Source organism: Dendrobates tinctorius, unplaced genomic scaffold (genome assembly GCF_039654945.1).
Source record: "Dendrobates tinctorius isolate UK_male_01 unplaced genomic scaffold, ASM3965494v1 ptg000134l, whole genome shotgun sequence".
Lineage (NCBI taxonomy): Eukaryota > Metazoa > Chordata > Amphibia > Anura > Dendrobatidae > Dendrobates > Dendrobates tinctorius.
In genome coordinates, this window is record NW_027361802.1 from 9,704,865 (window position 1) to 9,849,043 (window position 144,179).

General features: G+C 44.5%; 1 protein-coding gene across 3 annotated transcripts; it reads left to right on the top strand.

Moving 5' to 3' along the window:
• Positions 1-20,432: 20,432 nt before the first annotated feature.
• LOC141048341 (sialidase-3-like) lies at positions 20,433-95,793 on the top strand. 3 transcript variants are annotated; one of them, XM_073543823.1, is made up of 4 exons: positions 20,433-20,536; positions 45,731-45,938; positions 93,563-94,144; positions 94,400-95,793. In XM_073543823.1, exons 1-3 carry the CDS (start codon positions 20,469-20,471, stop codon positions 93,569-93,571), a joined length of 285 nt encoding a protein of 94 aa, XP_073399924.1. In that variant the 5' UTR covers positions 20,433-20,468; the 3' UTR covers positions 93,572-94,144; positions 94,400-95,793. The 3 variants fall into 3 exon arrangements, 2 of the variants coding, with proteins under 2 accessions (XP_073399924.1, XP_073399923.1); XR_012220031.1 differs by lacking the exon at positions 94,400-95,793 and having other exon boundaries at positions 93,563-94,243; XM_073543822.1 differs by lacking the exons at positions 93,563-94,144; positions 94,400-95,793 and having other exon boundaries at positions 45,731-46,091.
• Positions 95,794-144,179: the final 48,386 nt, after the last annotated feature.

Consider the following 144,179-nt stretch of genomic DNA (forward strand, 5'->3'; position numbering starts at 1 on the left):
CGGCTGCAGGTGATGGATGATGGGAGCTGTAGTACCATCCACTGACACCAGTGACTGGAGGTAAACTTAAGGCCAGCGTCACACACAACGAAGAAAAATACGGACCGTATTGTACGACCGTAATACGCATAAATGGTCCCTAAATAGTGATCCGTATGTCTTCCGTTGTCAGGGTGTGGCCGCGTATTTTTCTGATGTAAGCATCAGTATGTGATCCGTATACCCTTATTTTTCTCGCAGGCTTGCAAAACGGAGATATAATGGAGCCCAATGACAGGTTTTCAAGCCCAAACGAAAGAATAGATATAGACACATAGAATGCATATATATATATATATATATATATATATATATATAGTGGTGTAGTGACCACTGTGTCCGCCAGGGGGCTCTGTGTGGATGTCCCAGGACGAGAGTATAAGCATTTCCAGTGTCCTGAATGATTGTAATGTGTCTCAAGCTGAATGACCGTTATGTATCTCAATGTGGGTGGCCTTGAGATGGAGAAATATGTGTGTTGATCAGCAGTGATACTGCAGAGGTGCTGTTTTAATGTATCAGGGACTAGTGACCTACAAACCCACCCAGGCGATGTGTTTAAGAACGCTAGTATAAAGTAGGTATGAATGCTTGTAGGACCTGTGATGAGGTCATAGTCATGTGACCCGGTGGGCGTGGCTATGGACCATATAATGTGGCCAGGGTAGGTCACATGTGGTGAATGCAGGGACCTGGTTGGTCCAGAGCGGAAGAACCCATGAGGAGAGTTGTCTCCTGGCTAACAGCCTGTGTGTGGCTGGGTGTAATGGCTGCCAGCGTCTGAGAGTCCCAGAGGAGAGAGTGGATGTCTGCAGCGTGGAGCAACAGCCATGAGGAAACCCTGACGTGGGTGAGATAATTATGAGGCTGAAGAGCCTGTGTATGCCAACCTGTGTGACCACAGGGAGAACAGAGAGAAGCTCTGTCAAGGACGCTATAATGTGATGAACTTTATGTTGATTGCTTTGGATTATGCTACGGATATGAACTGTTTGGTGCTGCTGTGGCTCTATGATGGTGAATAAACCGCAAGGACTATGTTTTGAGTTTATGGAAAACCTGTGCCGGATCTGATTTTGTGAAAAGAAAAGGGGGAGACAGGGCGCTTCCAATGCGTAGGTCTGTATGGAAAGTAGATGAGTGCACAGCAAGTGTTAGGCTCACCTGATAGGGTTGTGAGAGTCACAACACCTATAATCGCATAAAACAGCTGCAGCAGTCTGCACGAGGTCCAAGGACTTGGTACAAAGAGAAGGCTGGTAGTGCAATAAGAGACTGCGCTGCTGTGGTAGAATTCAAGGTATCTTTATTGCCAACGCGTTTCCTGAGCCAGTCCCAGCTCACTTCATCAGGGCATCAATGCCCTGATGAAGTGAGCTGGGACTGGCTCAGGAAACGCGTTGGCAATAAAGATACCTTGAATTCTACCACAGCAGCGCAGTCTCTTATTGCACTACCAGCCTTCTCTTTGGATCTGATTTTGTGGCTGCTGAGCGAGTATTCCCTACTTGAAGGCAGCGCTACCTCACATTTGGTGGAGAATTGCAAAGGGCAATATTGTAGCGTTGCTAGGGGTAACGGAAAAGGACTGCAAAGTCAGTTGCTAAGGATAACGCTGAGCCAGGAGGGCTGACGGTATGGAAAGCCGTGTGATATGCTGACTGGAGTCAGTGGAAAAGACTTATAGGATACCTCTACGGTAGAGGGGTCCGAGAACCTGCGCGGCCAGCAGGTGACGGCTGTGAAAGCCGTGTTGTACTGACCGGGGTCAGTGAGAAAGAGACCGGTGATTGCTATAGGGTGCCTCTGTGGAGAAGAGGTACCCGAGGACCTGTGTGGCCGACACAGGTAACGGACAGGTGTTCATGTGGTACTGACCTGGGTCAGTGAGTAAGACGGTGCATCTGGAGGGTTCAGTGAGCAAGGTCCTTGAGGGTCAGTGTTGGGAGATTCTAGGAGAAGAATCGACTCCCTGGAGCACGTGGTATGACCTTGGACCTGGTGAGGCGTGAGTGTTGGGCAGTCTCAGGAGGAGACGGATGTCCTGAAGAGCACCCGCTGAGCCCCTGGACCTGGTGAGGCCGGTGTGTTTGGAAACCCTGGGAGGAGGGTCGGCTCCCTGAATAGCACTCAGTGCGCCCTGTGTGTTGGACGGTCTCAGGCGGAGACGGCACGTCCTGAATAGCACATAGACAGGACATGTGAGTTTTGTGTGGTGTTTTTTTTTCTTTTCTGAACTCAGCCTGCGGTGGCTCAGTGGGAGTCAAGAAGGTGACAAGCGGCTTCCTGTAACTCGGCGGGGTTATGAAGGGGACAAGCGGCTTCCGGTGGATCGGCGGGTCCACGAAGACGGCGCAGCAGGATCTGTGGTGGTGCCAACAAGGACTTGTGTGGTATCATAAAAGAGACAAACTGTGTTGTGTGAACTGTGGTCTGAGAAGACTGGTATAACGGACATGGGGAAATCCCGAAAGGGGGCGTTGGGCCAAATCAGGGTGGTAGCCCAAAAGGGGTGGAGTCCCGGAAGGGGGCAGTGACCCAAAATGGGGTGGTAACCCAAAAAGAAGTGGAGTCCCAGAGGGGGGCGGTGACTCAAAGTGGGGTGGTAACCCAAAAAGGGGTGGAGTCCTGGGAGGGGGCAGTGACCCAAATTGGGGTGGTTCAGGAAATGGCAGCACTGGTAGCCTCAGTGGGTATGTCTGGGGAACCGCAGTGTGTGTGTATGAGTTTTGAGGAGTGCGGCATGTATTTTCCTGATAACAATGGGCCACAGGTGTGTACCGTGATGCTGCACCGGGAAGGAGTCTCTGGTAGACTAGACTCAGAGTCAGGTGACTCTGACAGGAACTCCTCTCGTTTTATCTCTGACCGAGAAAAACGCAAGGGTTCGCTATAAACATGGGGTCATGGTGAACTATGCAGTAGGCCGAGTAATGTTTGAGGGGACCAAAGGTGGTGAGTGCCTAGGGGGCGGGATACCAAGGGACTTAGTCTATGCCTTGGAGAGGGGCCGGGACTTTGTTTTGTTTGATGACGTATGGTCGGACGATGGAGAAGTTTCGACTGTGGGGCCAGCAGACACTGAGACAGTGACGGCTCCTGACGTGGACAGGTCAGAGGTAGAACTGACCAGAAGAAGTACATCTGCCCAACTTATGGACCTGATGTCTCGTGATATGACAGATGGTGGGCTGGGAGATGAGACGACTGGGGTAAAAACACGGTTAAACGGTAACGGGACGGTTCTCTCGGCTGACGGGTCTGACCCAGTGGTACCCTTTGACAATATAATCAAAGAGGTAGTGGTGAGACACGTGCTGGCAAAAAGAGAACAGGATCGTGAGATACAGCTAATAAAGGAGACAGTGGAAGGACATCTCGAACGGAAAAGAGTCCTGAGAGAAATGGCTGAGCACAGGGTTGAGGAACTCGAGAAAGAAGTCTTGGAGCTCAAAGAAACTGTAAGTGGTCTTCTGCGGGAGAAGAACTTGGACAGTGATGAACAGCGGCCGGGTCCGACTAGTGATGGAACGGAGCTGCCGGTGCCCGTCTTGGCAGACGGTTGTGAAGAGATGAGATCTCGTGCGGTTGAGGAGCTGAGAACTGAAGAAGTTACCCGGTCGGGGCAACTGTAGTGAGGGAAGTGTCCGTGGTAAAGCCAGAGCCTCCTGGTCAGGAAGAGAGCAAGACCACGACCTTCAAGTTTGTGATTGATGTACCAAAAGACATGCAAGAGGCCTGCGCTGAGGAAGGTGTGCATGAAGCTTTCAAAGAGGCGGTCAAGGCTTGTGAGGTGCACTGGGCGCCTGAGACTCGGCAGTTGGTGATAATGTCAGCCAGAGAAGACACAGCAAAGCGGATGGCTGCCCTGAAAAACATGCATCTGCAGTGTCTCCATGTCAAACAGTTGGTTAGGCAGAGTAATATGAAAGCTGCTCGATGCCTAGAGTTAGCAAGAGAGGCTATGGATCGGTTGGGTTTGCAGAAAGAGGTAGTTCCGGTTCCCAAAGGTCTGATTGGGAGAATCATTGGAAGATTCGGGAAGGGAATACAAGACCTTGTAAATAGCTCCGGTGTGGTGAGGGTGAGGATCCCTCCTGATGATGAAGACAAGGTATCTAGTGAAGAGGGGAGGATTACCATCCTGGTGGTTGGCTCCATGGAAAGCCTGAGAAACTTTCGGATGCTCTTGGAGTATCGAGTGGGGTACCTGCAAGAGATTGGACAGTTGAGACTGGACCGTCGGCGGATCTATAAAGAGGTATGGAACACCAGGTGGCGGCCGCCTTCAACCCAAGATGTAAGGACCCGAAGGGTTCCACCAAGTAGTGACATGGCAGGTGGCCGAAGAATGTCAGCAAGTGGCAGTTTGATGGGCTGTATGAGGCTGAGAGACCTTAGTTCCTGTGAGATGCTGAATGGGTCGGACTCAGGCCAGACAGTAGGCTAGATTAAGACTTATGACCGCACCAACCGTGAGAGCCGGTCAGTGAGAGAAAGGAATGTGGTGACTAAACAGGGTCTGATGACGCAGACAGACTGTGACTGGAGGGCCAAAGATCAGGGCCGATATTCTGACCGCTGGGGCGGGGGAGGCCTAACGTAGAGATGAGGCCGTATGATGGACAGAGACTGTTCTCTTGACCTGTGGGGCAAGGTTTAATGAGTACCCGGTCGCGACATCCTAGGGTAATGTTGTATGTTCAACCCCACAATTTTGAACAGAGGGGGGAGGTATGTGGTGTAGTGACCACTGTGTCCGCTAGGGGGCGCTGTGTGGATGTCCCAGGACAAGAGTATAAGCATTTCCAGTGTCCTGAATGATTGTAATGTGTCTCAAGCTGAATGACCATTATGCATCTCAAGGCGGGTGGCCTTGAGATGGAGACATATGCGTGTTGATCAGCAGTGATACTGCTGAGGTGCTGTTTCAATGTATCAGAGACTAGTGACCTACAAACCCACCCAGGGGGTGTGTTTAAGAATGCTAGTATAAAGTAGGTATGAATGCTTGTAGGACCTGTGATGAGGTCATAGTCATGTGACCCGGTGGGTGTGGCTATGGACCATATAATGTGGCCAGGGTAGGTCACATGTGGTGAATGCAGGGACCTGGTTGGTCCAGAGCGGAAGGTCCCATGAGGAGAGTTGTCTCCTGGCTAACAGCCTGTGTGTGGCTGGGTGTAATGGCTGCCAACGTCTGAGAGTCCCAGAGGAGAGAGTGGATGTCTGCAGCGTGGAGCAACAGCCATGAGGAAACCCTGACGTGGGTGAGATAATTATGAGGCTGAAGAGCCTGTGTATGCCAACCTGTGTGACCACAGGGAGGACAGAGAGAAGCTCTGTCAAGGACGCTATAATGTGATGAACTTTATGTTGATTGCTTTGGATTATGCTATGGATATGAACTGTTTGGTGCTGCTGTGGCTCTATGATGGTGAATAAACCGCAAGGACTATGTTTTGAGTTTATGGAAAACCTGTGCCGGATCTGATTTTGTGGCTGCTGAGCGAGTATCCCCTACTTGAAGACAGCGCTACCTCACAATATATATATTATGTGGTGTAATGACCACTGTGTCCGCTAGGGTGTTATGATTGAGTCACCGAGGAGGGAAAAACAAAACACAAGCTCAGCCCTGAAAATCAGAGAGGTTGGAAACTAGCGGATTGCAGACCCCAAATCCTATCACACAACTAGCAGTAGCCGTGGAGAGTTCCTACGGTGATCCTAGACACCTCGTCACAGCCGGAGATCTAAATAAGCCTAAAGAGAGAAAAGAGAAAAACTGACTGCCCCAGAGCAGACCCCCAAAGCAGTAGGCAGCCCCCAACATATAATGATGGTGAAACAAGATGAAAACACTAACACAGATAGAAAGATAGGTTGAGCAAACGATGGGGCCCAAGCTAACTAAAAAGGACAGGACAGAAAAGCTGCTGTCTGCAATCCGCGAAAACCCTGCTAAAAATATTACCAACACAACTGATAAGCAAAAAGGACCCTGAAGTCACTAGACTTCAAACCCTATATCAGCACTCAGAATATTCTGAAAGCAGAGCAAAAGAGAACACTGATCAAGGAATAAGAATCCAGCACACCCCCGGCCGGGGATGGCTGAACTCAAAAAAACAAGGTAAACAAAACCAAAACTAATCAGTTCAATAGCAGAGCAAAAACTTATCTTTGGGAAGCAAGAATCAGACTGGTCTCCAAGAATCCAGCAGAGAAGTCACCAGCCACTCAGAAGGGCGTCGGCTGCCTTATATCCAGTCTGAAGTTCCTGTTACCCAGTCACAATCCACCTGATCAGGTGTTTGGTTTCTTTCATCCAAATCAGCCTCACTACCTTCCTTCACCAGAAGAGGGAGATCCTCGGACACAAAAGGTGAATGAACAGATGAGCTCACAACAGTACCTCCCCCTTGAGGAGGGGTCACCGAACCCTCATCCAAGCCACCAGGCCGATCAGGATGAGCCCGATGAAAAGCACGCACCAGTCTTTCGGCATGAATATCAGAGGCAGAGACCCAGGAATTATCCTCCTGACCATAACCCTTCCACTTAGCCAAATACTGGAGTCTCCATCTAGCCAGACAGGAATCCAGTATCTTCTCTACCTCATATTCCATGTTACCTTCAACCAATACAGGGTCTGGAGGTGCCACCCCAGGAACAACTGGTTCAACAAACCTCTTCAACAAGGACTTATGAAACAAATTATGAATCTTAAATGTGACAGGAAGAGCCAACCGAAAAGAGACCGGATTAATAATCTCCAAAATCTTGTAAGGTCCAATAAATCTAGGTTTAAACTTTGGAGAAGCCACTTTCATAGAGATATTCTTTGATGACAACCAGACCATATCACCCACCTTAAACCAGGGACCAATGGTCCTATGCCGGTTAGAAAACCGCTGGGCCTTTTCCTTGGAAAGAGACAACTTATCCACCACTTGGTCCCAAATCTGCTGCATTCTTTCCACCACAGTGTCAACCCCTGGACAGGCAGAAGACTCCACCTGCCCTGATGAAAATCGAGGATGAAACCCAAAGTTACAGAAAAAGGGTGACATCAAAGTGGCAGAACTAGCCCTATTATTTAAAGCAAATTCGGCCAAGGGCAAAAATGAGACCCAATCATCTTGATCAGCAGATATAAAACATCTCAAATAAGCTTCCAAAGTCTGGTTTGTTCTCTCCGTCTGCCCAATGGTCTGAGGGTGAAATGCAGAGGAGAAGGACAACTGAATTCCCAACTTGGAACAAAAGGTCCTCCAGAATCTAGAGACAAACTGAACTCCTCTGTCCGATACAATGTTCTCAGGAATCCCGTGCAAGTGAACCACCTGTTGCAAAAACAAGGGCACCAACTCTGAGGAAGATGGCAACTTAGGGAGTGGTACAAGATGGACCATCTTAGAGAATCTATCACAAATCACCCAGATAACAGTCATCCTCTGAGAGACAGGCAGATCAGAAATAAAATCCATTGAAATATGGGTCCATGGCTTCCTGGGCACCGGCAAAGGCATCAACAACCCACTAGAACGAGAACAAGGCTTAGATCGGGAGCAAGTCCCACAGGACTGCACAAAATTTCTGACATCACGAGACAAGGCAGGCCACCAAAAAGACCGACTCACCAAATCTCTAGTACCAAAAATAACTGGATGACCAGCCAACGCGAAGCAATGAACCTCAGACATCACTTTCCTCCTTCACTGGTCAGGAACATACAACCTACCACTGGGACAATGCTCAGGCTTATCCTCCTGAAACTTCTCCAGACCACTTCTCAAATCAGGCGAGATGGCAGAAAGAACCACCCCCTCACCTAAGATGGTAGCAGGCTTGGTCACAATAGGAGAATCAGCCAAAAAACTCCTAGAGAGGGCATCAGCCTTAACGTTCTTAGTGCCCGGAAGAAAGGAGACCACAAAATCAAAACGTGTGAAAAACAAGGCCCACCTGGCCTGTCTCTGATTCAAGCGTTTAGCCGACTCAAGGTAGATCAAATTCTTGTGGTCAGTGAGGACCACAAATTGATGTCTAGCTCCCTCCAACCAATGTCTCCACTCCTCAAATGCCCACTTCATGGCCAACAGTTCTCGATTCCCCACATCATAGTTGCGTTCCGAAGGAGAGAACTTTCGGGAAAAGAAGGCACAGGGGTTCATTTTAGATGTTACAGGATCTTTTTGGGACAAAACAGCTCCTGCACCAGTCTCTGAAGCATCCACCTCCACCTGAAATGGAAGTGAGACATCGGGTTATCTCAAAACCAGAGAAGAAGTGAACCTCCGCTTCAGCTCCTGAAAAGAAGAAACAGCCTCTGGAGACCAATTCAGCAAATCAGCGCCCTTCTTAGTCAAATCAGTCAATGGTTTGGCAAAAACAGAAAAATTGGCTATAAACTTCCGATAAAAATTAGCAAAACCCAAAAACTTCTGGAGAGCCTTCAAAGAAGTGGGCTGCACCCAATCATAAATGGCCTGTACCTTGGCCGGGTCCATTTCAATAGTTGACGGAGACAAAATAAATCCCAAAAATGAAATCCTCTGTACACCAAAAAGACATTTCGATCCCTTAACATACAGGGAGTTTTCCCTCAAAATCCGGAACACAGTCCGAACATGTTCCACATGAGAGTCTCAATCCCTGGAAAAGATCAAAATATCATCCAAATAGATGATCAGAAACTTATCCACAAAGTCCCGGAAAATATCATTCATGAAGCACTGGAAGACAGAAGGGGCGTTAGTGAGCCCAAAAGGCATCACCAGGTACTCAAAATGTCCCTCCGGAGTATTAAACGCTGTCTTCCATTCATCCCCATGCTTATTGCGAATAAGATTATACGCCCCCCTGAGGTCAAGCTTGGTAAACCAGCAAGCACCTTCAACTCTAGAAAATAGGTCAGAAATCAGGGGTAACAGATACTGATATTTAACAGTAATTTTGTTCAGGGAGCGATAGTCAATACAGGGCCTTAATGAACCATCCTTCTTGGCCACAAAAAAAAAACCAGCACCCAAGGGTGAAGAGGATGGTCTAATATGACCCTTCTCCAACGACTCCTTAATATAAGAACGCATAGCCTCATGTTTGGGTACAGATAAATTAAAAAGTCGACCCTTGGGAAATTTACTCCCTGGACTCAGCTCAATTGCACATAACTCCTCCTATGAGGAGGCAAAGACGCAGACTTAGTCTCACTAAACACATCATAAAAATCAGCCAAATAGTCAGGAACCTCATGTGACTGGGGAGAGGTGGAGAAAACAGGAGTGTCACTAAGAGCACACCGACAACCCCAACTCACCACAGACACAGATTTCCAATCCAAAACTGGATTATGGATTTGCAACCAGGGGAACCCCAGCACGATGGTATCATGCAAATTATGCAACACCAAAAATCTGCAATTTTATTGATGGTCTGGGGCAACCCGTATTACCACCTGGGTCCAAAACTGAGGTTTATTCTTCGCCAAAGGAGTAGCATCAATACCCCTCAAAGGAATAGGTGTCCGCAGTGGTGTCATAGGGAAACCACAACGTTTAGCAAAATCCAAATCCATTAGGTTCAAGGCCGCTCCTGAATCCACAAAGGCTTTAGCAGAAAATGTGGACAGGGAGCAGATCAGAGTAATTGCCAGAAGAAACTCAGGTTGTACACCACCTACAGCAAATGTGTGTGCAAAACGTTTCTCTCGTTTAGGGCAGACAGAAATAATATGAGAGGCATCTCCACAGAAAAAACACAGCTTATTACGCCTTCTAAACTACTGACGTTGCGCCCTAGACAAAACTCTATCACATTGCATAGGTTCAGACATTTGTTCAATAGGTGGCAGCATTTCCCGGGTAATTTTACGTTCACGTAAACGCCGATCAACCTGAATGGCTAATGACATAGAATCGTCAAGACCAGAGGGAACAGGAAATCCCACCATAGTATCTTTTACGGTTTCTAACAATCCCTTCCGAAAGAGAGCTGCCAAGGCACCATCATCCCAAGTGGTGAGGACTGCCCACTTTCGGAATTTTTGACAGTACAGTTCTGCAGAATCTTGACCCTGGCTCAATGCCAACAGGGTCTTTTCAGCTTGATCAATCGCATTAGGTTCATCATACAACAACCCCAAGGCCTGAAAAAATGCGTCCACATTAGTTAGAATAGGATCATCTGGTACTAAAAAAAACGCCCAATCCTGGGGATCACCGCGCAGCAAGGAGATGACAATTTTAACCTGCTGCGCAGAGCTCCCCGATGAGTTAGGCTTCAAGGCAAGAAATAATTTACAATTATTCTTAAAATTCAAAAACTTAGACCGATCCCCAAAAAAAACACATCTAGAGTGGTGATTTTTGGTTCAGCAGCGTGTGAATGAGCAAGATAGGTGGAAATTCCTCGCACTTCAGCAGCAAGCTGCTCCACACGATCAGACAATTGCTTAAACTCCATCAGAAAAAAGAAAAAATATTCCTCCTACGGCCTCAGAGAAAAAGAGGAAAAAATATACACAAAAAAAAAAATTCTGACACTTTTTTTTTTTTTTAACAATTCCTTCCTGCTTTTGAGTACCCTAGAATCTGCGTTTTGGCTGGTGATTCTGTTATGATTGAGTCACCGAGGAGGAAAAAACAAAACACAAGCTCAGCCCAGAAAATCAGAGAGGTTGGAAACTAGCGGATTGCAGACCCCTAATCCTATCACACAACTAGCAGTAGCCATGGAGTGTTCCTACGGTGATCCTAGACACCTCGTCACAGCCGGATATCTAAATAAGCCTAAAGAGAGAAAAGAGAAAAACTGACTGCCCCAGAGCAAACCCCCAAAGCAGTAGGCAGCCCCCAACATATAATGATGGTGAAACAAGATGAAAACACTAACACAGATAGAAAGATAGGTTGAGCAAACGATGGGGCCCAAGCTAACTAAAAAGGACAGGACAGAAAAGCTGCTGTCTGCAATCCGAGAAAACCCTGCTAAAAATATTACCAACACAACTGATAAGCAAAAAGGACCCTGAAGTCACTAGACTTTAAACTCTATATCAGCACTCAGAATATTCTGAAAGCAGAGCAAAAGAGAACACTGATCAAGGAATAAGAATCCAGCACACCCCCGGCCAGGGATGGCTCAACTCAAAAAAACAAGGTAAACAAAACAAAAACTAATAAGTTCAATAGCAGAGCAAAAACTTATCTTTGGGAAGCAGGAATCAGACTGGTCTCCAAGAATCCAGCAGAGAAGTCACCAGCCACTCAGAAGGGCGTTGGCTGCCTTATATCCAGTCTGAAGTTCCTGTTACCCAGTCACAATCCACCTGATCAGGTGTTTGGTTTCTTTCATCCAAATCAGCCTCACTACCTTCCTTCACCAGAAGAGGGAGATCCTCGGACACAAAAGGTGAATGAACAGATGAGCTCACAACACTAGGGGGTGCTGTGTGGCTGTCCCAAGAGAGAGGATGAGTGGCAGAATATGTAAGGACCGTTATGTATCTCAAGGTGGGTGGCCTTGAGATGGAGACTGATGCATGTGTTGAGCAGCAGTGATACTGCTGAGATGCTGTAGCAATGTGTCAGGGAGAAGTCTACAGGTAACTAGGGAGACGGGTGCCCCTAGTTACCTACAAACCCACCCAGGGGGTGTGTTTGATAAGTTGTGATAAAAGTGTGTGAATGGTTCAAGGACCTGTGATGAGGTCATAGTCATGTGACCCGGTGGGTGTGGCTACAGACCATATATGGTGGCCAGGGTAGGTCACATGTGGTGAATGCAGGGACGCGATTGGTCCATTTGGAAGGTCTCGTGCAAAGAGATGTCTGTCTTTCTAACTGCACGTGTGGACGCTGTGTTAATGGCTGCAAGTGTCTGACAGTTCCCAGGGAGAGGGAATGAACGTCTGCAGTATGGATGAAGCAGCCATGAGGTAAAAACCTGACGGGGTGAGAACTGTGAGGCTAGAAAGCCTGCGCAATGGACATTGCATAACCTGTGTGAGTACAGGATAACCAGAGTGAAGCTCTGTAATGGACGCTAAGCTGTTGTTTATTGCTGCTGTGGGTTTATGATGGAGGAATAAACCGCATGGACTATGGTATGGTTTATGAAAATCCGGTGCCGGATGTGTTTTATTCGCTGTCAAGCGAGTGATCCCCTAACTGAATGACAGCACTACCTCACAATATATATATATATATAGAGAGAGAGAGAGCAAAACAACACATGGACCAGCTAACCTCTGAGCTCTGGATGGTAAATACCTGTTTCCTTTGTATTGCACGGACCAAGACTGGGAACAAATCCAACAATGTAGAAATCAAGGCAGAAAAGTCCAGCAAGCGGAAACTTCAGGTGATATGATAAAATCCAAGAATTTTTATTGCAGATAATTTAAAAAATCCAGAGTTCAGTAGCAAGATGCAGACATAATGCTGAACAGACTATGCGTTTCGGCGGTAACAGCTGCCGCCTTCTTCAAGTTTGAGACCGTGAAGAAGGCGGCTGCTGTTACCGGCGAAATGCATAGTCTGTTCAGCATTATGTCTGCATCTTGTTACTGAACTCTGGATTTTTTTAAAATATCTGAAATAAAAATTCTTGGATTTTATCATACCACCTGAAGTTTCCGCTTGCTGGACTTTTCTGCCTTGATTTATATTTTATATATATATATATATATATATATATATATATATATATATATATATATACACATGTTATAGAGACAAACACACATATATATATATATTTCATAGAGTTCTACATAGCAGAAAAAACAAATACATTTAGCAAAAGTGGAAACTGAGAGACTCATTGCTAAGGAAAGTAAAACGAACCCCAAACTATTCTTTAATTATATAAACAGTAAAATGATTAAAATTGGTGGTGTCGGCCCTTTAAAGAACAATGAGGGTGAAATCATAGAGCGCGATGTGGGAAAAGCAAATGTTTTAAATACTTTTTTCTCAACAGTGTTCACACAGGAAAAGGATTTGCCAGGGGAAATGCAGAGTGATAATGTAAACTCCCCATTAAGTATTACCTGCCTAACCCAGGAAGAAGTGCAGAACCGCCTTAGTAAGATTAAAATTGACAAATCACCAGGCCCTGATGGCATTCACCCTCGGGTATTAAGGGAGTTAAGTAATGTGATAGACAGGCCTCTATTCCTTATGTTTAAAGACTCTATAGAAACAGGGTCTGTTCCTTTTGATTGGCGGCAAGCAAATGTGGTACAAATATTCAAAAAGGGGTGTAAAAGGGAACCTGGAAACTATAGGCCGGTAAGCTTAACATCTGTTGTGGGTAAAATTTTTGAAGGGTTTCTAAGGGATACCATTATGGAATATCTCAATGTTTATAAATGTTTAACTCCATATCACCATGGATTTATGAAGGATCGCTCCTGTCAAACTAACCTGATCAGCTTCTATGAGGATGTAAGCTCTCAAATGGACCAAGGAGAATCATTGGATGTCATTTATCTCGACTTCTCTAAAGCATTTGACACTGTCCCACATAAAAGATTGGTAAGTAAGATGAGAAAGCTTGGGCAAGGGGAAAATGTGTGTAGATGGGTAGGTAGCTGGCTGAGTGATAGAAAACAAAGAGTGGTTATTAATGGCGCATACTCAGATTGGGCCAGAGTTACTAGTGGGGTACCACAGGGTTCTGTATTGGGCCCCCTAATATTTAATATATTTATTAATGATCTAGTGGATGGCTTACACAGTAAAATATCAGTATTTGCAGATGATACAAAACTATGTAAGGTAGTTAACACAAAGGAGGACAGTTTGCAACTACAGATAGATTTGAGTAAATTGGAGAATTGGGCTGAAAAATGGCAAATGGGGTTTAACACAGATAAGTGTAAGGTTATGCACATGGGAAGGAGAAACAGATGTTACAATTACTTACTAAATGGGAAACTGCTGGGGAAATCAGACATGGAAAAAGACTTAGTCAATCTTAGTCAATAAGAAGCTAAATTGGAGTGCCCAGTGTCAGGCAGCTGCCACCAAAGCAAATAGGGTCATGGGATGCACTAGAAGAGGTCTGGGGACACGAGATGAAAACATAATTCTCCCTCTGTACAAATCACTCGTCAGACCACACTTGGAGTATTGTGTGCAATTTTGGATGCCGGTGCTCAAGAAAGACATTACTGAACTTGAAAGGGTTCAAAGGCAGGCTACTAAAATGATAAATGGAGTTGGTTCACTACAATACCCAGAAAGGTTATCAAAATTAGGTCTATTTACTCTAGAAAAGAGAAGACTTAGGGGAGACCTAATATATATGTACAAGTATATCAGAGGGCAATACAGAGATCTCTCCAATGGACTGTTTGTACCAAGGACTGTGACAAGAACAAGGGGGCATTCTCTTCGTTTGGAGGAAAGACAATTTCTGCACCAGCATAGAAGAGGGTTCTTCACGGTAAGACCAGTGAGGCTCTGGAATTCTCTTCCTGAGGAAGTGGTGATGGCTAACTCACTGAATTTAAGAAAGGAATGGATGCTTTTCTTGTGAGTAACAGTATAGAAGGTTACGAATAACATTAATATTATAGGTAGATGGTTGACCCAGCTTAGGGGAAGGAACTTTTTTCCCTATGGAGAAAATTGGCTGCTACTCTGTGGGTTTTTTGCCTTCCCCAGGATCAACAATGCAGAAAAGCTGCACTAAAAATAGGCTGAACTAGATGGACATAAGGTCTTCCTTCAGCCTTCAAAACTATGTAACTATGTAAGAATAGCCGCAAAATCAATTGCCGGCTTTTGTAAAATCATTCCCCAACCCGACATGAAATGACACATGGTTTACATACAGTAAACCATTTAATTTTTTTTTTTTATATGTCTTTCACTAGTAATTAGATGAGGGTTTGTGTGTAAAATTTGGGAGGTGTAGGTGTTAATTTAAGGGGTTAATTCGTTGTCAAGAAATGCGTGGGCTCCCGCAGTAATTTGTCAACCAGACAGGTAAAGCAGGTGAGTGAGGGCAGATTTTAATAGCCTTGAGAGGGACCATTGTTTTTGCCCCCCCCGGCTACAGAAATCTGCCCCCAGACACCCCAGAAAAGGCGCATCTATATAAGATGTGCCTTTTCTGGAACTTATCCTCTCTATTCCCATTGCCCTGTAGCGGTGGCGAATGGGTTAATAACAAAGGGTTAATGTCACCATTCGATTGTAAGGTGACATTAAGCCGATTAATAATGGAGAGGTGTCAGTAAGACACCGATCCATTATTAACCCTAGACTATGAAAGGGTAAAAAAACACACACAGACATTAATTAAAAAGTCTTTTAATGAAATAAAGACACCAGGTTTTTGACAAATTTTTATTACTCTGCTATTCCAAAATAAAACCATGATTTGAAAAAAAAACATAAAAAAACAAAAAATATCCTTACCTCTCCGCTGTTCAGTCATGTCCCACGCTGTAATCCTTCACAAGGGGTTAAATAGTTTACAATGAAGACCAGTGCTAATGCTACCAGCCCCACTGTAAACTACTTCGGAATGAACTATTTCATCTTTGCGCAACCTCACTGGCTGCCTGGAGATGAACTAATGAGTGTGGGAAAGTTTCTGACTTTTTTCCCATGCTCATTAGTTCACCTCAGGTCAGCCACGGGACGCTCCTCAGCCTCAGTGACGTCAGAGGGAGTCCCCGGCTGACCTGAGGTGAACTGATGAGCGTGGGATAAAAGTCTGAAACTTTCCCACGCTAATTAGTTTTTTCTTTCATAGTCTAGGGTTAATAATGGATATACAAGCGAATGGTGACATTAACCCTTTGTTATTAACCCATTTGCCACCGCTACAGGGCAATGGGAATAGAGAGGATAAGTGCCAGAAAAGGCACATCTTATAGATGACACTTTTCTGGGGTGTCTGGGGGCAGATTTTTGTAGCCGGGGGGGGGGGCAAAAGCAATGGTCCCTCTCAAGGCTATTAAAATCTGCCCTCACTCACCTGCTTTACCTCTCTGGTTGCCAAATTACCGCGGGAGCCCACGCATTTCTTGACAATGAATTAACCCCTTAAATTAACACCTACACCTCCCAAATTTTACACACAAGCCCTCATGTAATTACTAGTGAAAGAAATATAAAAAAAAACATGAAATGAAATGGTTTACTGTATGTAACTATGTGTCACTTCATGTCGGGTTGGGGAATGATTTTATAAAAGCCGGCAATTGAATTAGAGGCTATTCTGCTATGTAGAACTCTATGAAATATAAATATATATATATATATATATATATATGTGTCTCAATGACATGTGTATATATATATATATATATATATATATATATATATATGCATTTTATGTGTATATATCTACTCTTTCATTTCTTTATTAAACCTGTCAGTGTGATTTTACTGTATCGCGTGCACTGAATTGCTGGCTTTTCTAAATGACACCGGGTGCGTATTTCTCACAAGTCACACATCTGGTCTGTGTGTAATGCGTTTTTTTTTTGCGCACCCATAGACCCACGGCCCATAAAAAATACGTGAGAAAAATACGGCTGATGGGAGCTGCCCCATAGAGAATCATTGGTCCGTGTGCAATGTGTTTTTTTAACGCCTCTCACTCGTCCGTATTTCTCTCTAGTGTGACGCCGGCCTTATACCTCCGATCACAGCTGAGCGTTCTTTTGACAGCATGGGAACCGCGGCTCTCTGACCGGTGGGGATGATTTCACCGTCAATCAGAAGCAGTGTTTACCGCGCTGTTATGCACATAACAGTGTGGCTAACACTGGGTGTTTGGACCCCCATTCAAGAGAATGGGGTTGGGGTCTAGGTACTGTACCGGTACCCAAACTTTTTGTAACTGTTCGGCTGAACCCACCGGACTCGAACATTCAGGTGTCCTCCCATCTTTACTAGAGATTCCAGGACCAGCCCCTGTAAACAACTATAGATCCCAGACCAGCCCCACTAAACAACTAGGGATCCCATACCAGCCCCCTTTAATAACTAGAGATCCCAGACCAGCCCCCCTAAACAACTAGGGATCCCAGACCAGCCCCCCTTAATAACTAGAGATCCCAGACCAGCCCTCCTAAACAACTAGAGATCCCAGATCAGCCCTCCAAAACAACTAGAGATCCCAGACCAGCCCTCCAAAACAGCTAGGGATCCCAGACCAGCCCCCCTTAATAACTTGATATTCCAGACCAGCCCCCTAAATAACTAGAGATCCCAGACCAGCCCCCCTAAACATTTATAGATCCCAGACCAGCCCCCCTAAACTATAGATCCCAGATCAGCCCCTTAAATAACTATAGATCCCAGACCAACCCCCTAAACAACTAGGGATCCCAGATCAGCCCCCCTTAACTTAACTAGAGATCCCTGACCAGCCCCCGTAAACAACTATAGATCCCAGACCAGCCCCCCTTAACTAGGGATCCCAGATGAGCCCCCCTTAATAACTTTAGATCCCAGACCAGCCCCCCTTAACAACTAGGGATCCCAGACCAGCCCCCCTTAACTTTAGATCCCATACCAGCCCCCCTAAACAACTAGGGATTCCAGACCAGCCCCGATAAACAACTAGAGATCTAGAGATCCCAGACCAGCACCCCTAAATAATACAGATGCTGGACAAGTTTCCATAAACAAATACAGCTCCCTGACTCCCTAAGCAAATATAGAGCCCAGACAAGACCCCCTAATTTAATACAGCCCCCATATCAGACCTTTTAAACAAATACAGACCTTACATCAGTCTTCTAAGACGACAACTCTTAAAGTAATACTGATTCTACATCAGACCCTTTAAACTAATGCAGACCCCAATCCAAACCCCCTAAATAATATAGATGCCAGGCAAGACCCCTTAAACTAATAAAGACCCCAGACTAGGCTCCTAAACAAATACAGACACCAGACAAAAGGCCCAAAACTACAGATTCCAAATAAGACCAAAAAACTATCACAGATCTTCGTCCAGACCCCCAAACAATATAGACGCCAGACCTGACCCATAAACAGATTCCCAACCTGACCCGTAAATACAGACCACCTGAGCAGCCAGCCCCCAAACATGACCCCAGACAAGACACCTCTTGTTACAGACCCCAGACCAGCGAAACTACTGACTGCTCAGACCAGACCACGTGTAAATCTGGACCCCGGTGCCGTCATCTCCCCCTGTATCCTAGGAGTGATATGCCATGATTTCCTTCAGTGAATATTTTCGGACATTTCCTCTGATCTTCAGATTTGTGCCCCTTCTCCTTGTGTTCAGTTTCTTATTTAACCCTTTCAAGCATGTACAGGTTTTGATCAGGTGCGGACCCCCCTCCCCACCCCCGTTTTCCCCATTTCTAGTGACCATATTGATAATTGGGAGCCATAAATGGGCACACCACGCTCGCAATATTCACTGTCGGCCCTGGACTCTGTATGATCCTGGCACGCAGCGCCCGCCGGCACAAAACTCGCACATTTATCTTCCCGTTACATTAAACACAGGGAAGGAAATATCATTGTCTACAACAGAACATGAAGTTATCACATTGTATCACTTCCTCCATGTCCTAATGAGCCAGATACCGAGCCGTAAAGGGGTATTCCCATCTCCAAGATCCTATCCCAATATACGGTAGGTGTAATGATAATAATATTAGCCAAAACCTCCAATTAGAAATGTGGTATAGTTCTTCTGATTGCCCCATGTGCAGGCATTGCCATAGCTTAGAATAGAATAGTGTAGATATTCAGATCCTCCTGGAAACGTGAACCAGAGCTGGAAACAAATCCACGGTGCCCACCTTATTTATGCTGCTAGCGGGGGCCTCTTTTGGCCTTTTCTGCGCTCATTTACTTTACTCGCCCCTTATACCTTGCTCTCTCGGCCACATGGTTTACAGTGTCATGGTCCTCGCATGGCCAGTCTTACTGTTATAATGTTACTGAAGTGTGATTAGTCCTGATCTCTAGGTGTAACTTTTGTTCTGGGCACTGTAGGACGTCTACTTTGTTCAGGGCCCGATCTGTGAACTTTTAGTTCCTTATTTTCTCCTATATTGGTTGGGTTGTGTGGCCGAGCCTGCCCCCTACTGGGTATTTTGTGCATTACTGATCTGTATCTTTTAATACGGTAATTTCTATTTTTATGTAATATTAAGGGTTTTATATAGATCTCTTCGCTTGGCCAATTCTTCACCACATTTGGCTACCCCGTTATTCTATATTATTTTGGTTTATTTGGATATAGTTTGAGTTGTTCCCTCTACACTTAGTGGTCCTGAAGGGGGCGCTGTCTTTCCAGGCTCACCTACATAGTAGCAATCCGAGTTCCCATCACCATGTGGGGTGTCCACAAAAAGCAGGACCCCAAGAACCGCTCACCCAACCTGAAATCCCAATGACAGCAGCCTGAAAAAAGCCAGAATCAGGAAGATGGTAGACGATGGCCAGGAGAGGTACGTCAGTGACGGGAGGAGCAATATCACCCCATAGAGCCTGACCATGTATCGGAGTCCACAGAAAGACCACTGACTGGCCCATATCTGGAGAAACTCACAGAGACCACCAATCCTGGGCCGGTATAGACTCAGTATCCACTATCTGGCCATCGAGGTCAGCCGGCACAGACAGATCTACAAGCCCAGGAAAGACAGACTGTGCCCACACTGTGACCTGGAGGATGAGACCCACCTACTGCTACACTCCACCAAATTGTAATGAATGGAAGCGGAGGCAGGGATGGTGAAGTTCCCATTCGCTTTTTTATTTTTAAAGTGGAACCTCGGGACCACGGTCCGGGGGGTTTCGAAGGGGGCGAGACTAATGAGCCCCGGGTACCCGTAGTAAAGCCCCTCAAACAGGGCCAGAATGGAATACCCGGAGGACACAGGTGCTACCTCCAGTTAGACCCCGAACACGTGGCAGCTGTCCCACCCGGACCAAAAAGCGATAACAGTAGTTACAGCAGAGTCCATAATGAGACAGGTCCTGGATCCGGGTAGTTGGTAAGAAGTCGGTTCCAGTAACTTTCACACAGTCCTTGGACTCGGATGGCTGTTGTCGGAACGGGATGGCTTTCGCCCAGATGGTTGCAGATATAAGCAGGAAGCACAGAATACTGATACTCTGTGGAGACAGATAGCATTAGACAATACACAGAGACTGCAGATGCAGCGCAGACAGGTTAGCATGAGAACCGGATGTAGCAATGATTGATACTCGTTGCTCCGGCGCTCTCCCTTTGGAGGAGAAGCCAGAAATAGCAGCCAGTGCACTGCCATTGGATAATTGCACTTTTTGAAAAATGCACGCCGTCCCTTTAAGAAGGCAGGAAAGCAGGCGGGCGGGCCCTAATAGCTCTAGTTACAGGTCTGCCGACAGGACGCCAGGAGGTGGAGGCAGGCCTGCATGCAGAGCAGCAGCGTGAGACCCAGAGGAGGCCGACTGCCGCCTAAGGACAGCGTGCGAGGCTGGAGGTGAGTGCCCAGAATGGAGGGCAGTGGCAGACCTGGATGCAGCGCCAGGACGGGGACGAGGTGTAACAGTGGCAGACCTGGACGCAGCACCAGGACGGGGACTGGGTGTAACACAAATACTCAGCAGTGAGGGACGCTCACTTCAGGAGACTGTCTGATCTCATCACAGATTTCAGCTCCATGATGAAGGAAGAGAGCAGTGCGGTATATGACTGCGGGGGAGAGAGCAGCGCGGTATATGACTGCGGGGGAGAGAGCAGCGCAGTATGTGAGCATGGGGGAGAAAGCAGCGCAGTATGTGAGCATGGGGGAGAAAGCAGCGCAGTATGTGAGCATGGGGGAGAGAGCAGCGCAGTATGTGAGCATGGGGGAGAAAGCAGCACAGTATGTGAGCATGGGGGAGAGCAGCGCAGTATGTGAGCAGCGCAGTGTGTGAGCATGGGGGAGAAAGCAGCGCAGTATGTGAGCATGGGGAGAGATCAGCACAGTATTTGAGCATTGGGGAGAGAGCAGCACAGTATGTGAGCATGGGGGAGAAAGCAGCGCAGTGTGAGCATGGGGGACAAAGCAGCACAGTATGTGAGCAGCGCAGTAAAGAGCATGGGGGAGAAAGTAGCACAGTATGTGAGCATGGGGGAGAGAGCAGCGCAGTGTGTGAGCACGGGTGAGAGCAGGACAGTGTGTGAGCGCGGGGGAGAGAGCAGCGCAGTGTGTGAGCATGGGGGAGGCAGCAGCGCAGTATGTGAGCATGGGGGAGAAAGCAGCACAGTGTGTGAGCATGGGGGAGTGAGCAGCGCAGTATGTGAGCATGGGTGAGAGCCAGACAGTGTGTGAGCGCGGGGGAGAGAGCAGCACAGTGTGTGAGTGCGGGGGAGAGAGCAGCGCTGTATGTGAGCATGGGTGAAAGAGCAGCGCAGTATGTGAGCACGGGGGAGAGAGCAGCGCAGTATGTGAGTGCAGGGGAGAGAGCAGAGCAGCATTGTTTGGCGTCGGCTTCCGGGCGCTGAAAGGCAGGAATCCCGAGCTTTGCCGTCGACGGTCTCCCATTCCTCTTCAGCCGCAGTGGAGCCTGCCGGCAGACTCCTCGATCCTGGCGTTCTGCTCACACCAGCAGTGTGGGCTCAGTTGCTGCTGCCACCTCTGGTCCAACTATGACAATGCAGCCTGGCCAGCAGCAAAAGGCTCCAGAGATTAAGTCCTTCCTTCGGTCCACTGAGCATGCTCGTGGGACGATCTCCCATTGGGGATCAGGGGTCACATGCTCAGGTCCTTCTCCTGCTCACATTGGATCTTCAGGAGAGTCCCGGAAGGACGTCGCTATAAAAGGTTCACATGGCCGCCTCGACATGCGCTATGATAGACTCTGAGGCTATAGTGTTTAGTGTATGTTTGATGACGGATGTATGAGACTGGTGACTGACTCATTAAGATTCCCACTCCTTGGATATTACGCATGAGTTAGGGTTTAGGAATCAGAGTCAGCACCGTTGCTCTGACATTGCTTAGCGCTGCAGTGTAACTACACATCACTCTCTAGCGCCCTGGGGCGTCGACCAGTATAGGCCTCTCGAACCACTGTTACCGCAGCGTCCGCCAGAGGATCGCAGTGCGCCGTATGTGCACTTTCCAGCTCAGTTGTCAGGCTGGTTAGTGGCCTCCCTCTGTGCAGACATTGCACCCGCTCAGAGCGGTGGTTCACATTGCTGTGATCTGTGATCTTAACAGGTCTCACCTATCCCCGGCTGGCGCGAACTCCGTGGAGTAACGGAGTTCGTCCGTGCAAACCCCGGGCCAGTGGTTTCCCGCCGGTGTCCGGCTTCCTCCTACGCTCATCTCTCTTCATTGCTTAGCTTCAGTTTGTCACCTCTGCACGGTGGGCCCTGGGCTGTGAACGCACCTCATATATTATTCCATCTTTATTATTTGGTGCATCCTGCCTGCCCGTAACATTATCATAGCGCCAGGGTCTGGCTAGCAATGACGGACGAGCAGCGCCTGCAGCGAAATGTCCAGCAGCTGGAGGGCAGGTTGTCAGCTCTCGAGTGGTCAGCCTCAACTGCGGACGTCACGGCAGTTGCCGTCCAGGCAGCGGCAAAAGCTGTCTCCCGCGCCTCCACGTCCATTCCTGCTCCGACGTTGTCCCGTCTCCCATTGCCCGACAAGTTCTCGGGTGACAGCGCCTCCTGTAGGGGTTTCATGAGCCAGTGCTCTATCCAGCTTGAGCTACTAGCCACGCGATTCCCCTCAGAACGGGCCAAGGTGGGGATCATCACCTCCCTTCTGTCGGGCAGGGCTCTGGAATGGGCCATTCCACTGTGGGAGCGTGGTGACCCCGTGGTACTGAGTGCCGCCCAGTTCCTGACATCCCTGAAACAGGTCTTTCTGGGGCCACGGGTCACACACACGACACCTCTCTTCAGTTGTTGGCATTAAAAGAAGGCTGGTAGTGCAATAAGAGACTGCGCTGCTGTGGTAGAATTCAAGGTATCTTTATTGCCAACGCGTTTCCTGAGCCAGTCCCAGCTCACTTCATCAGGGCATTGATGCCCTGATGAAGTGAGCTGGGACTGGCTCAGGAAACGCGTTGGCAATAAAGATACCTTGAATTCTACCACAGCAGCGCAGTCTCTTATTGCACTACCAGCCTTCTCTTTGTACCAAGTCCTTGGCCCTCGTGCAGACTGCTGCAGCTGTTTTATGCGATTATAGGTGTTGTGACTCTCACAACCCTATCAGGTGAGCCTAACACTTGCTGTGTACTCATCTACTTTCCATACAGACCTACGCATTGGAAGCGCCCTGTCTCCCCCTTTTCTTTTCACAGTTGTTGGCATTAACACATGGTTCCTTCTCGGTCTGCCATTATGCCATCCGCATCCGGACACTGGCTTCCGAGCTGGAATGGCCTGACAAGGTGCTCATCCCTGTGTTCTGGAGAGGTTTGGTGGAGCACGTCAAGGATGCTCTAGCCACCAGGGAGGTTCCCGTTAGTCTGGAGGAGCTTATTACCCTCTCCACCCGCATAGATCTCCGTTTTACGGAGCACGGGTTGGAGCGCTCTCAATACAGACCAAGGGTTAGGTTGGCTCCCGCCTTCTCTAAACCCCTGGAACCACCCGATCTGGGAGTCATGCCTCCGGAGGCCATGGAGGTGTGTTATGAATGAGTCACCGGAGGAGGAAAAAACAAAAATGCAAGCTAAGTCCAGAAAACCGGAGAGGTTGGTAGCTAGCGGATTGCAGACCCCTGATCCAGTTCACAACAACTAGCAGTAGCCGTGGAGCATGCCTACGGTGGTCCTAGACGCCTCGTCACAGCTGGAGATCTAAATAAGACTAAAGAAAGAAAGGGGAAATCTAAACTGCCCCAGAGCAGACCCCAAAGCAATAGACAGCCCCCAACATGTATTGACGGTGAAAAAAGATGAAAACACAAACACAGACAGAAAGACAGGCAGAGCAAATGATGGGGCCCTCGCTAACTAGAAAGGACAGGAAAGAAAAGCAACTGTCTGCAATCACGCAAAAACCCTGCCAAAAATAATGTCCAACACGTCTGATAGAGAAGGCCCTGAAGTCGCTAGACTTCAAAATCACTATATCAGCACTCAAGGTTATTTTCACTAGAAGGTTGAAACAAAAGCGCAATAGGGTCTTATCCGGGTAAAATGCTCAATTACTAAATGTGTTAAACTCACCTTCTCAAAGATAAAATAAAGCTTGTATAGTGAGTCAGCCTGCTGCACGTCCAACGGTCCACAGCGGAACCGTACCACAACTCAATAAGGAATAAATTCTTGGACTTTGAGTGCGCTGCCAGACGAATTCAATAACCACACAAGGTTAAAAAAGTTAACCCTTTAATCCCTACGCGTTTCGAAGCGTAACGCTTCTTCTTCAGGGGTATCTACCCCTGAAGAAGAAGCGTTACGCTTCGAAACGCGTAGGGATTAAAGGGTTAACTTTTTTAACCTTGTGTGGTTATTGAATTCGTCTGGCAGCGCACTCAAAGTCCAAGAATTTATTCCTTATTGAGTTATATCAGCACTCAGGTATATTCTGAAAACAGAGCAAAGAGATCAACTGATCAGAGACAAAAATGGAATTCAGCCAGTCCCAGCCAGGGCTGGCTGAACACAAAAACTAAGTAAACCAGACAAAATCTCATGGAACAATAGCAGAGCAAAAACTTAGCTTTGGAAGACAGGAACTGAACTGGAGGCCAGAGCAGAGAAATCACCAGCAACCCTACAGGGCGTCGGCTGCCTTATATCCACTCAGAGATTCCTGATGTCCAATCGCAATCCACTAGTTCAGGTGACAGGTCTCTCCCATCCAAATCAGTTTCACCACCTCCTTTCACCAGCAGAGGGAGTTCATCGGACACCAAAGGTGAGCATGAAAATGAGCTCACAACAGAGGTGTCTCGCACCGGCTCCAAGTCTTGCCCGGCGCGAACCTCCACACTCTGTTTCCAGTGTCGACAGCCTGGTCACCTGACCAACAGGTGCCCACAGCGGTCAGAAAACGGCCGCATCTAGTGGTAGTCGGAGGAGGTCTACTAGACACTAGAACTTTCTCCTCCAAACTGTCCTTTAGAGGGACGTTAGAGAGCGGAGTTTCCACCTGGGAGGTAGAGGTCTGCATGGACTCCGGTGCGGAGGGAAACTTTATGTCCTCGGCCTTCGTCCAGCGGCACGCAGTTCCTTTGGTGCTACTTCCTCACCCCGTGACTATTAGGGTGGTGAATGGTTCGACCTTACCATCTCAAATTACACATCAGACAGCTCCCCTTAGGCTCTCGCTCTCGTCATCCCACTATGAGACATTGTCCCTTCTCATTATGCCCGAAGGCATCGATAAGGTTCTCCTAGGAGTTCCCTGGTTGCGTTGCCATTCTCCCCATATAGACTGGTCCTCGGGGAGAATACTGGGCTGGAGCAAGGCCTGTAAGGGTAGCTGCGTGAGAGAGTGCGTTCAGGTAGCCTCTACCGAGGTCCCCGCGGATCTCTCTGCACTCTCAAAGCCCTACCAACAGTACACAGACGTGTTCTCTAAAAAATCTGCAGAGACTCTTCCGCCCCATCGTCCCCACGACTGTCCTATAGACCTTTTGCCAGGCACGGAGCCTCCTTGAGGTTGCGTGTACCCCCTGTCTCTCCCAGAGACAGAAGCCATGTCACAATACATCAGGGAGAACCTGGCAAGGGGGTTTATTAGGAAGTCAGTGTCACCAGCGGGGACGGGGTTCTTCTTCGTACAGAAGAAGAATGGAGAGCTGCGTCCTTGTATTGATTACAGGGGTTTTAACGCCATAACTGTCAAAAACGAGTACCCTCTTCCCCTGATATCTGAGCTGTTCGACAGGTTGCGTGGGGCTCAGATCTTTACTAAGCTAGATCTACGGGGGGCTTACAACCTGATATGAATTTGTGAGGGGGACGGGTGGAAGATGGCCTTTAATACCAGGGATGGCCACTATGAGTATCTGGTCATGCCCTTTGGCCTCTGTAATGCACCAGCCACCTTCCAAGACTCGTGAATGATGTCTTTTGGGATATGCTCTCCACCTCGGTGGTGGTCTATCTGGACGACATCCTTATCTTCTCTCCAGATTTCGCCTCTCACCAGAGAGACGTCTGCAAGGTCTTCGACCGATTGCGGGCAAATTCTCTCTTTGCCAAGTTGGAGAAGTGCCAGTTTGAGCAGGAGTCTTTGCCTTTCCTGGGCTATATCATCTCGGCCCAGGGGATGGCTATGGATCCTGCCAAATTGCAGGCGGTAATGGACTGGCAAGAACCCCACTCTCTTAAAGCTGTGCAGCGTTTTTTGCGTTCAATAATTACTACCGCTAATTCATTCCCCACTTCTCCACCCTGGTGGCTCCCTTGGTTGCCCTCACCAAAAAGGGAGCCAATCCCAAGATTTGGTCGGAACAGGTCTCCGAAGCCTTCTTGGCCATTAAGACCCATTTTGCTGGCACTCCTATCCTCCATTGTTCCAATGTGGATAAACCCTTCATTCTAGAGGTAGATGCCTCGTCCCTCGGTGCAGGAATGGTCCTTTTCCAGAAGGATGCCCGAGGTTGGAAGCACCCCTTCTTCTTTTTCTCTAGGACCTTTTCACCGGTGGAGAGAAACTACTCTATCTGGGACAGGGAGCTGCTGGCTATGAAGTTGGCCTTCTCCGAGTGGAGACATCTGGAGGGAGCTCGGTTTCCCTTTCAGGTATACACCGACCATAAAAACCTGGTTTACTTGCAAACAGCCCAGCGGCTGAACTTTCGCCAAGCCAGGTGGTCACTTTTCTTCTCCCGTTTCCGCTTCACCCTGCACTATCTGTCCAGTGAGAAGAACGTCCAGACTGATGCCCTCTCTCACTCGGTGGTGTCAGCGGAGGAGGAGGCTGAGCCTCGCCTAATCGTCCCCTCCGAGAGTCTGAGGACCGTGGCCCCGGTCACCCTTGAGTCAGTGCCACTGGGCAAGACTTTTGTGCCCCGTGCGGCCAGAGGTTCTCTCATGGGCTCACGCGTCTCCGGTGGGCAGTCATTTTGGAACAAGGCGGACCACGGAACTCTTAGCAAGGAGTTATTGGTGGCCGCATTTGGCTCGGGATGTGGGAGAGTACATTTGGGCATGCGTCTCCTGCGCCCAGAACAGGTCCTCTAGGCAGAGACTGGCTGAACTACTTTACCCCTTGCCGGTGGCGGACAGACCTTAGGAGATGGTCGGCATGGATTTTGTGGTCGGCCTGCCAAGTCCAGTGGCAGCACAGTCATCTGGGTGGTCACCGATCATTTTTCAAAAATGGTGCATCTGGTGCCACTCTCGCGGCTGCCTTCTGCTCAAAGCCTAGCTGCGTTGTTCATAAAGCACGTATTGCGCTTGCACGGTATGCCGGACAAGATAGTGATCGGGGTCCCCAGTTCGCGTCTCGGTTTTGGAGGGAGCTCTGCAGTCTGCTCAGTATTGAGCTAAATTTATCTTCTGCCTATCACCCCGAGATGAACGGGTTGGTTGAGTGAGCTAACCAAACCTTGGTCACATACCTGCGACATTTTGTCTCGGCCAGGCAGGAAGACTGGGCATCCTTACTACCATGGTCAGAATTTGCCCTGAATAAAACAGTAGCTGATTCCACCGGTCAGACCCCGTTCCTCCTTAACTACGGCCAGCATCCACGTGTTCCTGTCCCGATGCCAGTGTCATCCACTGATTCCAGGGTGGCAGACTGGGCAGTGGAGGCTCGCGACATTTGGGACCGCACTCAGGATGCCATCTGGGCCTCCAAGGAGAGAATGAGGGCGTCCGCCGACACACACTGGCGTCCCACCCTGACTTTTGCCCCTGGCGACTTGGTGTGGCTCTCTACCCATAATATCAGGCTGCAGGTCGAGTCCACCAAGTTTGCGCCTCGCTATATTGGTCCCTTCAAGGTTCTAGAGCAGATCAATCCTGTGGTCTAGTGGTCTATCGCCTGGCCCTTCCCCCTCACTTGGCCATCTCTCACACTTTTCACATGTCCCTCCTTAAACCTGTTCATTTGTCCCTGTTTTCCGAGTAATTCTGCCGGGACATCCAACCTGTCTTCAGACGAGTTTGAGGTCAATGCCATCATGGGATGCAGGGTGGTGCGTGGCAAAAAGTTTTATTTGGTGGACTGGAAGGGTCATGGTCCAGAAGCTCAGACCTGGGAGCCAGTGGAGAATGTCCACTCTCCGCTCCTTATTGCAGCATTTGAGCGCAGCAAGGCAGCCCTAGGAGGGGGGTAATGTTAGGCATCGGGTTCCAGGCGCTGCACAGCAGGAATCCTGAGCTTTGCCATCGACGGTCTCTCGTTCCTCTTCAGCCACAGTGGAGCCTGCTCAGCAGACTCCTCAATCCCGGCATTCTGCTCACACTAGCAGTGTGGGCTCAATTGCTGCTGCCATCTCTGGTCCAACTATGACAATGCAGCCTGGCCAGCAGCAAAAGGCTCCAGAATCTAAGTCCTTCCTTCGGTCCACTGAGCATGCTCGTGGGACAATCTCCCATTGGGGATCGGGTGGTCACATGCTCAGGTCCTTCTCCTGCTCGCATTGTATCTTCAGGAGGGTCCCGGAAGGACGTCGCTATAAAAGGTTCGCATGGCCGCCCCGACATGCGCTATGATAGACTCTGAGGCTATAGTGTATGTTTGATGACGGATGTATGAGACTGGTGACTGACTCATTGAGGTTCCCACTCCTTTGATATTACGCATGTGTTAGGATTTAGGAATCAGAGTCAGCACCGTTGCTCTGACACTGCTTAGCGCCGCAGTGTAACTACGCATCACTCTCTAGCACCCTGGGGCGTCGGCCAGTATAGGCCTCTCGAACTACTGCTACCGCAGCGTCCTCCAGAGTAGCGCAGTGCGCCATATGTGCCCTTTCCAGCTCAGTTGTCAGGCTGGTTAGTGGCATCCCTCTGGGCAGACATTGCACCCGCTCAGAGCGGGGTTCACATTGCTGTGATCTGTTATTTTAACAGGTCTCACCTATTCGCCGGCTGGTGCGAACTCCGTGGTGTAACGGAGTTCGTCCATGCAAGCACTGGGCCAGTGGTTTCCCGCCGGTGTCCGGCTTCCTCCTATGCTCATCTCTCCTCATTGCTTAGCTGCAGTTTGTCACCTCTGCACGGTTGGCCCCGGGCTGTGAACGCACCTCATATATTATTCCATCTTTATTATTTGATGCATTCTGCCAGCCCATAACAAGTATGTGAGCGTTGGGGAGAGAGCAGCGTGGTATGTGAGCATGGGGGAAATAGCAACACAGTATATGAGTGTGGAGGAGAGAGCAGGGCAGTATCTGAGTGTGCAGGAGAGAGCAGCGTGGTATGTGAGTGCAGGGGAGAGAGCTGAGCAGTGTGAGTGAGAGTGCGGGGGATAGAGCAATTTGTGAGCGTGGGGGAAAGAGAGCAGCACAGTGAGTAAGCACATGCCATAGACTTCGAGAAAGAGAACAGTCCATAGCCCCCATCCATCGTTCCTACAGTCCCTAGCCCTGCTTTACAGTTGCTTTAGCAAAAGTAATGTGTTGTTGACCACCCCCGGGTTAGCCCCCCCTTAGTGAGAATTTGGGTAAAAAATGACTACATTCGTTAGATCTTTGTTAGATCCGGTTTGATCAACCAAAACTAACGTTAGATCACCCCTACAAAATGAGATATTTACGATCTTTTCCAGGGGGGGCTAACCCGTAGCTAGCCCCCCCAACTATGAAATTTGCAGTTTTTTGGATGGATTCTGATAGATATTCGTTAGATCCGGTTTGATCAGCAAAAATTAGCGTTAGATCTCCTTTCGTTTCCGAGATATTGGGGGTGTCAGGTGGGGGGGTTAGCCCCCCCTAATTTGAAATTTGCCATTTTTTGGATGGATTCTGATAGATATTCGTTAGATCCGGTTTGATCAGCAAAAATTAACGTTAGATCTCCTTTCGTTCCCGAGATATTGGGGGTGTCAGGTGGGGGGTTAGGTACGGGTTAGCCCCCCCTAATTTGAAATTTGCCGTTTTTTGGATGGATTCTGATAGATATTCGTTAGATCCGGTTTGATCAGCAAAAATTAACGTTAGATCTCCTTTCGTTCCCAAAATATTGGGGGTGTCAGGTGGGGGGTTAGGTACGGGTTAGCCCCCCCTAATTTGAAATTTGCCGTTTTTTGGATGGATTCTGATAGATATTCGTTAGATCCGGTTTGATCAGCAAAAATTAACGTTAGATCTCCTTTCGTTCCCGAGATATTGGGGGTGTCAGGTGGGGGGTTAGGTACGGGTTAGCCCCCCCTAATTTGAAATTTGCCATTTTTTGGATGGATTCTGATAGATATTCGTTAGATCCGGTTTGATCAGCAAAAATTAACGTTAGATCTCCTTTCGTTCCCGAGATATTGGGGGTGTCAGGTGGGGGGTTAGGTACGGGTTAGCCCCCCCTAATTTGAAATTTGCCGTTTTTTGGATGGATTCTGATAGATATTCGTTAGATCCGGTTTGATCAGCAAAAATTAACGTTAGATCTCCTTTCGTTCCCGAGATATTGGGGGTGTCAGGTGGGGGGTTAGGTACGGGTTAGCCCCCCTAATTTGAAATTTGCCGTTTTTTGGATGGATTCTGATAGATATTCGTTAGATCCGGTTTGATCAGCAAAAATTAACGTTAGATCTCCTTTCGTTCCCGAGATATTTCCGATCGTTTTCTGGGGAGGGCTAACCCGTAGCTGTCTGAATGCAAAATCCTACAGAGACAAGTAGCGGCTTGGAAAATTCATTGTGGTGGTCTAGACTAGAAATAGGAAAAGCAAATGACCCCAGTAACAGCAAACGTCGCATGTGACCACTGGATATAAGGCCTCTTTCACATGATCTTAGTTTTGTGCATGTGTATTTCACGATGAAATGTACCCATTGAAACCGATGCGTTTATTCTCATATGCGTTATTTTCACGCATACGCAAATGCGTGTAAAAAAAAAATAACAATTACAGGATGTTCTATTTTGTAGCATATTACACGATTAGCCCATTAATACAAATCACTGGGCTGCGTGAAATATGATGGGAAATGCGCAGTGACAACGCTGCATTTTTAACGCACGCATACGCATATGATCATGTGAAAGAGGCCTAAAGGTAACATAATCACTAGTGCGGTCTGCAGAGCGCCTGTGTAGCTAGTTTCTGCCTATCTATGGTCACTTTATAGGAGTAATATTGGTCTTTGCATGGTGTTTTATTCAGTCACAGTATGGCAGTATTATTTCATTACTACGTTTGTGTAACTCTCATCAGAGTGGGGGCAAGTAGGAAATCTTGGTGCGTTCCCACAGTTTTTTCCCAGAACTTAACCCCTGGTAGTAGCTGATCTGTAATCCAATGTGAGCATGTGATGTATGGTGCTGAAGGGGTTCCCCGGGATTTCCCCAGGCTGCAGAACGCTGGTGGGGTGACGTCACCCTGCCAGCGGGAAAGCTCAGGGAATCCTTACAGTGCCACAACAGAGGGATGCCGGTGAGCAGTGCTCCCCTGCACATCATCCTCCCGCTGCGCTGCAGTGGCACCGGTACTCATGGCCTCCCTTGCTGTCGGCTACCTGTGGGTCTAGTACTGCAGGGCTTGTCTGTGGTTCCCTGGCGTTTCCCCGGCATAGGACACTGGAGGGGCGACGTCACCCCGCCAGCAGGAGACACCAAGGAACCCCTGCAGTACCACATTCAGAGTTTAATTCCGGCTCAGAGAAAACAGGTGTCATATTTAAGCAGTTTGAACTTAGGCTGTGTGCACACGCTGCGGAAAAGGTGCGGATTCATCCGTGCGGATTTTGTAAAATCCGCAGGTAAAACCGCAGGTCAAAATACCTGCGGTTTTACCTGCGGATTGCTCTGCGGTTTTGCCCTGCGGTTTTTCATCTCCTCAATGGAGGAGATGGCAAACCGCAGGGGAATCCGCAGAAAGAATTGACATGTCAATTCTTTCTTCGGATTGAAAACCGCAGATAATCCGCGCGGAAAATTCCGCACCGTCTGCATTGCGGTTTTTGATTCCCATAGGGAATCATGCTACTGTACACCGCAGCAAAAACTGCTGCGGGTCCGCAGCGGCCAAAACCGCTGCGGAACCGCAGCAAAATCCGCAGCGTGTGCACACAGCCTTAGCCTACGTCAGCAGATAAACATTGATATGCGTCTATGACTTATCAAAAGTTACCTGAAAGCTAAATACAGGGCAGGAAATGCAACAGGTGGCATAGCGGCAGAACAGAGGAGCGCAGCATGATGGAGCCGATCACATACTCATCAGCTCCCTAAGCACTGCATGATGCCACTGAAAACCACATGTGGAAAAACCAGGTGGGGCAATGGCTTGAAAACCCACTTAGCTCCTTTTACATTTGCATGTAGTTTTATCAACACAATGTATCAACTTTTGAGTGATTTTGATCCCACCCTCTGTTTGACCCTGTGTGTGACCTATTCTTTGGATGTTCAGCTTCACTTTAGTCATAAGAGCAGGCAGAGAAACACATCTCGTACAAGTGTGATCACTAAATGTGAAGGTCGGTATTGATTTCCTATGTATGGCATATTTCTATGCAGGAAGGTCTGATCTGCTGTGTGTAATCTGTGCATGAGTGTGTGTATGGATCTGCTGGTCAGTGTGTGCAGATATGGATGGCAGCAGGAGAATGGATGCAGAGAGCTGTGTGTTACGAAATTTAATCCCACTTTAAGCACATAAGTGCACAATAGGAAAATGTGCCAAGTAGCTGCAAACCTGTCCTTTACTTCAAGCCTCCCCATTACGTTATTTGTGTTGGCCAATTTATTCATATATAGGATATTAGTCATTCACACGAGTGTTGAATGCTTCACTGAAATGCTGAGAACTGGCAGCAGAGCTGGGCTAGTGACCACATGACCAGCCTAGTCGTGCTATTACATAGCTGGCATGCGCCTAGTTCCCGGCGCTGCAGCACCCAGACGGCACCTCGGAGTGGAGCGCCACTGGTGTCATTATTCTGTGTGTCTGCAGGACAATACAGGCCTGCTGACAGCTGCATAGGGTAGCATTAGGTGGAAGATTCCCTTTAAGCACACCAACATATATAAATCCAAAAGAAAAGCATGATGCCCATTAAAGAGGCATTCCCAGCCTGATGTGTGTGCAGAGGCATGCCGTCTGAGGCAGCTAATTATCTTATCTGTCTCCTCCTCCAGCTTCTGTGTTTAGATGGCGGACATCATCCAGTATACTTGAGGAACTCCCCTGCTGTGGCACTGTTCTCTTCCATGCAGGCTCATGTGCAGATTGCAAGTACACGAGAGTGTGCCAGATGTCAGCGATCCAACCACCTCCAGCTCATGAACCAGAGGAGAAGGGGCCAGAGAAATGAAACTGCATTGAAAATTATTAATTCTCTGAGGGGCAGACGACAGGCCGTGCTCTGACCATCAGTGAATGACGACAAGAATAAGGCTGCTAGCAGCATTTTCTCCCCACTACTTTCCCACCCAGTCTTACGATGACATGACGGGACGGTGAAGTAGTGGGGAAACAAAAAATTGTAATGATAGTCCGATTCAAAGTGAATGGGACCGTCACCTCACCTTTTTTTCTTTCCTGCCATGATGGCAGTCATTGATGGGGAAAAATTGTGAGCATGGACAAAGCCTTAAAGAGTACCTGAACCTTTACTCTGCATTCTGTCATGCTGTGGCTGATGCCCACAGCATGACAGAAAACGGTGTGCAGCTGCAGCTGTGCCCGAGGCCTCCTGCAGCCCGCAGTGCTGCTGCAAATGCAACGTCCCCCCTCCTACCGCCACCAGAGCCAGGAATCGCTTGACTGATCTGGCAAAATGCTAAATGAGTCAAGGTCCTTGCGCCGGGGGCAGGCCAGGAGTGGCTGCGATGCGGTCACTTCCTGGAATGAAGGCCACGCCCCCTGCAACATCACATGATGCAGCAGACTGCTGCGTCACGTGACGTTGGCTCTTGGCCCATTCAATGGCTGTGGGTGGGTGGGCTTCAGCGGCAGTGGCGTTATGCCTAAAGACCTGGTTCATCACCAGATCATTGAAGGTTTCCACTCACCAGATTCGGCAGGGGTAGGGGGCCCCCGGCCGCTGCAGCGGCATTGGTGGACAGATGTCCCGCCGCACTGCCGCACATACCTTACTGTCATGCTGTGGCCCGCAGCCACAGCATGACAGAATTAAAAAAAAAAAATAAAAAAAAGGTTCCGGTACCCTTTAAACAAAATCTATTTTTTGATGACAGTTCAACTTTACAATGAAATTCCAACCAAAACACTGAGATGTCCATGGTGTATTGGCAATTAAGTAGGATCACTTTCCATGTTACATGCTTATTTGAAACTATTATTATTTATTTCTATAGCGCCATTAATTCCATGGTGCTGTACATGAGAAGGGGGGTTACATACAAAGTTATAGATATCGTTAACAGTAAACAGATTTACAATGACAGACTGGTACAGAGGGGAGAGGACCCCGTCCTTGCGGACTTACATTCTACGGGATAGTGGGGAAGAGACAGAAGGTCAGGGGTGCAGCAGCTCTGGTGGTGGTGAGGCGGCAGCGGTGGTGAGGCGGCAGAATGGTTATTGCAGGCTGTAAGCTTTCCTGAAAAGATGGGTTTTCAGGTTCTGTTTGAAGGATCCGAGGGTGGTGGATTCTGGAAATATTTTTGAGTTGCAGGCGACAGGAGGTGGCAAGAGATTGGACGTGCGGTTTGAAGGACAGGGCAGAGTCGAGAGTTACTCCAAGGCAGCAGATTTCAGATGTGGGAGAGAGCGTGATGCTGTTTACCATAATAGATAGATCAGGTAGGGAAGATACATGAGATGGAGGAAAGATAATGAGTTCAGTTTTGTCTACGTTGAGTTTTAGGAAGCGAGAGGTGAAAAATGAGGATATGGCTGATAGACACTCTGGGATTCTGGACAGCAGAAAGGTGACATCTGGGCCAGAGAGGTAGATCTGAATGTCATCTGCATACAGGTGGTACTGGAAGCCATGGGACTTTATGAGTTATCCTAGGCCAAGAGTATGGATAGAAAAAAGTAGGGGCCCCAGGACAGAGCCTTGGGGGACTCCAACAGAGAGGGGGCGGGATGAGTAGGTATTGTGGGAGTGGGAGACGTTGAATGTGCGGTCAGAAAGGTATGAGAAAATCCAGGATAGGGCGAGGTCTTTGATGCCAAAGGAAGAAAGAATCTATAGCAGGAGGCAGTGGTCAACTGTGTCAAAGGCAGAGGACAGGTCAAGAAGGAGGAGGATGGAGAATTGTCCGTTAGCTTTGGCTGTTAGTAAGTCATTAGTAATTTTGGTCAGGGCAGTTTCAGTGGAGTGGTGGGGGGTGGAAGCCAGATTGCATGATGTCAAGGAGGGAGATAGATGAGCGGTGGGAGGAAAGTTGAGCATGGACATGCTATTCAAGGAGTTTGGAAGCAAATGGGAGCAGTGATATGGGGCGATAGCTGTGCATAGCAGTTGGGTCAAGGTTTGATTTTTTGAGGATGGGTGTTATGGTGGCATGTTTGAAAGCAGAGGGGAAGGTACCAGAAGTTAGGGATAGGTTGAAGAGATGGGTTAGGGCTGGAATGATCATGTTAGTGAGGTTGGGGAGCAGATGGGAAGGGATGGGGTCAAGTGCACAGGTGGTGAGGCGTGATTTGGAAAGGAGATGAGTAAGCTCTCCTTCAGTGATGTTGGAGAGGGAGGTTATTAGGGAGGGGCAGAGGTCTGGTATGTGGAGCGGTTGGGGTGGTGGAACTGTGAAGGTTTGCCTTATTTGGTCAATCTTGTTTTTGAAGTAGGTGGCAAAGTCCTCAGCAGAGATATGGGGAGTTGGAGGTGGCAGTGGTGTGCGGAGGAGAGAGTCGAATGTGCTGAACAGTTGTTTTGGGTTGTGGGATAGTGAAGATACAAGGCTTGTTAAATAGGTCTGTTTAGCAGAGGTGATGGCTGATTTAAAGGCAAGTGTAGCTTGTTTGAAAGCAGTGAAGTCGTCTGGCAGGCGTGTTTTCTTCCAACGCCACTCTGCGACCCTGGATGCTTGTCGAAGTTTTTTGGTGAGGTTGTTGTGCCAGGGTTGCCTATTGGTTTGTCGCACTTTAACATGCATGAGAGGAGCGACTGAGTCTATGGCTGATGTGAGGGTGGCATAACACTAACTAGACATATACCTTTTAATATCTTATTAGTGACAAGAAAAAAACATACTAGCTTATCCATTTAATTGTTTTCCTATTTTTGTTTTTAGATGCCACGAAAACCCTCTATTGATAGTCAGACATTAAAAAACACATTAAAATCTTATCCTGGCATTTTCAATGCTAATGGAGAGTTAAAGTCAGCCTCTGATCCTATCTGGAGGGAAGTATGTTCTCACCCCTCCTTGCAGAAATATAGCTCCTTGATGGAAGAATCAGAAACTTCCCAGGCTATATTTAAACCCAAACAGATACATGACTATGTATTTCAAAATAGGTATGATCTGCAGACGTTCTTACGTATGGAACATAACATCTTGCCTCAATCAAAAGATACAGAAATTAAGGAGTTGTGGCCTGACACAAGCACATCTGATGAAAACTCTTCAGAGGAACACTCTTCAGAGGGTGGCTTTGTGCGCACACAGGGACGAGAACCAACACTTCTATGGCATGTATTAATCCCTTATGACCAATACTTAGAGATCAAGCCCAAAACAGTGTTCTATAATGAGGGTGACAGCAAAAAGAGGCGCAGGGTGCTCAAAAAACACGCATGGACTTCTATTATAACAGAGGTTCTTTATAAACAGCATGGACTCCCATGTGCCTTCTCCTTTAGGAGGAACAAAGTTCGTATGGGTGAAGACAAAGCAAGAAAGTTCTTAACTGCAAATGGGCATTGCACAGAGTGCAAAGCAGCAGTGTATATTTCTGCAGAAGAGGAACCTAATCTGGGAAACCCTTTAATTCTTCATGTTCGAGCCCCTGACACAAGACCCATACCACACTCCAAAAAAAATCAGTTGACAGGTGAGAAGAGAAGGAAACTTGGAGAAGAAATGTTAAAAACTTTACCCTCCAATTGGAGACGAGAAACAATTGATTCCGAAATAGCATTTGGAGAAAAGGAACCACCAACCATACCATCACTAAGAATTTGTCAAGATGCTAGGCAAGAAGCTATGGATAGGATGTTTGGTACACCAAAGTTGAAAGATCCAGTTTTATCACTGTCTCAGATGAAGAGTACTCATAAGTATGCAGGAGATATTCATACTATCTCATATGATGGTTTTTTTGTTCATTATTGGTCAAAGGAACAAATATATATTTTTAAGAAGTATTGTTCAAAGCATTGCTTCCCTCGCATTCAAGTAGATGCCACAGGGAGTTTGGTATTAAAAATAAAAAGAGAAAATAAATTGTCTGCTCATATTTTTTTATATGAGATTGTTATTAACTTTGAGAATACACAAATGAGTGTATCTCAAATGTTGAGTGAAACTCAAGATACTCCAACTATAACTTTTTGGCTGGAAAAATGGATAAAGGATGTGCAGAAATTGCCTAAAGAATGTGTCTGTGACTTTTCTCATGCATTACTTGGTGCATTGTCACGAGCTCTAAATGACTGTAGCCTTAACACATACTTGAGGACTTGCTTGTTCCTCCTACTTGGCAATAAAAGTGAAAAACCGAAATGCTATATACGAGGAGATGTTGCCCACCTGATTAAAACTGTATGTCGGTGGAAGTGCTTTCCAAAAAATGCAAAACTTGTGAGGAAGTTCTATATACGATGTGTTGGACTTCTGGTCAAGTGTGAATCATTTGACATTCTTAAACAGCTTGTTCTCAGTACCTTTATTCTTTGTGTATCTGAGACAACAGGTAACATCAGTGATCGTGAAACATCAAAATATAAAACATCAAAGGCATACCTTTGCCATTGCATTGAGACTGGGAATTTGAGAATTATTGATGAGTATCTGGAGAATTGTCAGGAGACTGAAATACTCAGTGATGAAAATGAAAAGAACTATAGTGAGCCACTGTCAGGATGGCTAAATGACATTGTGCAAGAAGCAGAAACTGCAAGTCTAGAACAAGGGGAACAGCCAAACCCTTACTTCTGTCCAGATTTTTCTCATAAACTAGTTCACCTTCTGAAGTATTTTCCTATTTGGACATCTGTGATGCAACCAGTTTTTAAATCACCAAATAAAACAGCCTCTTCTGCATCAGTTGAGGGAGATTTTGGCCTTTTGAAGAACTCCATTCTTCAGCATATTCAAACTCCAATGCGAGTTGACAAATTTGTTGCATTGCATTTAAGTGCTCTGTGTGGGCGCTCAAAAATGGCAGCTGCTGTACATGTCACAGAAAGTAACAGTTTAGTAACATTGCAAAAGGAAGAGGTCATCGATGAATCTGCCATAGACAAACATGGGCAGCAGGAAAAAAGTAATGAAAAAGAAGTTGTTAGTGAACACATAAAGAAACTGACAGACACTCTCCTGCCTCTTCAACAATTTATGAAAGAAACAAGTGTTTTAGAAAGTAGGAACACGGAACAGAGTGTGGTAGAGCTTAGGGAAGAAGAATGTTGGCGGGGTAAAACCAACTCTCAATTGAAAATTGTACATACTCCCATAGCACAAAATGAAGGTGATAACAAATCGTTGAAGTCCAAGGATTTACTTTCCCCACTGAACATACCTTTCAAGAAGAGACCAACATATTTAACGCCGTATCCAAATATATGTCAAATAATTGATGATCCTTGTTCACGAAAACTTTTAGGTATCCTGCGCAATGGGAATCTCTTGAACACCATTAATATAAATAATAACGTGTATAAGGTCAATAATACTTGCCCATTTGACTCTTTGCTTCATAGTTTGTCAACCATGTTTGTTGATTATGACTCATACAGAAACTTCATAACTAACTCAGAAAACCCATTTTTGGGTGTTGTTAAGTATTTTGTGGAATTTGGGGCAAATCAAAACATGTACAGAAAGAGAGCTCAGTTGATACAGGAAAATTACACAAGCCACACACTTCTAGGTGGAATTACGAGTTTGGATGCAGAAGATTACATTGGCCATACAGTAGAATTGTTTTTAAAAGACATCCCCAGTTCAACAGAAATATCTACATGTCAAAATGTCACATGTAAAAACAACAAAGAACGATGCAATATCTTTTGGCCAATCAACACTAATGATGTAAAACATGGTTTTGAGCGTGCTATGCAAATTTCATCTAAGGTCATTAATAAACCATGTACACCCAACTGCAGCCAACGTACTACGATTATCTACAAACCAGGACCACATCTTATAATAGAGCCACGTGTTGGTTTACCGAGAAAGCAACGAATCTCTGAATTCCCCACTCAAGTGATCATATCAGATATACGTTATACATTAGGAGCCATTATAATGCATGTTCAAGGAAACCACTACATTTCATATTGTAGAAGAAAGGACAGTTGTTGGGAAGTTTACGACGACATGAGCTACTCTGTAAAAACGGTAGACCCACATAAACTATGTGGAAATGCAGAAGTTGTAATATATGTTAAAATGTAGCTTTTCCTGTTTACAGGTATAACAAATGAGTAAAGACAATCGCTCTTTAAAGAGTAGCTAAACTTTTAAGCAAGTTTACCTCTATTGTCTCCTCGGGCCTTGTTGTTATGACATTACTTAGTCCTGCAGCAGTACAGCGCTCCTGACCGCTGCATCGCACTCTGTCTCCCCAATGTCCACCAGATATTTCCTCTTGCTGGTGACTACATATGGAGTCACCCAAGATTGCACCAGAACTGATCAGAGCCTTCCTTTCCTTATTGCGAATCAGATTTCACAGGAAAAGGAAGCCTCCGATTGGGGCTGATGCCATCTTGGGTGACTACACATGTAGACACTTGCCAGAGAAAATATTGGGTGGATGTCAGGGAGACAGAGCAGGTGTGAATGGCAAGAACCATGGCTGATACCACAGTGTAGGAACACAAAACTGGCAGGACTAAGGTAAGTTAGAATGAGGGTGGGGAAGCCAATTGATTTAAACTGGTTTGAAAGTTTAGCTATTCTTTAAAACACTTCTTGTAAAGCTAAGGCTGGGGGTCAGGGGGGTTTCATTCAGCTCCTCTGTCAAAAATAAGAGGCTGAATACAACAAAACAAAGACTTTTGCTTCCCCGATAACTTGAATAAGGATACAAGCCTTCTGAACTGCTCGTACTAGAAATGTTAAGGCTGCTTTAAAATAGGGGGGTAAAAAAAAGGCTGCATGTAGGAAAAAAAAAAAGTGCTAATATTTTGAGCACTAGCAGTTCAGTAAGTTACTGTCCCCGTTCCAGCAAACAAGGAAGCAAACTATTATATTTGGTTCTGTCCAGCCTCTCCTTTGGACAGAGAAGCTGAATATAACTATACGATGTCCTTGTGAACTCAGCCTACGCTAAGTGCATTTACAGACCATTTTCATATACTGTAACTGAAACCAAACTAGATTTCAAAATTAGTTATATGTCAAAAGCAATAAGTAAAAAAAAAAAAAGAAAAAAAAAAAGAGGACTATCTGTTAATTCTCAAAGAGTAACTAAACTTTTCTATTTCATAAGTGGGCAGGGAGGGGGCATATATATTTACTTCTATATAGATGCAGGGTCTACAGATTCTGAAAGTGCCCCCAAGTTACACCGCCAACCATCCTCCGGATTTTTATTTCTTCAGCCGACTGGCTTAATCAGCCTGACTGACAAAAGGGAGAAAAGGGGAGAGCAATGTGACCGTGGTCCTAATTGGCTGGTTGCTGTTAGAGCTAGCAGCCAGCCAATCAGGAGTTTGGCCACAGTGCTAGCCATGCCCGTGATATCATGCAGATCATGGAAGAAAAGGAAATCTAGTGGACAGCTGTGGAAATTGTAAGGGGAAATTTGAAGGCACTTACAAGAGTCTTTAGACTCTGCATATAAATACAGTGCAGGTTAGTATGCAAATCTCAGTGGCTTTCACTGCCACACTGTACCAACCAAGAAGAAACAAAAAAATGTAAATTTGCATGGATTTCTACAGACAATACATGTAATACAAGTAATAACCCTCACATACCCCCATGTTAAGCAATAATGCCCCCAAAGTCAGTAATGTTGCCTTCGTTTTGCTCTCCTGTGTGTCCTGAGTCCCACTCCTCACCACCTGCTGCACAGCAATATGGCTTACATGGCAGCAGGAGCGAGTGGCTGCATGGAGCTCATCACCTACAGGAGGGCTGCTGCTGTCTGAGCTGATCCGACATCTGCAGTCTGGGTCCGGACGCTTAGGAGGCAGTGACACACAGCAGCGCTTGCCAAGCTCCTCACAGGCTGAGCACAGCTACAGCCTCTACTAGGAGCTAAGCCGGCCTCGGAGGAGCGTCCCGACCGCCACACACTTCTTTCTATCCAAAGACTGTTCCTCCATTCCTAAGTAGGGTTTTTGTATGAGTGGAGAAAAACTATAAGGGAAATGGAGATAAATTTATTCAAATATGTTTAATCATAGGATACCAATAATAATTTACAATACATATTCACGAAAGATGTAGGCTGTATCTAAAGAATAGAAGGACTGAAAATTCCCATGAGTGCCAAATAACTCAAACAAAGGAAAGAAGAAGAAGAACAGTAACGCCCCGGTGTTGGGGTGATAGTGTTCTTTCTTTTGTTTGAGTTACTTTGCACTCATGGGAATTTTCAGTCCTTCTCTTCTTTAGATACAGCCTACATCTTTCGTGAATATGTATTGTAAATTATTATTGGTATTCTATGAGATTAAACATTTGAATAAAATTATATCTAGTCACATTAGTAATTTTCTTTGTTTTTTGTATAATTCAAACACCGATAACTCAGGAACTTCGTCTAGATGTTAAAATGTACATGTTATATTTATATTACAGGGATTTACAGTCCTAAACTTTCAGGTTTTCACTGTTTAAATATCTATTTCTGTAAGGTATTACTTTTACTTGTGTTTTTGTACTAATAAGATTTATTTTTTTGATAATTAAATTGATTAAAAATGAGACCACATGAGGAGTTTTTGTTTAGTCTATGTACAGGCTTTTTTAACCCCTTGACGACCGCCCATTGACTTTTGCCAACGGGGCTAGCCGGGCCTTATTCATCCGCCATAGAGTTTTCACGTCGGGCGGGGAATGGCAGCCCCAGCTAGCCCCATCGGCAATCGCGGGATCCCAGCTGTCCTACTGTCAGCTGGGATCCCAACCCCCAAAAATTAAATATTTTAATATTTATTCCACACGGTAAACACCATAAAAAATTAAAAAAGCCATAATTTCTATTTTTTTCACTGTTTGAGTCACAAAAAAAGGCATAAAACGCGATTAAAAAATCGGATATACTCCAAAATGGTCCGAATAAGAACTACAACTCTTCCCGCAAAAAATGAGGCATCCCACAGCTCCGTAGTCAGACAAATAAAAGCGCTACGGGGCTGCGCATGCGGCGAGACCAAATCCTCTCCAATTATTTAAAAAAAAACATTTTACTTTTTAAAAGTAGTAAAAAGAAAAAAAATTACATAAATTTGGTTTCGGTGTGTCCGACCTGACACGGAGAATAAAGATATTCTGCTATTTTTACCGCACTGGAAACTAACTAAAAATAAAACTCAAAAAACATTAGCGTAATTAATTTTTTTTTAAATTTTGCCTCTCCTAAAAAATAAATAAAAGTTATACAAAACATTATATGCACTCCAAAGTGGTGCCAAGGAAAAATACAACTTGCTAGCTATGCAAAAAACAAGCCACCTGTACTTTGAAATTTGCCGATTTTTAAATGGATTCTGATAGATATTCGTTAGATCCGTTTGAGCAGCGGCGACTTCGACGGGGGCCAGTTGTGGGCAGCATCAGGACTTCACTGGCGATGTGTCATGGCGAGGAAGGGGGACAGTGTGCTGCGATGATTGCGAAGAGGCGAGCCTGTAGGCATCATGGGGGACGAGAATGACTGACTCGCTGACCGAACTTTCAGATTGTCCCACTCACTCACCACCTCCTCACTTCACTCTCTCTCTGTTGGTCTCCCCCAATTGGACCCCTCCTCTTCTCCATCTACACCTCAGGACCGCTGCTAAAATGGATCTAACGAATATCTATCAGAATCCATCCAAAAAACGGCAAATTTCAAATTAGGGGGGGCTAACCCGTACCTAACCCCCCACCTGACACCCCCAATATCTCGGGAACGAAAGGAGATCTAACGTTAATTTTTGCTGATCAAACGGGATCTAACGAATATCTATCAGAATCCATCCAAAAAACGACAAATTTCAAATTAGGGGGGGCTAACCCGTACCTAACCCCCCACCTGACACCCCCAATATTTCGGGAACAAAAGGAGATCTAACGTTAATTTTTGCTGATCAAACCAGATCTAACGAATATCTATCAGAATCCATCCAAAAAACGGCAAATTTCAAATTAGGGGGGACTAACCCGTACCTAACCCCCCACCTGACACCCCCAATATCTCGGGAACGAAAGGAGATCTAACGTTAATTTTTGCTGATCAAACCGGATCTAACGAATATCTATCAGAATCCATCCAAAAAACGGCAAATTTCAAATTAGGGGGGGCTAACCCGTACCTAACCCCCCACCTGACACCCCCAATATTTCGGGAACAAAAGGAGATCTAACGTTAATTTTTGCTGATCAAACGGGATCTAACGAATATCTATCAGAATCCATCCAAAAAACGACAAATTTCAAATTAGGGGGGCTAACCCGTACCTAACCCCCCACCTGACACCCCCAATATCTCGGGAACGAAAGGAGATCTAACGTTAATTTTTGCTGATCAAACCGGATCTAACGAATATCTATCAGAATCCATCCAAAAAACGGCAAATTTCAAATTAGGGGGGGCTAACCCGTACCTAACCCCCCACCTGACACCCCCAATATCTCGGGAACGAAAGGAGATCTAACGTTAATTTTTGCTGATCAAACGGGATCTAACGAATATCTATCAGAATCCATCCAAAAAACGGCAAATTTCAAATTAGGGGGGGCTAACCCGTACCTAACCCCCCACCTGACACCCCCAATATCTCGGGAACGAAAGGAGATCTAACGTTAATTTTTGCTGATCAAACCAGATCTAACGAATATCTATCAGAATCCATCCAAAAAACGGCAAATTTCAAATTAGGGGGGACTAACCCGTACCTAACCCCCCCACCTGACACCCCCAATATCTCGGGAACGAAAGGAGACCTAACGTTAGTTTTTGCTGATCAAACCGGATCTAACGAATATCTATCAGAATCCATCCAAAAAACGGCAAATTTCAAATTAGGGGGGGCTAACCCGTACCTAACCCCCCACCTGACACCCCCAATATTTCGGGAACAAAAGGAGATCTAACTTTAATTTTTGCTGATCAAATGGGATCTAACGAATATCTATCAGAATCCATCCAAAAAACGACAAATTTCAAATTAGGGGGGGCTAACCCGTACCTAACCCCCCACCTGACACCCCCAATATCTCGGGAACGAAAGGAGATCTAACGTTAATTTTTGCTGATCAAACCGGATCTAACGAATATCTATCAGAATCCATCCAAAAAACGGCAAATTTCAAATTAGGGGGGGCTAACCCGTACCTAACCCCCCACCTGACACCCCCAATATTTCGGGAACGAAAGGAGATCTAACGTTAATTTTTGCTGATCAAACCGGATCTAACGAATATCTATCAGAATCCATCCAAAAAACGGTAAATTTCAAATTAGGGGGGGCTAACCCGTACCTAACCCCCCACCTGACACCCCCAATATCTCGGGAACGAAAGGAGATCTAACGTTAATTTTTGCTGATCAAACCGGATCTAACGAATATCTATCAGAATCCATCCAAAAAACGGCAAATTTCAAATTAGGGGGGGCTAACCCGTACCTAACCCCCCACCTGACACCCCCAATATCTCGGGAACAAAAGGAGATCTAACTTTAATTTTTGCTGATCAAATGGGATCTAACAAATATCTATCAGAATCCATCCAAAAAACGACAAATTTCAAATTAGGGGGGGCTAACCCGTACCTAACCCCCCACCTGACACCCCCAATATCTCGGGAACGAAAGGAGATCTAACGTTAATTTTTGCTGATCAAACCAGATCTAACGAATATCTATCAGAATCCATCCAAAAAACGGCTTGTTTGAATTTGATCATTTAAATTTGATGTAGATAGATAATATATACAGTAGCTAGATAAATAATAAATAGATTGATAATAGATAGATAATAAATAGACAATAGGCTGATAATAGATAATAAATAGATAGATAATAGATTGATGATAGATATATAATAAATAGATAGATAATAGATTGATAATAGATATATAATAAATAGATAGATAATAGATTGATAATAGATAGATAATAAATAGATAGATAATAGATTGATAATAGATATATAATAAATAGATAGATAATAGATTGATAATAGATAGATAATAAATAGATAGATAATAGATTGATGTTAGATAGATAGATAAATAGATAGAGTGATGGTGTTTCCCTTGTGATAGTCTTATGACCGTGTCCCGGGTTTTGTCTTCCAGAATCGTCATCGCCACCATGAAGGCCTCACAACCGGAGAGGACGCCGCTGTTCAAGAAAGAGTCCAATGGCTGTGTGTACCGGACCCCCGCACTCCTCTACATCCCCGCGGAGAACATGTTCCTGGCGTTCGCGGAGAAGCGTGAGAGTGACGCTGAGGTGGACAGCCTGGTCATGAGGAGGGGCATCTACAAGACCGGATATGTGTCTGTAAGTTTACTGCAGATGTCTCATAGGCAGCGCCGGCGGTCACCCGTCATCTCACAAATGCCCGTCACCCTATTTGGTGTTTAGACTTTTTTAAGCAACTTTTTGGTTTTGCTTTATGGCGGAAAATAAAAACTGACACGGCTTTACAAACAGTCCCGATTAAGCATCTCCTACTGTTGTGTGTGTACACAGCACCTATACCAACTGATGTGTCACCATGGTAACATACAGGGCCAGGTGTAGACAAAGTGGGGCCCAGGGTAAATGTTTAAAGTGGAACCATAAATGCTCACGCATTGCTCCATCCATCACACAGAAACATATCGGCTGTGAAACGAGCGACAATATTGCAGTGAATTGAAGCTTGTTTCTCTGCCTCTTTACACTGCAGGATGAATGGCGGGCACGGAACCATCACTCATAGGTTCTGTCCACATGCAGTGTCAGGTCATCAGCAGCACATTCCCTGACCTGTTTACACCAATGTGCTGCCGAGAACTAGGATTTTTGTTCTGGAATAAAGAGTCCAATAAATCAGCAGCATTTTGCCTGTTCATTGGGTGATCGCCGACATGTTTACTCCAATGAACTTTCGTCTGCAATGATGGAATAAAAGACAAAATCATAGTGTATGTTACACACTTATGTATGTACACAGCACCACGTATACACATGTATATACACAGAGCACATATACACAGCACACAAATATGTATATAAATAGCACACAAATGTATAGAGTACACATGTATGCACAGGACACATACACACATGTATGCACAGGACACATACACACGTATGCACAGGACACATACACACATGTATACACAGGACACATACAAACATGTATGCACAGGGCACATACACACATGTATACACAGAGCACACACACACATGTATGCACAGAGCACACACACATGTATGCACAGGGCACATACACACATGTATACACAGAGCGCACACACACATGTATACACAGAGCACACACATGTATGCACAGGACACATACACACGTATGCACAGGACACATACACACATGTATACACAGGACACATACAAACATGTATGCACAGGGCACATACACACATGTATACACAGAGCACACACACACATGTATGCACAGAGCACACACACATGTATGCACAGGGCACATACACACATGTATACACAGAGCGCACACACACATGTATACACACAGCACACACATGTATGCACAGGGCACTTACACACATGTATGCACAGAGCACATACACACACGTATGCACAGAGCACATACACACACGTATACACAGAGCACATACACACACATGTATACACAGAGCACATACACGTATACACAAAGCACATACACACATGTATGCACAGAGCACATACACGTATACACAAAGCACATACACACATGTATGCACAGAGCACATACACGTATACACAAAGCACATACACACATGTATGCACAGAGCACACACACACATGTATACACAGAGCACACACACATGTATGCACAGGGCACATACACACATGTATACACAGAGCGCACACACACATGTATACACACAGCACACACATGTGTGCACAGGGCACTTACACACATGTATGCACAGAGCACATACACACACGTATACACAGAGCACATACACACACATGTATACACAGAGCACATACACGTATACACAAAGCACATACACACATGTATGCACAGAGCACATACACGTATACACAAAGCACATACACACATGTATGCACAGAGCACACACATGTATGCACAGAGCACATACACATGTATACACAGAGCACACACATGTATACACAGAGTACACACATACACATAGCTCATACGCACATGTATGCACAGGACACATACACACGTGTATGCACAGGACACATACACACATGTATGCACAGGACACATACACACATGTATGCACAGGGCACATACACGTATACACAAAGCACATACACACATGTATGCACAGAGCACACACATGTATGCACAGAGCACATACACATGTATACACAGAGCACACACATGTATACACAGAGTACACACATACACATAGCTCATACGCACATGTATGCACAGGACACATACACACGTGTATGCACAGGGCACATACACACATGTATGCACAGGACACATACACACATGTATGCACAGGGCACATACACATGTATGCACAGGGCACATACACAAATACACAAAGCACATACACACATGTATGCACAGAGCACACATACATGTATACACAGAACACACACATGTATACATAGAGTACACACATACACAGAGCACATACACACATGTATACACAGAGCACATACACACATGTATACACAGAACACATACACAAATGTATACACAGAGGACATACACATGTATACACAGAGCACACACACACATGTATACACAGAGCACATACACACATGTATGCACAGAGCACACACATGTATACACAGCACATACACGTATACACAGATCACACATACACATGTATACACAGAGCACATACACACATGTATACACAGAGCACATACACACACGTATACACAGAGCAAATACACACATGTATACACAGAGCACATACACACATGTATACACAGAGCACATACACACATGTATACACAGAGGACATACACACATGTATACACAGAGCACACACACATGTATACACAGAGCACACACACATGTATACACAGCACATACACGTATACACAGATCACACATACACATGTATACACAGAGCACATACACACATGTATACACAGAGCACATACACACATGTATACACAGAGCACATACACACATGTATACACAGAGCACACACACATGTATACACAGCACATACACACACGTATACACAGATCACACATACACATGTATACACAGAGCACATACACACATGTATGCACAGAGCACACACATGTATACACAGAGCACATACACACATGTATACACAGAGCACATACACACATGTATACACAGAGCACATACACACACGTATACACAGAGCACATACACACACGTATACACAGAGGACATACACACATGTATACACAGATCACACATACACATGTATACACAGAGCACATACACACATGTATGCACAGAGCACACACATGTATACACAGAGCACATACACACATGTATACACAGAGCACATACACACATGTATACACAGAGCACATACACACACGTATACACAGAGCACATACACACACGTATACACAGAGGACATACACACATGTTTACACAGAGCAAATACACACATGTATACACAGAGCACATATACACACGTATACACAGAGCACATACACACATGTATACACAGAGGACATACACACATGTATACACAGAGCACACACACATGTATACACAGCACATACACATATACACAGATCACACATACACATGTATACACAGAGCACATACACACATGTATACACAGAGCACATACACACATGTATACACAGAGCACATACACACATGTATACACAGAGCACATACACACATGTATACACAGAGCACACACACATGTATACACAGCACATACACACACGTATACACAGATCACACATACACATGTATACACAGAGCACATACACACATGTATGCACAGAGCACACACACATGTATACACAGAGCACACATACACAGAGCACACACACACGTATACACAGGGCTCACACATATACACAGAGTGCACACACATGTAGAGTGGCATGTAAATTTGGGCACTCCTGGTCAAAATTACTATTATTGTGAACAGTGAAGCAAGTTGAAGAGGAAATGATCTCTAAACGGCCTAAAGTTACAGATGACACATTTCCTTTGTATTTTAGGCACATATATTTTATCTTTTACTTTTAAAAAATTACAAAAATGAAAATGGGCCAATGCAAAAGTTTAGGCACCCTGCACGGTTAGTACCTAGAAAAAAAACACAAAAATTGAGCTTGATTTAAGTTGGTATACATGCAGCACAGAAACGCATGTCCGCTTTGGCCATAAAGCATACAAAACCTACAAGAAGCAAAATAAACATAACCCTACTGTAACCAAATAAGTAAGAAGCAAAAATGCATTTAGATAGCTCATGGTTCTTAGTAATACTGTATTTGATCAAAAATAGCATAAAAGCCATCCCACCATCAGCAAAGTGACCCTGATCTGGACAGTTCTACACTGTCTAATATTAAAAACTTTACCATGTGTCAGAGCTGACCTCAGTGTGTGAACAAGGGCAGACAAAAGGCCCGGGTCTCGACCTGTGGACACTAGTCTAGGGAAGACTTTAAATGTTATTAGTACCTAGTAGCACCCCCTTTTGCCACTATCACAGCTTGTAAATGCTTTTTGTACCCAGGCAAGAGTCTTTCAGTTCCTGTCTGAGGGATTTTCCTCCATTCTTCCTTGGAGAATTCCTCCGGTTCTGTGAGATTCCTGGGCCATCTTCCATCCTCTGCTATTTTGAGGTCTAGACACAGATTTTCAATGATGTTCAGATCAGGGGACTGTGAGGGCCATTGTAAATCCTTCATCTTGCGCCTTTTGAGCTTGTCTATTGTGGATTGAAATCTTGCCAAATCAGACAAGGAGATTTTCTGGATGTGTTTTCTCATTTTGACTCTCATAGTTGTGGTCTACCTATGATGTCAATTACAGGCCTCTCTCATCTTTTTAAGTGGGAGAACTTGCACAATTGGTGGCTGACTAAATCCTTTTTTTCCCCACTGTACGTTCCTACACTATAGAGGACAGCCTGTCTACTCTTGTTCAGTTCATCTAGGCTCCTGCAGGGTACAGGACCTTTTCAGGGTACAGGACCTTTGGTAAGATGATGGTCACATGATGTTAAAAGAGTAGTAGGATTTCTGTTGACATCAGAAACTGCCCTGATAATCTATCCAGTTTCTGTTCGTAATTGATGGGGGCCCTTATTGTGATGGAGGCCCTGGGCAGTTGCCTAGTTTCTTTTGCGGCTACACCCAAGGGTAACAGACCAAGAAACCGCCCTGTGTATAGTCTCCATTAGCACTTGTGTTATTCTGCTCCATCTCAGAGGATGTAGTGGCGTATACATCTGTACCGGAGTCCACACACACCTCCGAATGACGGAAAGTTCAAAAAAAAGTTCCGGGTCTTAGAAAATGACAACATAAACACATTTGCCACTACTCTCACCCGTCCCTCTAATAAAATTTACTTTTTGTGACTGTTTACCAAGTCAGCGGCTCATACACATCCCTAAAATGCCCACTTTTATACTCACTTTCCAAAGTGCAGAGTGTTGTGAAATAGTAAAAAGTTGCACATTTTTGCCCCTAATATGTGTGAATTTTTGACAATAAAAAAAAAACTGGAACAAAGAAGTCACAATATATATTTTCAGTTTGTTATTCCATATTTCTTTTCTCAAGACCTCCGCTTGCTGTTAGTGAATTGAACTATTCTTGTTTATAGGCTAAAATGCTTTTCTTAAGGGGTCGAATGATAGCGTGGTGTGAAGTCAAGTTTGTAAAGTAAAATTCCGATCATCAAGCACATGACAATCTGGAACCTCCGATGGTCAAAATAAGAGCCCAGTAGTAAAAGGACTGGGGGGGGGGGGAGTGACCAGGGTTAATGGAAATGGGGAATTTATTAGATTACTCTCAAGGGTCCTCTTAGCTTTCAAAGATCACAGAATGGACACCTTAATAATGCAAACTGCAGACCAACATCCTGGATATAGACACCCCAGACCAGCCCCGAAAACAAATACAGACCACCGATACATACAGACCGATAAAACACACAGTACATACAGTATCCCAGACCTGTCGCCTTTCAGACCGGACTCCTAAGTAAATTTAGACCCCAAACCAGACCTCAACATTTATGGAGACCTCAGTCCAAATATCCTAATTAAATATAGACCTCCGACTACACATCAGATGACTAATTGCATAACTCCAGACCAGGACTTTCAGTAAATACAGACCCCATACCAGGTCTCTAAATAAATACAAACCCTATGAATATCATAACCCCAAACCCTAAATAACTACCAACCCCATTAATAAATACAAACCAAAAACAAATACAGACCTCAGACCAGCCCCTTAAAATAAATACAGACACCAGTCCGGCGCAGTAAATTCCGTACCTTTAAATCCTAGACCAGACCCATAAAAATAAGCAAACCTGATAGACCAGACAACTTAGTAAATCTGCAAACCAGAATTTATAAGGCCCAACACCAGTAAATATCGATTCCTGATGAGATCCTGACATTTTTAGTGACCTTAGACCCATAATTATATACTGACACTTGTCTAGTTCATTCAATAAATACAGACCAGAAACTAGACCCCCAAAACATGCAAAATACAAGCCGCGGAGACACCATCATATGTTTCTCATTGCAAGCAATGACTAGCCAGGTCTTTCCCCGGGAAGGAACAACCACGGGAAGGGCAGTCTTTTCCTTATGTGCACTGTTTAGATTTGGTGTTAGAGACTCACAATATCTATCCTTGGCGTTGGGTTGTGAGCTTATCTGCTTTGGCCAAAATAGTAACTAATACCCCATATCTATTTATCTTTTTGCACTTTTTATCATTTTTGCAGGATGCAGCTAGAGCCCTTCATGTTGGCTTGGTTTTTCTGTGTGATGCATGTATACAGTGCTGAGCAGCCCGTCTGTTAATACTATGGGCGTCATCAATAGGCTGTTCAGACACTTTTGCATCACACCTATCAGTGTGACTTATGTCTCATGCAAGCCCTATTTGTGTGCATTTTTTTCCCACTAGGCAGCCAGACCATATTGGGTTACTGGCTGTCCTCATCAGTGGTTTGCACCTGTGCTGCCCCAGCCTTTATCAATGGGGCTCTGCTGCATCCTGCCAGTGCATCAGTCAGGGTTTGGTGAGTTACCTTTCAAATGATGTATTTTCATTCATGACGGCCCCTCAGGATACTCAGATCTTGCTGATTACAAGGATGCTAATACATTTGCAATCCTCTTTGAGAGTGGAGCTGAGGCGCCTGACGAGGAGATCAACTTCTGTCTGTTTACTGTGGAAGATGTCCTGGAAAATATCAACAAGAAGAAAAGTCTGTTTGCCATGTTCAGGAAGTGACCATATCAAGATCCCAAGGGCGTTCTACCATAAAATAAAATCCTTAAAAATGTAAGAATCGGAGACATCTATCTGTCAAGTGAACGAAAAATCTTGTATTTTAGAAATGTTATCAGTTATAGCTGGGTGACAACCAATATGACTGCCATTTCTTGGGAATGCCCCAACCTAGCATACATCAATACATGTCACAATGAAAACATGTCCTCTAATGGACCCCATACTGGATACGCGACACTCGGGCCCAATAAATTCAAATTAACATACATCTAATCCAATACTGACCCGAATCCAGAATCCCCAAACATAGGAACTTCAAAAAAAGAGTCCCAACAACACCCCCTACATAAATTCAGCTACCAGACTTAAATAAATATAGAAGTAGACCAGACACCTAAATAAATACAGGCCCCCAAACCCTAAAAATATACAGGCCTTACACCAGACCCCTAAATAAATTCAGCCACCACGCATGTAAATAAATATAGGTCCCAGACCAGACCCCTCGATACAGATCACAAACCAGACCCCCTAAATAAATACATAACTAGACAAGAGCCATAAATAAATGCAGACCCCTAACCAGACCCATTAGTAAGTATAGTACTAAATCGGAGCCCTAAATAAATACATCAGATCGAATAAGTAAATGCAGACCCAAAACAATTAGACTCCAGAAGAGACCCCTAAATAATTACAGACCGAAGACCAGACCTCCCAAAAAACGCGGTCCAAACTCAGACCTCATCAATAAATGCAGACCTCAGACCTTACACCTGAACCAACTAGACCAGACCCCTAAATACACACCTAAGACCAGGCCCCTCAATAAATTCAAACCCCTAAATAAATACCGGACCCCAGTATGTCTAGTCTGCACCCAAGTATAGCTAGGTGTCGGCCATATTAGTTGTCTCCATCTTTGCCAGAGTTATATTGGTTATGTAGCGATACATTAGTGACTGGTTTTTCAGGAGTTCGGGTTGATATTCCCTGTGGGAGCCCTCTTGATTGTCTCCCAGCTTTCCCACAGACAGATATCATGAATTTCCTGAGTAGAATTTTAAGAAAATGACAGAAGACAAAGAGCCGAGAATATAAATTTGTGATCTAATGATTTTTCTGTGAATTGTTTTAAATCAAAAAGGGAGAAAAATATGTCTGACAGTCACTGTGAAAGCAAAATGAAAAGTCGACTTCAATTCTAAACTCCTGTGGTAAAATGAAAGATCAAATCTGATTGGTTGCTGTGGGCAATCGGAATCTCCTCTGAGCTTGGGAACGCGGACTGATTGGTGGAGCAGCTGTCTACAACAACCAACCACAGTTTAGCTTTCAGTTTCCCATTGCAGCAGCATCTGATTGGTTGTCAAGGCCATGATTTTGTGTACTGGTGTATATATATATATATATATATATATATATATATAAATATACAGTTGTGCTCAAAAGTTTACACACCCCGGCAGAATTTTTGCTTTCTTGGCCATTTTTTTTAAAGAGAATATGAATGATAATCCCAAACCTTTTCCTCCACTTATGGTTAGTGGTTGGGTGAAGTATTTGTTGTCAATCTACTGTGTTTTCTCTTTTTAAATCATAATGACAATCCAAAACATCCAAATGACCCTGATCAAAAGTTCACATACCCCATTTCTTAATACCATGTATTGCCCCCTCTAACATCAATGACAGCTTGAAGTCTTTTGTGGTAGTTGTGGATGAGGTTCTTTATTTTCTCAGATGGTAAAGCTACCCACTCTTCTTGACAAAAAGCCTCCAGTTCCTGTAAATTCCTGGGCTGTCTAGCATGAACTGCGCACTTGAAATCTCCCCAGAGTGACTCATTGATATTGAGGTCAGGAGACTGAGATGGCCACTCCAGAACCTTCACTTTGTTCTACTCTAGCCAACCAATGACAGGTCGACTTGGCCTTGTGTTTTGGATCGTTGTCATGTTGGAATGTCTAAGTCCGTCCCATTCACAGCTTCTGGACTGAGGATTGCAAATTTGCCTCCAGTATTTTCTGATAAAATGCTGCATTCATCTTTCCTTCAACTTTGACCAAGTTTCCTGTGCCTTTGTAGCGCACACATCCCCAAAACATCAGTGATCCACCTCCATGCATTACAGTAAGAATGGTGTTCCTTTTATCATAGGCCTTGTTGACCTCTCTCTAAATGTAACATTTATGGTTGTGGCCAAAAAGTTAAATTTTGGTCGCACCACTCCAAATTACCTTGTTCCAGTTTTGAGGCTTGTCTCTGTGCTGTTTTGAGTATTCTAGGCGAGATACTCTGTGTTAGGAACGGCGGAACGCACTAAATAAAAATAATAATATAGTGCGTTCGCCGCTCGGGGTCCACCATGCAGTAGATGATATGACTGCTGCTAAGTGGTGGCAGGCAAGCAATATGGCGGAGATGCGCACGTGGGTTAACCCCTTCACCCCCAAGGGTGGTTTGCACGTTCATGACCGGGCCAATTTTTACAATTCTGACCACTGTACCTTTATGAGGTCATAACTCTCGAACGCTTCCATGGATCCTGGTGATTCTGACATTGTTTTCTCGTGACATATTGTACTTCATGATAGTGGTAAAATTTCATTCAAATAACTTGCGTTTATTTGTGAGAAAAACGGAAATTTGGCGAAAATTTTGAAAATTTCGCAATTTTCCAACTTTGAATTTTTATGCCCTTAAATCACAGAGATACGGCACACAAAAAACTTGATAACTAACATTTCCCACATGTTTACTTTACATCAGCACAATTTTGGAACCAAAATTTTTTTTTGTTAGGAAGTTATAAGGGTTAAAAGTTGACCAGCGATTTCTCATTTTTACAACACCATTTTATTTTTAGGACCACATCACATTTGAAGCCACTTTGAGGGGTCTATATGATAGAAAATACCCAAAAGTGACACCATTCTAAAAACTGCACCCCTTAAGGTGCTCAAAACCACATTCAAGAAGTTTATTAACCCTTTAGGTGCGTCACAGGAATTTTTTTGAATATTTAAAAAAAAATGAACATCTAACTTTTTTTCATAAAAAAAATACTTCAGGTTCAATTTTTTTTATTTTACCAAGGGTAACAGGAGAAATTGAACTGCAAAAGTTATTGTGCAATTTGTCCTGAGTACGCAGATACCTGATATGTGGGGGGGAACGACTGTTTCGGCGCATGGCAGAGCTCAGAATGGAAGGAGCGCCGTTTGACTTTTTCAATGCAAAATTGGCTGGAATTCAGATTGGACCCCATGTCACGTTTGGAGAGTCCCTGATGTACCTAAACAGTGGAAACCCCCTACAAGTGACCCCATTTTGGAAACTAGACCCCCCAAGGAACTTATCTAGATATGTGGTGAGAACTTTGAACCCACAAGGGCTTTACAGAAGTTTATAACGTACAGCGGTACAATTAAAAAATCATATTTTTTCCACAAAAATGATCTTTTCACCCCAATTTTTATTTTCCCAAGGGTAGCAGGACCCTAAAAGTTATTGTGCAATTTGTCCTGAGTATGCTGATACCCCACATGTGGAGGTAAACCACTATTTGGGCGCATGGCAGAGCTCGGAAGGGAAGCAGCGCCATTTGACGTTTTTGGCTGGAATTGAGATCGGACACCATGTCGCGTTTGGAAAACCCCTGATGTACCAAAACAGTGGAAACCCCCCACAAATGACACCATTTTGGAAACTAGACCCCCTAAGGAACTTATCTAGATGTGTGGTGAGAACTTTGAACCCCCATGGGCTTCACAGAAGTTTATAACATAAAGCCATACAATTAAAAAATCATATTTTTTCCACAAAAATGATCTTTTCACCCTCAATTCTTATTTTTCCAAGGGTAACAGGACCCTAAAAGTTATTGTGCAATTTGTCCTGAGTACGCTGATACCCCACATGTGGGGGTAAACCACTATTTGGGCGCATGGCAGAGCTCGGAAGGGAAGCAGCGCCATTTGACGTTTTTGGCTGGAATTGAGATCGGACACCATGTCGCGTTTGGAAAACTCCTGATGTACCAAAACAGTGGAACCCCCCCACAAATGACACCATTTTGGAAACTAGACCCCCTAAGGAACTTATCTAGATGTGTGGTGAGCACTTTGACCCCCCCCAGTGCTTCACAGAAGTTTACAACGCCCGGGCGTGAAAATAAAAAATTCGTATTTTTTCCACAAACATGATCTTTTAGTCACCATTTTTTTATTTTCCCAAGGGTACCAGGAGAAATTGGACCCCAAAAGTTGTTGTCCAATTTGTCCTGAGTATGCTGATACCCCATATGTGGGAGAAAACTACTGTATGGGCACACGTCGGGGCTCGGAAGGGAAGTAGTGACGTTTTGGAATGCAGACTTTGATGGAATGGTCTGCGGGTGTCATGTTGCCTTTGGAGAGCCCCTAATGTACCTAAACAGTGGAAACCCCCCACAAATGACACCATTTTGTAAACTAGACCCCCCAAGGAACTTATCTAGATGTGTGGTGAGCACTTTGACCCCCCCAGTGCTTCACAGAAGTTTACAACGCCCGGGCGTGAAAATAAAAAATTCGTATTTTTTCCACAAACATGATCTTTTAGTCACCATTTTTTTATTTTCCCAAGGGTACCAGGAGAAATTGGACCCCAAAAGTTGTTGTCCAATTTGTCCTGAGTACGCTGCTACCCCATATGTGGGAGAAAATTACTGTATGGGCACACGTCGGGGCTCGGAAGGGAAGTAGTGACGTTTTGGAATGCAGACTTTGATGGAATGGTCTGCGGGTGTCATGTTGCCTTTGGAGAGCCCCTAATGTACCTAAACAGTGGAAACCCCCCACAAATGACACCATTTTGTAAACTAGACCCCCCAAGGAACTTATCTAGATGTGTGGTGAGCACTTTGACCCCCCCAGTGCTTCACAGAAGTTTACAACGCCCGGGCGTGAAAATAAAAAATTCGTATTTTTTCCACAAACATGATCTTTTAGTCACCATTTTTTTATTTTCCCAAGGGTACCAGGAGAAATTGGACCCCAAAAGTTGTTGTCCAATTTGTCCTGAGTACGCTGACACCCCATATGTGGGAGAAAACTACTGTATGGGCACACGTCGGGGCTCGGAAGGGAAGTAGTGACGTTTTGGAATGCAGACTTTGATGGAATGGTCTGCGGGTGTCATGTTGCCTTTGGAGAGCCCCTAATGTACCTAAACAGTGGAAACCCCCCACAAATGACACCATTTTGTAAACTAGACCCCCCAAGGAACTTATCTAGATGTGTGGTGAGCACTTTGACCCCCCCAGTGATTCACAGAAGTTTACAACGCCCGGGCGTGAAAATAAAAAATTCGTATTTTTTCCACAAACATGATCTTTTAGTCACCATTTTTTTATTTTCCCAAGGGTACCAGGAGAAATTGGACCCCAAAAGTTGTTGTCCAATTTGTCCTGAGTACGCTGACACCCCATATGTGGGAGAAAACTACTGTATGGACACACGTCGGGGGTCGGAAGGGAAGCAGTGACGTTTTGGAATGCAGACTTTGATGGAATGGTCTGCGGGTGTCATGTGCGTTTGGAGAGCCCCTGATGTACCTAAACTATTGAAACTCCCCACAAGTGACCCCATTTTGGACACTAGACCCCCCACGGAACTTATCTAGATGTGTGGTGAGCACTTTGAACCCCCAAGTGCTTCACAGAAGTTTACAACACTCGGACGTGAAAATAAAAAAATCATTTTTTTCCACAAAAATGATATTTTTGCCCCCAATTTTTTATTTTCCTAAGGGTAACAGGAGAAATTGGACCCCAAAAATTGTTTTGCAATTTGTCCTGAGTAGGCTGCTACCCTACATGTGGGGGTAAAACACTGTTTGGGCGCATAGCAGAGCTTGGAAGGGAAGGAGCACCATTTGACTTTTTCAACTCAGAATTGGCTGGAATTGAGATCAGACGCCATGTTGCATTTGGAGAGCCCCTGATGTGCCCAAACAGTGGAAACCCCCAATTCTAACTCCAACCCGAACCCCAACACGCCCCTAACCCTAGCCCTAACCCTAGCCCTAACCCTAGCCCTAGCCCTAACCCTAGCCCTAACCCTACCCCTAACCCTAGCCCTAACCCTACCCCAACACACCCCTAGCCCTAACCCTAGCCCTAACCCTAATGGAAAAATGGAAATAAATACATTTTTTTATTTTATTATTTTTCCCTAACTAAGGGGGTGATAACGGGGGGTTTGATTTACTATTTATGGCGGTTTTTATGTTTGGCGGCTGTCGCACGCTAAAAGACGCTTTTTTATTGTAAAAATAGTTTTTGCATCACCACATATTGAGAGCTATAATTTTTCCTTATTTTGACCCACAGAGTCATGTGAGGTCTTATTTTTTGCGGGACGAGTTGACGTTTTTATTGGTACCATTTTCGGGCACGTGAAATTTTTTGATCGCTTTTTATTCCGATTTTTGGGACGCAGAATGAACAAAAACCAGCGTTTCATGAATTTCTTTTGGGGGGGGTGCGTTTACACCGTTCCGCGTGCGGTAAAATTGATAAAGCGGTTTTATTCTTTGGGTCAGTACGGTTACAGCAATACCTCATTTAGGTCGTTTTTTTATGTTTTTGTCGGTTTTATGCAATGAAAACTATTTTATATAAAAAATAATTATTTTGCATCGCTTTATTCTGCGAGTTATAACTTTTTTATTTTTTCGCTGATGATGCTGTGTGGCAGCTCGTTTTTTGCGGGACAAGATGACGTTTTCAGCGGTACCATGGATATTTATATGCGTCTTTTTGATCGCGCGTTATTGCGCTTTTTGTTTGGCGGTATGATAATAAATCATTATTTTTTGCTTCGTTTTTTATTTTTATTTTTTAAGGGGTTCGCTAAAGGGGTTAACTAATGGGACAGTTTTATATGGCAGGTCATTACGGACGTGGCGATACCTAATATGTGTACTTTTATTGCTTTTTTTTTTTATTATTTTCAAAAAATGAATTTATTGGGGAATATTTTTTTTTTTTTTTACTAATTTATTTGGCGATTTTTTTAAATTTATTTTTACACTTTTTTTTTATTTTTTTTTTACTTTATTACATAGTCCCAGGTGGGACATCACTGTCCTGTGACAGATCGCTGATCTGTCACATCACAGATCACTGTGACAGATCAGCAATCTGTCACAGGCAGTGCACAAGGCTTCCTCATGCCTGCGCTTTGCAGGCACTGAGGAAGCCAGCTTCCCCAGGCCCCCGAAGGCCCCCGTCGCCATCTTGGATTCGGGGGCCTGGAGGAAAGGAGCCCCCCGCAGCAGTGCTGCACATTGCGCTGCCGTGGGGGGCTCAGGGAAGCACGGAGGGAGCCCCCTCCCTGCCGATGCTTCCCTTTAACTCCCGGTACACCGCGATCGCGTTTGATCACGGTGTGCAAGGGGTTAATGTGTCGGGGGCGGTCCGTGACCGCCCCTGACACATTGTGCCGGGTGTCAGCTGTGATAATCAGCTGACACCCGGCCGCGATCAGCGGCGCTCACCACGTGGGCGCCGCTGATCGCGGTAGACGTACTATCCCGTCCCCGGTCATACGGGCCCGGGTACCGTGGACGGGATAGTACGTCTCATGTCAGGAAGGGGTTAAACGTCACCCAGGTGCGCAGAGCAATCTCTGTTAAGTCACAGAGGTGCCAACAAAGACAAATACAATAAGGCTGAGCCTGTTGGAGTCACAGTACTCAGAGTAAATGCACACATGGTATCTGGTCACAAGAGCAGAGCCAAAGACAGCGGAACTGCGTCCGTCTAGACCTACCGTGCGTGCGACGTTGCAACTGTGGACGCCAAGGAGGGCTGCAACTGCAGCGCGGCATAGGACACTGCCGCTAGACGACAAAGCTAGTACGCAAGCGCAATGTCAGATGCTAGCAACTGTGAATGATGTAGTAGTGGCGCGCTGGTGCTGACTCTAAGCTTAGTCCCTGTCCACATATGTTATATCAGAGGGAAGGGGTTTCAAATGAGTCATTCACCAGAATGAGTCATTCACCAGAATCATACATCCATCACCATTCACACAGTAGCAACTAGAGACTATACTAGCACATGGTGGAACGGCCATGTGCGCTTTTTCTAGCAGCCGGGACCTTCCGGAAGCTTCCAGATCTCCGAGATGGACCAATGAGATCTGGAGCAGGACCTGAGCACATGACTCCCGATCTCCAATGGGAAATCGTCTCATGAGCATGCTCAGTAGGAGGACAGAGGGACTTAGCCCCTGGAGAGATTTGCTGCAAGGCAATCTCCTCTGCGGTAGATAAACAGCAAGAGACCGCAGAATGTAAGGGTCTGGATTCCTGCAGAGCAAACACAGAAACCTGATGCCTAACACTCTGTGGCATTTGCGCAGTAATGGCTTCCTTCTGGCGACTTGACCATGCAGCCCATTTTTCAAGTGTCTCCTTATTGTGCATCTTGAAACAGCCACACCGCTAGTTTTCAGAGAGTCAAGTATTTCAGCTGATGCTATCTGTGGGTTTTTCTTTGCATCCCGAACAATTTTCCTGGCAGTTGTGGACTAAATTTTTATTGGTCTACCTGATCGTGGTTTTGTTTTTACAGAGCCCCTGATTTTCCATTTGTTAATCACAGTTTGAATGCCACAGTCTGGCATTATCAATTCCTTAGATATCTTTTTGTATCCATTTCCTATTTTACACAGTTCAACTACCTTTTCCCGTAGATCCATTGACAATTCTTTTGCTTTCCCCATGACTCACAATCCAGAAACATCAGTGGCTGGATGAAAGATGCAAGAGTCTGTCTGGATCCCAGAAACTCAATCAGCTTTTATGCACACACACTGATTATACAAGCAAACAAGTCACAGGTGAGGATGTTACCTTTAGTAGCCATTTAAACCCATTTGTGTCAACTTCTGTGCATGTTATCAGGCCAAAATCACCAGGGTATGTAAACTTTTGATCAGGGTCATTTGGATATTTTGGGTTGTCATTATATATATATATATATATATATGGATGGATCTGATATCATTTAATCAAAAACTGTACAATTGAGATCGAATGTTCTCCTTTAAGCAATTTAATCACTGTGTAGAAAAATGTTAATTAATCCCTCCCTTCCCTTTTTTTCTGAATCTCACAAATGTATTCTGTATACAAGCTCAGCACTAACAGAAGACATTTTCTATTTTTCTATGTTTTTTCTCATTTACAGTATATATTATTGTATCTGTAAAGGATGAGATATTAATAATAACACACAGTACCGGAGCATGTATATCAATACGACGTATTAAAGGGACGCACCTAGTGTCATAAAGGCTGCATAAGTGCAGGACTATCAGGCCATGTCTAGGCCATGTGCTAGGACGACGTTCACACGTTGCAGACTTCTTTTCTGTGCTGGATTTCCCGCACTTTGCCTAGTAAAGTTAAAATCTGCAGGATTTTTACACAATTATGAGATTTCTTATTCCAAATTTGTATTGTTTTATAATACAGTACACAACTAAAACAAACATATCAACAGGTTCAAACAAACATGTAATAACACGGACGCCGGGGGGGGGGTAGCCCCATCATCCGCTCCAGTAGTCACTGTGCTGGAGGCTGCTTCATCCCTGGTACGTTGTTCAATCCTGGGTTTCAAAAGACTGTAGGCAGAGGCCGGAATAACTTTAAACAGTTCAACTTTATTTTCCTCAGGACACAGCACATCCAACATACCTTTAGGACTCTTGACACGGTACCAACAATACATCTTCTACAGCAGCACCTAGCTTTTTCAGCTACAACAGGGTGGACCACACAATGACAATGGTACAAGGAGCCTGGTGATAACGGCGCTTCGACCTCTCTTCCTGTGACCGACTTCAGCCCAAGAAGGTACCCGTCTACTAGGTTGTCCACCCCATTTTGGTTTCACTGTCCGTGCACTCTCCGGTGGCCCACTTAACTACTTGATCAGCTCCCACACTCTGACCCTGGCGTGCCCCTCTGCACGTGCAGGACTCTACCTTGAACCCTGATCCTGGCGTGTCCTCTGCACGCGCAGGACTCTGCCTTGAACCCTGACCCTGGTGTGTCTCTACATGCGCAGGTCTCTGCCTTGTACCCAGACCCTGGCGTGCCCCTCTGCACGCACAGGAATCTGCCTTGAACTATGACCCTGGTGTGCTCTCGGCACGCGCAGGACTCTGTCTTGTCCCTTGTGCCTTGGTGTGTCTCTACACACGCATCCTGTCTTGTATGTTGAACTTTGATCCCTGGTGTGTCCCCTACACATGCACCGTACTTTGCACGTTGAACCTGGCGTGTCCCTACACACGCACCTTGCCTTCCACCTTGCCCTGGACCCTTGTGTGCCCCTAGCATGCACCCTGCCTGGAATCTTGCCTTGGACCTCGGCGTGTTCCATAACACGCACCATGTCTGGAAATCTGTCGTGCCTTCTTGCATGTACCCTGGTTTGCCTGCTGGAGTCCCGGAACCTGCCATCACTGCCAGAGATCATAAGCATGAAGTCTACAGCCTGACACCCTGATCTGTTATGATTGAGTCACCGTAGGAGGCAAAAACAGAAATGCTAGCTAAGTCCAGAAAACCAGAGAGGTTGGCAGCTATCGGATTGCAGACCCCTGATCCTATCCACAACAACCAACAGTAGCCGTGGGGGGTTCCTACGATGCCCTAGACCCCTCGATCACAGCCGGAGAATTAAATAGGCCTAAAGAAAGAAAGGGGAAATCTAAACTGCCCCAGAGCAGACCCCAAAGCAATAGGCAGCCCCAACATATAATGACGGAGAAGCAAGATGAAAACACTAACACAGACAGAAAGATAGACTGAGCAAAGACAGGGCCCAAGCTAATTAGATAGGAAAGGACAGGTAAGCTGCTGTCTGCAATCCGTGAAAAACCCTAAGAAAATAAGAGCCAACAGACTGACAGTGAAAAAGGCCCTGAAGACGCTAGGCTTCAAAAAGCTATGTCAGTACTCAGGAATATTCTGAAGACAGAGCAACCGGCAAAAGGAGATTCAGCTCACCCCAGCAGGGAATGGCAGAATCCAGAAAAGCAAGGAAAACAAAAACAAAACACAAATGCTAACAGGCAAAGCAGAAAACTTAGCTTTAGAGGAGCAGGAATCAGACTGGTGTCCTAGAAGTCCAAAGAGAAATCACCCGCAGGGCAGAAGGGCGTCGGCAGCCTTATATCCAGTCTGTGACTCCACTCAGCCAGTCATCCTCATTAGGCTCAGGTGCCTGATAATCAGGCTCATTACCTTCCTTTACCAGAATAGAGAGTTCACCAGACCTCAGTGACGAAGGGGAAAATGAACTCACAACAGTACCTCCCCCTTGAGGAGGGGTCACCGAACCCTCAACCACGCCACCAGGGCGATCAGGGTGAGCCCGATGAAAGGCACGCACCAATCTTTTGGCATGAATATCAGAGGCAGAGACCCAGGAATTATCCTCCTGACAATAACCCTTCCACTTAACCAAATACTGGAGTCTCCGTCTAGCCAGACGGGAATCCAGTATTTTCTCTACCTCATATTCCATGTTACCTTCAACCAATACAGGGTCTGGAGGTGCCACCCCAGGAACAACTGGTTCAACAAACCTCTTCAACAAGGACTTATGGAGCACATTATGGATTTTAAATGTGACAGGAAGAGCCAAACGAAAAGAGACCGGATTAATAATCTCCAAAATCTTGTAAGGTCCAATAAATCTGGGCTTAAACTTAGGAGAAGCCACCTTCATAGCAATATTTTTTGATGATAACCACACCATATCACCAATCTTAAAATGGGGACCAATGGTCCTATGTCGATTGGAAAACCGCTGGGCCTTTTCCTGAGAGAGAGATAACTTATCCACCATTTGGTCCCAGATCTGGTGCATTCTCTCCACCACAGTGTCAACACCTGGGCAGGCAGAAGGCTCCACCTGCCCTGAAGAAAATCGAGGATGAAACGCAAAGTTACAAAAAAAAGGTGACATAAAAGTGGCAGAACTAGCTCTATTTAAAGCAAATTCGGCCAAGGGCAAAAATGAAACCCAATCATCCTGATCAGCGGAAATAAAACATCTCAAATACGACTCCAAGTTCTGGTTTGTTCTCTCTGTCTGCCCATTGGTCTGAGGGTGAAAAGCAGAGGAGAAGGACAACTGAATTCCCAGCTTGGAACAGAAAGTCCTCCAAAATCTAGACACAAACTGAAATCCTCTGTCAGACACAATGTTCTCAGGAATCCCGTGCAAGCGAACCACCTGTTGCAAGAACAGGGGCACCAACTCAGAGGAAGACGGCAACTTAGGGAGTGGTACAAGATGAACCATCTTAGAGAACCTATCACAAATCACCCAAATAACAGTCATTCTTTGAGAGACCGGCATATCAGAGATGAAATCCATTGAAATATGGGTCCATGGCCTCCTGGGGACCGGCAAAGGCATCAACAACCCACTAGAGCGAGAACAAGACTTAGACCGGGAGCAAGTCCCACAGGACTGCACAAAATTCCTGACATCATGAGACAAGGTGGGCCACCAAAAAGAGTGATTCACCAGATCTCTAGTGCCAAAAATACCTGGATGACCAGCCAATGCAGAGCAATGAACTTCAGACATCACTCTCTTCTTCCACTGGTCAGGAACATACAACTTTCCACTGGGACAACGCTCAGGTTTGTCCTCCTGGAACTCTTGCAGAGCAAGTCTCAAATCGGGCGAGATGGCAGAAAGAACTACCCCTTCGCCTAAGATGGTAGCAGGCTTGGTCACCACAGGAGAATCAGCAAAGAAACTCCTAGAGAGGGCGTCTGCCTTGACATTCTTAGTTCCAGGAAGAAAAGAGACCACAAAATCAAAATGTGTAAAAAACAAGGCCCACCTAGCCTGTCTAGGGTTCAAGCGTTTAGCCGACTCTAGGTAAATCAAATTCTTGTGGTCAGTGAGGACCACAAATTGATGTTTAGCTCCCTCCAACCAATGTCTCCACTCCTCAAATGCCCATTTCATGGCCAACAGTTCCCGATTCCCCACATCATAGTTACGTTCAGATGGAGAGAACTTTCGGGAAAAGAAAGCACAGGGATTCATTTTAGATGTTACAGGATCCTTTTGGGACAAAACAGCTCCTGCACCAATCTCAGAAGCATCCACCTCTACCTGGAACGGGAGTGAGACATCAGGTTGCCGCAAAACTGGGGCGGAGGTAAATCTTCGCTTCAGCTCCTGAAAGGAAGCAACAGCCTCCGGAGACCAATTCAACACATCAGCACCCTTCTTAGTCAGATCAGTCAATGGCTTGGCAATACTAGAAAATTTTGCTATAAATTTCCGATAAAAATTAGCAAAACCCAAAAACTTCTGGAGGGCCTTCAAAGAAGTGGGCTGAACCCAATCATAAATGGCCTGTACCTTGGCCGGGTCCATTTCAATAGTTGACGGAGACAAAATAAATCCCAAAAATGAAATCCTCTGTACTCCAAAAAGGCATTTCGATCCTTTGACATACAGGGAATTCTCCCTCAAGACCTGGAACACAGTCCGAATATGTTCCACATGAGAATCCCAATCCCTGGAGAAGATCAAAATATCATCCAGATAGATAATCAAAAATTTATCGACAAAGTCTCGGAAAATATCGTTCATGAAGCACTGGAAGACAGAAGGGGCATTAGTGAGCCCAAAAGGCATCACCAGGTACTCAAAATGTCCCTCCGGAGTATTAAACGCCGTCTTCCATTCATCCCCCTGCTTAATGCGGATAAGATTATACGCCCCCCTGAGGTCAAGCTTGGTAAACCAGCCAGCACCTCTAACTCTAGAGAATAGATCCGAAATCAGGGGTAACGGATACTGATATTTAATAGTAATTTTATTGAGGGCACGATAATCAATACAAGGCCTTAAAGAACCTCCTTTTTGGCCACAAAAAAAAAACCAGCACCCAAGGGTGAAGAGGATGGTGTAATATGACCCTTCTCCAACGCCTCCTTAATATAGGACTGCATAGCCTCTTGCTCGGGTACAGAAAATTTGAAGAGACGACCCTTGGGAAATTTACACCCCGGGCTTAGTTCAATTGCACAGTCATAACTCCTATGAGGAGGCAAGGACGCAGACTCATGCTCACTAAATACATCATAAAAGTCCGCCAAATAGTCAGGAACATCATGCGACTGAGGAGAGGTGGAAAAAACCGGAGCCTCACTAAAGGCACACCGACAACCCCAACTCACCACAGACACAGATTTCCAATCCAAAACTGGATTATGAATTTGCAACCAGGGAAACCCCAGAACAATGGCATCATGCAGACCATGCAACACTAAAAATCTGCAATTTTCTTGATGGTCTGGGGCGACCTTCCTGACCACCTGGGTCCAAAACTGAGGTTTATTTTTAGCCAAAGGAGTAGCATCAATCCCCCTCAAAGGGATAGGCGTCTGCAGAGGTGTCATCGGAAATCCACAACGTTTAGCAAAATCCAAGTCCATTAGGTTTAGCGCTGCTCCCGAATCCACAAAAGCCTTGGCGGAAAATATGGACAGGGAGCAGATCAGAGTAATTGCCAGAAGAAACTTAGGTTGAACACCACCAACAGAAAACGAGTGTGCAAAGCGTTTCTCTCGTTTAGGACAAACAGAAATAATATGCGAGGCATCTCCACAGAAAAAACACAGCTTATTACGCCTTCTGAACTCCTGACATTGTGCCTTAGACAAAACTCTATCACATTGCATAGGTTCAGACGTCTGTTCAACCGGTGGCAACACCTCTCGTGCAATCCTGCGTTCACGTAAACGCCGATCAACCTGAATGGCTAATGACATAGAATCGTCCAGACCAGAGGGAACAGGAAATCCCACCATAGTATCTTTTACGGCTTCTGACAAACCCTTCTGAAAGAGAGCAGCCAAGGCATTATCATTCCAGGTAGTAAGGACCGCCCACTTTCGGAACTTTTGACAGTACAACTCTGCAGAATCTCGACCCTGGTTCAATGCCAACAGGGTCTTTTCAGCCTGATCAATAGCATTAGGTTCGTCATACAACAACCTCAAAGCCTGAAAGAATGCGTTCACATTAGTCAGAATAGGATCATCTGGTTTCAAAGAAAACGCCCAATCCTGGGGATCGCCACGCAGCAAAGAGATGACAATTTTAACCTGCTGCGCGGAGCTCCCTGACGAATTAGGCTTCAAGGCAAAAAATAATTTACAATTATTTTTGAAACTCAAAAATTTAGATCGATCCCCAAAAAATACATCAGGTGTAGGGATCTTTGGTTCAACAGCATGCGAACGAGCAAGGTAGGCAGAAATTCCCCGCACTTCCGCAGCGAGCTGCTCCACACGATCAGACAATTGCTTTATCTCCATTGAGAGAAAAAAAAATTCCCCCTACGGCCTCAGAGATATAGAGGAAAGAATATAAACACACTTTTTTTTTTTTTAAACACAATTCTTTCCTGTTATTGAGTACCCTAGGAGCTGCGGTATGGCGGGTGATTCTGTTATGATTGAGTCACCGTAGGAGGCAAAAACAGAAATGCTAGCTAAGTCCAGAAAACCAGAGAGGTTGGCAGCTATCGGATTGCAGACCCCTGATCCTATCCACAACAACCAACAGTAGCCGTGGGGGGTTCCTACGATGCCCTAGACCCCTCGATCACAGCCAGAGAATTAAATAGGCCTAAAGAAAGAAAGGGGAAATCTAAACTGCCCCAGAGCAGACCCCAAAGCAATAGGCAGCCCCCAACATATAATGACGGAGAAGCAAGATGAAAACACTAACACAGACAGAAAGATAGACTGAGCAAAGACAGGGCCCAAGCTAACTAGATAGGAAAGGACAGGAAGGCTGCTGTCTGCAATCCGTGAAAAACCCTAAGAAAATAAGAGCCAACAGACTGACAGTGAAAAAGGCCCTGAAGACGCTAGGCTTCAAAAAGCTATGTCAGTACTCAGGAATATTCTGAAGACAGAGCAACCGGCAAAAGGAGATTCAGCTCACCCCAGCAGGGAATGGCAGAATCCAGAAAAGCGAGGAAAACAAAACACAAATGCTAACAGGCAAAGCAGAAAACTTAGCTTTAGAGGAGCAGGAATCAGACTGGTGTCCTAGAAGTCCAAAGAGAAATCACCCGCAGGGCAGAAGGGCGTCGGCAGCCTTATATCCAGTCCGTGACTCCACTCAGCCAGTCGTCCTCATTAGGCTCAGGTGCCTGATAATCAGGCTCATTACCTTCCTTTACCAGAATAGAGAGTTCACCAGACCTCAGTGACGAAGGGGAAAATCAACTCACAACAGTACCTCCCCCTTGAGGAGGGGTCATCGAAACCTCAACCACGCCACCAGGGCGATCAGGGTGAGCCCTTTGAAAGGCACGCACCAATCTTTTGGCATGAATATCAGAGGCAGAGACCCAGGAATTATCCTCCTGACCATGACCCTTCCACTTAACCAAATACTGGAGTCTCCGTCTAGCCAGACGGGAATCCAGTATTTTCTCTACCTCATATTCCATGTTACCTTCAACCAATACAGGGTCTGGAGGTGCCACCCCAGGAACAACTGGTTCAACAAACCTCTTCAACAAGGACTTATGGAACACATTATGGATTTTAAATGTGACAGGAAGAGCCAAACGAAAAGAGACCGGATTAATAATCTCCAAAATGTTGTAAGGTCCAATAAATCTGGGCTTAAACTTAGGAGAAGCCACCTTCATAGCAATATTTTTTGATGATAACCACACCATATCACCAATCTTAAACTGGGGACCAATGGTCCTATGTCGATTGGAAAACCGCTGGGCCTTTTCCTGGGAGAGAGATAACTTATCCACCACTTGGTCCCAGATCTGGTGCATTCTCTCCACCACAGTGTCAACACCTGGGCAGGCAGAAGGCTCCACCTGCCCTGATGAAAATCCAGGATGAAACCCAAAGTTACAAAAAAAAGGTGACATCAAAGTGGCAGAACTAGCTCTATTATTTAAAGCAAATTCGGCCAAGGGCAAAAATGAAACCCAATCATCCTGATCAGCGGAAATAAAACATCTCAAATACGACTCCAAGGTCTGGTTTGTTCTCTTGTCTGCCCATTGGTCTGAGGGTGAAAAGCAGAGGAGAAGGACAACTGAATTCCCAGCTTGGAACAGAAAGTCCTCCAAAATCTAGACACAAACTGAAATCCTCTGTCAGACACAATGTTCTCAGGAATCCCGTGCAAGCGAACCACCTGTTGCAAGAACAGGGGCACCAACTCAGAGGAAGACGGCAACTTAGGGAGTGGTACAAGATGAACCATCTTAGAGAACCTATCACAAATCACCCAAATAACAGTCATTCTTTGAGAGACCGGCATATCAGAGATGAAACCATTGAAATATGGGTCCATGGCCTCCTGGGGACCGGCAAAGGCATCAACAACCCACTAGAGCGAGAACAAGATTTAGACCGGGAGCAAGTCCCACAGGACTGCACAAAATTCCTGACATCATGAGACAAGGTGGGCCACCAAAAAGAGTGACTCACCAGATCTCTAGTACCAAAAATACCTGGATGACCAGCCAATGCAGAGCAATGAACTTCAGACATCACTCTCTTCTTCCACTGGTCAGGAACATACAACTTTCCACTGGGACAACGCTCAGGTTTGTCCTCCTGGAACTCTTGCAGAGCAAGTCTCAAATCGGGCGAGATGGCAGAAAGAACTACCCCTTCGCCTAAGATGGTAGCAGGCTTGGTCACCACAGGAGAATCAGCAAAGAAACTCCTAGAGAGGGCGTCTGCCTTGACATTCTTAGTTCCAGGAAGAAAAGAGACCACAAAATCAAAACGTGTAAAAAACAAGGCCCACCTAGCCTGTCTAGGGTTCAAGCGTTTAGCCGACTCTAGGTAAATCAAATTCTTGTGGTCAGTGAGGACCACAACTTGATGTTTAGCTCCCTCCAACCAATGTCTCCACTCCTCAAATGCCCATTTCATGGCCAACAGTTCCCGATTCCCCACATCATAGTTACGTTCAGATGGAGAGAACTTTCAGGAAAAGAAAGCACAGGGATTCATTTTAGATGTTACAGGATCCTTTTGGGACAAAACAGCTCCTGCACCAATCTCAGAAGCATCCACCTCTACCTGGAACGGGAGTGAGACATCAGGTTGCCGCAAAACTGGGGCAGAGGTAAATCTTCGCTTCAGCTCCTGAAAGGAAGCAACAGCCTCCGGAGACCAATTCAACACATCAGCACCCTTCTTAGTCAGATCAGTCAATGGCTTGGCAATACTAGAAAATTTTGCTATAAATTTCCGATAAAAATTAGCAAAACCCAAAAACTTCTGGAGGGCCTTCAAAGAAGTGGGCTGAACCCAATCATAAATGGCCTGTACCTTGGCCGGGTCCATTTCAATAGTTGACGGAGACAAAATAAATCCCAAAAATTAAATCCTCTGTACTCCAAAAAGGCATTTCGATCCTTTGACATACAGGGAATTCTCCCTCAAGATCCGGAACACAGTCCGAATATGTTCCACATGAGAATCCCAATCCCTGGAGAAGATCAAAATATCATCCAGATAGATAATCAAAAATTTATCGACAAAGTCTCGGAAAATATCGTTCATGAAGCACTGGAAGACAGAAGGGGCATTAGTGAGCCCAAAAGGCATCACCAGGTACTCAAAATGTCCATCCGGAGTATTAAACGCCGTCTTCCATTCATCCCCCTGCTTAATGCGGATAAGATTATATGCCCCCCTGAGGTCAAGCTTGGAAAACCAGCAAGCACTTCTAACTCTAGAGAATAGATCCGAAATCAGGGGTAACGGATACTGATATTTAATAGGAATTTTATTGAGGGCACGATAATCAATACAAGGCCTTAAAGAACCATCCTTTTTGGCCACAAAAAAAAACCCGGCACCTAAGGGTGAAGAGGATGGTCTAATATGACCCTTCTCCAACGCCTCCTTAATATAGGACCGCATAGCCTCGTACTCGGGTACAGATAAATTGAAGAGCCGACCCTTGGGAAATTTACACCCCGGGCTTAGTTCAATTGCACAGTCATAACTCCTATGAGGAGGCAAGGACGCAGACTCATTCTCACTAAATACATCATAAAAGTCCGCCAAATAGTCAGGAACATCATGCGACTGAGGAGAGGTGGAAAAAAACGGAGCCTCACTAAAGGCACACCGACAACCCCAACTCACCACAGACACAGATTTCCAATCCAAAACTGGATTATGAATTTGCAACCAGGGAAACCCCAGAACAACGGCATCATGCAGACCATGCAACACCAAAAATCTGCAATATTCTTGATGGTCTGGGGCGACCCGCATGACCACCTGGGTCCAAAACTGAGGTTTATTTTTAGCCAAAGGAGTAGCATCAATCCCCCTCAAAGGGATAGGCGTCTGCAGAGGTGTCATCGGAAATCCACAACGTTTAGCAAAATCCAAGTCCATTAGGTTTAGCGCTGATCCCGAATCCACAAAAGCCTTGGCGGAAAATGTGGACAGGGAGCAGATCAGAGTAATTGCCAGAACAAACTTAGGTTGAACACCACCAACAGAAAACGTGTGTGCAAAGCGTTTCTCTCATTTAGGACAAACAGAAATAATATGCGAGGCATCTCCACAGAAAAAACACGGCTTATTACGCCTTCTGAACTCCTGACGTTGTGCCTTAGACAAAACTCTATCACATTGCATAGGTTCAGACATCTGTTTAACTGGTGGCAGCACCTCTCGTGCAATCCTGCGTTCACGTAAACACCGATCAACCTGAATGGCTAATGACATAGAATCGTCCAGACCAGAGGGAACAGGAAATCCCACCATAGTATCTTTTACGACTTCTGACAAACCCTTCCGAAAGAGAGCAGCCAAGGCATTATCATTCCAGGTAGTAAGGACCGCCCACTTTCGGAACTTTTGACAGTACAACTCTGCAGAATCTCGATCCTGGTTCAATGCCAACAGGGTCTTTTCAGCCTGGTCAATAGCATTAGGTTCGTCATACAACAACTCCAAAGCTTGAAAGAATACGTTCACATTAGTCAGAATAGGATCATCTGGTTTCAAAGAAAACGCCCAATCCTGGGGATCGCCACGCAGCAAAGAGATGACAATTTTAACCTGCTGCGCAGAGCTCCCTGACGAATTAAGCTTCAAGGCAAAAAATAATTTACAATAATTTACAATTATTTTTGAAACTCAAAAATTTAGATCGATTCCCAAAAAATACATCAGGTGTAGGGATCTTTGGTTCAACAGCATGCGAACGAGCAAGGTAGGCGGAAATTCCCCGCACTTCCGCAGCGAGCTTCTCCACACGATCAGACAATTGCTTTATCTCCATTGAGAGAAAAAAAATTCCCCCTACGGCCTCAGAGATATAGAGGAAAGAATATACACACACTTTTTTTTTTTTTTTAAACACAATTCTTTCCTGTTATTGAGTACCCTAGGATCTGCGGTATGGCGGGTGATTCTGTTGTCCACCCCATTTTGGTTTCACTGTCCGTACACTCTCCGGTGGCCCACTTAACTACTTGATCAGCTCCCACACTCTGACCCTGGCGTGCCCCTCTGCACGTGCAGGACTCTACCTTGAACCCTGATCCTGGCGTGTCCTCTGCACGCGCAGGACTCTGCCTTGAACCCTGACCCTGGTGTGTCTCTCTACATGCGCAGGTCTCTGCCTTGTACCCGGACCCTGGCATGCCCCTCTGCACGCACAGGAATCTGCCTTGAACTATGACCCTGGTGTGCTCTCGGCACGCGCAGGACTCTGTCTTGTCCCTTGTGCCTTGGTGTGTCTCTACACATGCATCCTGTCTTGTATGTTGAACTTTGATCCCTGGTGTGTCCCCTACACATGCACCGTACTTTGCACGTTGAACCTGGCGTGTCCCTACACACGCACCTTGCCTTGCACCTTGCCCTGGACCCTTGTGTGCCCCTAGCACGCACCCTGCCTGGAATCTTGCCTTGGACCTCGGCGTGTTCCCTAACACGCACCATGTCTGGAAATCTGTCGTGCCTTCTTGCATGTACCCTGGTTTGCCTGCTGGATTCCCGGAACCTGCCATCACTGCCAGAGATCATAAGCATGAAGTCTACAGCCTGACACCCTGATCTGTTATGATTGAGTCACCGTAGGAGGCAAAAACAGAAATGCTAGCTAAGTCCAGAAAACCAGAGAGGTTGGCAGCTATCGGATTGCAGACCCCTGATCCTATCCACAACAACCAACAGTAGCCGTGGGGGGTTCCTACGATGCCCTAGACCCCTCGATCACAGCCGGAGAATTAAATAGGCCTAAAGAAAGAAAGGGGAAATCTAAACTGCCCCAGAGCAGACCCCAAAGCAATAGGCAGCCCCCAACATAATGACGGAGAAGCAAGATGAAAACACTAACACAGACAGAAAGATAGACTGAGCAAAGACAGGGCCCAAGTTAACTAGATAGGAAAGGACAGGAAGGCTGCTGTCTGCAATCCGTGAAAAACCCTAAGAAAATAAGAGCCAACAGACTGACAGTGAAAAAGGCCCTGAAGACGCTAGGCTTCAAAAAGCTATGTCAGTACTCAGGAATATTCTGAAGACAGAGCAACCGGCAAAAGGAGATTCAGCTCACCCCAGCAGGGAATGGCAGAATCCAGAAAAGCAAGGAAAACAAAAACAAAACACAAATGCTAACAGGCAAAGCAGAAAACTTAGCTTTAGAGGAGCAGGAATCAGACTGGTGTCCTAGAAGTCCAAAGAGAAATCACCCGCAGGGCAGAAGGGCGTCGGCAGCCTTATATCCAGTCCGTGACTCCACTCAGCCAGTCATCCTCATTAGGCTCAGGTGCCTGATAATCAGGCTCATTACCTTCCTTTACCAGAATAGAGAGTTCACCAGACCTCAGTGACGAAGGGGAAAATGAACTCACAACACTGATCCCTGCCAGCTGTCTGGAGTCCGATGCCATCGTGTCCTTGCCGGTAACCAGGCTTGCCTTCTAGCACATACTATTCCATGGACCTTGGCGTGCCACGCATGCACCTTGTTGTGTTTGCTTGTTGTCACGTTTTGCACTGAATGTTATCCTGAACTTGTCTTAATGAAGATACCTTGAACTTACGTCTTGTCTTGTTTCCTGCACGTCCTTGTCGTCAGACACTCGTACCTAGTGTCTACCTGAGCCGGTCGTCTGGTGCCAGCAGTCGTGGTGGCTCACCCCCTTGGTCTTACCCCTGACACTCCCTGTATAGGGGGTGGTTCTTCACAAGGTCAGCTCGCCCTAGGTGGGTGGGTGCCATGACCCAGAGGGTCCACTCTAAAGAAAAAGTCAACTCAGCGTAAGCTGACTTCGTCACAGCATGAGCTGTGCATGCGGATTAGAGCGTCAAAAAATACATCACTGTAAATAGAAATCCCATGAGACACACCCATTTTTGTCTCATTTCATATTGAACGCATGCGCATAAACAACGCAAACACATGCAAAAACGCATACAAAAGCATGCATGCAGCGTTTTTTTCCATCATGTGTCAGATGATGTGCATAAACTCTGCATAAACATGTGTTTTGCATGCGTTTTGGCATGCGTATGCGGATGATATACTGCGGACTCAAACACTAATGTGAACCTAGCCTTATACAGTGATCACTGGTGACATTACACAGAGGAGCACTGCATATAGTGTATAGTGTAAAGGTAATACAGTGATCACTGGTGACTTTGTACACTGGACTGCAATATATAGTATACAGTGCATAATGTCAGTGTACAGGTAACACAATGACTCACCAGTGACGTCTCTAGGTGAAGTCCTTCATCTTTGCTTTTCATCTTCATCCAGCACAGACCACCATCACTTCTTCCAGCCAGGGCTCGTCTCTGCAAGAAATAACAGAGGTATCTAGAACACCGATTGCAGAACACATGTCAGGAACACTGCACTGCGCTTTCTCACTGAGCCAGTGCGTGTGTCCTGAGTACAAAAACAGTGCTCAAAGATACCTGTGGAGCAGGGCAGCAGCGGTGACGATACGTGCTTCAGACTATCAGGACCTGAAGCATGTGACTGCTGGGGGTGTGACCTAAGCACCATAGAGCTAGGAGCTGCAGGGAAACTCCTAGAAAGGTAACTACGGGACAAGATACCAAGAGGCATAGACAGGGACATAAACCAGATCAAGCCGGGGGTCAAAGCATGAGATAGCAGGAGAGTACCAAAGAGTTAGACAGAGCAGATAGTCAGGACATAGCAATAGATCAGAAAACCAGAACAGGCAATAGATGGTACAATAGGGGCAAATAGTAATGGAGTAGCGATAGCCAAGCCAGGAGGTTAAAACCGGAGAAGACAATAATACCAAAACGTGAGACAGAGAACAGTGTGAGGGGATAGACCGGGTCATACACGGGAATCAAACAAGCAATGCAGTATACAAGCACACCAGGGGTCAGACACACAGCCAAAATAACAGTATAGCTGACAAGGAATCCTAGTCTGGAGTGAGTATAAATACCCTTCCCAGTTCCAAAGGGAGGCCAGCAAAATTAACCCTGAGAAACCAGGACATTAACCATGTCCTAACCATGACAGTACCCCCCTCTTAATGGGGGGCCACTGGACCCGCAGGTTTCTCAGGGTATCTGGCATGAAAAGCCCGCACTAGTCGATCAGCGTGCACCGAAATGGCTGGAACCCATGACCGATCCTCAACGGAATATCCCTTCCAATGAATAAGGTACTGAAGTCTCCGGCGCACCCACCGTGAATCAATGATGCACCCTACCTCATACCCCAGTTGACCCTCTACCAATACTGGTGGAGCCACAGATGAGGGATCTTCTCTAACTGTCTCCACAGGCTTTAATAGGGACCTGTGGAAGACGTTAGATATTTTGAAGGAGGTGTGCAACTGTAATCTGTATGCCACCGGGTTGATCACCTCTACAATCTTGTATGGGCCAATAAATTTGGGGCCCAACTTCATAGAGGGTATCTTATGTTTGATGTTACGGGTGGACAACCAGACTTTTTCCCCCACAGTTAACGCAGGACCCAACCCCCTCCTCCTGTCTGCAAAATGTTTGTACCTCTTCTGGGCTTTGGAGATGCTCCCCTGCACCTCCCTACAGAGGGTTTTTAACTGTTGTACCATCCCCTCGGCACCAGGGCAATCCGAATTCATACGGGAAAAATCCCCTAAACTGCGGAACAAACCCATAATTGACCTGAAAGGGAGACTTTCCGGTAGACTCATTAATATGACAGTTAAATGAAAATTCTGCCATGGGTAATACCTCACACCAGTCTTCCTGTCTGGAGGAGGCCAGGCACCACAGAATCTGCTCCAACGACTGGTTGGTGCGTTCAGTCTGTCCGTTGGATTCCGGGTGATAGGCAGAGGAGAATGACAACGTGACCCCCAACTTCATACAAAACGCTCTCCAAAACCTGGCCACAAATTGCACACCCCTGTACGACCCCACGTTCACAGGCACTCCATGCAACCGAACAATGTGCTGTATAAACAAGCGGGCCAAGGTTTCAGGGGATGGTAACGCAGGTAATGGCACAAAGTGGGCTTGCTTAGAAAATCTATCAACCACTACCCATACCACTGAGTTGCCCTTGGAAGATGGAAGATTAATGATAAAGTCCATGGACAGGTGTGTCCATGGTTTATCCGGAATTGGCAAAGGCACCAATTCCCCGGCCGGCCGGACCTGAGAGCTTTTAGAGCGAGCGCACACCCCACTAGTATTTAAAAACCTTTTTATATCAGTACCCATAGAGGGCCACCAAAAGCCCCTAGCTACTGCCCCCCCGGGTAGCTGCAATACCAGGGTGTGCACTTAACACAGAATCATGAAATTCTTGAAGGAGTGTGAGACGGAATTGTTCGGGTACAAACAATTTACCTGGGGGTTTATTCCTGGGAGCTTGTGCTTGTGCTTCCAGAATCTCTCTCTGTAACTCAGAGGAGATTTCGGCTACAACCACTCCCGGTTGAAGAATGGAGGAAGGAGGTTCTGGAGGGGACACAGAATCAAAACTTCCGGATAAGGCATCCGCCTTTACATTTTAAGACCCTGGTCGGAACATGATGGTAAAATGAAATCGAGAAAAAAAAAGTGCCCACCGAGCCTGTCTGGGGGTCAGTCTCTTAGCAGACTCGATATAGGCCAGGTTTTTATGATCAGTGATGACCGTAATGGGATGAGCGGCCCCCTCCAAAAAATGCCTCCATTCTTCGAAGGCCAATTTAACCGCTAACAATTCCCTGTTACCGACATCATAGTTTCTCTCGGGCGAAGAGAACTTCTTAGAGAAAAAGGCACAGGGTTTGAGGTTAGTCAGGGTAGAGGGGTCCTGTGACAATACTGCCCCCACCCCCACCTCCGAAGCGTCGACCTCGACGATAAAAGGTCTTGACGAATTGGGTTGTACCAACACAGGAGCTGTGGTAAAACGCGTCTTTAATGTAAAGAAGGAATCTTTTGCGGCCACGGACCAATTTTTTACATCTGCCCCTTTAAGAGTGAGGTCCATCAAGGGTTTCCCCACCTGTGAGAACCCTCTAATGAACTTCCTATAATAGTTAACAAAGCCCAGAAATCGCTGCAACCCCTTCAGGTCATGAGGCTGCACCCAATCGGTAATTGCCTGAACCTTCCCTGGATCCATGCGGAATACCTCCCCGGATACAATTACACCCAGAAAAGATAGTTCTTGCATAAATAATGAGCACTTCTCCAGCTTAGCATACAAATGGTTCTCCCGGAGTCTCATAAGAACCGTACGTAGATGGTGTAAGTGTGACTGACTGTCCTCAGAGTATATCAAGATGTCATCCAGGTAAATGACTACATAACGCCCAATCAAGTCAGAAAAAACAACATTAATGAAATTCTGAAAAACAGCTGGAGCGTTAGTGAGGCCGACGGGCATAACCAGGCTTTCAAACAGCCCCTCAGTTGTCAGGAACGCTGTTTTCCATTCGTCCCCCTCCCGGATCCTTATAAGGTTATAAGCCCCTCGTAGATCATGCTTAGAAAACCATTTGGCCCCCGTGAGTTGGTTGCATAGATTAGGAATCAACGGGCGAGGGTACGTGTTCTTAACAGTAATTTTGTTCAGTTCCCGAAAGCCGAGACACGGTCGCAACCCACCATCTTTTTTCTTTACAAAGAAAAACCCCGTTGCCACGGGTGAGACCGAGGGCCAAATATGCCCCTTGCGAATGCTCTCTTTAATGTACTCTTTCATAGCTTGGCTCTCAGGCCCGGACAAATTAAACAAACGAGCCTTGGGTAATTTGGCTCCAAGTATTAAATCGATAGCACAATCATATGGTCTATGTGGTGGGAGCGCCTCAGCCTCGCTTTTGGAAAACACGTCTTCAAAGTCTCTCAGGTACTCCGGAATACCCTCCAGACCGACAGACGACACAGATACAGATTTGATCAGATTGGCCAAAGGAACCGGGTCACCACACAAACCATTATCATTACATCCCTATCGGATGATCTCCCCCTTCACCCAATCAATGAGAGGATTGTGGCGTTGCAGCCAGGGCATCCCCAATACCCGTCCTGCAGGCAGATTATTTATAATGAAACAACTTAACTTTTCTACATTAGTGGAACCCACTTTCATAGAAAAAATTTCAGACATAAAGCAAATTCCATCCCGAGTAAGAGGGGATGAATCCAAAGCCACAATTTTAACAGGGCCTTTTAACCTGACTGTCCCTATCTTATTAAGAGTCACAACTTGGGAATCAATCAGATTAATGGAGGAACCACAGTCAACAAAGGCGGTGTCACGTTTCCGCCAGACTTAGGGCCTGCTGTTCCGGTCGCGGCCACTAGGAGGCGCCGGACCGCCACTTTATCGTCAGACTCAGGGATGGCTGTTCCTGCCTCGGCCACTGGAAGGGGCTGTGGTTCTGTCACGTCAGGCTCAGAGCCTACTGTCCCGGCTTTAGCCTCTAGGAGGCGCCGGTCTGTCATGTCGCCGTTAAATTCTGGGTCTGCTGCTCCTGTCGCGGTCACTAGGAGGCGCCATGGCTCGCCCGGGAGTTATGGTGCTGACAGAGTAAGGGCACCTGCGCAGGCATCTGGTGGACGCAGGCTCCACCCCTCTGTCAGTCATCAAGAGGTTACTGCATCTCCATCTGGCCTGGTCCTGGGGGCGGTACTGATGACATCATCAGTCCAGGAACCTATGAGGGGTGACCTGATCCCTGAAATACCTTGGGACTGGTCTTGCAAGCCGCCGGATATATTCTTGGTTCCCCTGTGTGTTGCTGTGTGAATTACTTTCTGACTGACTGACTTTGGCCTGGACTTCTGACTCTCCTTCTGCCTAACGATTCTGTACCTCTGCGACTCTCCTGGTTTATGACTTTCGGCCTGAATCTGACTCTGCTTCTGCCTAACGATTCTGTACCTCTGCTACTCTCCTGGTTTATGACTCTCGGCCTGAATCTGACTCTGCTTCTGTCTACCGTTTTTGTACCATTGCTGCCCGACTGGTTTAGACCCGCATATCTCCACGTTTGTGTCCTGTATTGGAACACCTTTCTGACGACCGTCCTGCTCTGGTCACTGCTCCTACTCAGACAGCGCCTCCTGGGCTCTGCTATAAATCCAGATCCCTGTATAGGGGTAAAGGGTATCAGTGTTTCTCGGGGTGTTGCCTGGCTGCAGCCCAGACCCGCAGGCGGACGTCACATTATATCCGGCCATATAAAAAAAAACTGCTTCTTGTGTATACAGTGGGGCAAAAAAGTATTTAGTCAGTCAGCAATAGTGCAAGTTCCACCACTTAAAAAGATGAGAGGCGTCTGTAATTTACATCATAGGTAGACCTCAACTATGGGAGACAAACTGAGAAAAAAAAATCCAGAAAATCACATTGTCTGTTTTTTTTTCGTTTTATTTGCATATTATGGTGGAAAATAAGTATTTGGTCAGAAACAAGCAATCAAGATTTCTGGCTCTCACAGACCTGTAACTTCTTCTTTAAGAGTCTCCTCTTTCCTCCACTCATTACCTGTAGTAATGGCACCTGTTTAAACTTGTTATCAGTATAAAAAGACACCTGTGCACACCCTCAAACAGTCTGACTCCAAACTCCACTATGGTGAAGACCAAAGAGCTGTCAAAGGACACCAGAAACAAAATTGTAGCCCTGCACCAGGCTGGGAAGACTGAATCTGCAATAGCCAACCAGCTTGGAGTGAAGAAATCAACTGTGGGAGCAATAATTAGAAAATGGAAGACATACAAGACCACTGATAATCTCCCTCGATCTGGTGCTCCACGCAAAATCCCACCCTGTGGGGTCAGAATGATCACAAGAACGGTGAGCAAAAATCCCAGAACCACGCGGGGGGACCTAGTGAATGAACTGCAGAGAGCTGGGACCAATGTAACAAGGCCTACCATAAGTAACACACTACACCACCATGGACTCAGATCCTGCAGTGCCAGACGTGTCCCACTGCTTAAGCCTGTACATGTCCGGGCCCGTCTGAAGTTTGCTAGAGAGCATTTGGATGATCCAGAGGAGTTTTGGGAGAATGTCCTATGGTCTGATGAAACCAAACTGGAACTGTTTGGTAGAAACACAACTTGTCGTGTTTGGAGGAAAAAGAATACTGAGTTGCATCCATCAAACACCATACCTACTGTAAAGCATGGTGGTGGAAACATCATGCTTTGGGGCTGTTTCTCTGCAAAGGGGCCAGGACGACTGATCCGGGTACATGAAAGAATGAATGGGGCCATGTATCGTGAGATTTTGAGTGCAAACCTCCTTCCATCAGCAAGGGCATTGATGATGAAACGTGGCTGGGTCTTTCAACATGACAATGATCCAAAGCACACCGCCAGGGCAACGAAGGAGTGGCTTCGTAAGAAGCATTTCAAGGTCCTGGAGTGGCCTAGCCAGTCTCCAGATCTCAACCCTATAGAAAACCTTTGGAGGGAGTTGAAAGTCCGTGTTGCCAAGCGAAAAGCCAAAAACATCACTGCTCTAGAGGAGATCTGCATGGAGGAATGGGCCAACATACCAACAACAGTGTGTGGCAACCTTGTGAAGACTTACAGAAAACGTTTGACCTCTGTCATTGCCAACAAAGGATATATCACAAAGTATTGAGATGAAATTTTGTTTCTGACCAAATACTTATTTTCCACCATAATATGCAAATAAAATGAAAAAAAAACAGACAATGTGATTTTCTGGATTTTTTTTCCTCAGTTTGTCTCCCATAGTTGAGGTCTACCTATGATGTAAATTACAGACGCCTCTCATCTTTTTAAGTGGTGGAACTTGCACTATTGCTGACTGCCTAAATACTTTTTTGCCCCACTGTATATCCAGCATATACAAAAGCAGTCTCCCTGAACTTTTTTTTTCTCTCCCTTCTTCTGACTGAGCTGATTTCTGGCCTAAACACCTGTTTCAGTGCACAGCCTGAAGGAGCACTTTCATCTTCCTGCACCAGTATGCTGCAATCTGGAGCCTTCAGAGAAAGAGCTGAGCGTCAGAGATCCATACTACTGAGACATCGGCCTCTGGGCAACTCTGGCTATGGTTGCCCAGGGGCACAGGTATTGCCCGCAGATGCGGCTAAAGTTTTATTGCCTATTGCCCTTTCTTTTGGTCAGAAATCTCAGTGTGTGAACGCATATGTGGATTGTGGATCTGAAGGGAATTTTATGGATTCTTTGGTTGCTAAAAGTCTCGGTGTACCCCTATTAAGACTTAATGCCCCTATAAAAACTACGGCTATTAATGGCACATCTATTGTCCAGGAGGGGGTTAAATTTGTTACTGACAAAATCACTATGTCGGTGGGAGCATTGCATACTGAGGTTATGTCATTTTTTGTGATGGATAATTTGTCTGCTGCTGTCATTTTGGGGATGCCATGGCTACGCCAGCATAATCCAGTCATCGACTGGCACCTAGGCGATGTTGTACGCTGGAGTTCACACTGTCACGAAAACTGCATGTCGCTAACAGTAAACCAAGTTAAAGTTAAACCCCTCCACATACCGTTTGCCTTCAGAGATTTTGAGGATGTCTTTTCTATTGCAAGATCTGAAAAGCTACCCCCTCACAGAAAGTATGATTGCCCTATAGATCTGATTCCAGATGCCCGTCTCCCTAAAGGGAGAATATTTAATCTCTCAGGTCCAGAGCGTCAGGCTATGAACGAGTACATAGCAGATAGCTTAAAAAAGGGGTTTATTAGACCGTCCATTTCACCAGTTGGAGCTGGCTTCTTCTTTGTAGAAAAGAAAGATGGTGGTCTCAGACCCTGCATTGATTACCGGGAATTGAATGCAATCACTATAAAGAACCAGTACCCGCTTCCACTCATCCCTGATCTTTTTAATCAGCTAATGGGAGCCCGTTGGTTTACTAAACTGGACCTCCGGGGGGCATACAATCTAGTCCGCATAAGAGACGGGGTTGAGTGGAAAACAGCCTTTAATACCCCTCTTGGCCACTTTGAGTACCTGGTAATGCCCTTTGGACTCAGTAACGCACCTGCCGTGTTCCAGCACTTTGTAAATGACATTTTCAGGGACATTTGTGGGGTGTATGTCGTCGTGTATTTAGATGACATTTTGATTTATTCTGCTGACCCTGTGACACATGCTCAGCACGTTCGCTCTGTACTGCAGAGACTGCGAGAACGCTCCCTGTTTGCTAAACTGGAGAAATGTGTTTTTTTTGCGGAGGAGGTACAATTTTTTGGATATGTGGTTTCAAGCACAGGCTTCCGTATGGATCCTGCCAAGATCCAACCTATTAAAACTTGGGTGCAACCCAAGTCGCTAAAAGCGCTGCAGCGATTTTTAGGGTTTGCAAATTATTACCAAAAATTCATCAGGGGTTTCTCCGAAATTGCTAAACCACTCACGGATTTGACCCGAAAAGGGGCAGACGTGACCAATTGGAACCCTGAGGCAATTCAGGCTTTTGCTACGTTAAAAGAGTGCTTTGTAGCCAACCCAGTTTTGGTTCAGCCTGCTCTGGACCGCCCGTTTATTGTAGAGGTGGATGCCTCTGAGGTCGGAGTTGGAGCAGTGCTGTCGCAAGGCACTGCATCACTCACTCAGCTTCGCCCATGTGCCTTTTTCTCCCGCAAATTCTCTGCCACTGAGAAGAATTACGATATAGGTAATCGGGAGTTATTGGCGATCAAATGGGCCTTCGAGGAATGGCGCCACTTCCTCGAAGGCGCCAAACATAAGATCACTGTGATTACAGATCACAAGAATCTGACTTACCTGGAGTCAGCTAAAAGATTAAATCCTAGACAAGCGAGGTGGGCCTTGTTCTTCTCTAGGTTTGATTTCTTAATAACCTTTCGTCCTGGTACCAAAAATGTGAGGGCTGATGCTCTCTCTCGAAGTTTCTGCCCCTCACAGGCTGAGGACTCAGAGCCAGTTCCAATACTGGCCAATGGTATTGTTGTGTCGGCTGTGTCTCTGGACCTTCTGGAGGAGATCCGTAGGTCCCCAGAACCAGCCCCTGACTCGACGCCCCCCAGAAATTGTTTGTTCCAGCGCCGTTTCGCCTACAAGTTCTGAAGGAGTCGCACGACTCCGTCCTGGCAGGCCATCCTGGGGTCAATAATACCGCCAGACTTGTGACTAGGAGTTTTTGGTGGCCAACGGTAGTTAAGGACTGCAAGGATTATGTATTAGCTTGTGAAATCTGTGCTCGCGCCAAGTCCCCTCACAATCGGCCTGCCGGCTGGCTCCAGTCCTTGCCCGCTCCAGAGAGTCCATGGACCCACATCTCCATGGACTTCATTACTGATCTACCACCCTCAGAGGGGAAGACATGCATCTGGGTGGTGGTGGACAGGTTCAGTAAGTAATGTCATTTCGTTCCCCTCTATGGATTACCTAATTCAGAAACTCTGAGTAAGTTGTTTATTGTTCATGTAATAAGGCTGCATGGCGCTCCAGAGAATATCGTGTCCGACCGAGGTACCCAGTTTGTTTCCAAATTCTGGAGAGCATTCTGCAAACGTATTGGTATTGAATTATCCTTCTCCTCCGCTTACCACCCTGAGACCAATGGTCAAACGGAGCGTACCAACCAGGCTCTAGAGCAATATCTTCGCTGCTATGTCTCGGAACATCAGTCTGATTGGGTGGAACATCTCCCATTAGCTGAGTTCGCTCTAAATAACCAGTACCAGGAATCTATCAAAACCACCCCGTTCTTCTGCAATCATGGTTTGCACCCACGTTTTGGTTCATTTTCGGCTAAGATGTCGGAGCTTCCGGGAGTAGAGAATTCCATACGTCACTTAAGGACAGTCTGGTCGGAGGTGAACACAAACTTGAAAGGGTCCCATGTCAGGCAGGCTTCGGCCGCAAATAAACGGAGGTCCACAGGGCCGCACCTAGGAGTTGGGGACAAAGTTTGGCTGTCTACCAGAAACATTAAGCTTAAGGTGCCATCTGCCAAACTGGGGCCCAGGTTTATTGGTCCCTACGAGATATTAGAAGTAATTAACCCGGTAGCCTTTCGTTTAAGGCTTCCTCAGTCTTTTAAAATTCCTAATGTTTTCCACAAATCCCTTCTCAAGGTGTACCGCTCCCCAATTCATCCCGTCCAGTCCCCTCCTCCTCCAGTTTTGGTCAAGGGTGCCTTGGAGTACGAAGTCCAGGGCATCCTTGATTCCCGTTTAGTGAGAAAGTCTGTGCAATATTTAGTTCATTGGAAAGGCTATGGCCCAGAGGAGAGGTCCTGGGTCCCCGCTAGTGACATTCATGCCAAGGGGTTGATTAGAAGGTTTCACCTCCTTCACCCTGATAAACCGGGTTTTGAGGGTCCAGAGGCCCCTCTTGGAGGGGGGGGTACTGTCACGTTTCCGCCAGACTTAGGGCCTGCTGTTCCGGTCGCGGCCACTAGGAGGCGCCGGACCGCCACTTTATCGTCAGACTCAGGGACGGCTGTTCCTGCCTCGGCCACTGGAAGGGGCCGTGGTTCTGTCACGTCAGGCTCAGAGCCTACTGTCCCGGCTTTAGCCTCTAGGAGGCGCCGGTCTGTCACGTCGCCGTTAAATTCTGGGTCTGCTGCTCCTGTCGCGGTCACTAGGAGGCGCCATGGCTCGCCCGGGAGTTATGGTGCTGACAGAGTAAGGGCACCTGCGCAGGCATCTGGTGGACGCAGGCTCCACCCCTCTGTCAGTCATCAAGAGGTTACTGCATCTCCATCTGGCCTGGTCCTGGGGGCGGTACTGATGACATCATCAGTCCAGGAACCTATGAGGGGTGATCTGATCCCTGAAATACCTTGGGACTGGTCTTGCAAGCCGCCGGATATATTCTTGGTTCCCCTGTGTGTTGCTGTGTGAATTACTTTCTGACTGACTGACTTTGGCCTGGACTTCTGACTCTCCTGCCTAACGAATCTGTACCTCTGCGACTCTCCTGGTTTATGACTTTCGGCCTGAATCTGACTCTGCTTCTGCCTAACGATTCTGTACCTCTGCTACTCTCCTGGTTTATGACTCTCGGCCTGAATCTGACTCTGCTTCTGTCTACCGTTTTTGTACCATTGCTGCCCGACTGGTTTAGACCCGCATATCTCCACGTTTGTGTCCTGTATTGGAACACCTTTCTGACGACCGTCCTGCTCTGGTCACTGCTCCTACTCAGACAGCGCCTCCTGGGCTCTGCTATAAATCCAGATCCCTGTATAGGGGTAAAGGGTATCAGTGTTTCTCGGGGTGTTGCCTGGCTGCAGCCCAGACCCGCAGGCGGACGTCACAGGCGGTGGTCATAACAGGACCGCCAGCAAGTTCCAATTCAACCTGGAGCAGCTTCTTTGTATGTGAAAAAAAATATACCTGGGAGTCTGGACAACCTCCTCGATTGTTGCCCAGACTCAGTCGTTTCTCTGATGGTTTCTCTGAAGAAGGGTAGGAGGGGTATTTCTTTTTCCAATGTCCAGAGGCTCCACAGTAAAAGCATAGTAGGTTGTCTCTACGTTGCCTTCTCTCTTTCTCCTTAAACAAGACTGACCCAACCTCCATGGGCTCAGATACAGGTGCAGTGTCACACAATTTGGGGTACAAGGGAGACTCTTGTTGCATCATTCCTCTAGCATGGAGGGTATCAGGAGGAGGATGTAATGCCACAGCGTCCTGCAGATGGTCAGACAGGCCCCTGCGGAACAACCCCCTCAGGGCGGCATTGTTCCAGGATACTTCGGATGTCCAACGTCTAAACTCTGAGCAGAACCATCCAGCAGAGTGCCTCCCCTGTGTCACACTCATCACCATATCCTCTGCCAGACGCACTCTATCAGGCTCATCATAGATGTGCCCCAGAGCCTCAAAGAACAAGTTCACTGACATCCGTTCAGGAGCAGAGGAAGACAGAGAGAAAGCCCATGCTTGCGGAGCCCCCCGAAGTAGGGAAATAATGACCCCCACCCTCTGGAACTCGTCCCCGGAGGAGCGGGGCCTTAGAGAAAAAAAAAGCTTGCATCCTTCTCTGAAAGAGCTGAACTCCTTTTTATCCCCTGAGAAAGGGTCTGGCAATTTGACCGGAGATTCGGGGGATGCTAATGACACATCTCTACCCCCAGAACTAGGAGCGCCTGCATCGACAGCCTCCTGCACAGTAACCACCAACTGTTGCTGGGTATGGGCCATCGTGCGCTGTTCCACATAGAGTTTATGGAACATTTGGGTCAGGTGCTTGTCCTGATCAGCCGAAGCTTGTATGGGATCCATGAGGATAACACATTTTTTTTCCTTCAGAGGAAAAAAACCTGAAATGGTCAGCTATAATGTCAGGAACACCGCACTGCGCTTGCTCACTAAGCCAGTGCGCGTGTCCTGAGTACAAAAATGGTGATCAAAGATACATGTGGAGCAGGGCAGCAGCGGTAACGATGCATGCTTCAGACTATCAGGACCTGAAGCACGTGACTGCTGGGGGCGTGACCTAAGCTCCACAGAGCTAGGAGCTGCAGGGAAACTCCAACAAAGATAACTATGGGACAAGTTACCAAGGGGCATAGACAGGAACGTAAACCAGATCACGCCGGGGTCAAAGCACGAGATAGCAGGACAGTACCAAAGGGTTAGACAAAGCAGATTGTCAGGACGTAGCAATAGATCAGAAAACCAGAACAATCAATAGACGGTACGATAGGGCAAACGGTAACGGAGTAACGATAGCCAAGCGAGGAGGTCAGAACCGGAGAAGACAATAATACCAAAACGTGAGACAGAGAACAGCGTGAGGGGACAGACCGGGTCATACACGGGAATCAAACAAGCAATGCATTATACAAGCACATCAGGGGTCAGACACACAGCCAAAATAACAGTATAGCTGACAGGGAATCCTAGTCTTGAGTGAGTATAAATACCCTTCCCAGATCCAAAGGGAGGCCAGCAAAATTAACCCTGAGAAACCAGGACATTAACCATGTCCTAACCATGATAACACATTACTTATTTTTTTCCCAAATTTTAAACTACACCATATGAAGAAAAAAAGGTGACAGAGTTGCTCTGCACAGTAACAGGACCGCATCCCCCACTTAAAACAGTTTCCTGAAAAACTAAAATAGATACATCACTGCAGTAATGATATCCCTTAATTAGACCCTATGGTAATAATATCCCCCATCCTGACTCCCGTGTGCCTCATTCCTGGCTCCAGCCATATGTTCTCCCATCCTGTCCCTATGTGATGTCCCCATCTTGCCCCATCTGTCCCATGATCCTGCCCCATCTGTCTCCATCCTGCCCCATATTCCTGCCCCATCTATCTCCATCCTGCCCCCTGTATCTCCAGTCCTGCCCCCTGTGTCTCCAATCCTGCCACGTGTCTCCAATCCTGCCCCCTGTGTCTCCAATCCTGCCCCCGTGTCTCCAATCCTGCTCCCTTGTCTACATCCTGCCCCTTGTCTCCCATCCTGCCCCTTGTCTCTCATCCTGCCCCCGTGTCTCCCATCCTTCCCCCGTGTCTTCCATCCTCCGCCCGTGTCTCCCATCCTCCCCCTGTGTCTCCAATTCTTCCCCGGGCAGGATGGAGACAAGGTCCTTGTGTCTCCATCCTGCCGGTGAAACATACTGAGTCTTGCAGCTTTCAATAAAAATTAAAAAAAACACCTTTCTCCTTACCTGGTCGCTCTCCTGCAGCATTGATCTCTCCAGGCGTATCAGGCACCTACTCACCGGCGAATAACAATGATGTCATACGCCGGCGACGGGCCCACAAGGCAATAGAGTAACTGAACCTGCGTCTCATACCATGCTGGGGGGGCTACATACCATGCTGGGCTGTATTATACCATGCTGGGGGGCTATATACCATGCTGGACTGTATTATACCATGCTGGGGGGGTTATATACCATGCTGGGGAGGCTTTTTACCATGTAGGGCTGTATTATACCATGCTGGGCTGTATTATACCATTCTGCGGGGGCTATATACCTTGCTGGGCTGTATTATACCATGCTGGGCTGTATTATACCATGTGGGGGGGGCTATATACCATGCTGGGCTGTATTATACCATGTGAAGCAAAAAAAGAAGAAATATGCAGCACTCACCAATGTAGCTGAAAAACTGTGAGTCTTTATTTCACATGATTTCCATCAAATGTGTGGACATGCAGGACGTGGAGGAATGCTCCTCCACGTCCTGCATATCCACACATTTGATGGAAATCATGTGAAATAAAGACTCACAGTTTTTCAGCTACATTGGTGAGTGCTGCATATTTCTTCTTTTTTTGCTTCACATTGAAATATTCATGTTTTTTCATGCAAGCACCTCCATTTTTTGACTGAATCATATGCCGCAATACTTCAGATAAAGAGCTCCGTCTGGTAATGTGGTGATTTGTGTGCCCTAGTATGCCGTTCATCTGTTTGCTCTTTGCTGTATTATACCATGCTGGGGGGGCTATATACCATGCTGGGCTGTATTATACCATTCTGGGGGGGGCTATATACCATGCTGGGCTGTATTATATCATGCTGGGCTGTATTATGCCATTCTGGGGGGGCTATATACCATGCTGGGCTGTATTATACCATCTTGGGGGGGCTATATATCATGCTGGGCTGTATTATACCATTCTGGGGGGCTATATACCATGCTGGGCTGTATTATACCATGCTGGGCTGTATTATACAGCCCACCATGGTATACAGCCTGTACACCATGGTGGGCTATATACCATGCTGTGTTGTATACCATGATGGGCAGGGCTGTATACCATTGTGGGCTGGGCTATACACCATGTGGTGCTGGGCTATATACCATGTGGTGCTGGGCAATATACTATGCGGCTGTGTTATATACCATGGGGGTACATTTTACATTATATTCTATATGGGGAGGCTGTGTTATATAATATGGGGGGCTACATTATATTCTATGGGGAGGTGGGCTGTATTATATTCTATTTGGGGCTACACTGAAATTCTATAGAGGGGTTGTATTATATTTATTACTAGCTGAAGAGCCCGGCGCTGCCCGGGCATAGTAACTAACTGTGGTTAGTTATAGAAAATTATAATTATCCTCCATCCCATAGTCCCGTGCCCATATACCCATCATACATATCCTCCATCCCATAGTCGAGTGCCCATGTACCCATCACACATCCTCCATCCCATAGTCGAGTGCCCATATACCCATCACACATCCTTCATCTCATAGTCCCATGCCCATATACCCATATGCCCGGGCATAGTAACTAACTGTGGTTAGTTATAGCAAATTATAATTATCCTCCATCCCATAGTCCCGTGCTCATATACCCATCATACATATCCACGATCCCATAGTCCCGTGCCCATATACCCATCATACATATCCTCCATCCCATAGTCGAGTGCCCATATATCCATCACACATCCTCCATCCGATAGTTCCATGCCCATATACCCATCATACATATTCTCCATCCCATAGTCCCATGCCCATATACCCATCATACATATTCTCCATCCCATAGTCCCATGCCCATATACCCATCATACATATTCTCCATCCCATAGTCCCATGCCCATATACCCATCATACATATTCGCCATCCCATAGTCGAGTGCCCATATACCCATCACACATCCTTCATCTCATAGTCCCATGCCCATATACCCATATGCCCGGGCATAGTAACTAACTGTGGTTAGTTATAGCAAATTATAATTATCCTCCATCCCATAGTCCCGTGCCCATATACCCATCATACATATCCACGATCCCATAGTTCCGTGCCCATATACCCATCATACATATCCTCCATCCCATAGTCGAGTGCCCATATACCCATCACACATCCTCCATCCCATAGTTCCATGCCCATATACCCATCATACATATTCTCCATCCCATAGTCCCATGCCCATATACCCATCATACATATCCTCCATCCCATAGTCGAGTGCCCATATACCCATCACACATCCTCCTTCCCATAGTCCCATGCCCATATACCCATCATACATATTCTCCATCCCATAGTCCAGTGCCCATATACCCGTCATACATATCCTCCATCCCATAGTCCAGTGCCTATATACCCATCACACATCCTCCATCCCATAGTCCTGTGCCCATATACCCATCATACATATCCTCCATCCCATAGTCCAGTGCCCATATACCCATCACACATTCTCCATCCCATAGTCCTGTGCCTATATACCCGTCATACATATCCTCCATCCCATAGTCCAGTGCCCATATACCCATCACATATCCTCCATCCCATAGTCCTGTGCCCATATACCCGTCATACATATCCTCCATCCCATAGTCCAGTGCCCATATACCCATCACACATTTTCCATCCCATAGTCCTGTGCCCATATACCCGTCATACATATCCTCCATCCCATAGTCCAGTGCCCATATACCCATCACACATCCTCCATCCCATAGTCAACCATTATGACATCATAATGAGCGGCGCAGGGCTTGCAACCTATGATGACATCAGCGTCGCCATGGCAACCATTGTGACATCATAATGAGGGGTGGGGCTTGATACGCACACACTGTTTCCCCATTATGCAAATAGGGGCATTATGACATCATAATGCGGGGCGGGGCTTGACACGCACACACTTTTTCCCCCAGTATGTAGATAGGGGCAAAATTGTTTGGTGAATCGGAACGCGCTGGGTTAAAATTTCGCCTCACAACATAGCTTAGGACGCTCTCAGGGTCCAGACGTGTGACTGTGCCAAATTTTGTGGCTGTAGCTGCGACGGTGCGGATGCCTATCCCGGACATACACACACATACTTACACACATACATACATAAACGCATACATACATACACACTTTGAGCTTTATATATTAGATAAGGTCTGCATTATATCCTATGAGGGGGTTGCCATATATTCTATGGAGGGGCTGCATTATACTATATGGGGGAACTGCATTATATTCTTTGGGGGGGTTACATTATGCTCTATACAGATACTATATCCAGCCCTGCATAGCCTCAATATTAGATAACAACAAATAACAAATAACTTTGTTGCACTATGAAGGGCGGGGGGGGGCCTGAAAAATTTCTTGCTCAGGGGCCCACTACAGACTGTGTCCGCCCCTGATTAAATATACAGACAGATGGAGGTTGCATAGGACACCAGTCACACAGATATGTGAGATGCACAGTGTTTGTCTTACAGCCTATTGATGACGCCCATACTATTAGATCTGGCGGGCTGCCCAGCACTACATAAGTGATCCCCACAAGGCAGACGCCTCAGTTCACCCAGCCAACAATAAAGGGTCTGGCTGCATCCTGCATAAAAATTGAAAAATGTACAATGAAAAAAGTCCTTGTGCTAGAGTAACATTTCTGGCAGAGGCACATGGCAAGTATAAACCGCAAAAAAATTAATTCAGAGTTGCATGCATCTCAACGTGGTGGAGCTGGAAGATATTGAATGGGTAAGGCAGATATTAAAAGGATTCAAATTCAAACCTTCCAGGAACTGGACACATTCCATCTCCGTGCCAACCCAAATAAAGACATCTTTCAACAACATGTGTGCCATTGGCACCGTTTCATAGACGACATAGTCTTTATTTGGGTTGGCACGGAGATGGAATGTGTCCAGTTCCTGGAAGGTTTGAATTTGAATCCTTTTAATATCTGCCTTACCCATTCAATATCTTCCAGCTCCACCATGTTCCTGGATCTAAATATTCTTGCGGATGAGTCACGGTTGGTGACAGATCTTTACCGGAAGCCAACGGCCACCAATGCTCTATTGGAATACAGTAGTTTTCACCCTAAACATACTAAGGTGGGTGTGCCAATTGGCCAATTCCTTAGAACAAGAAGGAATTGCACACGTGATGAGGATTTTTACTCGTGATCTTACAGGAAGGTTAAAACATCGTGGGTAACCTAAGAAGGTAATTTCAACAGCGTTTCAGCGGGCACGACAACACGACCAAGCATCCCTTCTTCTTCTACGGGTTCGGGACCAGGACTCTCAACTCCGCTTCATTACTGATTATAATAGCAGTTGGCCCCAGGTAAGGGATATTCTTTCTAGGCATTGGTCTATCCTTACAACGGATGCTCAGACCTTTCTGGTTACCACTATGCAACCCTTGCTAACGGCTAGGAGGGCGCCCAATCTCCGAGATCTTTTAACCAGGAGCCATTTCATGCGCCTAACATGTAAATTGAATAGGGGAATTGCCCTTAAAGGATCTTTTCCATTTGGGGACTGTAGAGTGTGCCCATTTATGATCCCCACACGTGATGCCTTTCTCAATCCCTTGACTCTCCATAGACATCCATTACATTCTTATATTAATTGTAAGAGTAGGGATGTGGTTTATGCGCTTTTCTGCCCTTGCAGGAAGGTGTATGTGGGCCAAACCTCCCAGGAATTGAGGAAGAGAGCCCAGAAACACATCTCTACCATCCATCTGGCGGCAGCTGATTCAAGAAAGGGTAAGACCCTTACACCGGTTGCAACACATTTTCTGGCTATGCATAGGGGCAGAGCGTCTGGGGTCAAGGTAGTGGGCTTGCAGAAGATCGCACAGAACACCAGAGGGGGCAACAGCCGGAAACATTTACTCCAGGCAGAATCCAGATGGATTTTTGAACTACAGTCAGTGTCTCCGACCGGTTTAAATGAAGAGCTTTTATTTACCGTTTTTTGGGGCTAAATGTCTGATACATTCTATTTTTTGTCCTCCTCAGGTTGTCTGCAGTTGATGTTTTTTCTTCCCCCCCCCCCTTTTTGAAGTTTTCATCTCGAAAGTGTCTCAGCAACCTTTTGGATTCTTCCGTTTGGTGATTTTCTCTGTTTTGGAAACTTTTTCCCATTGGATGAATTATATCATCATCATCTTGATTAGAACTTGGCGTTTTGTCTCTACAAGATCAATACTTTATACCACCCCACAGGTGGTCTCTGCTGATTCCACTTAGGTGGAAGTTTCTTGTTGTTGTTTTTTTTATTTTTTTATACATATATATTCCTTTACAGGATTTTTTGTTTTTTCATTTGGCCTATTTGCATATTTGCATATGGTGGGCACTGTTTTCTCGTGCATAACTATATGACCCTCTCATTTTAAATGAGGGTATTTCACATATATATGGCAATCTAGATGTAATTCTCATTTCTTTAATGTGCATATATTTGACCTATGGCTTTTTTTTTTTCTTTATATCTTGGGCTGGAGCTTCATAAAAATACATTGTAGCTATTGTGCCTTGCGTTTTTCTCTCGGTATAGGAAGTTTTGCGTTTTTCTGCATGATTGTAACTCTTTTCATCACATGATCCACAGACAGTGCCAGATCAGGGCTCATACGGGTGTAATAGACGCCTTTTATCTGCGCCTATGGTTCTACAGTATAAAGCGCGCATTTCCTTGCACACAGCAATGTAAGTTGCTGGTTCAGACCTTTCTGACTGCACTGCGCATGCACGAATGAACTAGCTGCGCCTAATTCCACGCGATATGGGATGATCTCGCATTTTTCACGCAAGATTTCGGTGTGAACACCGGCGTCTGGACAAGACATCTGAGGGGCCATGACGGTTGGGTTTTTCACATACCATATGGTGTTTAAAGTATTATCCACATGCTATTTAAATGCTGTGTTTGGGCTAGCAAGCACACTTCCCCTGACTAAGCTGCTCTAAGCAAGCGATTCGCGTGGGGTCGTTCCTCACACCCCTGTTCCATGTCTTCAGCTCTGTCTTAGCTCCATTTTGGCTGGCTATGGGCATTTTTCCCTTGGCTATCCACAGGTTTCACAGGAGTTTGGCTGTCCACCAGCATATCATCCAGCAGCATCGAGCTGGTTTTCAGGGTTTTTGCTTACCATTGGGATTAGTGAGTATGTGACCATGATCTTTTTTATATCCCAGTAGCCTCATTGCTTGTAGGCTCCCATATTGTTGCCCTGGAGAATCCACATATTGGGCTAGTGGACATGATTTATTTTGGAGATTGTACATATTTAAGAAAACTCTGTGCACATGGTGTACTGTGATAGCTTTTCATTACCTGTGGTCTTATTGATACAGGAGGGGCTTTATACCTATTATGGTTATATGTGGCACTTGTATGCAAGGGTGATATTGGGACTTTTTTGTCCTTTTTAATTGTTTTTAAAAAATGTGTGTCCTGTTTTTCCAATAAATCATTTTTCTATGGTTATTATCTGTTCTGGAATTTAATCGGTGTGCATGCAATTCTTTGCTTGGTCTTTTGTCTCTTCATTTTTCATGGTTTATTCCATGCAAGGCTTTTGCACCCTCTTATTTAGAATTAATTGATTGTTTGGTGCACCCCACACCTCTTTATACATTGCGCTTCATCAGTATTGTGGTTTCTGCATGGTCCGCATTCTGATAATGACTGATAACAACCACTCCCAGGATCTCCTTATCATTGTTGAAGACATATTGGGAGTTGTTGGTTCATGAGATCCGAATGTATATGGGCCTGACTTGACAATACAACTTATTGCTGAAGGAGAGAAAGGCTAATGAAATCAATTATTAACCTAACATAAGCTAGTTCAGACGTGGCGTGGCAAGATGGCGTCTATATGCTGAAACTATGCCATGGAATCCTTGGAATGTGATGAGGATACACTGAAGACCATATATGGAATAGACTTAGCATGGACCTTATACAGACTGGTACAATGGCTCCGGAGAAGCTGAGCAATGCCCTTTTCCTGCCTATTACATGGTCTTTTGTTTATACTAATAAAATCAGTTCTGTGACAGCTCTGGCCAAGAGAGGAGCACACCTGACCTTGTGTCTGATGTCCTTCTATGCATGCATCCGGCTCATATTTATCAGGTCAGGGGCAGGCAATCACTAAGATCTCACATTAAGAGATCAGAGTTTTGGTGGTGTACACATATACTGATGATGATGCTGATGCTGATGTTGTATTTATTTACTGGCTGTGGTTCTCGTGATGTATTCATGTACTGATGATGATTCTGGTGATGCATTTATCTCCTGATGCTAGTTATTGTGCTGTATTCATGTACTGATAGTGGCTCCAGTGACATAGTTATTTACCAGTGATGATTCTGTTGCCGTATTTATGTAGATAATGATGCTGGTGTATTTATTTACTGGCTGTGGCTCTGGTGACGCATTAATGTACTGATAGTGGTTCTGGTGATGTATTCATGTACTGATGATCTTTCTCGTGATGCATTTATCTACTGATGGTGCTTCTGGTGCCATATTCATATACTGATAGAAGCTGTAGTGACATAGTTATTTACTAATGATGGTTCTGGTGCCGTGTGTATGTACTAGTGAAAGCTCTAGTGTTCAGTTTATGTAATTATGAAGATTTTGGTTTCATATCGATGATGGTTCTGGTTACGAATCAATCTTCAGAACATTCATCACTACATTATACGAACCTCCATCCATACATGAATATATCACCAGAGGCACCATCAATTCAGGGTTACGGCACCAGAACTAACATGATGGAAGAAAAATCATCATATGTATCCCTATATCTATAATAGGGTCTGTTTAGTTTCTATTATGATATCTTCCAAATGCTGGACATATTAACTGAAGCCAAACATCCCCAAGTGAGGGATGAGGGAGACTCCATTTTGGATGTACTAATTTAGGCCCAATATATTGTCCAGAGATCTTCCTCCACTCCTGAAGTGGCCCCCCACCCTTGGGATAAGTATACAAATCCCCAAAAGAACAGAACTTCGCCATTTGGTCAGAGAATTAGAGACCACGTGTTAATGTCGGCAAGAGCTAGAACCGCCTGCTAGCTTTTGCGCAAGGTGGCCAACATCAAAGGAAGATCTAGATTGAGCGTCACTGACACCTAGAGATGAATTGTGAGAGTACCAGTGTTTCATATACAGTGGGGAAAAAAAGTATTTAGTCAGTCAGCAATAGTGCAAGTTCCACCACTTAAAAAGATGAGAGGCGTCTGTAATTTACATCATAGGTAGACCTCAACTATGGGAGACAAACTGAGAAAAAAAAATCCAGAAAATCACATTGTCTGTTTTTTTTTCCTTTTATTTGCATATTATGGTGGAAAATAAGTATTTGGTCAGAAACAAGCAATCAAGATTTCTGGCTCTCACAGACCTGTAACTTCTTCTTTAAGAGTCTCCTCTTTCCTCCACTCATTACCTGTAGTAATGGCACCTGTTTAAACTTGGTATCAGTATAAAAAGACACCTGTGCACACCCTCAAACAGTCTGACTCCAAACTCCACTATGGTGAAGACCAAAGAGCTGTCAAAGGACACCAGAAACAAAATTGTAGCCCTGCACCAGGCTGGGAAGACTGAATCTGCAATAGCCAACCAGCTTGGAGTGAAGAAATCAACTGTGGGAGCAATAATTAGAAAATGGAAGACATACAAGACCACTGATAATCTCCCTCGATCTGGTGCTCCACGCAAAATCCCACCCCGTGGGGTCAGAATGATCACAAGAACGGTGAGCAAAAATCCCAGAACCACGCGGGGGGACCTAGTGAATGAACTGCAGAGAGCTGGGACCAATGTAACAAGGCCTACCATAAGTAACACACTACGCCACCATGGACTCAGATCCTGCAGTGCCAGATGTGTCCCACTGCTTAAGCCTGTACATGTCCGGGCCCGTCTGAAGTTTGCTAGAGAGCATTTGGATGATCCAGAGGAGTTTTGGGAGAATGTCCTATGGTCTGATGAAACCAAACTGGAACTGTTTGGTAAAAAACACAACTTGTCGTGTTTGGAGGAAAAAGAATACTGAGTTGCATCCATCAAACACCATACCTACCGTAAAGCATGGTGGTGGAAACATCATGCTTTGGGGCTGTTTCTCTGCAAAGGGGCCAGGACGACTGATCCGGGTACATGAAAGAATGAATGGGGCCATGTATCGTGAGATTTTGAGTGCAAACCTCCTTCCATCAGCAAGGGCATTGAAGATGAAACGTGGCTGGGTCTTTCAACATGACAGTGATCCAAAGCACACCGCCAGGGCAACGAAGGAGTGGCTTCGTAAGAAGCATTTCAAGGTCCTGGAGTGGCCTAGCCAGTCTCCAGATCTCAACCCTATAGAAAACCTTTGGAGGGAGTTGAAACTCCGTGTTGCCAAGCGAAAAGCCAAAAACATCACTGCTCAAGAGGAGATCTGCATGGAGGAATGGGCCAACATACCAACAACAGTGTGTGGCAACCTTGTGAAGACTTACAGAAAACGTTTGACCTCTGTCATTGCCAACAAAGGATATATCACAAAGTATTGAGATGAAATTTTGTTTCTGACCAAATACTTATTTTCCACCATAATATGCAAATAAAATGAAAAAAAAACTGTTTGAGGGTGTGCACAGGTGTCTTTTTATACTGATACCAAGTTTAAACAGGTGCCATTACTACAGGTAATGAGTGGAGGAAAGAGGAGACTCTTAAAGAAGAAGTTACAGGTCTGTGAGAGCCAGAAATCTTGATTGCTTGTTTCTGACCAAATACTTATTTTCCACCATAATATGCAAATAAAAGGAAAAAAAAACAGACAATGTGATTTTCTGGATTTTTTTTTCTCAGTTTGTCTCCCATAGTTGAGGTCTACCTATGATGTAAATTACAGACGCCTCTCATCTTTTTAAGTGGTGGAACTTGCACTATTGCTGACTGACTAAATACTTTTTTTCCCCACTGTATTTCTAGTTGCCCCGGATACTGAGCATCGAGACTGGCTCTCCAGAACCACTTAGCCGACCCAAGTTTGGACTCTCAATATCTTTCCAGACCCAACGAACGCGCTGAGATGGCAGTCGTTGATTTGAACCTCCCGCTAGGAAGTTATGACCCAGCCTAGATATTGGGATTTATTTTAGCTGGAGTTCAAGGGAGCAGAATTCAGTCCAACCCAGAGGGGCAATGGCAAATTTTGGAGGGGTGAGCTAGGGGTTAAAAAGCTAGCTGCACACATTTAGCATTTGTCTTGGTTCTGCCATGGAAGCCACGTCACGTGTGGAGACGGACCAGGAGCTAACAAGGTGCCTTATCCACAAGTGGTAAGAAACGGTAACATGACACGTACAGCTAACTGCACTCCCCATACCTGTACCCTACTTTTATCTTTACTTTTGGCTGTTGTCATGATCTGACAGTTTTAAATTGCACTGGGTGAACTTTTTTTACTTTGGAAAGTTCCAAGGTGTCTTGACTGTCCCCGGTGGTGGTTAGTGGTATCGCACTTTAGGTTTTTTGTGCACGTGATTATGGATCAGGTGTGACACCCTATAAAGGTGTGCTAGGGGTGTGCAATCACTGCCTGTGATATTGTGAGATTGTGTTCATTCTGGGTTTGAGAGCCTGGTGGAAGGATGGAGCAGGAGAGGAGTCCTGCGCTGCTTAGCCAGGGGGGACGTGTGTCAGCTATGGTGTCTGGACGAAGGGCTGGCATGGCATGGGTGGGTCGCAGTGATGGTGTCGGTAGGAGGTGTCTGCATGGACTGGTGGAGTGGCGACTATGGAGAGTGGCACTCACCATGTGGGACTTGGCTGCTGAGCTGGACTCAAGCATGCTTGACTTCGTGGCAGAAGCTGGACTCATCTTTGGGACTCTGTTACTAAGCAGCAGCAACTGGTGGTGGACTCTGCTCCAAGGCTGCACTAAGGTGAAGGATCCTGTTATGGTGATGGATCCGGGTGGAGGTGAAGATGCACGCAGGTGGTGGGCTCTGTTGCTAGGAGCGCACGCAACAGAGCAAAGCTAAGTGGTGTTTCCCCTGTATTGTCTCTTTCCTCATGTGTGTTATTAGTGCAGTGGTGGGATTAGTCTCCGCACCGACCTATTCCCTAGTGAGGGTTTAGGGTCAGGGCGAGCAAGGGTTTTAAGGTTCGCGTGCGGCGACAGGTGCGGAGCCTGTATAGGGAATGTGAGGAGTGCAGGGATACTGGCTCAGGGGAGTGCAGGAGGTCTCCACATCCCCATTCCCTATCGCAGGGCCCACCATTGTTAAAGTTTCCCAGGTTCCCCCTTTATTATTTAAATTCGCCTTACTGGAGGCGGGGTTTCCAGAATGTATGTATAACGTGTAATTCCTAAATTCGCCAGGTGGAGGCGGCGTATCCACCTGCACGTTTTATTATTTAAATGCGCCCCACTGGAGGCGGTGTATCCAGGGTCACGTGTGTTGGGTTCGCCTTGCAGTAACCGCTGTGTGCCTAGAGACACGTGACCATGACATTATCACAGGCCCTACAGTGTTTTTTTTTTTCTGGTGAGCCTTGGCCATGTGGAGACCTGTGGTAATTGCTGCCGGGCCTCACTTAGGTGAGTGGGGAGCGGCAAGGTGTGTTAGTGCCGCTGCAGCAGCAGTTATCAGGGTCTGGGGCCTCTGCTCAGCTAACCAGAAAATCAAAAAAAAATGGCGGCTGCGGTCTGGCTAAAAGTCCCCTAGAGTCGCTGCTGGGGAGCGGGACTGGTTCATGCATGCGGGCGCACCCAGGCAGGTGGGAGGAATGGTGCCCCACGGAGCTGCCTGGTATTCCCCGAGGTGAAGGGGTACGCCCCTGTGATGAGCTGACTGGTGTGATAGTCCGCGGGGTTTACGCCAAATCTTCTATACCATCGAAGAAGCCGCCCTCCTGGTTGTGTGGAGGCGACCAGCGAGTGTATATTTCCTCCATTTCCCGTCCTCTTCTCCTCCTGGTGTGTGCAGCAGGTGTGCTGCGGGGGAGTAGGGACAAATCTCAACCCTCGCCATTGACCAACCCTCGGAGGCGCAGTCCTCATGGTGAAAGGGTTGGAGGGTGGTGTCCCTTGGTGAATAGCGGAGGTGTGAGTGTGGTGACACAGGGGGACGCCTCTGTTGTCGAGTCCAGAATGAGTTCACCAAATTTATGACAAACGAATGTGTGCAATAAACGTTCAGGTCCGGACCTGCGTGTGAACGAGCATGTATGGGTGCCACCAAAAATCATCTAGTGGAAATGTGTTGTGGAGTCTGATCATCTCTTAACAAACATACACTTACATAAACTCGTTCCCCAGGTCGGCACTGTGGAGATGAGTGGTGCCTCCAAAACGAACTTTATTGCCAATACCAGCGGTGTGTTTGTCATAAACCTGAAGTGTCAGGTAATGGTGGGGTGAACTCAGGGTCTGGGCGTCCCCGCTGTAGGTGTTTCCCTAATGAGGGGTGGTCTTGATGGTCCAGAGGCCCCTCATTAAGGAGGGGGTACTGTCATGATCTGACAGTTTTAAATTGCACTGGGTGAACTTTTTTTACTTTGGAAAGTTCCAAGGTGTCTTGACTGTTCCCGGTGGTGGTTAGTGGTATCGCACTTTAGGTTTTTTGTGCACGTGATTATGGATCAGGTGTGACACCCTATAAAGGTGTGCTAGGGGTGTGCAATCACTGCCTGTGATATTGTGAGATTGTGTTCATTCTGGGTTTGAGAGCCTGGTGGAAGGATGGAGCTGGAGAGGAGTCCTGCGCTGCTTAGCCAGGGGGGACGTGTGTCAGCTATGGTGTCTGGACGAAGGGCTGGCATGGCGTGGGTGGGTCGCAGTGATGGTGTCGGCAGGAGGTGTCTGCATGGACTGGTGGAGTGGCGACTATGGAGAGTGGCACTCACCATGTGGGACTTGGCTGCTGAGCTGGACTCAAGCATGCTTGACTTCGTGGCAGAAGCTGGACTCATATTGGGGACTCTGTTACTAAGCAGCAGCAACTGGTGGTGGACTCTGCTCCAAGGCTGCACTAAGGTGAAGGATCCTGTTATGGTGATGGATCCGGGTGGAGGTGAAGATGCACGCAGGTGGTGGGCTCTGTTGCTAGGAGCGCACGCAACAGAGCAAAGCTAAGTGGTGTTTCCCCTGTATTGTCTCTTTCCTCATGTGTGTTATTAGTGCAGTGGTGGGATTAGTCTCTGCACCGACCTATTCCCTAGTGAGGGTTTAGGGTTAGGGCGAGCAAGGGGTTAAGGTTCGCGTGCGGCGACAGGTGCGGAGCCTGTATAGGGAACGTAAGGAGTGCAGGGACACTGGCTCAGGGGAGCTTAGGAGGTCTCCACGTCCCCCATTCCCTATCGCAGGGCCCACCATTGTTAAAGTTACCCAGGTTCCCCCTTTATTATTTGATTATTGTATAACGTGTAATACCTAAATTCGCCGGGTGGAGGCGGCGTATCCACCTGCACGTTTTATTATTTAAATGCGCCCCACTGGAGGCGGTGTATCCAGGGTCACGTGTGTTATGGGTTCACCTTGCGGTAACCGCTGTGTGCCCAGAGACACGTGACCGTGACAGCTGTAATATCTGTATATCTGTATATTACTCTGTATATAATTGTATTATCTAATGAGCCTTTCGGCAATTAAAATATCAATTAATCTTGGGCTGCTCTTTTATCTGGAAACCTGATTTCCCACATCAGTGAGTTCGGCTAGTACTTATACGCTTCCTGGGTTTGGTTTCTGATCCGATATAAGCTTTTAAATGGACTGGGCTTATATCTAATGAGGAACTGGTGGCAGCATACTGTTCTGATGTTATTGGGGGATGCTGGCAATGACTGACCGGAGGTTTTTTTTTTATAAATATATACATATATATACTGTGTGTATATATATATATATATATATATATATATATATATATATATATATATATATATTCCCAGACTGGGACTGGTGATATATATACAGCAATCACTGCAGAGTGCCCTGATAACCAGTACATGACAGGGCAGCCTCTCCGGTGACTACTTATCCTAGGTGGAGTTCCCTGACTGACCTGAGGGTAAGGGGGGCGCCAGAGAGCTGTGACTGTGTAAGCTCCGTATCCCCCATCTCTCCTCTCATGTGTTTTCCTTACAGTTCTGGTGCCGTATTTATATAGATAATGGTGCTGGTGTTGCACTTATTTTACAGGCTGTGGTTCTGGTGACACATTAATGTACTGATAGTGGTTCTGGTGATGTAGTCCTGTACTGATGATCTTTCTGGTGATCCATTTATCTACTGATGGTGGTTCTGGTGCCATATTCATATACTGATGGAAGTTCTAGTGACATAGTTATTTACTAATGATGGTTCTGGTGCCGTATTTATGTACTAGTGATAGATCTGGTGTTCAATTTATGTACTGAGGATGATTTTGGTTTTATATTGATGATGGTTCTGGTTATGAATCAGTCACCAGAACATTCATTACTACATAAATACATTGTTAGAACCACCATCCATACATGAATACATCAGCAGCAGAAGCACCATCAATACAGAAATACGGCACCAGAACTACCATGATGGAAGTAAAATCATCATATGTATCCCTACATCTATAATAGGGTCTGTTTAGCTTCTATTATGATATCTTCCAAATGCTGGACATCTTAACTGAAACCAAACAGCCCCCATTATAGTTAAGCTATACTAGTTTCCATGACCATCACTGAGTCTGAGATTTAAAATATAGGCTGTCAGGATGAATATAGCTATTTGTATTATCTTAATGGTCCTTAAACAATGAATGATTCTATACCTATCTTTAAAAAAAAATATTCCCTATTGAGCCACTTCTCTAAAGTACATCACATCACTCTTTTTACTTTTGCTGGTATTTTGGAGTGAAAAAGGTAGCAATTCTATTGATAGTAGTCTTAACAGCTTGTTACTTAACCCATCAGAAGGAAAGGAGAGGGTTGTTAGGGAACCTGTCGCTTTAGTCTCTGACCCATTCCTTTACTTAGGGAATGAAAATTCATCGGATGGGGGGTGGCGGGCACCATCGGCTTCATCTGCCATCGGCACCAAAATACCTTGTTCCGGCCTTGGATCCACCTAGTGAAATTCTCACCAAACCCAAACTACTTCATTACTCTTCATAAGAACTCCTGCTCCACCGTGTTCTAAGCCTTTGTGGAATCTCATGCCCAGAAGGAGTGGTGGCTCCTTCTCCTAATAGAATATTTGCAAACGCTTTCCTCAAATGAATAATTTCCTGTCCCTGGTATAGAACGCCATTGGAACTTTTAAATGGGGGGCCCGTGAGCTTCAAGTTATGCAAATGTAGAAAACCATTCTGGTCAGAAAGTAAGTGTTGACTTCAGAGATCTGTAAACATTTGCTACATTTCACTGAGGATCCAGATACATATGAAGAACAACTTCTTCCTTAAGGTCCATGAGCAGAGCTGACAATTCACATTTATTCACCAATATTTAGCCTTAATATCAAAATACTAACACCCCTCTAACCACTGTCATTCATGTGCGCCTCTGCCTGTGTCCTTTGTTAGTTTTCTCTTTTCCTTTTCTGACAAGGTGTGTCCTCCATCCATGGTGAAATAGACCATCTATAATTCCAACTTGTAGCGCAAATATTAAAAAAAAAATATTGCCACACACCAATAAAGTGGTATCAATTTCCCCAAAATAGAAATAGAGTAATGGGCCTCTGACATCCTTTCCACTACAAGTAACCCACGAGATGGAGACCCAACTTTGAGTGCAAACATTCAAAAAATTATCGTCACACCGAATAAAGTGGCATCAATTTCCCCAGAGTAGAACCAGTACAATGGGCTTCTGACAACTATTCCACTTCAGGCAACACACCAGAGGGAGACCCAGCTTGGAGTCTCCACATTTACCAAAAATATTCTCACACACCACTAAAATGGCATCAGTTTCCCCATATTAGATATAGTATAATGCGCCTCTGACACTACTTCCACTACAGGCAACCCACCAGATGGAGACGCTACTTGGAATCTTCACATTTCACAAAATAATTGTCCTACACCACTAAAGTGGCATCAATTTCCCCAGAGTAGAAATAGTATAACGCCCCTCTGATGCCCCTGCCACTACAGTCAACCCAACAGATAAAGACCAAACTTGGAGTACAAACATTTCAAAAAATTGTTGTCACACACCACTAAAGTTACATTATATTTCACAGAGTAGAAACAGTATAATGGGCCTCTGACACCCCTTCTACTACAGGGAACCCACCAGATGGAGACCCAACTTGGAATCTTCACATTTCAAAAAAATATTGTCCCACACCAACCACTAAAGTGGCATTAATTTCCCCAGAATAAAAATAATATAATGGGCCCTGACTCCCTTTCCACTACAGACAACCCAACAGATAGAAACCCAACCTGGAGTCTCCACATTTCAAAAAATTATTCTCACATACCACTAAAGTGGCATCAATTTTCCCAGAGTAGAAATAGTATAATTGTGCTGTGACACCCCTTCCACTAAAGGCAACACACCATATGGAGACCAAACTTGGAGTCTCCACATTTACAAAAATTGTTTGTACCATTAGCAGCAGTAGCAACAGTAGGCACAGAAGCCACAGTAAACGTGTCACAGTCTGCAATAGCACAAAATCAATGCATGACACTAAAAATGACACCATGCCTAGTCTGCCATGTCTGCGACTGGAATGCAAAAGTCATTGGAAATCCATGACTTGTTCATCTTGATGAAAGTTAGGAAGTCTACAATTTCAGGGGACAGCCAGATGCTCTTATGTCTCAGGAGACCACCAGCAGCACTGAAGACACGTTTTGAGAGAATGCTGGCTACCAAGCTTGACAAAACCTCCAAGGCATGACAGGCGAGCTCAGGCCACTCTTCCATTTTTGAATAGCAAAATGCAAATGGGTCCAAATTCCCCCTGATGGCATTGATATTGACCTTGAGATACTCCTGCACCTTCCTCTCCGTTAGTCGTTTACATCGTGTCAGACCTGTATTCTGTTCTGCTGGTGCATGAGCTGGTCTTAAAAAGCATGTGAAACGACACACAGAATTTGCTCATGCCACGTACACTGAAGCTGCTAATGTTTTTCCCTTGACAACTCAACATTCCCGGGGTTGGAAGTCTATAACTGCGATGCACACTGTGTACCTCACTGCTGTCTTGGGAAAAACCACTCTTAGGATTGTCTACAAGTGTGTTTATATAATACTCCAGCATGCGCGCATCCCTTACAAGGGGGGAACGCCTCTGGCAAAATTTACTCTTGTACTGTGAATCTGACAGAATGAAAACCCAGTAGTCAGTACTACTTCTAAACCTAAATACAAAGGCATGATGATGCAGATAGTACAGCAAGAAGGCACTCATGTGTCAGGTTCTTTCATGACGTCCATGTCCATGCTGTGTTGGTGGCGAGTTAACACTCAAGCATGCTTCCTCCGTCCCCTTCCTCAAAGTATGAACAACAGAGAGGGGATCATTATCCACTTCATCTCCTGACAGTTGCATGCCCATTAACTTTTCTTCCTCGTACTCCTCCATTTGTTCCGTCGCTGCTGCCCGTTCAGTAACAGTTTGTATGGAACCATGAACCCCTTCCATGGCACCCGCCTGTGCAATGACAGTCCAGAACCTAGGGTTATTGTTTTGACTTCGCCAACTGTTACACCGATGCCTCTACCTTGATCCAGTCATTACACTGGTTACCCATCCACTCCAGAGTTCATTACAAACTTATCACTCTCACCCACAAAGCACCCCACGGTTCAACACCACACTACATCTCCTCCCTCTTCTCAGTCTACCACCCTACCTGTGTCCTCCATTCTGTTAATGATGTGAAGTTAACATCCTCAATAATCAGAACCTCTCACTCCCATCTCCAAGACTTCTAATGTACTGCACCAGTTCTTTGGAATGCACTACCTAGGAAATTTGTTTAATCTCCAATACCCACAGTTTAAAGCGTGCCCTAAAACGCATTTCTTCAGACTGGCCTACCATCTCAACACATTTATTTAACTATCCCTGTGTTGCCCATTCAAAGTTTTCTTCATAACCAGGTTCCTCGCATCATGTTCTCACACACTTTATGAATTTAATAGCCCTCTGTCTCTGTACTTTTACATATTGTGGCTGATAACTGGTTCATGCAGCATTAAATGAACACCTGATTTCTTTCTTTCATTATATCTGGTCAGAACAATGAAAGCAATTGTAACCATCCACCTTTCGTGTCTCCCCTATTTCCTCATAGACTATAAGCTTGCGAGCAGGGCTCTCATTCCTCTTGGTGTGCTGCAATATCTATTGTCTGTAGAAGTCCCCTCTAAAATGTAAAGTGCTACAGAATATGTTGACACTATATAAATAAAATTATTATTATTATTATTATTATTATGATCATCTGCTTCCACCTCTTTCTCTGGGACCACCACCTCCTCCCACTGTCTATTCAAAGTGTGCTCCAACATGTAGCTAACCAGAAATTAGCCATTTCAAAACTGTGCATAAGTCCACCCTCCACCCTCACTGAGCAAAAGTGACAGACATGACAGAGTCTGGAGATGCAATGGAGAGCAATCTTCTGCCTGCAACATGCTTCAGCATGACTGGTTTGGCAGTGGTTCAGTAAGGGTCTGGGGTGGCATTTATTTGGAGGGCTGCACGGTGTTGGGCTGTGAGCACAACCACCATCTGTGGACGTCAAGCACTCAGACCATCCTCATGGAGTCGGATTCTAACCGTTTTTGCAGACACATGCACATTTGTGGCTTGCTGGAGGTCATTTTGCAGGACTCTGGCAGTGCTCCTCCTGTTCCTCCTTGCACAAAGGCGGAGGTAGTGGTCCTGCTGCTGGGTTGTTGCTCTCCTATGGCCCCCTCCACATCTCCTGGTGTACTGGCCTATCTCCTGGTAGCGCCTCCAGCATCTGGACACTACGCTGACAGACACAGCAAACCTTGCCACAGCTCGCATTGATGAGCCATCCTGGATGAGCTGCACTCCCTGAGCCACTTGTGTGGGTAGTAGAGTCTGTCTCATGCTACCATGAGTGTGAAAGCACAACCAATATTCAAAAGTGACCAAAACATCAGCCAGAAAGCATTGGTACTGAGATGTGGTCTGTGGTCTCCACCTGCAGAATCACTCCTTTATTCAGGGTGTCTTGATAATTGCCAATAATTTCCATCTGTTGTCTATTCCATTTGCACAACTGCATGTGAAATTGATTGTCAATCAGTGTTGCTTCCTAAGTAGACCGTTTGATTTCACAGAAGTGTGATTGACTTGGAGTTATTTAAGTTGTTGTTTAAGTGTTCCCTTTATTTTTTTGAGCAGTGTATATAGATATAGAGATAAAAATAGTCGTAATCAGGGACGGTATCAGCACCCGGGCAAGTGCTGGGGCCTTGAGCAGGTCGGGGGGCTCATTCGCTGTCAGAGACACCAGCGAGCTATGAGGGCCAAGTGCCAGCCCCCACAAGTGAGCCCCCATCGCTTGCTCAGGGCCATGATAATTGCAATACTTACCTCTCCCCATTCCTCCTCTGCAGTGACTTCCGCGTCTTCTGACTCTGTGACGTTTCAGATCAGAGGAGGTGATGACTAGTGTGCACCCATTATATATGGAGTAATATATGTGGCCCATCATATATTGAAGCATTATATGGGGCCCATCATATATGGAGCAATACATTGGGCCCATTATATACTGTATAGAGAATTATATGAGACCCATTATATATGAAGCATATGTGGCCCATTATATATTGTATGGAGCATTAAATGGGGCCCATCATATACTGTATGGAGCATTATATGGGGCCCATTATGTGTGGAACAATATATGGGGCCCATTGTACTGTATGAAGCAATAAGTGGGCTCATTATACTGTTTGGAGCATTATATGGGGTTCATTATATTGTATGAAGCAAAGTATGGGGCTTATTATTCTCTATGGAGCAATATATGAGGTTCATTATACTGTATGGAGCATTGTATGGGGTCCATTATTCTGTATGGAGCAATATATGTGTCTCATTATTCTGTACGGAGCACTATGTGGTGCCCATAATACTGTATGGTTTCTGAGCTATTGTAGAATTTACAATAGATATCAATCATTTAATGTAAGAAGTGAAATCTTTGGCATTGTACGATACCTATATTTCTCTGCCTTATCTGTGCATCATGAATCGTTGTATGTGTTAAAGGGGTCCACTGAGACTCTTTCGCCCGGGGCCCATGAAAACCTGGAGCCGGCCCTGACCCGGAATTTATGTATGTAGCCAGAGTTGCTTTCACACAACTTATATATTTTCTGTCCAAATCTGGACCTTTTATTCGGCAAGTACTGCTTGAAATGCAGCCTGCCCTTGAAAAAGACCAGGGACTCATCCACACAGAAATATTTTTTCTGTGGTAAATGTCTGAGAAAATTTATTGTTAAAATAATTTATTAGGGGCCTGACTTTGTAAAGTCGGTCTTAGCTGGGGTCATTGGAAGAGGGCAATTTGCGTTTTCTGCAAAATGTAGAAATTGCAGAATGCTCTCAAATCGTCACCGGGCCATTACCTCTTTGAACATAGGGGTGTCGTACAGGACATCAGTTGACCACTATGATCTGAGAGTGGGCGATGACGACATCAGCAAAAACGGATTCTGAAAAAAATTCTAAAAATTGATTCTAGATTTCACACAAGTTTCTAACAGCAGCACCTCTGGCACTGTCAGCGCCGAGCTTCTCCTCTGATCAGGCAGGAAGGGCTGATATTTCAGCATCTCCTGCGCAGTCATGCTGTGAGCGGTCAGTCAGATTGACTGCCTGATTACAGCGATCTGGGTGCGGGGACCGACAGCATGGGTCCATGCCAGAGGTGCAGCTAGGGGTTCAGCTCAGGGGGGAGAAAAGTCTGAGTGGGCCCCTAACCGGTAAACCTGATTACAACTCAGGTGGTATACCCAGTGGCAGTAGCTCTGGGTGGGCCCCCCTCAAAGCAAGGGGCCCAAGGCAACCGCACTTCCTACCCCCATGGTAATTACGCTACTGGTGTCTGCACCTCTTTCTGTGCCTCTCAGCTGTCATACACATCTGCTGGCACTGAACTATCGCTGGGTGTTTGCAAGTTTTAGTGACACTTTACATGCATGACGGACACAGTCCATCCTGGTGTGGAACCTGACACCCAGCCATGATGGACTGTCTCCGTCATTAGACGTTAAGGGGTTAAATGCAACTCTCACAGATTGACAGCTGCATTTAACAGTTTAACAGCAGCAGACAAAGCTCCGCTCCTTTCGATTGTACGAGGAAGATTATGGCTGAATATCACAAGTAGACAACATTGATTCTAATATGTTTATCAACAGCCATCGTTTTGCAGAACAAAAATCCCAAACTAGAAGGAATTCATATATTCATTTTTTAGTGGTATTTATATCTAATTCAGAAAAAAAAAGCAATTTATGACTATTGAAGTTCAAATGTCCAACGCCATATCCATTGCTGGGCAGCTCTGAATATAAAAACACTTGTAGAGATTCTCCAGGTCTTGGAAACTGTTCCCAGCGCAGGTCGGTGCAGGTATTCACCTTTTTCTTCCACGATGTGTCATGCCTGTGTAGAAGCGATAAGTCACTTTTCTCATTAACCTGAAAATAATTAAAAGATGGTTTTAAAAAACTTGACAAAATGTACTGGTGATCAAATGAAACAAACTCAGAGAAGGCAACTTCAACATTATATTTCTTGTCATCAGCTGAAGTTGAAATAGACCTGAAATATTGCATTATATATTGTCTACAAAGAAGGCCAGTATGGAAATTGGAAATAGGAAGTTGCCAATAATAGTGTAATGTTAGATAAATGCGACATGAGCCATACGGCTATGGTGAGAGCACTCACAATAGATCTATATGGCATGTAAGGTCAGAGGGACGCATCTCGCCCGTCAGATTGGGTGTTGGAGATTCTTCCGCAGCAGTAGGCTGATAACTTTCATCATTTCCTTCCTTTCTCAACCAGAATTTAAAAATTGTGCAGCAAGAAAAAATAATAATTAGAACAAATAAATGCAGTAAAAAAAACTATATTGCATTTCTTCTGTTATGACACCTTGCTTACGCTATCATGCCCTCGCTGTTGCACTTCTTGAAAACAAGAATGATTGTTACTTACGATGATTTATTATTGACATGAAGAACATATATAAATGGAGGGAAATCTCAGAAATATTTACCTGGAAAACACACGTTAGAAGCTTTGTGCCCATCAGAAGAGGTGGATTTTGAATGTTTGCTGTTCGCTGCTTGTGATGAAGACGTAAACTGATTGTGTCCCTATACGGTGAAAAAAAGGCAAAATATATAAAAGTATTTAACCTTTAAATGATAAAACTCAATAAAAGACTAAATTAGAGACTCAAGATTCTCAATATTTTAAAAATCACTTTTATTATTGATTGCTGACAATAATGGAAGATTCGGTCTTACCTCCGTCACAGGTAGATGAGATGACAATATTTAGAGAAATCTCACTGTTCCAATATTGAACCTGAAAATATAAAGAAAATAATTACATCCAACAAAGCTTAAACTCATAGAAGGTTTTCCAGAGCATTGTAGATAATTGCTGGGAATTGTCAATCATTCCATATCCAGCAAGTTATGGGAAATGTAACCAGGGTTTATCTGGTAACCTATGAGGACAGATTCTGGATCTTTGCCCCTAATTGCTGGTGATGAACACAGATATTCATTGTCTCGCTACTCAGGGGAAAATATATAAAAGTGTCTCAACTTTACATTTTAAATTAACGAAATTAGAGACTAAATATTCTGAAGAATAGTTACATGTTTAGCTGATGGGTAGTTGGCGCATTCGTCCTCTGCACCGGCGGCGGCGACATTTACGTTTATTGTAGGGTATTGGTCCAAATCGCCCAATTCTGCAAAGATAAGAGGAATATTGGTTACTAGACTGGAATAAACGTTCATTAATACCATGGATTATATTAAAAAGAACAAATTGAAATCAATATATTAAGAACTGGCCCAGCACAGAAAATATAGCATGTAGCATCCTAAACCCTACAGCCCCCCAGACGTCAGTCCGCTCTGATAGTAGTAAAGTATAAAAGCATTCTTCCAACAGAACCGCACGGACGTCTCTCCGCAGTGATTGTGTGTCCGGAGGAGATGAGTCATAAAATCTACTTACTCTTTATCACACAGGTTGCATTTGTACTTGTAGCTGTAGTTGATGGTATAATTGTGATATTCCGTCACTTTTGGCAGCTCGGGATGGATAAGGTTTACTCTTCTTGTAAAAACCTGCCATAACAAGCCATGGTGGTCTTTGCGTTCACCGTTGATTATCCAACAGGCGGCATGGCACAGCTCGTGCGCAAGTACGGATCGTACTCGCTCTAAAACAAGAGTTTATACAGTTATGAGAAAATCTGAGCACACGCTGATTGAACTATTTGTTTTTACATATCAGGACAAAATACATAATGAGATGAACAACACGTGACAAGTCAACAGTGCCATTATTTATTTACTGAAAACTATTTCAAAATACAGAATCAAAGATTGAAAAATAAGTACACCCCATGAATCAATAGCTTTTAGAATCAGCTTTAGCAGCAATAACTTGAAGTTGCATCGACGGTGTACTTAATCACACACCGGTTTTGCCTTTTGACCTACTTTTTGTTAAAGAAATAATGATGCAATATATTTTTTTCACGTTGTTTTCTGTGATTGTATTTCCCTACTTTTAGGACTTTCTATTGAGCTGATCCTTTTCTTTTATTTTCTCCGGATATGTAAAATACTAGAATTCAAAGAGGGTGTACTTAGTTTTTCTTATGACAGTATGTACAATGAGTTTCCTAAGATGTTCTGCATAACAAGTAGCAGTTTTTTTGGCCCTGTATACAGGTTGTCTTACTGTATGTAGCTGTAGGATGGATGTGATGTGAAACCTACCGGCAGAATCGCAGACTTTTTCAGAAAGCTCAATATATGAAAAACGGTGGTTGTTATGTAGCAGCACATTACAGCATTGGCCGGCTGTGGCTCTCAGCCTCTTGCTCCACAAAATGTCCATTTTCAAAGGGAGCTAAAATAAAGAAAACAAATTCCATTACATCTGTAAACTCTTTGACCCCCAATCTTACAAAGTCCCCAACTCTCATATGTGATTTACAGCACTGGTCTACTTGTATGGGGCATGGGGTCTACCGAGAAGTCCAAGATGTGAGAACAAAAATAAAAATAACCTTATTCTAAAATGTCCAAATATCAACTAAATGTTTTTTATAAATAAATGTAAAAATCCTTTGAACCTCAAGCCAAAAAATGCTAATCTTTTTGTCTCTGCATGGTGGATCATCTAAGGTTTCCTCTCATCCCACAGATAGGAAGAGGGTGATGGCATTTACCAAACTAGGTAAGATTTACCTGAGATATTCAATAACTATATTACAGAAACATGACAATGGGGTTAGGATGCCTTTCAGAAAGTTAGAGCCATTTTTCTTGGAATTGATTGTTTAAAGGGGCAGATACTAGAGAAATCAAGTATCACCCAGAAACCCATGATAAGATGTGATACCTTATTATCGAAGACTGTCCTGTTGTATAGATTGTACAGTCGCTCCACCAGCTCCTTCTTTGTTTCCTGGAAGCGGGTAACATAGATGGAAGAAGGAGAAATAATTTCTTCCAGGAAACAGCCTGGGATGTTACATAGTGGTGTCCTGGCAAAGATAAGGAATCATATATAAATGCACAGGAAACATCTTGCATAGTTCAAGGTTTTATATAGAGGTAGATGTATCTGGCCTAACTTACCTCTCCTCTGTAGCGGAGCTCTCCTCACTGTCAGATGGTAAATTGTCTGTATAGAAATGGAAGAGTGAAAATACTTTTTATAAGGCTCAAATCAGACATGTTCGTATGCAGGCCCGTACTAGAGAAGGGTTTATAAATAGAGTGTAGAGAACTAATAAGACTATGAATATGGGATCCGACCAGAGCAGAACACATAGCTGACCAGACCACCAGAAATCCAAAGGATCTTCCCTTCAGATCAGGATCTGAAATTATAATGGGGTTCAGCAACAACAGGGTCCATAAACTTTCTCAGATGTCTACAACTGTGGAAGCACCTTTGCAGCACAAAACGATCGTCGTTGCTATCTCCTTTTTGCACCCGTTCTCCCGCTGATATGCTTTTATGATAAAGCCTTGACTACACTACCCGGTGAGTGCCGTTTTTTTCTACTATTTTTTGCTATATCCTTATTAATGTTGTATGTGCTCAGTACAAGATCAGAAGTGATACAAGTCCTCAATGACCGGTGGGAGGATCCTCAAAAGGTAGGGGTCCATTTTCACCTCATTTGCTGATTCATGGTAGCCTCCATGGTTTTAATGGAGATGTGGGATTCCTTGGTGCAGGGATTTCTCCATTGATGTCTATTGGATTTCCGAAAAGACACAAGCAAATGTATTGCACATCTGTAATAAATTCTTTAAGGACAACAATGGCCATAAGTCAACATGGCGGTGACTTGTTCTCCCAATATGGAAATACCCGAGACACAGGACCCACACCAATCAAGCATGCATAAAATAGGACTACCTCTGTAAGGTATCTTTAATTTAACCCCTTAACAACCATGTACGACTCTCATCAGTAGAGAATGAATGGAGAGGGCCAAGGAGTTGAGCCCGCCTCTTTCATGGCAGTTGATGGTTGTGTCATTCAGCCATCATCTGCCTGACAGGCGAGAGTGGATTGGAGCTCTGCCTGCTTCTGTTAACCTTTTAAATGCTGCTGTCATTCTCTGACAGTGGCATTTACAGCACATTTCCCAGGTGGCTCGCTGTTCCAACTCCTGATCAGTGCCCTTGTAATTATTAAAATTATTAGATTTGGAAACTGACCTGTGACAGTACAGAAAATTCATTGTTACCTCTACAATAACATAGCCCTGGATGGTATCTAGAAAAGATAACTTACTATTATATGTGGAAGTTCCTGTCCTGTTGGAATAATAATCATCATCATCATCAATAAGAATGATGTCATCGGAGCTGGGGAATGAATGTAACAAAATATGAGCCATCATTAGTCATTAATCCCCATCATGTATCTAGTAATGGAGGAGATGTAAGTCTTACCAGATGGAACTGTCTGTATCATCTGAAGTTGGAAAAATCAGATCTGTGGGGGCAACACAACATAAATATCTTATTAGACTATTGTAATAGCAAAGACAGGATCAATATCAAAAGAAATAAGTCCTAATAAAGTATCCAGTGTTCCCCTATATGTACATGGGGCAAAACAAAACATTGACCTACAGTAACACGTACTGTGAATGGCCACCATGAGAAGAAATCCCCAAATCCCATTTCTGGCTGACTTTAGAGCAAATGTATTAATAATGTTCCTCACCAAATTCTGAAAACAAATGTTCTCCCAATATGGAAATGTCCCAGACATTGGACCCACACCAATAAAGCTTATCTGAAATGGGATTATCCCTTTAATGTATCTTTAATTTAAAAATGCACAAACCCTTCTACAATTTGCCTTTAATTGTTAAATTATAGCAATTAGTCTGTGACAGTACAGAACATTCAGTGTTCTTTCTACAATAACATAACCTTGGATGGTATCTAGAAAAGATAACTTACTATTATATGTGGAAGTTCCTGTCCTATTGGATTCATCATCATCATCATAATCACTAAGAATGATGTCATCGGAGCTGTGGAATGAATGTAACAGGTAATGAGCCGCCATTAATCATTAATCCCCATCTTGCACTTAGTAATGGAGGAAACGTGTCTTACCAGGTGGTACTGTCCAGACGATGATTTGTTGGTGGTAAATGCAGATCTGTGGGGGAAACACTCTTATTAGAATATTGTAATAGCAACAACTGAGGTGCAATATCAAAAGAAATAAATCCTAATAAAGTATCCAGTGTTCCCCTATATGTACATGGGGCAAAACAAAACATTGACCTACAGTAACACGTACTGTGAATGGCCACCATGAGAAGAAATCCCCAAATCCCATTTCTGGCTGACTTTAGAGCAAATGTATTAATAATGTTCCTCACCAAATTCTGAAAACAAATGTTCTCCCAATATGGAAATGTCCCAGACATTGGACCCACACCAATAAAGCTTATCTGAAATAGGATTATCCCTTTAATGTATCTTTAATTTAAAAATGCACAAACCCTTCTACAATTTGCTTTAATTGTTAAATTATAGCAATTGGTCTGTGACAGTACAGAACATTCAGTGTTCTTTCTACAATAACATAACCTTGGATGGTATCTAGAAAAGATAACTTACTATTATATGTGGAAGTTCCTGTCCTATTGGATTCATCATCATCATCATCATAATCAGTAAGAATGATGTCATCGGAGCTGTGGAATAAATGTAACAGGTAATGAGCCACCATTAATCATTAATTCCCATCTTGTACTTAGTAATGGAGGAAGCGTGTCTTACCAGGTGGTACTGTCCGGACCATGATTTGTTGGTGGTAAATGCAGATCTGTGGGGGAAACACAATATAACTCTTATTAGAATATTGTAATAGCAACAACTGAGGCGCAATATCAAAAGAAATAAATCCTAATAAATTATCCTGTGTTTCCCTATAGGTACATGGGGCAAAAAAATCACATTCAGCTACAGTAACCTGCATGAATATTCCTGACCAAATGCTGAACAGAAATGTTTGATATAAACTCTACCATAGACGAATAATAAAGATAAATCCAAGCCCTGACCACAATGTGCACGTGATCTGCACCCAATGACTACAATGGCTTATTAATACATCAGAGACTTTACTAGATTAGGGTTACAGTACCTGGTAAACTCGGAGTCGGGTCCGAATTGAAGCCAGTGGTGATATCTTGGCCTGGAGACCTCGGTATTGGCCTCTTTCTTCGATGAGACTGAAAAAATGGCAAACACGTCAGATAGAATCTATAACCATGAACATCTCCAATCTATAATCTTACTCCATATTCCACTGATTACAGGTAGACAGCGATATAACTGTGGTTTCCATTGTCCTGTGCTTATTTCATGTACAGAGTATAACGAGGGTGTGGGACACTTATGGATAGGATATGGATAGGGGCGGTGGTGACATTTATATATCTTCATACAATATTATGTATCCAGTACGTGGATATATTGTCACAAATATTACAAACGACGGCAGTCTTTACTCTGCAAACATGATACGAGTTATCACCTCATCTACTTGGAGCTATATTTTCTGTCCAAACATCTTTTCATGCACTTTTATCCCAAATATATTTTATTTATTTAAGAATATAAAATGATACTCACCTGATGTAAATCGTCATCATCGCTGCGGTCCTCGGTATCAGAGAGAACTATACTCTTAAATCGCTTTCTTGGCATCATATTTGCACAAGTCACTCACAACACTCCTCTCTCCACAAACGCCTACTAAAACCCTCAACGGAACCTTGGGTGACGGGGCATTCTATAGCGTCCAGCCCTTTGTGACATCATTAGACTGCTGTAATTGTTTGCTCATTTTTTGAATTTTACAACTTTATTTAATTGTACAAAACATACTGTACAAATACAAAAAGAGGAAATCAGATAAAAACAACAATCTTCCTAAGGCTGGGGTCACACTTGTGCGTGCAATGTGAGAAACTCACGAGTCTCTCACCTCAATACCCGGCACTACCGCTGGCACTCGGGACCAGAGTGTGCGGCTGCATGTATTTCTTTGCAGTTGAACGCTCTGCTCCAAGCCACCGGTGGCAGTGCCGGGTATTGAGGCGAGAGACTCACGCAAATTTCTTGCACTGCACTCGCGAGTGTGACCCCGGCCTAATTCCTTCACTCCCAACCTTTTTCTAATTGTTCAGAAAAAAATAATAAAAAACTCATATAAGCAAATATTTAAAAATAAAAAACCCACACTAATGTTTAAGCTGTTGATTATCTCTCCCCCGAGTTTTAATGCTCTCCGCTACATTTTTTTCCAATTGTTCCCACAATTTTCAAAATTCTCTGAGGAGCAAAACCACACCGTCATGTTTTATAACTCTCTTTAGTAATTTCTTCTGTTCTGTAATACTCCATTTTTTCCTTATCCATTTCCTAACGAAATCCACTCTTGTTATATAAAGCCGCCTACTTAAAGGGAACCTGTCAGCAGGATTGTGCATAGTAACCTACACACAATGTCAGGTCGGTGCTATTATACTGAATAAAATGATACCTTGGTTGATGAAACCCGTCTTGTGGCTGTTTCTTAATTTTATTTTCAGTTTCATATTAATGAGATTCTCATGCCCTAGGACAGGGTTCATGTATTTGGTGCTCCGATTAGATATTCATAATGCAGACTACTGACCCCCCCACTGATCTCTCACTGCCCTGCCCCGTAGTTTGCATAATAAATGGGCTGCATCATAATCGCATGGTTACTGTGCACTTAATGCCTTTTGCAGATTTACTTGAGCGAGGGAAAAAAAGAAAGTCTTTTTGAAAATGGCGCCCGGGGTGCCTGCACAGTAGCAGATATCGGTTTGTATAGAGAGCCAATAGCTGCTGTTGCGCAGGTGGCGCGACGCTATCTTGCTGGAGAAGAAAAAATGTGGTTGTGGATTAGTAAAGTAGACAGTGTAGAGGCCATACACCATACACCATAGGGGGCTTATTTGGGGCATAGTATGGACAGATATTTTTTGTGCAGAAGGCAATCTAGTAACACTTTGACTTTTAAGGTCACCATGAGGGGATGTGCTCCAAAAGATTGGAGAAGAGAGAAATCTGCAGAGAACAGCTGTGGAAGTGAAAAGTCATCATGGCATCTGGTCAAGATGGAAATAAGAAGAAAGAAACCACTCAATCAGAGAAGATGTCACCTATTAGGTACCTGGATGTAAACGTTTACATATGCCTGCGTTTCATCAGTATTGTGGTTCCTGCATGGTCCGCATTCTGATAATGACTGATAACAACCACTCCCAGCATCTCCTTATCATTGTTTAAGACATATTGGGAGTTGTTGGTTCATGAGATCCGAATGTATATGGGCCTGACTTGACAATACAACTTATTGCTGAAGGAGAGAAAGGCTAATGAAATCAATTATTAACCTAACATAAGCTAGTTCAGACGTGGTGTGGCAAGATGGCGTCTATATGCTGGAACTATGCCGTGGAATCCTTGGAATGTGATGGGGATACACTGAAGACCATATATGGAATAGACTTAGCATGGACCTTATACAGACTGGTACAATGGCTCCGGAGAAGCTGAGCAATGCCCTTTTCCTGCCTATTACATGGTCTTTTGTTTATACTAATAAAGTCAGTTCTGTGACAGCTCTGGCCAAGAGAGGAGCACACCTGACCTTGTGTCTGATGTCCTTCTATGCATGCATCCGGCTCATATTTATCAGGTCAGGGGCAGGCAATCACTAAGATCTCACATTAAGAGATCAGAGTTTTGGTGGTGTACACATATACTGATGATGATGCTGATGCTGATGTTGTATTTATTTACTGGCTGTGGTTCTCGTGATGTATTCATGTACTGATGATGATTCTGGTGATGCATTTATCTCCTGATGCTAGTTATTGTGCTGTATTCATGTACTGATAGTGGCTCCAGTGACATAGTTATTTACCAGTGATGATTCTGTTGCCGTATTTATGTAGATAATGATGCTGGTGTATTTATTTACTGGCTGTGGCTCTGGTGACGCATTAATGTACTGATAGTGGTTCTGGTGATGTGTTCATGTACGGATGATCTTTCTCGTGATGCATTTATCTACTGATGGTGCTTCTGGTGCCATATTCATATACTGATAGAAGCTGTAGTGACATAGTTATTTACTAATGATGGTTCTGGTGCCGTATGTATGTACTAGTGAAAGCTCTAGTGTTCAGTTTATGTAATTATGAAGATTTTGGTTTCATATCGATGATGGTTCTGGTTACGAATCAATCTTCAGAACATTCATCACTACATTATACGAACCTCCATCCATACATGAATATATCACCAGAGGCACCATCAATTCAGGGTTACGGCACCAGAACTAACATGATGGAAGTAAAATCATCATATGTATCCCTATATCTATAATAGGGTCTGTTTAGTTTCTATTATGATATCTTCCAAATGCTGGACATATTAACTGAAGCCAAACATCCCCAAGTGAGGGATGAGGGAGACTCCATTTTGGATGTACTAATTCAGGCCCAATATATTGTCCAGAGATCTTCCTCCACTCCTGAAGTGGCCCCCCACCCTTGGGATAAGTATACAAATCCCCAAAAGAACAGAACTTCGCCATTTGGTCAGAGAATTAGAGACCACCTGTTAATGACGGCAAGAGCTAGAACCGCCTGCTATCTTTTGCGCAAGGTGGCCAACATCAAAGGAAGATCTAGATTGAGCGTCACCGACACCTAGAGATGAATTGTGAGAGTACCAGTGTTTCATATATTTCTAGTTGCCCCGGATACTGAGCATCGAGACTGGCTCTCCAGAACCACTTAGCCGACCCAAGTTTGGACTCTCAATATCTTTCCAGACCCAACGAACGCGCTGAGATGGCAGTCGTTGATTTGAACCTCCCGCTAGGAAGTTATGACCCAGCCTAGATATTGGGATTTATTTTAGCTGGAGTTCAAGGGAGCAGAATTCAGTCCAACCCAGAGGGGCAATGGCAAATTTTGGAGGGGTGAGCTAAGGGTTAAAAAGCTAGCTGCACACATTTAGCATTTGTCTTGGTTCTGCCATGGAAGCCACGTCACGTGTGGAGACGGACCAGGAGCTAACAAGGTGCCTTATCCACAAGTGGTAAGAAACGGTAACATGACACGTACAGCTAACTGCACTCCCCATACCTGTACCCTACTTTTATCTTTACTTTTGGCTGTAATATCTGTATATTACTCTGTATATAATTTTATTATCTAATGAGCCTTTCGGCAATTAAAATATCAATTAATCTTGGGCTGCTCTTTTATCTGGAAACCTGATTTCCCACATCAGTGAGTTCGGCTAGTACTTATACGCTTCCTGGGTTTGGTTTCTGATCCGATATAAGCTTTTAAATGGACTGGGCTTATATCTAATGAGGAACTGGTGGCAGCATACTGTTCTGATGTTATTGGGGGATGCTGGCAGTGACTGACCGGAGTTTTTTTTTTATATATATATATATATATATATATATATATATATATATATATACTGTATATATATATATATATATATATATATATATATACAGTAAATATATATATTTTCCCAGACTGGGACTGGTGATATATATACAGCAATCACTGCAGAGTGCCCTGATAACCAGTACATGACAGGGCAGCCTCTTCGGCGACTACTTATCCTAGGTGGAGTTCCCTGACTGACCTGAGGGTAAGGGGGGCGCCAGAGAGCTGTGACTGTGTAAGCTCCGTATCCCCCATCTCTCCTCTCATGTGTTTTCCTTACAGTTCTGGTGCCGTATTTATATAGATAATGGTGCTGGTGTTGCACTTATTTTACAGGCTGTGGTTCTGGTGACACATTAATGTACTGATAGTGGTTCTGGTGAGGTAGTCCTGAACTGATGATCTTTCTGGTGATCCATTTATCTACTGATGGTGGTTCTGGTGCCATATTCATATACTGATGGAAGTTCTAGTGACATAGTTATTTACTAATGATGGTTCTGGTGCCGTATTTATGTACTAGTGATAGCTCTGGTGTTCAATTTATGTACTGAGGATGATTTTGGTTTTATATTGATGATGGTTCTGGTTATGAATCAGTCACCAGAACATTCATTACTACATAAATACATTGTTAGAACCACCATCCATACATGAATACATCAGCAGCAGAAGCACCATCAATACAGAAATACGGCACCAGAACTACCATGATGGAAGTAAAATCATCATATGTATCCCTACATCTATAATAGCGTCTGTTTAGCTTCTATTATGATATCTTCCAAATGCTGGACATCTTAACTGAAACCAAACAGCCCCCATTATAGTTAAGCTATAATAGTTTCCATGATCATCACTGAGTATGAGATTTAAAATATAGGCTGTCAGGGATGAATATAGCTATTTGTATTATCTTAATGGTCCTTAAACAATGAATGATTCTATACCTATCTTTAAAAAAAAATATTCCCTATTGAGCCACTTCTCTAAAGTACATCACATCACTCTTTTTACTTTTGCTGGTATTTTGGAGTGAAAAAGGTAGCAATTCTATTGATAGTAGTCTTAACAGCTTGTTACTTAACCCATCAGAAGGAAAGGAGAGGGTTGTTAGGGAACCTGTCGCTTTAGTCTCTGACCCATTCCTTTACTTAGGGAATGAAAATTCATCGGATGGGGGGTGGCGGGCACCATCGGCTTCATCTGCCATCGGCACCAAAATACCTTGTTCCGGCCTTGGATCCACCTAGTGAAATTCTCACCAAACCCAAACTACTTCATTACTCTTCATAAGAACTCCTGCTCCACCGTGTTCTAAGCCTTTGTGGAATCTCATGCCCAGAAGGAGTGGTGGCTCCTTCTCCTAATAGAATATTTGCAAACGCTTTCCTCAAATGAATAATTTCCTGTCCCTGGTATAGAACGCCATTGGAACTTTTAAATGGGGGGCCCGTGAGCTTCAAGTTATGCAAATGTAGAAAACCATTCTGGTCAGAAAGTAAGTGTTGACTTCAGAGATCTGTAAACATTTGCTACATTTCACTGAGGATCCAGATACATATGAAGAACAACTTCTTCCTTAAGGTCCATGAGCAGAGCTGACAATTCACATTTATTCACCAATATTTAGCCTTAATATCAAAATACTAACACCCCTCTAACCACTGTCATTCATGTGCGCCTCTGCCTGTGTCCTTTGTTAGTTTTCTCTTTTCCTTTTCTGACAAGGTGTGTCCTCCATCCATGGTGAAATAGACCATCTATAATTCCAACTTGTAGCGCAAATATTAAAAAAAAAATATTGCCACACACCAATAAAGTGGTATCAATTTCCCCAAAATAGAAATAGAGTAATGGGCCTCTGACATCCTTTCCACTACAAGTAACCCACGAGATGGAGACCCAACTTTGAGTGCAAACATTCAAAAAATTATCGTCACACCGAATAAAGTGGCATCAATTTCCCCAGAGTAGAACCAGTACAATGGGCTTCTGACAACTATTCCACTTCAGGCAACACACCAGAGGGAGACCCAGCTTGGAGTCTCCACATTTACCAAAAATATTCTCACACACCACTAAAATGGCATCAGTTTCCCCATATTAGATATAGTATAATGCGCCTCTGACACTACTTCCACTACAGGCAACCCACCAGATGGAGACGCTACTTGGAATCTTCACATTTCACAAAATAATTGTCCTACACCACTAAAGTGGCATCAATTTCCCCAGAGTAGAAATAGTATAACGCCCCTCTGATGCCCCTGCCACTACAGTCAACCCAACAGATAAAGACCAAACTTGGAGTACAAACATTTCAAAAAATTGTTGTCACACACCACTAAAGTTACATTATATTTCACAGAGTAGAAACAGTATAATGGGCCTCTGACACCCCTTCTACTACAGGGAACCCACCAGATGGAGACCCAACTTGGAATCTTCACATTTCAAAAAAATATTGTCCCACACCAACCACTAAAGTGGCATTAATTGCCCCAGAATAAAAATAATATAATGGGCCCTGACTCCCTTTCCACTACAGACAACCCAACAGATAGAAACCCAACTTGGAGTCTCCACATTTCAAAAAATTATTCTCACATACCACTAAAGTGGCATCAATTTTCCCAGAGTAGAAATAGTATAATTGTGCTGTGACACCCCTTCCACTAAAGGCAACACACCATATGGAGACCAAACTTGGAGTCTCCACATTTACAAAAATTGTTTGTACCATTAGCAGCAGTAGCAACAGTAGGCACAGAAGCCACAGTAAACGTGTCACAGTCTGCAATAGCACAAAATCAATGCATGACACTAAAAATGACACCATGCCTAGTCTGCCATGTCTGCGACTGGAATGCAAAAGTCATTGGAAATCCATGACTTGTTCATCTTGATGAAAGTTAGGAAGTCTACAATTTCAGGGGACAGCCAGATGCTCTTATGTCTCAGGAGACCACCAGCAGCACTGAAGACACGTTTTGAGAGAATGCTGGCTACCAAGCTTGACAAAACCTCCAAGGCATGACAGGCGAGCTCAGGCCACTCTTCCATTTTTGAATAGCAAAATGCAAATGGGTCCAAATTCCCCCTGATGGCATTGATATTGACCTTGAGATACTCCTGCACCTTCCTCTCCGTTAGTCGTTTACATCGTGTCAGACCTGTATTCTGTTCTGCTGGTGCATGAGCTGGTCTAAAAAAGCATGTGAAACGACACACAGAATTTGCTCATGCCACGTACACTGAAGCTGCTAATGTTTTTCCCTTGACAACTCAACATTCCCGGGGTTGGAAGTCTATAACTGCGATGCACACTGTGTACCTCACTGCTGTCTTGGGAAAAACCACTCTTAGGATTGTCTACAAGTGTGTTTATATAATACTCCAGCATGCGCGCATCCCTTACAAGGGGGGAACGCCTCTGGCAAAATTTACTCTTGTACTGTGAATCTGACAGAATGAAAACCCAGTAGTCAGTACTACTTCTAAACCTAAATACAAAGGCATGATGATGCAGATAGTACAGCAAGAAGGCACTCATGTGTCAGGTTCTTTCATGACGTCCATGTCCATGCTGTGTTGGTGGCGAGTTAACACTCAAGCATGCTTCCTCCGTCCCCTTCCTCAAAGTATGAACAACAGAGAGGGGATCATTATCCACTTCATCTCCTGACAGTTGCATGCCCATTAACTCTTCTTCCTCGTACTCCTCCATTTGTTCCGTCGCTGCTGCCCGTTCAGTAACAGTTTGTATGGAACCATGAACCCCTTCCATGGCACCCGCCTGTGCAATGACAGTCCAGAACCTAGGGTTATTGTTTTGACTTCGCCAACTGTTACACCGATGCCTCTACCTTGATCCAGTCATTACACTGGTTACCCATCCACTCCAGAGTTCATTACAAACTTATCACTCTCACCCACAAAGCACCCCACGGTTCAACACCACACTACATCTCCTCCCTCTTCTCAGTCTACCACCCTACCTGTGTCCTCCATTCTGTTAATGATGTGAAGTTAACATCCTCAATAATCAGAACCTCTCACTCCCATCTCCAAGACTTCTAATGTACTGCACCAGTTCTTTGGAATGCACTACCTAGGAAATTTGTTTAATCTCCAATACCCACAGTTTAAAGCGTGCCCTAAAACGCATTTCTTCAGACTGGCCTACCATCTCAACACATTTATTTAACTATCCCTGTGTTGCCCATTCAAAGTTTTCTTCATAACCAGGTTCCTCGCATCATGTTCTCACACACTTTATGAATTTAATAGCCCTCTGTCTCTGTACTTTTACATATTGTGGCTGATAACTGGTTCATGCAGCATTAAATGAACACCTGATTTCTTTCTTTCATTATATCTGGTCAGAACAATGAAAGCAATTGTAACCATCCACCTTTCGTGTCTCCCCTATTTCCTCATAGACTATAAGCTTGCGAGCAGGGCTCTCATTCCTCTTGGTGTGCTGCAATATCTATTGTCTGTAGAAGTCCCCTCTAAAATGTAAAGTGCTACAGAATATGTTGACACTATATAAATAAAATTATTATTATTATTATTATTATGATCATCTGCTTCCACCTCTTTCTCTGGGACCACCACCTCCTCCCACTGTCTATTCAAAGTGTGCTCCAACATGTAGCTAACCAGAAATTAGCCATTTCAAAACTGTGCATAAGTCCACCCTCCACCCTCACTGAGCAAAAGTGACAGACATGACAGAGTCTGGAGATGCAATGGAGAGCAATCTTCTGCCTGCAACATGCTTCAGCATGACTGGTTTGGCAGTGGTTCAGTAAGGGTCTGGGGTGGCATTTATTTGGAGGGCTGCACGGTGTTGGGCTGTGAGCACAACCACCATCTGTGGACGTCAAGCACTCAGACCATCCTCATGGAGTCGGATTCTAACCGTTTTTGCAGACACATGCACATTTGTGGCTTGCTGGAGGTCATTTTGCAGGACTCTGGCAGTGCTCCTCCTGTTCCTCCTTGCACAAAGGCGGAGGTAGTGGTCCTGCTGCTGGGTTGTTGCTCTCCTATGGCCCCCTCCACATCTCCTGGTGTACTGGCCTATCTCCTGGTAGCGCCTCCAGCATCTGGACACTACGCTGACAGACACAGCAAACCTTGCCACAGCTCGCATTGATGAGCCATCCTGGATGAGCTGCACTCCCTGAGCCACTTGTGTGGGTAGTAGAGTCTGTCTCATGCTACCATGAGTGTGAAAGCACAACCAATATTCAAAAGTGACCAAAACATCAGCCAGAAAGCATTGGTACTGAGATGTGGTCTGTGGTCTCCACCTGCAGAATCACTCCTTTATTCAGGGTGTCTTGATAATTGCCAATAATTTCCATCTGTTGTCTATTCCATTTGCACAACTGCATGTGAAATTGATTGTCAATCAGTGTTGCTTCCTAAGTAGACCGTTTGATTTCACAGAAGTGTGATTGACTTGGAGTTATTTAAGTTGTTGTTTAAGTGTTCCCTTTATTTTTTTGAGCAGTGTATATAGATATAGAGATAAAAATAGTCGTAATCAGGGACGGTATCAGCACCCGGGCAAGTGCTGGGGCCTTGAGCAGGTCGGGGGGCTCATTCGCTGTCAGAGACACCAGCGAGCTATGAGGGCCAAGTGCCAGCCCCCACAAGTGAGCCCCCATCGCTTGCTCAGGGCCATGATAATTGCAATACTTACCTCTCCCCATTCCTCCTCTGCAGTGACTTCCGCGTCTTCTGACTCTGTGACGTTTCAGATCAGAGGAGGTGATGACTAGTGTGCACCCATTATATATGGAGTAATATATGTGGCCCATCATATATTGAAGCATTATATGGGGCCCATCATATATGGAGCAATACATTGGGCCCATTATATACTGTATAGAGAATTATATGAGACCCATTATATATGAAGCATATGTGGCCCATTATATATTGTATGGAGCATTAAATGGGGCCCATCATATACTGTATGGAGCATTATATGGGGCCCATTATGTGTGGAACAATATATGGGGCCCATTGTACTGTATGAAGCAATAAGTGGGCTCATTATACTGTTTGGAGCATTATATGGGGTTCATTATATTGTATGAAGCAAAGTATGGGGCTTATTATTCTCTATGGAGCAATATATGAGGTTCATTATACTGTATGGAGCATTGTATGGGGTCCATTATTCTGTATGGAGCAATATATGTGTCTCATTATTCTGTACGGAGCACTATGTGGTGCCCATAATACTGTATGGTTTCTGAGCTATTGTAGAATTTACAATAGATATCAATCATTTAATGTAAGAAGTGAAATCTTTGGCATTGTACGATACCTATATTTCTCTGCCTTATCTGTGCATCATGAATCGTTGTATGTGTTAAAGGGGTCCACTGAGACTCTTTCGCCCGGGGCCCATGAAAACCTGGAGCCGGCCCTGACCCGGAATTTATGTATGTAGCCAGAGTTGCTTTCACACAACTTATATATTTTCTGTCCAAATCTGGACCTTTTATTCGGCAAGTACTGCTTGAAATGCAGCCTGCCCTTGAAAAAGACCAGGGACTCATCCACACAGAAATATTTTTTCTGTGGTAAATGTCTGAGAAAATTTATTGTTAAAATAATTTATTAGGGGCCTGACTTTGTAAAGTCGGTCTTAGCTGGGGTCATTGGAAGAGGGCAATTTGCGTTTTCTGCAAAATGTAGAAATTGCAGAATGCTCTCAAATCGTCACCGGGCCATTACCTCTTTGAACATAGGGGTGTCGTACAGGACATCAGTTGACCACTATGATCTGAGAGTGGGCGATGACGACATCAGCAAAAACGGATTCTGAAAAAAATTCTAAAAATTGATTCTAGATTTCACACAAGTTTCTAACAGCAGCACCTCTGGCACTGTCAGCACCGAGCTTCTCCTCTGATCAGGCAGGAAGGGCTGATATTTCAGCATCTCCTGCGCAGTCATGCTGTGAGCGGTCAGTCAGATTGACTGCCTGATTACAGCGATCTGGGTGCGGGGACCGACAGCATGGGTCCATGCCAGAGGTGCAGCTAGGGGTTCAGCTCAGGGGGGAGAAAAGTCTGAGTGGGCCCCTAACCGGTAAACCTGATTACAACTCAGGTGGTATACCCAGTGGCAGTAGCTCTGGGTGGGCCCCCCTCAAAGCAAGGGGCCCAAGGCAACCGCACTTCCTACCCCCATGGTAATTACGCTACTGGTGTCTGCACCTCTTTCTGTGCCTCTCAGCTGTCATACACATCTGCTGGCACTGAACTATCGCTGGGTGTTTGCAAGTTTTAGTGACACTTTACATGCATGACGGACACAGTCCATCCTGGTGTGGAACCTGACACCCAGCCATGATGGACTGTCTCCGTCATTAGACGTTAAGGGGTTAAATGCAACTCTCACAGATTGACAGCTGCATTTAACAGTTTAACAGCAGCAGACAAAGCTCCGCTCCTTTCGATTGTACGAGGAAGATTATGGCTGAATATCACAAGTAGACAACATTGATTCTAATATGTTTATCAACAGCCATCGTTTTGCAGAACAAAAATCCCAAACTAGAAGGAATTCATATATTCATTTTTTAGTGGTATTTACATCTAAGTCAGAAAAAAAAAGCAATTTATGACTATTGAAGTTCAAATGTCCAACGCCATATCCATTGCTGGGCAGCTCTGAATATAAAAACACTTGTAGAGATTCTCCAGGTCTTGGAAACTGTTCCCAGCGCAGGTCGGTGCAGGTATTCACCTTTTTCTTCCACGATGTGTCATGCCTGTGTAGAAGCGATAAGTCACTTTTCTCATTAACCTGAAAATAATTAAAAGATGGTTTTAAAAAACTTGACAAAATGTACTGGTGATCAAATGAAACAAACTCAGAGAAGGCAACTTCAACATTATATTTCTTGTCATCAGCTGAAGTTGAAATAGACCTGAAATATTGCATTATATATTGTCTACAAAGAAGGCCAGTATGGAAATTGGAAATAGGAAGTTGCCAATAATAGTGTAATGTTAGATAAATGCGACATGAGCCATACGGCTATGGTGAGAGCACTCACAATAGATCTATATGGCATGTAAGGTCAGAGGGACACATCTCGCCCGTCAGATTGGGTGTTGGAGATTCTTCCGCAGCAGTAGGCTGATAACTTTCATCATTTCCTTCCTTTCTCAACCAGAATTTAAAAATTGTGCAGCAAGAAAAAATAATAATTAGAACAAATAAATGCAGTAAAAAAAACTATATTGCATTTCTTCTGTTATGACACCTTGCTTACACTATCATGCCCTCGCTGTTGCACTTCTTGAAAACAAGAATGATTGTTACTTACGATGATTTATTATTGACATGAAGAACATATATAAATGGAGGGAAATCTCAGAAATATTTACCTGGAAAACACACGTTAGAAGCTTTGTGCCCATCAGAAGAGGTGGATTTTGAATGTTTGCTGTTCGCTGCTTGTGATGAAGACGTAAACTGATTGTGTCCCTATACGGTGAAAAAAAGGCAAAATATATAAAAGTATTTAACCTTTAAATGATAAAACTCAATAAAAGACTAAATTAGAGACTCAAGATTCTCAATATTTTAAAAATCACTTTTATTATTGATTGCTGACAATAATGGAAGATTCGGTCTTACCTCCATCACAGGTAGATGAGATGACAATATTTAGAGAAATCTCACTGTTCCAATATTGAACCTGAAAATATAAAGAAAATAATTACATCCAACAAAGCTTAAACTCATAGAAGGTTTTCCAGAGCATTGTAGATAATTGCTGGGAATTGTCAATCATTCCATATCCAGCAAGTTATGGGAAATGTAACCAGGGTTTATCTGGTAACCTATGAGGACGGATTCTGGATCTTTGCCCCTAATTGCTGGTGATGAACACAGATATTCATTGTCTCGCTACTCAGGGGAAAATATATAAAAGTGTCTCAACTTTACATTTTAAATTAACGAAATTAGAGACTAAATATTCTGAAGAATAGTTACATGTTTAGCTGATGGGTAGTTGGCGCATTCGTCCTCTGCACCGGCGGCGGCGACATTTACGTTTATTGTTAGCTATTGGTCCAAATCGCCCAATTCTGCAAAGATAAGAGGAATATTGGTTACTAGACTGGAATAAACGTTCATTAATACCATGGATTATATTAAAAAGAACAAATTGAAATCAATATATTAAGAACTGGCCCAGCACAGAAAATATAGCATGTAGCATCCTAAACCCTACAGCCCCCCAGACGTCAGTCCGCTCTGATAGTAGTAAAGTATAAAAGCATTCTTCCAACAGAACCGCACGGACGTCTCTCCGCAGTGATTGTGTGTCCGGAGGAGATGAGTCATAAAATCTACTTACTCTTTATCACACAGGTTGCATTTGTACTTGTAGCTGTAGTTGATGGTATAATTGTGATATTCCGTCACTTTTGGCAGCTCGGGATGGATAAGGTTTACTCTTCTTGTAAAAACCTGCCATAACAAGCCATGGTGGTCTTTGCGTTCACCGTTGATTATCCAACAGGCGGCATGGCACAGCTCGTGCGCAAGTACGGATCGTACTCGCTCTAAAACAAGAGTTTATACAGTTATGAGAAAATCTGAGCACACGCTGATTGAACTATTTGTTTTTACATAGCAGGACAAAATACATAATGAGATGAACAACACGTGACAAGTCAACAGTGCCATTATTTATTTACTGAAAACTATTTCAAAATACAGAATCAAAGATTGAAAAATAAGTACACCCCATGAATCAATAGCTTTTAGAATCAGCTTTAGCAGCAATAACTTGAAGTTGCATCGACGGTGTACTTAATCACACACCGGTTTTGCCTTTTGACCTACTTTTTGTTAAAGAAATAATGATGCAATATATTTTTTTCACGTTGTTTTCTGTGATTGTATTTCCCTACTTTTAGGACTTTCTATTGAGCTGATCCTTTTCTTTTATTTTCTCCGGATATGTAAAATACTAGAATTCAAAGAGGGTGTACTTAGTTTTTCTTATGACAGTATGTACAATGAGTTTCCTAAGATGTTCTGCATAACAAGTAGCAGTTTTTTTGGCCCTGTATACAGGTTGTCTTATTGTATGTAGCTGTAGGATGGATGTGATGTGAAACCTACCGGCAGAATCGCAGACTTTTTCAGAAAGCTCAATATATGAAAAACGGTGGTTGTTATGTAGCAGCACATTACAGCATTGGCCGGCTGTGGCTCTCAGCCTCTTGCTCCACAAAATGTCCATTATCAAAGGGAGCTAAAATAAAGAAAACAAATTCCATTACATCTGTAAACTCTTTGACCCCCAATCTTACCAAGTCCCCAACTCTCATATGTGATTTACAGCACTGGTCTACTTGTATGGGGCATGGGGTCTACCGAGAAGTCCAAGATGTGAGAACAAAAATAAGAATAACCTTATTCTAAAATGTCCAAATATCAACTAAATGTTTTTTATAAATAAATGTAAAAATCCTTTGAACCTCAAGCCAAAAAATGCTAATCTTTTTGTCTCTGCATGGTGGATCATCTAAGGTTTCCTCTCATCCCACAGATAGGAAGAGGGTGATGGCATTTACCAAACTAGGTAAGATTTACCTGAGATATTCAATAACTATATTACAGAAACATGACAATGGGGTTAGGATGGCTTTCAGAAAGTTAGAGCCATTTTTCTTGGAATTGATTGTTTAAAGGGGCAGATACTAGAGAAATCAAGTATCACCCAGAAACCCATGATAAGATGTGATACCTTATTATCGAAGACTGTCCTGTTGTATAGATTGTACAGTCGCTCCACCAGCTCCTTCTTTGTTTCCTGGAAGCGGGTAACATAGATGGAAGAAGGAGAAATAATTTCTTCCAGGAAACAGCCTGGGATGTTACATAGTGGTGTCCTGGCAAAGATAAGGAATCATATATACTGTAAATGCACAGGAAACATCTTGCCTAGTTCAAGGTTTTATATAGAGGTAGATGTATCTGGCCTAACTTACCTCTCCTCTGTAGCGGAGCTCTCCTCACTGTCAGATGGTAAATTGTCTGTATAGAAATGGAAGAGTGAAAATACTTTTTATAAGGCTCAAATCAGACATGTTCGTATGCAGGCCCGTACTAGAGAGGGGTTTATAAATAGAGTGTAGAGAACTAATAAGACTATGAATATGGGATCCGACCAGAGCAGAACACATAGCTGACCAGACCACCAGAAATCCAAAGGATCTTCCCTTCAGATCAGGATCTGAAATTATAATGGGGTTCAGCAACAACAGGGTCCATAAACTTTCTCAGATGTCTACAACTGTGGAAGCACCTTTGCAGCACAAAACGATCGTCGTTGCTATCTCCTTTTTGCACCCGTTCTCCCGCTGATATGCTTTTATGATAAAGCCTTGACTACACTACCCGGTGAGTGCCGTTTTTTTCTACTATTTTTTGCTATATCCTTATTAATGTTGTATGTGCTCAGTACAAGATCAGAAGTGATACAAGTCCTCAATGACCGGTGGGAGGATCCTCAAAAGGTAGGGGTCCATTTTCACCTCATTTGCTGATTCATGGTAGCCTCCATGGTTTTAATGGAGATGTGGGATTCCTTGGTGCAGGGATTTCTCCATTGATGTCTATTGGATTTCCGAAAAGACACAAGCAAATGTATTGCACATCTGTAATAAATTCTTTAAGGACAACAATGGCCATAAGTCAACATGGCGGTGACTTGTTCTCCCAATATGGAAATACCCGAGACACAGGACCCACACCAATCAAGCATGCATAAAATAGGACTACCTCTGTAAGGTATCTTTAATTTAACCCCTTAACAACCATGTACGACTCTCATCAGTAGAGAATGAATGGAGAGGGCCAAGGAGTTGAGCCCGCCTCTTTCATGGCAGTTGATGGTTGTGTCATTCAGCCATCATCTGCCTGACAGGCGAGAGTGGATTGGAGCTCTGCCTGCTTCTGTTAACCTTTTAAATGCTGCTGTCATTCTCTGACAGTGGCATTTACAGCACATTTCCCAGGTGGCTCGCTGTTCCAACTCCTGATCAGTGCCCTTGTAATTATTAAAATTATTAGATTTGGAAACTGACCTGTGACAGTACAGAAAATTCATTGTTACCTCTACAATAACATAGCCCTGGATGGTATCTAGAAAAGATAACTTACTATTATATGTGGAAGTTCCTGTCCTGTTGGAATAATAATCATCATCATCATCAATAAGAATGATGTCATCGGAGCTGGGGAATGAATGTAACAAAATATGAGCCATCATTAGTCATTAATCCCCATCATGTATCTAGTAATGGAGGAGATGTAAGTCTTACCAGATGGAACTGTCTGTATCATCTGAAGTTGGAAAAATCAGATCTGTGGGGGCAACACAACATAAATATCTTATTAGACTATTGTAATAGCAAAGACAGGATCAATATCAAAAGAAATAAGTCCTAATAAAGTATCCAGTGTTCCCCTATATGTACATGGGGCAAAACAAAACATTGACCTACAGTAACACGTACTGTGAATGGCCACCATGAGAAGAAATCCCCAAATCCCATTTCTGGCTGACTTTAGAGCAAATGTATTAATAATGTTCCTCACCAAATTCTGAAAACAAATGTTCTCCCAATATGGAAATGTCCCAGACATTGGACCCACACCAATAAAGCTTATCTGAAATGGGATTATCCCTTTAATGTATCTTTAATTTAAAAATGCACAAACCCTTCTACAATTTGCCTTTAATTGTTAAATTATAGCAATTAGTCTGTGACAGTACAGAACATTCAGTGTTCTTTCTACAATAACATAACCTTGGATGGTATCTAGAAAAGATAACTTACTATTATATGTGGAAGTTCCTGTCCTATTGGATTCATCATCATCATCATAATCACTAAGAATGATGTCATCGGAGCTGTGGAATGAATGTAACAGGTAATGAGCCGCCATTAATCATTAATCCCCATCTTGCACTTAGTAATGGAGGAAACGTGTCTTACCAGGTGGTACTGTCCAGACGATGATTTGTTGGTGGTAAATGCAGATCTGTGGGGGAAACACTCTTATTAGAATATTGTAATAGCAACAACTGAGGTGCAATATCAAAAGAAATAAATCCTAATAAAGTATCCAGTGTTCCCCTATATGTACATGGGGCAAAACAAAACATTGACCTACAGTAACCTGTACTGTGAATGGCTACCATGAGAAGAAATCCCCAAATCCCATTTCTGGCTGACTTTAGAGCAAATGTATTAATAATGTTCCTCACCAAATTCTGAAAACAAATGTTCTCCCAATATGGAAATGTCCCAGACATTGGACCCACACCAATAAAGCTTATCTGAAATAGGATTATCCCTTTAATGTATCTTTAATTTAAAAATGCACAAACCCTTCTACAATTTGCTTTAATTGTTAAATTATAGCAATTGGTCTGTGACAGTACAGAACATTCAGTGTTCTTTCTACAATAACATAACCTTGGATGGTATCTAGAAAAGATAACTTACTATTATATGTGGAAGTTCCTGTCCTATTGGATTCATCATCATCATCATCATAATCAGTAAGAATGATGTCATCGGAGCTGTGGAATAAATGTAACAGGTAATGAGCCACCATTAATCATTAATTCCCATCTTGTACTTAGTAATGGAGGAAGCGTGTCTTACCAGGTGGTACTGTCCGGACCATGATTTGTTGGTGGTAAATGCAGATCTGTGGGGGAAACACAATATAACTCTTATTAGAATATTGTAATAGCAACAACTGAGGCGCAATATCAAAAGAAATAAATCCTAATAAATTATCCTGTGTTTCCCTATAGGTACATGGGGAAAAAAATCACATTCAGCTACAGTAACCTGCATGAATATTCCTGACCAAATGCTGAACAGAAATGTTTGATATAAACTCTACCATAGACGAATAATAAAGATAAATCCAAGCCCTGACCACAATGTGCACGTGATCTGCACCCAATGACTACAATGGCTTATTAATACATCAGAGACTTTACTAGATTAGGGTTACAGTACCTGGTAAACTCGGAGTCGGGTCCGAATTGAAGCCAGTGGTGTTATCTTGGCCTGGAGACCTCGGTATTGGCCTCTTTCTTCGATGAGACTGAAAAAATGGCAAACACGTCAGATAGAATCTATAACCATGAACATCTCCAATCTATAATCTTACTCCATATTCCACTGATTACAGGTAGACAGCGATATAACTGTGGTTTCCATTGTCCTGTGCTTATTTCATGTACAGAGTATAACGAGGGTGTGGGACACTTATGGATAGGATATGGATAGGGGCGGTGGTGACATTTATATATCTTCATACAATATTATGTATCCAGTACGTGGATATATTGTCACAAATATTACAAACGACGGCAGTCTTTACTCTGCAAACATGATACGAGTTATCACCTCATCTACTTGGAGCTATATTTTCTGTCCAAACATCTTTTCATGCACTTTTATCCCAAATATATTTTATTTATTTAAGAATATAAAATGATACTCACCTGATGTAAATCGTCATCATCGCTGCGGTCCTCGGTATCAGAGAGAACTATACTCTTAAATCGCTTTCTTGGCATCATATTTGCACAAGTCACTCACAACACTCCTCTCTCCACAAACGCCTACTAAAACCCTCAACGGAACCTTGGGTGACGGGGCATTCTATAGCGTCCAGCCCTTTGTGACATCATTAGACTGCTGTAATTGTTTGCTCATTTTTTGAATTTTACAACTTTATTTAATTGTACAAAACATACTGTACAAATACAAAAAGAGGAAATCAGATAAAAACAACAATCTTCCTAAGGCTGGGGTCACACTTGTGCGTGCAATGTGAGAAACTCACGAGTCTCTCACCTCAATACCCGGCACTACCGCTGGCACTCGGGACCAGAGTGTGCGGCTGCATGTATTTCTTTGCAGTTGAACGCTCTGCTCCAAGCCACCGGTGGCAGTGCCGGGTATTGAGGCGAGAGACTCACGCAAATTTCTTGCACTGCACTCGCGAGTGTGACCCCGGCCTAATTCCTTCACTCCCAACCTTTTTCTAATTGTTCAGAAAAAAATAATAAAAAACTCATATAAGCAAATATTTAAAAATAAAAAACCCACACTAATGTTTAAGCTGTTGATTATCTCTCCCCCGAGTTTTAATGCTCTCCGCTACATTTTTTTCCAATTGTTCCCACAATTTTCAAAATTCTCTGAGGAGCAAAACCACACCGTCATGTTTTATAACTCTCTTTAGTAATTTCTTCTGTTCTGTAATACTCCATTTTTTCCTTATCCATTTCCTAACGAAATCCACTCTTGTTATATAAAGCCGCCTACTTAAAGGGAACCTGTCAGCAGGATTGTGCATAGTAACCTACACACAATGTCAGGTCGGTGCTGTTATACTGAATAAAATGATACCTTGGTTGATGAAACCCGTCTTGTGGCTGTTTCTTAATTTTATTTTCAGTTTCATATTAATGAGATTCTCATGCCCTAGGACAGGGTTCATGTATTTGGTGCTCCGATTAGATATTCATAATGCAGACTACTGACCCCCCCACTGATCTCTCACTGCCCTGCCCCGTAGTTTGCATAATAAATGGGCTGCATCATAATCGCATGGTTACTGTGCACTTAATGCCTTTTGCAGATTTACTTGAGCGAGGGAAAAAAAGAAAGTCTTTTTGAAAATGGCGCCCGGGGTGCCTGCACAGTAGCAGATATCGGTTTGTATAGAGAGCCAATAGCTGCTGTTGCGCAGGTGGCGCGACGCTATCTTGCTGGAGAAGAAAAAATGTGGTTGTGGATTAGTAAAGTAGACAGTGTAGAGGCCATACACCATACACCATAGGGGGCTTATTTGGGGCATAGTATGGACAGATATTTTTTGTGCAGAAGGCAATCTAGTAACACTTTGACTTTTAAGGTCACCATGAGGGGATGTGCTCCAAAAGATTGGAGAAGAGAGAAATCTGCAGAGAACAGCTGTGGAAGTGAAAAGTCATCATGGCATCTGGTCAAGATGGAAATAAGAAGAAAGAAACCACTCAATCAGAGAAGATGTCACCTATTAGGTACCTGGATGTAAACGTTTACATATGCCTGCGTTTCATCAGTATTGTGGTTCCTGCATGGTCCGCATTCTGATAATGACTGATAACAACCACTCCCAGCATCTCCTTATCATTGTTTAAGACATATTGGGAGTTGTTGGTTCATGAGATCCGAATGTATATGGGCCTGACTTGACAATACAACTTATTGCTGAAGGAGAGAAAGGCTAATGAAATCAATTATTAACCTAACATAAGCTAGTTCAGACGTGGTGTGGCAAGATGGCGTCTATATGCTGGAACTATGCCGTGGAATCCTTGGAATGTGATGGGGATACACTGAAGACCATATATGGAATAGACTTAGCATGGACCTTATACAGACTGGTACAATGGCTCCGGAGAAGCTGAGCAATGCCCTTTTCCTGCCTATTACATGGTCTTTTGTTTATACTAATAAAGTCAGTTCTGTGACAGCTCTGGCCAAGAGAGGAGCACACCTGACCTTGTGTCTGATGTCCTTCTATGCATGCATCCGGCTCATATTTATCAGGTCAGGGGCAGGCAATCACTAAGATCTCACATTAAGAGATCAGAGTTTTGGTGGTGTACACATATACTGATGATGATGCTGATGCTGATGTTGTATTTATTTACTGGCTGTGGTTCTCGTGATGTATTCATGTACTGATGATGATTCTGGTGACGCATTTATCTCCTGATGCTAGTTATTGTGCTGTATTCATGTACTGATAGTGGCTCCAGTGACATAGTTATTTACCAGTGATGATTCTGTTGCCGTATTTATGTAGATAATGATGCTGGTGTATTTATTTATTGGCTGTGGCTCTGGTGACGCATTAATGTACTGATAGTGGTTCTGGTGATGTGTTCATGTACGGATGATCTTTCTCGTGATGCATTTATCTACTGATGGTGCTTCTGGTGCCATATTCATATACTGATAGAAGCTGTAGTGACATAGTTATTTACTAATGATGGTTCTGGTGCCGTATGTATGTACTAGTGAAAGCTCTAGTGTTCAGTTTATGTAATTATGAAGATTTTGGTTTCATATCGATGATGGTTCTGGTTACGAATCAATCTTCAGAACATTCATCACTACATTATACGAACCTCCATCCATACATGAATATATCACCAGAGGCACCATCAATTCAGGGTTACGGCACCAGAACTAACATGATGGAAGTAAAATCATCATATGTATCCCTATATCTATAATAGGGTCTGTTTAGTTTCTATTATGATATCTTTCAAATGCTGGACATATTAACTGAAGCCAAACATCCCCAAGTGAGGGATGAGGGAGACTCCATTTTGGATGTACTAATTCAGGCCCAATATATTGTCCAGAGATCTTCCTCCACTCCTGAAGTGGCCCCCCACCCTTGGGATAAGTATACAAATCCCCAAAAGAACAGAACTTCGCCATTTGGTCAGAGAATTAGAGACCACCTGTTAATGACGGCAAGAGCTAGAACCGCCTGCTATCTTTTGCGCAAGGTGGCCAACATCAAAGGAAGATCTAGATTGAGCGTCACCGACACCTAGAGATGAATTGTGAGAGTACCAGTGTTTCATATATTTCTAGTTGCCCCGGATACTGAGCATCGAGACTGGCTCTCCAGAACCACTTAGCCGACCCAAGTTTGGACTCTCAATATCTTTCCAGACCCAACGAACGCGCTGAGATGGCAGTCGTTGATTTGAACCTCCCGCTAGGAAGTTATGACCCAGCCTAGATATTGGGATTTATTTTAGCTGGAGTTCAAGGGAGCAGAATTCAGTCCAACCCAGAGGGGCAATGGCAAATTTTGGAGGGGTGAGCTAAGGGTTAAAAAGCTAGCTGCACACATTTAGCATTTGTCTTGGTTCTGCCATGGAAGCCACGTCACGTGTGGAGACGGACCAGGAGCTAACAAGGTGCCTTATCCACAAGTGGTAAGAAACGGTAACATGACACGTACAGCTAACTGCACTCCCCATACCTGTACCCTACTTTTATCTTTACTTTTGGCTGTAATATCTGTATATTACTCTGTATATAATTTTATTATCTAATGAGCCTTTCGGCAATTAAAATATCAATTAATCTTGGGCTGCTCTTTTATCTGGAAACCTGATTTCCCACATCAGTGAGTTCGGCTAGTACTTATACGCTTCCTGGGTTTGGTTTCTGATCCGATATAAGCTTTTAAATGGACTGGGCTTATATCTAATGAATGAGGAACTGGTGGCAGCATACTGTTCTGATGTTATTGGGGGATGCTGGCAGTGACTGACCGGAGTTTTTTTTTTATAAATATATATATATATATATATATATACTGTATATATATATATATATATACAGTAAATATATATATTTTCCCAGACTGGGACTGGTGATATATATACAGCAATCACTGCAGAGTGCCCTGATAACCAGTACATGACAGGGCAGCCTCTTCGGCGACTACTTATCCTAGGTGGAGTTCCCTGACTGACCTGAGGGTAAGGGGGGCGCCAGAGAGCTGTGACTGTGTAAGCTCCGTATCCCCCATCTCTCCTCTCATGTGTTTTCCTTACAGTTCTGGTGCCGTATTTATATAGATAATGGTGCTGGTGTTGCACTTATTTTACAGGCTGTGGTTCTGGTGACACATTAATGTACTGATAGTGGTTCTGGTGAGGTAGTCCTGAACTGATGATCTTTCTGGTGATCCATTTATCTACTGATGGTGGTTCTGGTGCCATATTCATATACTGATGGAAGTTCTAGTGACATAGTTATTTACTAATGATGGTTCTGGTGCCGTATTTATGTACTAGTGATAGCTCTGGTGTTCAATTTATGTACTGAGGATGATTTTGGTTTTATATTGATGATGGTTCTGGTTATGAATCAGTCACCAGAACATTCATTACTACATAAATACATTGTTAGAACCACCATCCATACATGAATACATCAGCAGCAGAAGCACCATCAATACAGAAATACGGCACCAGAACTACCATGATGGAAGTAAAATCATCATATGTATCCCTACATCTATAATAGCGTCTGTTTAGCTTCTATTATGATATCTTCCAAATGCTGGACATCTTAACTGAAACCAAACAGCCCCCATTATAGTTAAGCTATAATAGTTTCCATGATCATCACTGAGTATGAGATTTAAAATATAGGCTGTCAGGGATGAATATAGCTATTTGTATTATCTTAATGGTCCTTAAACAATGAATGATTCTATACCTATCTTTAAAAAAAATATTCCCTATTGAGCCACTTCTCTAAAGTACATCACATCACTCTTTTTACTTTTGCTGGTATTTTGGAGTGAAAAAGGTAGCAATTCTATTGATAGTAGTCTTAACAGCTTGTTACTTAACCCATCAGAAGGAAAGGAGAGGGTTGTTAGGGAACCTGTCGCTTTAGTCTCTGACCCATTCCTTTACTTAGGGAATGAAAATTCATCGGATGGGGGGTTGCGGGCACCATCGGCTTCATCTGCCATGGGCACCAAAATACCTTGTTCCGGCCTTGGATCCACCTAGTGAAATTCTCACCAAACCCAAACTACTTCATTACTCTTCATAAGAACTCCTGCTCCACCGTGTTCTAAGCCTTTGTGGAATCTCATGCCCAGAAGGAGTGGTGGCTCCTTCTCCTAATAGAATATTTGCAAACGCTTTCCTCAAATGAATAATTTCCTGTCCCTGGTATAGAACGCCATTGGAACTTTTAAATGGGGGGCCCGTGAGCTTCAAGTTATGCAAATGTAGAAAACCATTCTGGTCAGAAAGTACATGTAAGTGTTGACTTCAGAGATCTGTAAACATTTGCTACATTTTACTGAGGATCCAGATACATATGAAGAACAACTTCTTCCTTAAGGTCCATGAGCAGAGCTGACAATTCACATTTATTCACCAATATTTAGCCTTAATATCAAAATACTAACACCCCTCTAACCACTGTCATTCATGTGCGCCTCTGCCTGTGTCCTTTGTTAGTTTTCTCTTTTCCTTTTCTGACAAGGTGTGTCCTCCATCCATGGTGAAATAGACCATCTATAATTCCAACTTGTAGCGCAAATATTAAAAAAAAAATATTGCCACACACCAATAAAGTGGTATCAATTTCCCCAAAATAGAAATAGAGTAATGGACCTCTGACATCCTTTCCACTACAAGTAACCCACGAGATGGAGACCCAACTTTGAGTGCAAACATTCAAAAAATTATCGTCACACCGAATAAAGTGGCATCAATTTCCCCAGAGTAGAACCAGTACAATGGGCTTCTGACAACTATTCCACTTCAGGCAACACACCAGAGGGAGACCCAGCTTGGAGTCTCCACATTTACCAAAAATATTCTCACACACCACTAAAATGGCATCAGTTTCCCCATATTAGATATAGTATAATGCGCCTCTGACACTACTTCCACTACAGGCAACCCACCAGATGGAGACGCTACTTGGAATCTTCACATTTCACAAAATAATTGTCCTACACCACTAAAGTGGCATCAATTTCCCCAGAGTAGAAATAGTATAACGCCCCTCTGATGCCCCTGCCACTACAGTCAACCCAACAGATAAAGACCAAACTTGGAGTACAAACATTTCAAAAAATTGTTGTCACATACCACTAAAGTTGCATTATATTTCACAGAGTAGAAACAGTATAATGGGCCTCTGACACCCCTTCTACTACAGGCAACCCACCAGATGGAGACCCAACTTGGAATCTTCACATTTCAAAAAAATATTGTCCCACACCAACCACTAAAGTGGCATTAATTTCCCCAGGATAAAAATAATATAATGGGACCTGACTCCCTTTCCACTACAGACAACCCAACAGATAGAAACCCAACTTGGAGTCTGCACATTTCAAAAAATTATTCTCACATACCACTAAAGTGGCATCAATTTTCCCAGAGTAGAAATAGTATAATTGTGCTGTGACACCCCTTCCACTAAAGGCAACACACCATATGGAGACCAAACTTGGAGTCTCCACATTTAAAAAAATTGTTTGTACCATTAGCAGCAGTAGCAACAGTAGGCACAGAAGCCACAGTAAACGTGTCACAGTCTGCAATAGCACAAAATCAATGCATGACACTAAAAATGACACCACGCCTAGTCTGCCATGTCTGCGACTGGAATGCAAAAGTCATTGGAAATCCATGACTTGTTCATCTTGATGAAAGTTAGGAAGTCTACAATTTCAGGGGACAGCCAGATGCGCTTATGTCTCAGGAGACCACCAGCAGCACTGAAGACACGTTTTGAGAGAATGCTGGCTACCAAGCATGACAAAACCTCCAAGGCATGACAGGCGATCTCAGGCCGCTCTTTCATTTTTGAATAGCAAAATGCAAATGGGTCCAAATTCCCCCTGATGGCATTGATATTGACCTTGAGATACTCCTGCACCTTCCTCTCCGTTAGTCGTTTACATCGTGTCAGACCTGTATTCTGTTCTGCTGGTGCATGAGCTGGTCTAAAAAAACATGTGAAACGACACACAGAATTTGCTCATGCCACGTACACTGAAGCTGCTAATGTTTTTCCCTTGACAACTCAACATTCCCGGGGTTGGAAGTCTATAACTGCGATGCACACTGTGCAATGACAGTCCGGAACCTAGGGTTATTGTTATCCTTTGACTTCACCAACTGTTACACCGATGCCTCTACCTTGATCCAGTCATTACACTGGTTACCCATCCACTCCAGAGTTCATTACAAACTTATCACTCTCACCCACAAAGCACTCCACGGTTCAACACCACACTACATCTCCTCCCTCTTCTCAGTCTACCACCCTACCTGTGTCCTCCATTCTGTTAATGATGTGAATTTAACATCCTCAATAATCAGAACCTCTCACTCCCATCTCCAAGACTTCTAACGTACTGCACCAGTTCTTTGGATTGCACTACCTAGGAAATTTGATTAATCTCCAATACCCACAGTTTAAAGCGTGCCCTAAAACGCATTTCTTCAGACTGGCCTACCATCTCAACACATTTATTTAACTATCCCTGTGTTGCCCATTCAAAGTTTTCTTCATAACCAGGTTCCTCGCATCATGTTCTCACACACTTTAAGAATTTAATAGCCCTCTGTCTCTGTACTTTTACATATTGTGGCTGATAACTGGTTCATGCAGCATTAAATGAACACCTGATTTCTTTCTTTCATTATATCTGGTCAGAACAATGAAAGCAATTGTTACCATCCACCT

Coding starts and splice junctions, on each gene's coding strand:
- LOC141048341 (XM_073543822.1), top strand. CDS start 20,469: ATGCAGAGCAGCAGCGTGAGACCCAGAGGAGGCCGACTGCCGCCTAAG. Junction 20,537..45,730: donor GACAGCGTGCGAGGCTGGAG/GTGAGTGCCCAG, acceptor TTTGTCTTCCAG/AATCGTCATCGCCACCATGA.